Raw genomic sequence first — 144,179 nt, 5'->3', positions numbered from 1 at the left:
TTCACCTGTTTGGACATTCTCTCTTTTTATATGCCTCTCAGAAGCAACCAATCTTATGACTACTTTCCATCCTGTAAGTTATGTGGAAATCTTTCTTGCACCTATATTTGTATGAGTTCTTCCAGTCTGAAGATAGTTTTCTGTGAGAATTGTTCCACAGGAAGATCCATTTTTGATGTGTTTATGGGGGGATGTGAACACCATGTCCTCTTGTTCCACCACCTTGATCCAAACCTGTATGATAAATTTAATTCTGACACATTTAATTTCTACAAATTTAATAGAAAATGTTGTTGTTATCATTTATGTTTGAAGCATTACACCAAAAATTGGACTAAAATCATTGTTGACATTTCTTATTCATTTTAGTGAGAAACGTTAGTGCAAATTGCATTCCACTATGTACAGCATTTATTTAGTCCCTTATGATGTTAATGTATTCAGACTCTATTAACCCCATGAATTGATTGATATCATTACTTTATATTCATTACTTTATGTGATGGAACAGCTGGGGCATAGGGAAGTTAAGTAACTGCAATGATCTCAAACTAATCCATAGTAATTTTGTAGTGATTTATCTCTACACTATTTGTGTTTACAGTACAATGTGTTTAAACTTTATGGGATGGTGTCTCCCTTTTGGGTTTGAATGTAAAACAAGTGTGTTTAAATTTCATTTAAAATGATTCTTTCCATGTTATTATACTTCTTCAAAATTAATCCTACCAGATCAATTGCTCTGCAAAGTTTTGGTTAAAAAAAAAAAAAATAAATTTTTGACTTAATTTCTATTCCTGAAGAACCAGTGACTTTTGTTACCTTTAAATTATCATTGGCAATTTTACTTCCATGAATTCCCTGTTCACATTCTTTGCTTATTTTCATTTTGGGCTTCTTGAGTTTTTGTTGTAGATCTGTAGTCATTCTCATTGTACAGTGACTACCAATCCTTTTTATGTTACAATTATTGCTGGATAGATTTGGGGCAAATTATATAAGCCTATATATGTGAGTTAACAATACTCTCTACTATGGCAGCATATCAATTCTACTTTTCTTCAGAAATGTGTCAATTATCTAGAGGGGTTATATTGAAAGTCCTGTGGTAAATCTTCCTATTATTCTCCGAGCATCAATGTTTGATTTTATTTTTATTATTAGTTATGTCTTAGGTTGATGAATGTCATATGGTGTGGATGGTGGTCTTCTTGACTAAAATACTCATTTCTTCACTGGACCACTTTGATCATAAACTGCTTTCCTGATGTACAGTTTTCATGAATGTGGCTTCAGATTGCTTTCATCTGAATCACTAATTTTTCTTAACATTTCTGTAATTTTTGTATTGTTCTCATTGTTGCTGATTATGTGAGTCATAGTGGGCCCAGGTTTAAAGAACATGATGTCTATGTTATTTTCTGTCATGATAAAGAATTGAATTTTTCATGTAAGTGCTATGGTAAGGAACGAGGCAATAGCTGCTTGAAGAAAGAGACAAAAGAATGATAAATGCTAATCAAAAATGTGGTTCAAAATACATTATAATGCAATAGTAATTAATTCAATCTATGGTCAACAAACCCATTGGATATCACATCATAACTGCAAGTAGATAAGTGATGCTGTGTCTTGTTTTGTAAGAGTATGTATAGACTTACATATGTATTTAGATATTGATAAGATCTGTAGATAAATTCAGGTACATTTGGAGAGAATGAAAATTCTCTAAGTCCCTTTAGAGTCTAGGTTACATAATTTCTTACTATATAGTTGAGAACTTACATCCATTATTAAAAGTTGAATATGGGAGGGAAAATAATAGGTGACTCAAGGTGGATGAGAAAAGAAGAATAAGTCATGAAATTAAAGATTTTCACAAATATTTCAATTTTATAATAGGAAGCAGGTAGCAGTTGCTATATTTCTAATCCTACAAACACTCTTATGGGAAATAAGCTAAACTGGATGAAAGCAAATATCTTGCCATGGCTCTAGGTAGGAAGTGATGCTGAGGCTGCATGCTCAGTAAAAATGAAGAACTGATAGTGGTCTCACAAATAGAATAAAGGATTGAATCTTTTTACAGAATTCCAATTATTGAACAATTTCAATAACAAGAAAAAGCTATAAAATTTGACATGAAAATGAAGTTAAAAATTCTGAATATCTAGAAAATGACACATGCTATAAGTAGACTTCTTATTGTTGTTGTTTTTACATAGAGCATGTGAAAAATAAACACAATCATTTCTTTTAGATTAACTTTTGAATTAAAATAATAAATTTCAATACATATGCATATAGTTTTATTTTTATTTCATTTTTCATCAGTGTCTTTTCTTGGCAAGACATATTTTTTGTCAGGTAGAAAATCCCTTGAAAGTAAAATTTACATTTTGTCACAAGAGGAGTCGAACTTTATCATAATTAATCTTACTGTAATAAATATGAGGTGTTCTATTTATGTGCAAACCTGCTAGACAGCTCAGAAACAGCTAGTCTTTTTTCCCCTTCTTTCCTATTCTAGCAAACTTTCGGCAACAAAACAGGCAACACTTTGTGATGACAAACACAGCAGTTGTCACACAGGCCAGCAGGAACCCGATCACGTCCAGAGAGTGGTACTGGAACCAGGTGAGGTCGTGGGCGGCGGGCCGCAGGTGCTGGGCTCCTCTGTGCCGCATGACAAATTCAATCCAGAAGATCGCTCGGTCCAAGGGTTTCATAGGCTGGTCATGTTGAATGGCTGATAACCTCATGACATTCTCTTTGTAGCTAAAGGAAGATCAGTGATCAATTTATAGAACGAGCTTTAATAGATAAATAAGTGAAATTTTCTTGCAAATGGTAACAAAGAGTGCAACACAGAGTGGAAGCAAAGTAGCTACTTTTCCTCCAAGGTGATTCCTGAGATCTTAGCTTATGGGCTGTGCTGTGCATAATCAGTCAGTCATGTCCGACTCTTTGCCACACCATGGACTGTAGCCAGCTAGGCTACTCTATCCATGGTGATATTCCAGGTAGGAATATTGGAGTGTGTTGCCATGCCCTCCTCCAGGGGACCTTCCCAATCCAGCGACTGAATCCAGGTCTCCTGCATTGCAGGCAGATGCTTTACTATTTGAGCTACCAAGGAAGCCCGAGAATACTGGATTATTCTATCCCTTTGCCAGGATCTCCCCTACCCAGGAATTGAACCAGGGTCTCTTGCATTGCAGGTGGATTCTTTTCCATCTGAGATACAAGGGAAACCCAGCTTATGGGCTAGGATTTCTTAAATTCTTAGGATTTCAAGTTACAAAGAAAAGAAAGAAAATGAGAGGGAAAAGACTGTGTAGTCTAAAGTGGCATGAGTTGTTCCAAAGTGAAAAAAAAAAAATCATAATTTGTTTGTTCAAAGATTGAATTATCTAGTAACTGACCTGTTAATTGACCTGGTAAACATGTTTTAAAATGCAGTCATAATCCAGATATAGCAAGTAAATCTATGATGTGGTTGAGAGACAGGTCCAGAAAGGACTGATCTTACATTAGTGAAGTAGTAGTTGAAAGTGTGGAAGTGGATTGACTTGGTTTGATTTCTGACTCTGATACTTGCTGGCTGCTTTTTATTCTTTCTGTCCCTTAGTTTTTTAAAAACTTAATTTTATTAATTTTTAGAAACATTTTTATCTTTTAAGCTTTTTATTTCATAATTGGAGGGCCCAATCACAATAGAGTCTGCTCCTCAGGTTTTCATTTTTGTATAAAATGGATAGAAATAGTACCTTATCTGGTTATCTTGAGAATATCATATTGATTCTTAGAGACATTTTTAGAATCTAGCATACTCTCAGAAAATGTTTTTTCATATTGTTCTCCTGGTTCTTGTTCTTTTAGAACAAGATCCTCTTAGAATGTGGAGAAGACTCAAGATTTCACTTTCAGGCATTGCAGTTACAATGCCTGAACTACTGTTTCTACTGTTGAAATGATGATGGACTGTGTGTGTGTTTGTGTTCAGTTGTGTCTGACTCTTTACAATCCCATAGACTGTAGCCTGCCAGGGTCATCTGTCCATGGAATTCTCCAGGCAAGAGTACTAGAATCAGTAGCCATTCTCTTCAGGGGATTTTCCTGACCTAGATATGATGGCTAACAGACAAGAAAGTAGGAAGTATAATGAGATATGGTTCATGAACTCTAAATCACAGAGTGCTATAACAGGGCACTGCAGCCATAACAATGGAATTAACTTTTCTCCCTTTTCTGTCAAAACACAGGGGGAGCACTTGGTGTTTTCAAGGATTGCAGTAATCAGGAAACATTTTTGTGATACAATAGGGATCAGTTCAGTCACTCAGTGATGTCTGACTCTTTGTGGCTCCATGGACTGCAGCACACCAGGCTTCCCTGTCCATCACTAACTCTCAGAGCTTGCTCAGACTCATGTCCATTGAGTCGGTGATACTATCTAACCATCTCATGAATAGACTACAAAAAAGAAGTTGCTTAATATGTGTAAAGTAACACTATGCTACTAAATAAAATATGTAGCATATCATGAACATTCAGTATATAGCAGCTAAAAAGTCATCTTCATTTTGACATCAACTTTACATTATTAAAATTTAAAAAATATAAAGATACTAAAGAGATGTACATTTATATAGGATCATCAAAAGAAAGATCTATTACTTAAGAAAAAAAAATTACTTAAGAAAAAAAATAAGAAAAATATAGGACAATAGCAGTCCTAAAATTAAATTTAAATAACACTCCTATAAAGACACAAATACACACTGTGCTACTATTACTGACAGTCTCAAAATGTTTCATTGCAAAGTCATTATAAAGCAATAGGGGGAAACATATATATATCATATTTATAATATTAATATACTTGTGTTACTGAAATTCACATATATCTGAAGTGATTTGGAAATCAAATATTTCTCATTTTTGAAAATTTGGCTTTTATACAGTAATATCCCATCATATCTCTTCCAAATAAGACAAAATCAATCACAACCTAAAGAACTCAGGATATATCTACATTTATAAGCAATATCTACATAGTTGAAATTAAGTTAGAAAGTTCTATTAGCAAAGTATTATTAAAAATTTGTAGATATAGAGAACAAATTTTGGTTACCAGATTGGAGGAATAGAAATATACACATAAGGGTGTAGGAAGCTAAAATTACTGGGAATAATATAAGCTCAAGGTTGTGTTGTACAACACTGTGAACATAACCAATATTTGGTAATAATTTTGAATGGAAAATAGGCTTTAAAAATTGTGTAAGAAATTTTTAAAAAGGAATATCTCAACATATCCTTCCAAATCAATTGCATTTAGATTTATAATTCTTCTAAATTAGACAAAAATTATCACAATCAGAAAACCTAAGAATAAACCTGTATTTATAAATATTATTTACATAGTTGAAACTGAGTAATTAGAAAGTTCTAGGTGTTAACCATTTATCAGTGATGGGGTCAGAATATTAGCATAGAAAACTTGGAAAATATTAAATGTAATGGGAATTTAAGATTGATTATGTCAAAGTAGTTTACTGAAAATAAAGTATCTTTGTAGAGTTTAAAACATTTGAGGAGTTCACAGGCAGAAAGAAAGTAAAGTGGGCAGATGAGTATTCATATTAATACGATGCATGTTTCCCTACTTACCTTTTACCATTTCAGTGATTCTTCTCATTTTAATGCTTAAGTCTTTCAGAATTTCTCTACAATCTTGAAACTATTGACAAACCTTTCCCATAAAACCATAAAAAAATGTTGAGACACTCAAAATAGGTTATTATTGATTGTTTTCAAAACATTGAGTAAATCTTACTCTTCATTATACTTATGTGAAGCCTCATTTCTGCCTCCTTGGCCTTCAGATGAGAACCTCTCTGGATAGAATGTCAGGTAAAAATGTATACTCACAAAGGATTATTAATGACTTCCTTCAACGCATTGAGCAAATCTTCTGTTGACATTGTTTCCAAGTCCAGTCTGATAGCTGCTCCCTTGGTCGTCATGTGAACAACGTTATGAGGTTGATCAGCAAACAAAGGAAGGCCCACCATAGGGATTCCGTGGTAGATGGCCTCGTAAATGCCATTGCTTCCACCATGAGTTATAAAGGCTTTGGTTTTTGGATGACCTAGGATTGAGTGAATTTCAATAAAATAATTAATTATAACTTTCAGAATAAAATGAGAAATGGGTTTTATAAGGCACTGAAAGAAGCAGTGTTTTTTTAAGATAACAGATTATTACACATATGAGAGTGCTTTTAAATTGCTTTCAGAACTCAAAAAAGAAACTGCTATGTCTGCTGAAAGTGAATGAAGACTTTGTGAAAGAAGTGCTGAGTCACTTGAACTTCACAGATGAATCCATGATTGGCAGGTGAACAACTTAAAAGAACATTCTGGGTAAAAGAAACCACATGTGCAAAAAAAAAAAGAGAAGGGCATGACAGAAATTATTCTCTTAAAAATATAGTGGAGTCATTTAGTCTGACAGGAATGGTATCAGGGTAAAATAAGGATAATGGTAGTGGCACTGGAACCAGAGGATGGAAAAGCAAGCTTCTGTCATGAAGTGTGTTATTGTGTCATAAAAATGATTGCAGATTTTTTTCTTTTACAGAAAATGTTAAGACACCTGTAATAAAAAGGGAACTTGTTTTTAGTAGCATTTAGCATACCCCTTACAGAGGAGAAAAGAGAGGTATAAGGAAAGAATTCAGAGACAGAACAACAATCCAGGAAGTTATTGAAAAGATCACGGTGAGTGAAATTAGAGCCAAAATAAAGATTCTGACCATAAGGTGTGTGATTGTGTAGAATAAAAGGCCAATTGTTATACATTCCTTCTTTTTCCCCTGGCATAGGAAATAAAAATAAAATAATACATTTTTCAAGTGCTTCAATAATTCTTTACACATTTGTTTCCTTTTGAAGCGCTGTCACTTTGCTCAGCTGTTACTCAAGTTTTCAATATTTTTTTCTACCAAGTCTTACCAAGAAGGTCGTTCTGGGGGATCCACTTATATAGCCGAGTATTGGGTCCTAATGTGTCTGGTTTTTTGCCATCGTATCTCCATAGAACCTGTTAGGGTAAGGGTAATATCTTATTCTATGAGTTGAACTTCAAAGTTACAATTCTAAAGTGATCAAAATATATGTAGTTACATGTCCTCCATATGACATGTAAGAAATGAAGGCATATTAAGTAATATTAACTGTTAATACACTGACCAGCTTCCTGGGTGGTGCTGCTTGTAAGGAACCCATATGCCAATGCAGGAGACATAAGTGATGTGGGTTCAGTCCCTAAATTGGGAAGATGCCCTAGAGTAGGGCATGGCAACCCACTCCTGTATTTTTGCCTGGAGAATCCCATGGACAGAGGGGCTGGGAGGGAAATGGCCCATAGGGTTGCAAAGAACTAGATATGACTGAAGTAAATTAGCACCCACACACAATACCCTGACATGAAGAGGAACACCTGCATTTGATATACTCATGATGGCATAGACAATTGAGATGTCAGTGCCAACACGAAAACTTAAATAATTTCTAGGTGGTCTTATTTCAAGTACAAAAAGACAGTGACAGAATACAAGTAACCTATGCACTTATTTGCCTGCTTTTTACACTAGCTGTCATCTTCAAATTTAATATTCACTGATTTCTTTTTGACCATTATAGAAGAGAGTTTAGTTATATCAATTTTAGTGTAACAAGTTATTTTATTAGAATTTCACACATTTTGTTACAAAGAGGAAAATGTATGCATCAACCACTTAGAAATAAATACTTTTGCTCATTCATAATTTATTAATAATAAGTTAATTAGTGCTTCTTAGGAAGTATAGCTTCATTTAAGTTATAAACTGTTAAGCGCTTGCAAAAAAAAAATGACAACTAGAATTTTTTGACATGAATCCAAAGTTTACCATTATTACTAGACTTGGTTGCTTTACCTTTAGGATAGAAGAGCCAATTGGATATTTGAAAGGAACAATAGGGCTATTGAAATAGTTCCAAAATAGTGGCACCAAAGTTTATTCAACTGATCCTGATACTTCAACAATGAAGCACAAAGCACTGACAGAATTGATTAGTGTGGTCTCTAGATGCAGTACAAAAATAAGGAACAAGTTTGGAATTCCAAGCAATTCTCATAAACCGGATTATAATTTATTAGTGTTTAACTTCTATTTGCTCTGTGAATGAATGTAAATTAATTTTAGTTTCTCAGCAAAAAATAGCATAGATTATTAGGAGAGGCCTATCAGATTGCAAACTAAAAAAGTTGTTCACAAATATCTGATGACCACAGGGGTATTTTATATATTAGAAAAAAAGTTACTGTTGCATTTTCTGAAGAAGAAGACAGCTGAATCTTCACCATGCCAGTCTTCCTTATGCTTGACTGCTTCTTATAGTCCCTTCTCCCTCTTCAATCAGGAGGAAGAATGTGACAGGTTAGAAGCAGAGTTCATCAAGGACCAGACTTTACAGAGTTCGCCTTAAGGGCAGGACCCTATCTTCACTCTTTCACATTGATCTTCCTGCTTCAGATTTTAGCAGGGCCTAGTCAACCAGGGAGGCAGATGTTTCTTTTCTCTAAATCAGTGTGGTTGGATGGCAGTTTGGGGAATCTTGTCCATCCTTTCTCTGAGTAGCACTCTGAAAAACACACTGATAGGTCTGTTCCAAAATTTATGGGATACAAAAAGACCAGGATTACATGTTAAGTGTACACTGCAAGAAGCACAACAGTCTTCTATCAATATTGCTTCACATTATTGTGTGACTATATTTTCTGTTAAAATTTAACCCCAGAGAACATTTGTATGTGTACTGCACCTCAGATATCATTCACGGAAATGGAACAAGTGACAAAGCAGAATTTGGTGGTTTCTTTTCCGGCCCCGTGATACCATTAGAATACCAAAATTCATACTGTATCTCTTTAATATCATTCTATTTTTATTACAATGTTAATCTAAATTTATTATGGATGAAAGACACTCCTTGTAATTCTATAACACCTACTATGTATATTTTGGTTTATATATATGAGAGATAAATTGGAGTTCTCATATAATTTACCTTTCGGTTGGAAAATGTCTAAAATCAGACCTTTTATAGACTTTAACAGACATTAAGTAATTGTTCACTGTTAAGTTACTGTGTGTACCTTTTGTGGAATCTGGGCAAGGGCTGATGCAATCACATTGGCTCTTTCTTCTGACATGTTACTGACCATTGACCCCAATGAAAACACCACAATACCGTGTTCTCCAGAGCTCTGCACAAATTCTTCCATTTCCTGTGAAAAAAGAATTTGTTCCATCATAAAAGAGAAGGAGCATAGAAAACATTATTGAAGGGATTGCTACCAGCAACTAAACCGAGGAAATCAAATATAGTCTGGAGTGGAGATTAAAAAAAAATATTGTGGTAAAATACACATGACACAAAATTTACTTTGTTAATCATTCCTAAGTGCATAGTATAGCATCATTAAGTATATTCACACTGTGCAACCAATCTCCAGAGCTTTTTTCATCTGGCAAAATTGGAATTCTATGCTCATCAAGAAACTCCACATTCCTTGTTCTCTAGCCTCTGGCAAGCTTCATTCTGCCCTATGTTTCTACAAATGTGATTAGTCTGGATACTTCTTATAAGTTGAATTGTACAATATTTGTCTTTTTCTGACTGACTTATTTCACTTAGCATAAGTTTCCTTCATGTTGTGACATTTGTCAGAATTTCCTTTTAAATGTAATATTCCATCGCTTGTATATATGACATTTTGTTTATTGCTTCATCTGTTGGTGGACCCTTGGGTTGCTTCAACCTCTTGACTCTTGTGAGTTGAGCTTTTATGCACATGTACAGATATCTCATTGGGGTAATAATTTCAATTCCTTTGTATATGTGCCCACAGAAGAGAAATTGCTGAGCCAAAGGTATTGATATGTTTCATATTATTCTTGCCACATACTATATAGTTTATAGAGTGATTTTCCTCCTCATGTTCCTTAAATATGTTAACTTCACATTGGACATTGGTTAGTTGTGCTAATAAATATTCAGCACTAAAAAAATATTTTTAAATTTTGAAAAAAACCATATTATTTTCCATAATGGTTGTTGTTGTTGTTGTTGTTGTTGTTTTAACATAAATCATCCCTGAGGTCCTTGGGAAAGAAATGGGTGATATGAGGTCTATTTCTTCTATTATGTAGGGTTCAGTGTAGTTGCTCAGCCATGTCTGACTCTTTGAGACCTCGTGGACTGCAGCATGCCAGGCTTCCCAGTCCATCTCCAACTTCCAGAGTTTACTCACTCATATCCATTGAGTCAGTGATGTCATCCAATCATCTCACCCTCTGTCATCCATTTCTCTTCCTGCCTTCAATCTTTCCAAGTATCAGGGTTTTTCAAATGAGTCAGTTCTTCGCATCAGGTAGCCAAAGAATTGGAGTTTCAGCTTTAGAATCAGGGCTTCCAATGAATATTCAGGACTGATCTCCTTTAGGATGGGCTGGTTGGATCTCCTTGCAGTTCAAGGGACTCTCAAGAGTCTTCTCCAATACCACAGTTCAAAAGCATCAATTCTTTGGTGCTCAGCTATCTTTATAGTCCAACTCTCACATCCATACATGACTACTGGAAAAACTATAGCTTTGACTAGACAGAACTTTGTTGGCAAAATAACATCTCTGCTTTTTAATATGCTGTCTAGGTTGGTCATAACTTTTCTTCCAAGGAGCAAACATCTTTTAATTTTATGGCTGCAGTCACCATCTGCAGTGATTTTGGAGCCCCCCAAAAATGAATTCTGTTACCATTTCCATTGTTTCCCCATCTATTTGCCGTGAAGTGATGGGACCGGATGCCATGATCTTAGTTTTCTGAATGTTGAGGTTTAAGGCAAATTTTTCACTCTCCTCTTTCACTTTCATCAAAAGGCTCTTTAATTCTTCTTTGCTTTTTGCCATAAGGGTGGTGTCATTTGCATATCTGAGCTTATTGATATTTCTCCCAGCAATCTTGAGTCCAGCTAGTGCTTCATCCAATCCAGTGTTTCTCAGGATGTACTCTGCATATAAGTTAAATAAGCAGGGTGATAATATACAGTCTTGATGTACTCCTTTTCCTATTTGGAACCAGTCTGTTGTTTCATGTCCCATTCTAACTGTTGCTTCCTGACCTGCATACAAATTTCTCCAGAGGCAGATCAGGTGATCTGGTATTCCCATCTCTTTCAGAATTTTCCACAGTTTGTGATGATCGACACAGTCAAAGGCTTTGGCATAGTAAACGAAGCAGAAGTATTATGTATATTTATGCAAATATATTTGTGTATAAGCAGGAAATGAGATAAGGCCAATGCACACTGGTGGCAAGAGGATACTGTTAAACACTATTATACTGAGACTTTTCATCTATTATGCTATTAATTACTAACATAGATTCTTAGAAGGGAGTCTTACTGCAGGATTCAACTGACCTTAAATTCTTTATTATTATAGGTCTACTAAATCATTTATTTATTCCAGATATACTTTTTTTGAGAATTATCTTAGGTTAGTCATTAATATTTCATTTCTCTATTAGCACTATGAAAACTTATATTTGAATCATTTAAGTCTATCATTCACTCAGCCCTATAATCCTTATCTTAAAATTTGTCATAATTTCCCAAACTGTCTGAATTATCAACCCCTGACATTGAGAAGTCTGGTATTATTGTTGGGAAGTTCTATGAGACAGTCCTATAAGTCCTGTTTATAACCCAGAGGAATACTTGTGTAGTTACTTATTTGACTGACCATATTGCTGAATTTGCTTACCTGTGGCACCCTTTATCCTTTACATAATTGATGGCATAGTAGGATGCATAATGTCAGCTGTGGTGAAGGACCCTCAGAGTCCCCTATTTAGTGCCCCCAGTGAGCACCTGCCCGACAGTGGGAGAGGTGCCCCAGGGCTTTCTGCGGCAGAGATCTGGTCACCTTTTTAGTAGTTCACTTTAAATGATATAAAACTCCACGTGAATCTTTATTTGCCTGTATTGTTTCTGAATTATTTTGTCTTGTGGTCCCTTTTCCTTTCTAATTTAAAAAATGTATACTCTGTACTAGAATAATTACACATTGCTCAATGATCCTGTTTAACAAATGTAGAGGAGCAAAATTTTCCTGACCAGTAGTAGCATTTAGAGTTACTTGTCTTCATTGCATTGTCATGTTGGCTCACTAACCAAAGCTGTTTCATCTATGCTGTGAAAGATACATCGATTTGCTATTATTTTAATATATACTATCTGTACAAATTAATCACTGATGTGGATGTATTCATTTCATACTCTGATATCTTTGTGAAAATAATATAAGATCATGGCAAGAAAATATGCAAAAGTATGAAAATTTATATAAAAGGAAATAAGATTTACTGAAATGCTCCATTCAGAGGTATCCTTATTTTCAAATTTATATACTTTTAGCAAAAGTTGAAATATATTTGAAATATACTTTATGTAAGTTAAGATGTATAACATGATTGATACATTTATATACAGTAATATGATTGACATTTTAATGATGTTTTGAACCTCCACTTATCATATAATTATAATTTCTATTTTTGTTAACCTCTATTCTCTAAGTAAATATAATGGTGATAATAATAAAATATTGTTGTCTCTATTCACTATCCTGTACCTTAGGTCTCTAGGACTTGTTTACTAAGAAATACTAATTTGTATCCTTAAAGAACGTCTCTCCTATTCTCCCACCTCTTAGCCCCTGGTAACCACCATATTACTCCTAATATATGAATTCAGCACTTTTAGATTTCACAAACAAGTGAAGTATTTGCCTTTGTCTTTTCAAAAAGCTAAGCAGAATTGAAAACCTTTGCTAGACTAAGCAAGAAAAAAACTGACTCAAATAAATAAAATTTGAAAAGAAAGGGGAAACACTGCAACTTATACTCCAAAAGTACATAGGCTCCCAAGAGACAACTATGAATAACTATATGCCAAAAATTACATACATGAGAAAAAAATAGATAACTTTTTAAAAACACAACCTATCAAGACTGAAACAGAAAGAAGTAGAAAATCTCAACAGTTTTAAGAAGTAAAGAGATTGTATCATTAATCAAAAACCTAAGAATACACAGAAGTCCAGGACTAGATGGCTTCACTGATAAATTCTTTGAAGCATTATAGAATAATTAATGTAAGTTTATGAAAAAAATCTTTAAAAATTAAAGAGGAGGTTAGGAATCTTTTCAAACTCATTCTACAAAGCCAACATTACCCTTATACCAAATAGATAAGAGCATTACAAGGAAAGAAAATGATAGGCCAATACCCACACTGAGTATAGATGTAAAAATCCTCCACAAAATATCAGCAAACCAAACTCAAGAACACAGTGAAAGCATTATATTGAGTGAGCAAGTGAGATTTATCCTCGGGATGCAAGGTTGGATCAGTGTACTCATATTAATAATTTTAATGCATTGCACAAATAGAATGCAATATAAAATAACTTGATTTTCCAAACAGATGTACAAAACACATTTGATAAGATACAACATTCTTTCATGATAAAAACTGTCAACATATTGGATATAGAAGCAACATAGCTCAATGTAATAAAGAACATATATGACAAACTCAAAGCTAACATTACATTCAACAGTGAAAATTTGAAAACTTTTCCTCTAAAATCAGAAACAAAACAAGGATTCCTACTCTCACAGTGCTTCAGCATAGTACTGGAAGTTCTAGCTATAGCAATTAGGTGAAACAAAGTATAAGAGGCATCCTAAATAGAGAGGAAGAGGTAAATTGTGTGTGTGTGTGTGTGTGTGTGTGTGTGTGTTTGCAAAAGACATGATTTTTGTAAGAAAATATCAGATTCAATCAAAACTTTTAACTAATCAACAAACTTAGTAAGGTTTCAGGGTATAAAAGCAGCATACAAAAGTCAATCTAATTTTGATATACAGATAATGAAACATCTGAGAGAACCATCCCATTCAGAACAGCATCAAAAGAAGAAAATAACTAGAAATAAATTTACCCAGTGACGTGAAAGATCTATATGTGATAACTATAAAGATTGTGTTGTTACACTGTTAGTGGGAATGCAAACTAGTATAGCCACTATGGAGAATAGTGTGGAGATTTCTTAAAAAACTGAAAATAGAACTGCCATATGACCCAGCAATCCCACTCCTGGCATACACACCAAGGAAACCAGATCTGAAAGAGACACGTGCACCCCAATGTTCATCGCAGCACTGTTTATAATAGCCAGGACATGGAAGCAACCTAGATGCCCATCAGCAGACGAATGGATAAGGAAGCTATGGTACATATACACCATAGAATATTACTCAGTCATTAAAAATAACACATTTGAATCAGTTCTAATGAGATGGATGAAACTGGAGCCCATTATACAGAGTGAATGAAGCCAGAAAGATAAACACCAATACAGTATGCTGCTGCTGCTGCTAAGTCACTTCAGTCGTGTCTGACTCTGTGTGATCACATAGATGTCAGCCCACCAGGCTCCCACTTCTCTGGGATTCTCCAGGCAAGAACACTGGAGTGAGTTGACATTTCCTTCTCCAATGAGTGAAAGTGAAAAGTGAAAGTGAAGTCATTTAGTCGTGTAGGACTCTTAGAGACCCCATGGACTGCAGCCTACTCTTAGCAACCCCATGGACTGTAGCCTACCAGGCTCCTTCATCCACGGGATTTTCCAGGCAAGAGTACTGGAGTGGGGTGCCATTGCCTTCTCCGCCAATACAGTTTACTAACACATATATATGGAATTTAAAAGATGGTAACGATAACCCTATATGCAGGACAGAAAAAGAGACACAGATGTATAGAATAGACTTTTGGACTCTGTGGGAGAAGGCGAGGGTGGGATGATCTGAGAGAATAGCATTAAAACATGTATATTATCAAGTGTGAAACAGATCGCCAGCCCAGGTTGGATGCATGAGACAAGTGCTCAGGGCTGGTGCACTGGGAAGACCCAGAGGGATGGGATGGGGAGGGAGGTGGAAGCGGGGATCAGGACGGGGAACACATGTAAATCCATGGCTGATTCATGTCAATGTATGGCAAAAACCACAACAATAGATTATATTGTAAGAAATAGAAGAAAACACAAATAAATAGAATGTCATCCTAAGATCATGGATCAGAAGATTTAATGTTGTTAAAATATTCACACTACCAAATGTATCATACCTCCCAATTTTAAATTATACTAAAGCTGCAACATTTCAAATGATAGTGTACTGGCCCCCAAATAGACAATTGGAACCTCATATAGGCTTTAGAATCAAAACCCTGAATATATAGCCAAGCAATTCAACAAGAACAACCCCGTGGAAAGAATAGTCACTTCTTTCTTTTTGGAGAAAATTGGATAAGTATAAACACAAGAAATGAAATGAGACCCCTGCCTTACACCCCTCACAAAAATAACTCCAAATGACTTAAAATAACTCCAAAGACTTAAACATAAGACTATAACTTATAACATCCAGAAAGGATGTTATATACCATAAAATTCCTAAAGGAAAATGTGAAGATGGAACTTCTTGGCATTGGTCTTAAAATGATTTTTTTAAATATGACTTCAAAACCACAACAAAAGGAAAAAAATCCACAAGTGGTACTATATTAAACTTAAAGCAACTGCACAGTAGAAAAACAATCAACAGTGTGAAAATGCAACCTACAGAATGGAAAAAAGAATGCTTTAACCACATATTGAATGAGGGGTTAATGTCCAGAATACATATAGAACTCATACAACAAAATCCAATTAAAGAGTGGGCAGGAGAACAAAATAGACATTTTCTAAAGAAGACTTCCAAGTCACTACCAGGTATATGAAAAGATGCTCAAGATCACTAATCATCAGGGAAATGTATTTCAAAATCACAATGAGATATTACCTCACCTCTGTTAGAAAGTTGGTTTCTCCCTTATGGAACATAAAAAGAAATTTCTTAATCTTGAAAATTGTAATTCCAGTTTATGTTTTTTTAATGTTAGAGAAAATTGTGATTTTATTATATCTGATATTTTTCAACTAAATATTATGTATGATTTAGTGTAGTTAAATATTCCTTATAAATACATACATTTATATGATAGAAGAAGGATGTTCATTTTAGCCAAAGCACAGGTGAAGAGCCTCAAAACTCACAAAAAGATTTTAGCATTTCATCTTATATATCTGATTGGCAAAAATCTTAAAAATTCCTAACATTAAAAAGGTTTACATTAAGTATATTAAATTAAATTTTATTTAGAGTAAATTTTATTACATTTATTAAATTATTTTCATTAATTTTTGTGTAAACTTTTATAATTGACCATTAAAAGACTCCATGGGATATCTAATCTCTAGCAGTTTGTTGAATACTATAATCTTGATGATTAAGAAAATCAATTTCAATTAGGAATTAGATCAAGGTGGCTGGCACACATTGGGTTAATGATAGTATGTTATAATAATAAAATAAAAATAATGACAACAGTTAATATTTCTTCTGAACCACTGAGTATATGCCAGTGGCATTTTGGATGTTTCACATGTACTTACACATTTTTTCTCTCAACAATATAAGGTTTGTACTATTATAAGATATAGTATGGTTGTATCGCTATGAATACTGTAGACTAGTTTTCACTCATTGTTGCCTACATCTAGCAACAACCTGCAAAGTTCCCCCACGCTTTACCCTTTTCATCTAACCCAGTGACTACATGTTGCTTGTTGTCTTGTTGTTTATTTGTTTAAGCAATGATATAGTATAGCGCTTAGCCGCTCAGTCATGTCCAACTCTTTGCCATCCCATGGACTGTAGCCCACCAGGCTCCTCTGTCCAAGGGGATTCTCCAGACAAGAATACTGGAGTGGGTTGCCATGCCCTCCTCCAGGGGATCCTCCCAACCCAGGGATTGAATCCAGAGCTCCCACATTGCAGGTGGATTCTTTACTGTCTGAGTCACTAGGGAAGTGCAAGAATAGTGAAGTGGGAAACCTATCCCGATATGGAAAGGAGTCCGCAAGGCTGTATGTTGTCACCCTGCTTATTTATCTTATATGCAGAGTACATCATGAGAAACGCTGGGCTGGAAGAAGCACAAGCTGGAATCAAGATTCCCAGGAGAAATATCAATAATCACATATGCTGATGACACCACCCTTATGGCAGAAAGTGAAGAGGAACTAAAAAGCCTCTTGATGAACGTGAAAGAGGAGAGTGAAAAAGTTGGCTTAAAGCTCAACATTCAGAAAACTAAGACCATGGCATCTGTTCCCATCTCTTCATGGCAAATAGATGGGGAAACAGTGGAAGCAGTGTCAGCCTTTATGTTTTTGGGCTCCAAAATCACAGCAGATGGTGATTGAAGCCATGAAATTAAAAGACACTTACTCCTTGGAAGGAAAGTTATGACCAACATAGACAGCATATTGAAAAGCAGAGACGTTACTTTGACAACCAAGGTCGGTCTAGTCAAGGCTATGTTTTTTCCAGAGGTCATGTATGGATGTGAATCTTGGAGTGAAGAAAGCTGAGCGCTGAAGAACTGATGCTTTTGAACTGTGGTGTTGGAGAAGACTCGAGAGTCCCTTGGACTGCAAGGAGATCCAATCAGTCCATCCTAAAGGAGATCAGTCCTGGGTGTTCATTGGAAGGACTGATGCTGAAGCTGAAACTCCAATACTTTGGCCACTTCATGCGAAGAGTTGACTCATTGGGAAAGACCCTGATGCTGGGAGGGATTGGGGGCAGGAGAAGAAGGGGGCAACAGAGGATAAGATGGCTGATGGCATCACCGACTCGATGGACATGAGTTTGAGTACACTCTGGGAGTTGGTGATGGACAGGGAGGCCTGGCGTGCTGTGATTTATGGGATCACAAACAGTCAGACGCAGCTGAGTGACTGAACTGAACTGAACCTATCCCTTCTCCAGGGGATCTTCCCCACCCAGGAATTCAATCGGGGTCTCCTGCATTGCAGGTGGATTCTTTACCAGCTGAGTTACCAGGAAAACCTGTTTTAACAATATTTGACTGCACTTTGCTCTCTTAATCCTTTCAATGTTTTCCCAATGCCCCTACTAGATGTTTAAAGTTGCTGTCTGTTTCCAGCTGACTTCACCAGCATCATCTGTCTCCTTACTTGGGCTTTTCCTGTTTAGACGAAGCTTGGACTTCTTGGCAACTGCCATTACTACTCTACTTGCTTTTCTTATCTATCTTCTTCTACCCCTGCCTATCTCTTCTGTTTATTCTTGAGCATTCTTCTGATTTCACCTTAATTATCAGTGAATCAGAGATACTGTCTATGATTCATGCTGGATACTTTTTAGCATTCTGTACTTTCCTTTTTATAACACTTTCACACAATTTTTATGACTTGCTTGTATTCTGTCTTTCCATGTAGAGTGTAAGGTAGCAAAAACTGTGTCTATACCATTAGTGTAAGTTAATACTCACTTCTAGAATATGTGACATATGTAATTATCCTATAGCATTACAATTATAATAATATAGCTATTATTATATTACTTATATAAAATGTAATGTAACTATAAATATTGTTTAGTGGATATCTGATTATGCTTCATTATGTGTCAAATAACGAAGCTGTTATTTAACTGACATATTCTTAAAGTGTCCCACATATTCTAGCTTATTCGGTAATGACAATGAAATTCAGATACTTTGTTCATATAGAAATAAATCAGTATCTAACTAGAAGTTCACTTTATCCAGCTTCCCACATCTGACTCACTGTAATCAAACATTTTAAATAAAGAATACAGCATGATTCCTATTGAAAACACAAAGTTAACAAAGAAGAACAAATAGGAGCAGGTGACCTTAGGCAGGGGTTTGGCAGGTTTGCAGTGGAGGCCTCCAACAAATTCAACATTTGGTAGCCGTGGGCGAGGAAATGAAAAATCCCAGTAGTTTCGAATAAGCCACATTTCAGCTTTCCCCATTGTCTCAACTAATGTAGTGGGCTTTCCTGAAAGTGAAATACAAAACAAAAAACAATAATAAATGTTGGATCAAATGAGAATATTGCCATGTGTATATATTTTAGGTAGTTTTTTAAAGGAGTTTGGGATGATGTGGTCAAAGATGTTTGAATGTATCTGTTCTTTGATAAATATAAACATAACATAGCATAATATAATATGTGTGCAATTCTCTGTGTACATGTCTTCATTTATTAAGACATTTTATGAGATTTCTAGTGATTTTTTTAAATTAAAGAGGAAGTTTTGTGAGTTGGATAATATTCACTTGCAGAACTCCTATGTGCTTTAATTTATGGTATATGACTTCCTGGTATCTGAAACTAGTAATGGGTTCAACCTTACCCTATAATTTAAGTGTTTTCATAATATTTATAAGATTGATGGGTCATTTTATATCTCTATTTCACTCTTTCACTTTTTGAGACAAGTTTATGTGAAATTATATTTATACAAACTCACCTTCCAAAGCACAGGGAAAGATAGAATTTAATGCTACCAAGTAAGAACATGACTTACCTAGTTGTTGTGTGTTGTTTGGTTTCTAAGCCGTGTCTGACTCTTGTAACCCGATGGACTGTAGCCTCACCCATCCATGGGATTTTCCAGGAAAGAATACCAGAATGGTTTGCCATTTCCTTTTCCAGGGGATCTTCTCAACCCAGGGATCCTATCCCACATCTCCTGTATTTACAGGTGGATTCTTTACCACTCAGCCATTAGGGAACCCTGACTTACCTAGGACTTCACTGTAAAACTGATTCCACTTCTCCTCATTGTACATCTGAAACCAGTAGTCAAAATAAAGTACATATATCATATTTTTTACCCTCTCCATGAATGTCATATGATCACTTAATTCAGACAACATGACAGGTACATAGGATGGTGGAAATGAAAGCTTTCCACTCCTCTTTTCAACCAAATAGCCAGGTGAGAAGTAGAGACTGTACACTAAAGGTACTTTAAGTACCTCAGCCAGAAGCTCTCCACAGGGTCCAACAGCATCTGCAAGAACGACATCAAACTTTGATTCCTGTAGTTTTGTCATAAGCTTCTTGTTTGAAACCACTTCACTACATATCTTTATACCAATATCAGAAAATTCCTCAAATAAACGTTGCATTGTTGAAAGATGGATCCAAAAGTAATCTTTCACCACAAGCATCCATGTCTCAATCAAAATCTTGGCAACTTTCTGAAAATCATCTTTAGTTAAAGATATAGGGAAAGTCTCAAATTTCATAGCCAGTGGTTTGTTTGGATCAATAAGAGTGGAAGCTGAAGATTCCAGAACGGTCACCTCATGACCCCTCGTCACAAGTTCATCCAGAATTGTCTTCATATTCATCCAGTGACTAAATTCCACTGGCCACACCAGCACCTTTCCACAGCTCCCAGAGCTAAAGTAGCAAGTGAGCTGTAACAGCTGCAGAAGCAAGAGCCATTTCATAGGCATCTTGTTCATATGCCGTAGTTTAAACAATTACTATATCCTTTTGCTATTGCTCAGGCTTATATCCAGAAGAAATCATTCAGAAGTTAAATTATAACTCCTTTGCCTCAAATAAATAGGTTACATGAATAGTCAGCAGATGTGGAAATCAGATGAAAGGGCAAAGTGTAGACTACTTCAAGATTATACAGTGTGTTTATATTGATTTGTCAGTGCTATCACCCAGCTAAAAGTCGATGACCTTGTACACACAAATTCAGTTGTATCAGTTATGTAAGAAAGAAGACTATGTAAAACAATAGCAAGTGAGAGGCTCTTATGTCTTCAGTCACTTTGACATGGAATGAGAGAAAGGTGACATCAACAAGATGGAACATTAGGAGGTCCCAACACTTGCATCCTTCACAGAAACAAGAAAAACAATAAATGAACAACTATGAACCAATATAAATTACTTTTCAAAATTTCTGGGCTGCAATGAAGAAGCAGTGGAAACCCTGCAGGTTGCAAAATCTGACGACTACTGTATAGAAAAGCATGGGAAAGATTTTACCCCCACACCCCTTCCTTCAGTTCAGAGGAACTTGGCACGGGCAGAGATGCCCTCGGAGGGATTTCAGCCCATGAGGAACAATAATGCAAGGGAACTCCGGCAACCTCATCATCATGACCTTTGCAGCCTTGCTCCTGAGCACTTCCACAGTGCGCACCTACACTGATTCAGCTGACAGAGCTGTCCAGAGTCCCTGCTGCTGTGTCCTTCCTGAGGCTGGAAATGCCACTGTGGTGAGACCTGATCTTCGGGTCAAGGAGTCTCCCCATCTCTCCTGTACCCCAGTTTCCCTGATCGAGGTGTCACAGTGCCTTACTATCTGTGCAAATAGGGTTTCTGATCTGTGCCCAGCCCCCAGGTTCTAAGTCAGTGGCTTGTCCTCAATAACTGTGGCCATGCAGCTATTTATTTGGGTCTCACCCTGTTATTCCTAATTCTGGTTTTGACTGGCCATTACCTAGGCTGAGCTGCTACTGTTTTACACACCATTCCTGGGTCCTGAGTCATGGCTTTAGCTTATCATTGCTGGGGCAACAGTGCAGATACTCTGTGCCTCACCATGGGTCCTAGTCAGGGTTCCGATCCACAATTGCCACGTTCACACCACTGCTTCTCTGCACCTCACCCTCGGGTCCCAACATGTGGCTCTAATAGGTCATTACTAGGAACATAACCACTGATGTTCTCTCCCTTCCTCTGTGGCCAGAAGTGGAACTTTGGCTCATCATCCCCAGGCTGTGCATCCCAGGTACAGCACCTGGGCCTGAGACAATGCACAGCCCTATCATCTCAGGGCCTAAACCACTGTGCCTTCCCCTCACCTCTCAAATATATTATTAAATAACTATGTCATATGTCTAGAAATGCAACTAAACACATTTTACTTGCTTGCTTTTTATATTTGTTAAGAGAAGAAAGGAGAAGATTTATGCACTTAGGCTACCTGACATAGTTGCTTCTCTTTACCAGGGCCCTTTGGTCGATCACCGTGATTAGGATTGTAGTCTAGGTTTACTTTCCTCAGTCAGTGGCCTTCCTTCAAGTTCTATAAAGTAGATTTCCCAGAAATAAATTCTTTTTTGGGGTGATAGGGAGAATGAGACTATCTATATTTTACCTTCATTTTAAAATAAGTATTTCTTTTTGGTTGTGCTAGATCTTTGCTGCTGCGTGAGCTTTCTCTAGCTTCAGCAGTGGGGGCTACTCTCTCATTTCAGTGGCTTCTCCTGTTACTGAGCACAGACTCTAGGGCACCCGGGGTTCAGTAGTTGTGGCCGGTGGCCTCAGTGGTTGGGGCTGCTGGGCTTCAAAGCTCAGGCTCACTACTTGTGGTGCATGGACCTGGTTGTGGTGCATTGTGATCTGCACCATGTGGGATTCTCCTGGATCAGTGATCAAATCCATGTCTTTTGCATTGGCAGATGGGTTCTTTTCCACTGAGCCACCAGGGAACCCCATGACCTCCTTTTTGAAAGGTAGTTTTTCTTCATGTAGAATTTTTGGCTTACAGGTTTGTCTTTTAGCACTTTCAATATATCATCTCACTGCTAGAGAACATTCCTTGTGTCTAATGAGAAATAAGCAATATCTTGGCATTCACTTGTAAGGATGAATTATTTTTCTTTCAACACTTCAAGACTGTCTGTTTTTAGTTTTCGATAGTTCATTAGTATCTGTGTATGGCTCTTCAATATTTATCCTACTTGGAATTAATTGCACAATTGGGTTGTACCAATTAATGTTTTACATCATAATTGGGGTGTTTTCAGGCACTACTTTTTGAAAATTTTACTCTGCATCTTTTTCTTCTGGCACTCCATTTTGTGTATGTTAGTGTGCTTTATTACTTCTATGGCCATGCCACCCTGAACACACCCTATCTCGTCTGATCTCAGAAGCTAAGCAGGTTAGTACATAGGGCTTCCCCGGTGGCTCAGATGGTAAAGAACCTGCTTGCAATGCAGGAGACCTGGGTTAGATCCCTGAGGGCATGGCAACCCACTCCAATATTCTTAAATGCAGAATCCCCATGTTCAGAGGAGCCTGGAGGGCCACAGTCCTGCCAGTGGGGTCCCAAAGTTGGATACAACTGAGGGATTGAACACACACAGCACATGCACCATTCTCTAAGTCTCTGTTCACTTTTCTTTATTCGTTTCTTCCTTTTTCTTTGGATTATGTTAACTTATTGATCTATCTTCAAGTTCACTTGCTTTTTCATCAGCTTCTTCAAATCTACTGTTAACTCCAGCTTGTGAATTTTTCATTTCAGACATAGTAATTTTCAGTTCCAAAATTTCCATTTGTTACTTTTGTAAAATATGATTTCTATCTCTTATTTATAGACTCTATTAGATGGAACCTGTTATTATACTTTTGTTCTGTAAGAATAGTATCCTGAAAGTAGGTTGTATGCTTATAGGAATTTATCCATTTTTCTAAGTTCTCCAATTTGTAGGAATATTTTCTACATTCCTATATTCACAATAGTCTCCTACAATCTTTTATATTTTTAATTTTAGTTTCTAATTTTATTAATTTGAGTGTTTTGCCTTTTTGATAGTTTCCTTTGGTTCACTGAGCCCATTGGCAATAGCTATTTTGAAGTATTTTTCTGTTAGTGCCAATCATTTACCATCTCACAGGAAGATTCTATTGTCTCTTTTCTCCCTCTGTAGGTCACATAATTTATTTCTTTATATGTTTTGTGAAATTATTAACTGTTACATTTAGACAATGAAGTGTAGCAACTTCAATTCCATGTATTGTTACTCCTATATATTTAGTGACTACATGGACTATTTAATGAAGTCTTTTTCCACTACAGGGTAAAACCTCTGATGTAGCTGTTTAGAGTATGTAGCTTCGGGCATATTCACATTCCCTGGCTGGTAGCTTTCATCAATTGTTGAGTGATTTGCTATATATATATATATAGATAAAGATGTTGACCATTCTTAAAGTCTTTATTGAATTTGTTAGAGTATTGCTTCTGTTTTAAGATTCCACACCATGTGGGATCTGAGCTCCCACACCTCCTGCATTGGAAGGTGAAGTCAACCAATGGATCACCAAGGAAGTCCTTACAGTTTTTGATAATATCTTGGGAACATAAATTGTTCCAGAATCTGACACCCCAAAGTTCATTTTCTTTTTCAAGGATACTTTTGAAGTCAATGTTTGAGATGTGTTCTGACCTCAGGAAGGCTCTTAGCTGTGTCTTTCTCTGGTTTTCTATGATAAACTAGCTTGCAAATGGTTTAGCTTGAATCTGTCATGAAATCATAAGCTTCCTCTTAACTGCTTATCAGCAAAATCTTTCATAGCTTGAGGGAATTCTTAGACCTGATCTTCCCATGTGAAATGAAGTGAAAGCATATTCTCTCAGTCGTGTGCAACCCTTTGAGACACCATGGACTGTAGCCCACCAGGCTCCTCCAGAATTCTCCAGGGAAGAACACTGGAGTGGGTTGCCAGTTCCTTCTCCAGGGGATGTGCCTGACCCAGGGACAAAACCCATTCTCTTGCATTGCAGGCATATTCTTTACCATCTGAGCCACTAGGGAAGCCCTGACCTTTCCATAGTCTTATTCAAATAAAATGAGTTTCTTTGTAGAATCTTGGAGATCTCTGTTTCAGTTCCTGCGTCACCCTATGAACAAACCCTCTGAACTTTGGCTTCCAGAGCTGGGGATAGGGACAATCGCACAATTCTTTCTGAGTGATATCCTTGCTTTGGGTGTAAATACTAGCCTCTCTTTTTAGTTTGCCTCTTTTCATAATAGAAATTCCACATAAGTTAAATAAGCAGGGTGACAATAGACAGTCTGGATGTAATCCTTTCCAAATTTGGAAGTCCTTTGTTCCCTGTAACAGAGTACATCATGCAAAATGCCAGGCTGGATGAATCTCAAGCTGGAATCAAGATTGCTGGGAAAATATCAACAACCTCAGATATGCAGGCTTCCCTGGTAGCTCAATCAGTAAAAAATCTACCTGCAGTGCAGAACACCCCAGTCTGATCCCTGGGTTGGGAAGATCCCCTGGAGAAGGAAATGGCAACCCACTGCAGTATTCTTGCCTGGAAAATCCCATGGACAAGATCCTGATGGGATACAGTCCATGTGATAGCAACATTCAGACAAGAGTTTGCAACTAAACTACCACCATCACTCTAACGGCAGAAAGCAAAGAGGACCCAATGAGCCTCTTGAGGGTGAAAGTGAAGATTGAAAAAGCTGGCTTAAAACTCAACACTCAACAAACTAAGATTGTGGCATGTATTCCCATTACTTCAAGGCAAATAGATGGGGAAAAAGCAGAAACAGTGACAAAGTTTATTTTATTGGGCTCTAAAGTCACTGCAGATGGTGATTGCAGCCATGAAATTAAAAAACACTTGTTCCTTGGAAGGAAAGCTATGACAAACCTAGACAGGATATTAAAAAGCAGAGACATCATGTTGCCAATAAAGGTATGTACAGTCAAACCTATAGTTTTTCCAGTAGTCATGTATGGATGTGAGATTTAAACCATAAACAAGGCTGAGCACTGAAGAATTGATGCTTTTGAACTGTGATGCTGGAGAAGACTCTTTAGAGTTCTTTGGATAGCAAGGATATTGAACCAGTCAATCCTAAAGAAAATCAGTCCTGAACATTCATTGGAAGGACTGATGCTGCAGCTGAATCTCCAATATCTCTGACCACCTGATGCAAAGAGCTGATTCATTGAAAAAGACCCTGTTGCTGGGAAAGATTGAGGGCACATGGTGAAGAGGGCAACAGAAGATGAGATGGATGGTATCATTGACTCAGTGGACATGAGTTTGAGCAAACTTAGGGAGATAGTGAAGGGCAAGGAAGCCTGGAGTTCTGCAGTTCATGGGGTTGCAAACAATCTGACACAACTTAGTGACTGAACAAAAACAAAAGATGTTAGTTCTATTTTTAAGTTTTATATCAATACCACACTGTTTAGATTATTGCAGCTTTGTAACATTGTCTGAAGTCTAGGAGAGTTATACCTCCTGCTTCCCCCACCCCCCCGAGGATTACTCTCCCAATTCTGCATCTTTTATAGTTCCATATAAATTTTTGGATTATTGATTCTAGTTTTGTGTGAAAAATGTCATGGGTAATTTGATAGTGATCACATTAAATTTGTAGATAGCTTTGGATAGTATTGCCATTTTAACATTAATTCTTCTTATCCAAGAGCATGGGATGTCTTTCCATTTCTTTGAATCCTCTTTTATTTCCTTTATTCAAATTTTACAGTTTCAGCATGCAAGTCTTTCATTTTCTTGGTCAGGTTTATTCATATGTGTTTTATTTTTTGGGTACAAATTTTAAAGAGGTTATCTTTTTAAACTTTCTCATTCTGATATTTCAATATTAGTAAAAAGAAATGCAACAGATTTTGTAAATTAATCCTGTATCCTGCTAGCTTGCTGAAGTTGTATTATTAGTTCTAATGGCTTTTATGTGGGGACTTTAGGATTCTCTGCATAGAGTATCATGTCATCTGCAAATACTGACAGTTTTTCTTCTCTTGCAGTTTGGACACATTTTATTTCTTTTTCCTATCTACTTTCTGTGGCTACAACTTTACATACTGTGTTGAATAGAGGCAGTAATATGGTATCCTTATCTTGTTCCTGGATTTAGCAATAAAGCTTTAAGTTTATCACTGTTGAGTATTATGTTTACTGTGGGTTTATTGTCAACGACCTTTATTATGTTGTAAAATATTTCCTCATCAAATGTGCTCATTTTAATGAGAGTTTTATCATGAATAGGTATTGGACTTTGGTAAATGCTTTATTCATATCTACTGAGATAATCGTGTTTTTTTTTTTTTTAATTTCATATCCATTTTGCTTCCTGTATTTCGATATATGTTGTCTTTAGATTTGGGACGCTTCCATCCATAATTTCTTCAAATACATTTTTGGTCCCTTTCTCTGTCTCTTCTCCTTCTGGAACACTATATGTGTAGGTTGGCACCTTTTAGATTATGCCATAGATCTCTTATGCTGCTTTCATTTTTTTTTAATTTGTTTTTCTGTCTGCTGTTTTAGTTGGTGATTTCTGTTATTTTCTCTTCTAGATCACTTGTTTGTTCTCCTGTGACATTTAGTCAGCTATTTGTTGTATCTAGATTGCTTTTTATCTCAGAAATTGAATTATTTATTTTTTAATCATTGATATTTAAAATTTCTAATTCCTTTTCTAGTCATATGTGTTTACATCTATAATATTTTCTTAATTCAACTGACATTTTTATTACCTTCTTTTTAAACTTGGTGTCTAGTAGATAGGTGATGCCCGTTTCATTATTTATTCTTTCAAGAGATTACTCTTGCTCTTTTGATTAAGAGTATTTCCTCTACTGTCCTTCATGGAACACTTATATTCCATAAATGTTGTGAGTATTCCTCTGCAGTCCTTTATGGAATGTCCTTTAAAGAACATTTCATGCAAAGATGGGCACAATAAAGGACAGAAATGATATGGACCTAGCAGAAGCAAAAGATATGAAGAAGAGATGGCAAGAATACACAGAAGAACTATGCAAAAATATTTTATAACCCAGATAACTATGATGGTGTGATCACTCACTGAGAGCCAGACATCCTGAAATGTGATGTCAAGTGGGCCTTAGGAAACATCACTATGAACAAAGTTAGTGGAGGTGATGGAATTCCAGTTAAGCTATTTCAAATCCTAAAAGATGATGCTGTGAAAGAGCTGCCCTCAATATGACAACAAATTTGGAAACCTCAGCAGTGGCCACAGAACTGGAAGAGATTAGTTTTCATTCCAATCCCCAAAGCAGGGCAATGCCAAAGAATGCTCAAATAACTGCACGATTGCCCTCATCTCACATGCTAGTAAAGTAATGCTCAAAATTCTCCAAGCTAGGCTTCAACATGGTACATGATCCAAGAACTTCCAGATGTTCAAGCTGGATTATGAAAGGCACAGGAAACAGATCAAATTGCCAACATCTGTTGGATCACAGAAAAGCAAGAAAATTCCAGAAAAACATCTACTTCTGCTTTATTGATAACACTGAAGCCTTTGACTGTGGGGATCACAACAAACTGTGGAAAATTCTGAAAGAGATGAAAATACCAGATTTAAAAAAAAAAAAGAAAAGAAAAGAAAATACCAGATCACCTTACCCACCCCCTGAGAAATTAGTTTGCAGATCAAGAAGCAAAAGTTAGGACCAGACATGGAGCAATAGACTGGTTCCAAATTGGGAAAGGAGTACATCAAGGCTGTATATTATCACCCTGCTTATTTAACTTATATGCAGAGTACATCATGAAAAATGCCAGGCTGGATGAAGCACAAACTGGAATCAGATTGCTGGGAGAAGTATCAATAACCTCAGATACACGGATGATACCACCTTTATGGCAGAATGTGAAGAGGAACTAAAGAGCCTCTTGATGAAAATGAAAGAGAAGAGTGAAAAAGCTGGCTTCAAACTCAACATTCAGAAAACTAAGATCATGGCATCCGGTCTCATCACTTAATGAAAAATAGAGAAACAATGGAAACAGTGACAGACTACTTTCTTGGGCTCCAAAATCACTGCAGATGGTGACTGCAGCCATGAAATTAAAAGTCACTTGCTCCTTGGAAAAAAAGCTGTGTCCAACTTTAGTTCAGTTCAGTCTCTCAGTTATATCTGACTCTTAGCAACCCATGGACTGCAGCATGCCAGGCCTCCCTGTACAACACCAACTCCTGGAGTTTACTCAAACTCATGTCCAATGAGTTGGTGATGCCATCCAGCCATCTCATCTTCTTTTGTCTCCTTCTCCTCCCACTTCCAATCTTTCCCAGCAATAGGATCTTTTCAAAAGAGAGAATTCTTCACATTAAGTGGCCAAAGTATTGGGATTTCAGCTTCATCATTAGTCCTTCCAATGAATATTCAGGACCAATTTCCTTCAGGATGGACTGGTTGGATCTCCTTGCAGTCCAAGGGACTCTCAAGAGTCTTCTCCATTACCACAGTTCAAAAACATCAATTCTTTGGTGCTCAGCTTTCTTTATAGTCCACCTCTCACATCCATACATGACAATAGGGAAAACCATAGTTATGACTACATGGACCTTTGCTGGCAAAGTAATGGCTCTGTTTTTAATATGCTCTCTAGGTTGGCCATAACTTTTCTTCCAAGGGGCAAGGATATTTTACTTTCATGGCTGCAGTCACCATCTGCAGTGATTTTGGAGTCCAAAATAATAAAGTCTGCACTGTTTCCCCACATATTTTCTATGAAATGATGGCACTGGATGCCATGGTCTTAGTTTTCTGAATGTTGAGTTTTAAGCCAACTTTTTCACTCTCCTCTTTCAATTTCATCAAGAAGCTGTTTAGTTCTTCACTTTCTGCCATAAAGGTGGTGTCATCTGCATATCTGAAGTTATTGCTATTTCTCCCTACAAACTTGATTCCAGCTTGTGCTTCCCCCAGCCCAGTATTTTTCATGATGTACTCTGCATATAAGTCAAATAAGCAGGGTGACAATATATAACCTTGATGTACTCCTTTTCCTATTTTGAACCAGTCTGTTTTTCCATGTTTAGTTATAACTGTTGCTTCCTGACCTGTGTACAGATTTCTCAAGATGCAGGTCAGGTGGTCTGGTATTCCCATCTCTTTCAGGATTTTCCACAGCTTGTTGTGATCCACACAGCAAAGGCTTTGGCATAGTCAATAAACTATGCCAAACTAAATAGATGTTTTTCTGAAACCCTCTTGCTTTTTTGATGATCCATTGGATTTTGGCAGTTTGATCTCTGGTTCTTCTGCCTTTTCTAAAACCAGCTTGAACATCTGGAAGTTCACAGTTTACGTACTGTTGAAGCCTGGCTTGGAGAATTTTGAGCATTATTTGCTAGCATGTGAGATGAGTGAAATCATGAGGTAGTTTGAGCATTCTTTGGCATTGCCTTTTAGGGATTGGAATGAAAACTGATCTCTTCCAATTCTGTGGCCACTGCTGAGTTTTCCAAATTTGCTGGCATATTGAGGGTAGCACTTTCACAGCATCATCTTTTAGGATTTGAATTAGCTCAACTGGAATTCCATCACCTCCACTAGCTTTGCTCATAGTAGTGCTTCTTAAGGCCCACTTGACTTCGGACTCCAAGATGTCTGGCTCTAGGTGAGTGATCACACCATTGTGATTATCTGGGTCATGAAGATCTTTTTTGTATTGTTCTTCTGTGTATTCTTGCCACCTCTTCTTAATATCTTCTGCTTCTGTTAGATCCATACCATTTCTGTCCTTTATTGAGCCCATCGTTGCATGAAATGTCCCTTGGTAGCTCTAATTTTTTTGAAGAAATCTCTAGTCTTTGCCATTCTCTTGTTTTCTTCTACTTTTTTGCACTGTTCACTGAGGAAGGCTTTCTTATCTCTCCTTGCTATTCTTTGGAACTCTGCATTCAAATGGGTATATCTTTCCTTTTCTTCTTTGATTTTTGCTTCTCTTCTTTTCACAGCTATTTGTAAGTCCTCCTCAGACAGCCATTTTGCTTTTTTGCATTTCTTTTTCTTGGAGATGGTCTTGCTCCCTCTCTCCTGTACAATGTCATAAACCTCTGTCCATAGTTCATCAGGAACTCTGTTTATCAGATCTAGTCCCTTAATTCTATTTCTATTTCTTACTTCCACTGTATAATTGTTAGGAAATTGATTTAGGTCATACTTGAATGGCCTAGTGGTTTTCCCCACTTTCTTCAATTTAAGTCTGAATTTGGCAATAAGGAGTTCATGGTCTGTGCCACAGTGAGATCCCAATATTGTTTTTGCTGACTTTATAGAGCATCTCCATCTTTGGCTACAAAGAATATAATCAATCTGATTTCAGTATTGACCATCTAGTGATGTCCATGTATAGAATCTTTTCTTTTGTTGATGGAAGACAGTGTTTGTTATGACCAGTGTGTTCTCTTTCCAAAGCTCTTAGGCTTTGCCCTGCTTCATTCTGTACTCCAAGGCCAAATTTGCCTGTTACTCTTCTTGACTTTGTACTTTTGCATTCCAGTCCCCTATAATGAAAAAGACATCATTTTTGGGTGTTAGTTCTAGAAGGTCTTGCAGGTCTTTGTAGAACCATTCAACTTCAGCTTTTTCAGCATTACTGGTCCAACTTAAATAGCATATTAAAAAGTAGAGCTATTAATTTGCCGACAAAGGTCTGGATATTCCAAGCTATGATTTTTCCGGTAGTCATGTATGGATGAAAAAGTTGGACTATAAAGAAAGCTGAGCACCAAAGAATTGATGCTGAGCTAGATTCTGTGCAAAGCTATAGCGTGGAATGAACAGGGCTGTGATGGTTGTCATACTTGGATTTGGAAGTAGGATGAACTGCCAGGTGCTGGTGTAAAGCTTCTCCTCGGTGTTTGTTGGCAAGCCAGCACCTGTGTACTCTTCAAGATCAGAATCTAGGCCTCTGCATCTGTGCTGTTTGTCTCAGAAGCTCTCCCAGCAACCAATGGGTTTGTTTCCTCCCATGTTGCTGTTATTCAGTCTCTCAGTCATGTCTGACTTTTCACAACCCCAAAGACTGTAGCACGCCAGGCTTCACCATCTTCTAGAGATTGCTCCAATTCATGTCCATTCAGTTGGTGATGTTATCCAGCCAGCTCATCCTCTGTCGTCCCCTTCTCTTCCTACAGGACCCTAGGACTGGGGCACCCATTGTGTGACTCAACTCCTTTGTTCCCTAGGGGGAAGGATCCACCTGTATGGATCTTCTCTATTTTTTTTTTTTTTTAAGATCTCTCTCAGAGACAAAGTTGCCAATCTTATGTCTTTTGTCCAGCCTACCATTGGTGTGGAAATTATTCTTGAAGCTATATTTGTATAGGAGTTCTACCAGTCTCCCTTTAGTTTTCTGTGAAAACTGTTCCACGTGAAGATGTAATTTTGATATGTTTGTGGGGAGAGTTGAGCTCCATGCCCTCCTACTCCACCATCTTGACCTGATCCTATACCATATATCTAATGCTGACATATATAATTTTTCCATATTTAACACAGTATTATTATTATATTTATATTTGATAAATGTTACAGTAAAATATAATAATGTGAAGACTAAAATCCTTCTTGAAAATTTTCTATGCATTTAATGAGACTAGTTAATGCAAATTATATTTCACTAGCTATTTAGTGCTTTAGAATGTTAATGTAGTCAGACTTCAGTAACCCTTGAAGTAAGTGACACCATCACTATAACTGTATTAGTTTATCTGATGGAACAGCTGAGATATAGGGAGGTTATATAACTTGCCCAACTCCACACAAATCTGCAATAAATTTTCAGTGATTTAAATCTATGCTCTCTGCATTCAGAGTGTAATCATTATGGTATGTTGGCTCCCCTTTCTTGTCACAGTTACTTTCAAAATGTGACACTGATAGTTTCCCATTTTTAAGCTAAATTTTAGTTATAATATTATAACACAAGTATAATTATTGTTCCTGTTATGTATTAGGTTTAGAACAAGACTCATTTTATTTTTATCTCTCATAGTTCCGGGTGTTGTGTGGGCTCAGCTGGGTGATTCTCCTACATGTTTTCTTAGATGGCTTCAGTCTTATGGTGACTGGGGTTGTAATAATCTGAAAGTACTTAGTGATTGGTCTGTGAAAACTCAAACTATTGGGGGGCTGGAACTACTGGAACTTCTTAGACATATCTATGTATCTCTTCAGAAATGATCATTTATAATGGAAAAATTTAGTATGGTACAGAGTTCCACTGTGAGCAGAGAGAGAGGGAAAGAGAGAGACAGAAATAGAGAGCCAGCATGTGTTGCATGTCATAATTGAGCTTTGGCAGTTAAACAGCAACATTTGAAAGACAGCAACAAAACATACTAAAGTTCTAGAGAGAAGAAATTAGTTGATGGAAGGGATGCCAAAGTATTCGAAGTCATGTCAAAAATACTGCAAATGCAAATATTCAAAATCAGTCAGCAGAAGTCCCTACTGTAGTAAAATTAAATATTGACATTAAAACCACAGTAAAGTCATTAAATAAATTTTTGTGAATTATGATTTGTGAAACTTTTGAAATTATAAACATATATTGTCATCAGTTCAGTTCAGTCACTCAGTCATGTCCGACTCCTTGCGACCCCATGAACCACAGCACGCCAGGCCTCCCTGTCTATCACCAACTCCTGGAGTCTACCCAAATCCATGTCCATTGAGTTGGTGATGCCATCCAACCATGTCATCCTCTGTCGTCCCCTTCTCCTCCTGCATATTTTCATATTTTTTATTTAAAATATCTAAACATGAAGTTGGTATTTTAAAAAATGTCCCTAGATTGATGTATTGAATAGTATGACAGATTACTAGCTAATTCAAGTGTTCTGAAAGAAACTAATACATTGGTAATATGACATGAAAATCTTAGAACTTATTTTCTTGAATCAATGTTTATTTCACTAGTTATTTAAAACCACATAATAAATGAAAACATTATTGTGAAAGAGCAAATAATGAAGAAATTAGAATAAAAATGTAAATGCTCTTCAATGGAAGTTCAGTGTATTCCTTGAGATAATTTCCTCTGTGGTATACACATTGGCATACATTTAATTTTATTTCCAATGTCATGCTTATTTTTTATAATTTCTGGAACTTATTCTTTATTTTGCAATGTGACATGGAAAGTACTCAACAATGTTGCCCATAATCTATCAGTTTTATCTCATGGCTATATAACCCATACATATATTGCAAGTAAGTGTGTTCACCAACTGATAGCCATTTAAGTGCTGGTGGGAATATTCAAAATATAATTAAGAACATGTGTAAGTCTTTATCCTTGACAGATAACCAGATGTAGATAGACATCAACAATATATTTAATTGTACTTTAAAGATGTTTCCATATTATACTCCCTCAAAACTAGGTTCTACCAGATTATTCTTTCTGCAAATAATCTGTTGGAAAATAATTTATTGACTCAGTTTTCATTTCCTCAAGCACAAATGAACTTTGTCACATTCTATGTATCACTGACCATTTCACTTCTGTGAATTTCCTACTCATCTTCATCTATTTTCATGTTGGGTTATTGACTTTTTCTTGGAGATTTGTAGAAGTTCTCACTACAATAGCCACCAATTCTTTTTCTGTTTAAAGAAAGTGATGTTTATATTGTTTTTCATCATGACAAAAGAGTGAAAGTTTATATATAAGTCTTATGAGAGGGATGGGGCAATATGCTCTGAGATAAGGGATCAAAGAATGAGAAATGCTGATCTAAAGTGTGGTTATATAGAATAATAGTCATTATTTCAATTAGTGTTTAACATATTGAATTTCACACCATATCTGCAAGTAGCTAAGTGATGCCGTGTCTTCTTTTGGAAGAATATGTACATATATAATATATATATATATATATATATATATATGTGTGTGTGTATGTGTGTGTGTGTAGATAGACATGCATGTAGATATAGATATATGGGCTTCCCTGGTGGCCTAGTCATTCAAAACCCCACCTGCAATGTGGAAGACCTGGGTTTGATCACTGGGCTGGGAAGATCCCCTGGAGGAGGGAATGGCAACCCACTCCAGTATTCTTGCCAGGAGAATCCCCACTCACAGAGTAGCCTGGTGGACTACAGTCCATGGGGTTGCAAACAGTTGGACATGACTGAGTGACTAAGCACAACATAGCACATATAGATACATGCAGGGACATTTGGAAAAAATGAACATTTCATAAGTCCCTTTAGAGTATAGGTTATATACATATATTTGATATGCAACTGAGACCTTATACACCTGATCAAGGGCTGAATGTGGTAATGAAAGCAACCAGGTAACTTTTTTTCTTTTTAAATATTTTACTTTATATTGGGTTATAAATGATTAAGAATGTTGTAATAGTTTTAGGTGACCAGTGAAGGGATTCAGTCATACATACATACACATGTATTCATTTTCCCCTCAAATACCCCTACTATCCAGGCTGCCACATGACATTAAGCAGAGTTCCATATGCTGTGCAGTAAGTCCTTCTTGGTTATCCATTTTAATACAGTATTGTGTACATGTCAGGCTCAAACTCCCTAACTATACCTCCCCCTTATCTGTCCCCTTGACAATCATAAGTTCATCTTCTAAGTCTGTGAATATGTTTCTGTTTGGCAAGTTCATTTGTAACATTTCTTTTAAGATTCCATGTATAACTGATCCCACACAATATTTTTTCTTCTCTGACTTATTTAACTGAGTATGACAGTCTCTAGGTTCATCCATGTTGCTGTAAATGGTATTATTTTGTTCTTTTTAATGGCTGAGTAATATTTCATTGTATATATGTGCCTTATCTTTATCCATTCCTCTTTCAATGGGCCTTTAATTTGCTTCCATGTCTCAGCTATTGTAAACAGTGCTACAATGACAGTGCATGGATCCTTTTGGATCATGTTTTACTCTGGAAACATGCTAAGGAGTAGATTGCAGGGTCATATGGTAGCTCTAATTTAGGTTTTTAAAGAAACTTTATATTATTCTCCATAGTGGTTGTACCAATTTAATTTCCCCACAAGGTGACTAATTTCAAAGATGATGAAAATAGAGATGCTCATGAAATCAAAGATTTTCATAAATATCTCAGTTTTATAATATGAAGCAGATAGCAGTTGCTATATTCCTAATTCCACAAATATTGCGCGTTAAATGAGTTAAACTGGATGAAGGCAAATGACTTGCCATGGCTTTAGATTAAAAAATGATGCTGAGGCTGAATGGATAGTAAAAACCAAATGTTAGTGGTCTCACAAATGAAATGAAGGGATTCATCTTTTGATACAATTCCAATTATTGAATAGTTTCTATAGCAAGATAAAGCTATAGAATTCTACACCAAAACCTAGTAAAAATTTGGAATATCTACAAAATAATATGGATACTATAAATAGACTTATTACTGTTCTTGTAGCTATGCATAACCTGTGAAACACAGTTAAATTCAATGATTTCAGTATAGCTTTTGAATTAAAATAATAAATTTCAGTATATACCCGTATACCTTTATTCTCACTGAACTTTTCACCAGTTTTATTTTTGGCATGACTTATTTCTAATTTGTAAACAGGTATAAAATCACTTGAAAATAATTTTGATCTGAGATGCTAAATTGTGAATTGTTTTGCCACAGGGGAAACTCATCATAACTCTTCTGTGCTGGAATACACTGGAGGAGTTCCACCTATGGGCATAACGCCTTCAGCTACTCCCTCTTTTGCTTCTTTCTTGTTTTAGCAAACTTGCGGTAACAAAAGAGAAAGCATTCTGTGATGACAAATACAACAATTGCCACACAGGCCAGTAGAAACCCAATCACATCCAGAGAATGGTACTGGAACCAGGTGAGGTCGTGGGCGGCTGGCCTTAGGTGCTTGGCTCCTTTGTGGCGCATGACAAACTCGATCCAGAAGACCGCTTGGTCCAGGGGCTTTACAGGCTGATCATGGTGAATGGTGGACAACCACACAGCCTTTTCTTTGTAGCTAAAGGAAAAGCAAAGAAACATCAATTTATAAAATGAGCTAGCTTATGGGGCAACTATTGTATTTGTTATCACCAAATGTAGTGAAACAAATATACTCACGAAGGATTGTTAATGACTTCCCTCAATGCGTTGAGCAAATCTCTTGATGACATTGTTTGCAAGTCCACTCTGACAGCTGCTCCCTTGGCCTTCACCCGCTCAATGTTATCAGGTTGATCAGCAAACAAAGGAAGGCCCACCATAGGGATCCCATGGTAGATGGCCTCATAAATGCCATTGGTTCCACCATGAGTTATAAAGGCTTTGGTTTTTGGATGACCTGGAATTGAGTGAATTTCAGTAAAATTGTTAATTAAAAGTCTTAAAAATAAAACGAGAACTGAGCATTATAAAGCAGCTGAAGTAAGCAGTGTCTTTGAGATAACATACGAAACTATTTAAATTGCTTCAGAACTCAGAATAAGAAACCCCTAAATCTGATGAAGAGGTAAGTGAAGACTTTATAAAGACCTATGTCACTTGAACTTCACAAATGAATCCAAGATTGGTGAAAAACCTGAAAGGGAATTCTGGGTAAAAACAACATTTTTGCAACCAAAAAAAGGAGGGCATGTCAGAAATATAATCTCTAAAACAATAATGAAGCCATTTAGCCTGATAGGAAATGTGTCAAGGCAACAAGGGTAAATGGTAGTGGCAGTGTAACCAGAGGAAGGAAAAGCTACAATTTATCTTGAAATGTGTGACCCCTTGATGTAAAAGCTATGAATACTTTCTGATAGAAAATGTAGAGCCACAGGTAATAAAAAGAGGAACTCTTATTTTTAAGTATCATTTAAAATATCCCTAAGGCATGCTCAAAATTCTCCAAGTCAGGCTTCAATAATACGTGAACCATGAACTTCCAAATGTTCAAGTTGGTTTTAGAAAAGGCAGAGAAACCAGAGATCAAATTGCCAACATCCAACATCCACTGGATCATCGAAAAAGCAAGAGAGTTCCAGAAAAACATATATTTCTGCTTTATTGACTATGCCAAAGCCTTTGACTGTGTGGATCACAATAAACTGTGGAAAATTCTGAAAGAGTTGGGAATACCAGACCACCTGACTTGCCTCTTGGAAAACTTGTATGCAGGTTGGGAAGCAACAGTTAGAACTCAACATGGAACAACAGACTGGTTCCAAATAGGAAAAGGAATACATCAAGGCTGTATATTATCACCCTGCTTATTTAACTTATATGCAGAGTACATCATGAGAAAGCCTGGACTGGATGAAGCACAAGCTGGAATCAAGATTGCTGGGAGATATATCAATAACCTCAGATATGCAGATGATACCACCCTTATGGCAGAAAGTGAAGAGGAACTAAAAAGCCTCTTGATGAAAGTGAAAGATGAGAGTGAAAAAGTTTGCTTAAAGCTCATCATTCAGAAAACTAAGATCATGGCATCCAGTCCTGTTACTTCATGGCAAATAGATGGGAAAACAGTGGAGACAGTGTCAGACTTTATTTTTCTGGGCTCCAAAATCACTGCAGATGGTGATTGCAGCCATGAAATTAAAAGACTTACTCCTTGCAAGGAAAGTTATGACCAACCTAGGTAGCATATTAAAAAGCAGAGACATTATTTTGCAAACAAAGGTCCACCTAGTCAAAGCTATGGTTTTTCCAGTAGTCACGTAAGGATGTGAGAGTTGGACTATAAAAAAAACTGAGCACCAAAGAATTGATGCTTTTGAACTGTGGTGTTGGAGAAGACTCTTGAGTGTCACTTGGACTACAAGGAGATCCAACCAGTCCATCCTAAAGGAGATCAGTCCTGAATATTCATTGGAAGGACTGTTGTTGAAGCTAAGACTACAATACTTTGGCTACCTGATGAGAAGAGCTGACTCATTTGAAAAGACCCTGATGCTGGGAAAGATTGAGGGCATGAGGAGAAGGGGATGACAGATGATGAGATGGTTGGAGGGCATCACCGACTCAATGGACATGAGTTTGGGTAAACTCTGGGAGTTGATGATGGACAGGGAGGCCTGGCGTGCTGCGGTTCATAGGGTTGCAAAGTGTCAGACATGAGTGAGTGACTGAACTGAACTGAACTGAAAGAGTGGAAAAGATAGGTGTAAGGAGAGAATTCAGAGACAGAACAATGCACAAAGTTACTTAAAATTTCACAGTGAAAAGTAATTATAGCTAAAGTAAATATATTTTGATTTTGGATGTGAAGGAAGTGACCATGTATAACACAATGCTGTTAAATTTTCTCCTCCCCCCCCCCCACCCTGGGGCTGGAAATAGCAATGAAGGAGTAAACTTTTCTTACTTACACTCAAAGGAGTGTTCAATAATAAATGTTGGATAAGTTTGTTTCCTATTGAAGTAGTATCACTCTGCTCAGCTGTTACTCATGTTTTCAGTGTTTTTCTGCCAAGTCTTACCAAGAAGGTCATTCTGGGGGATCCACTTATACAGGCGGGTATTGGGCCCTAGGGTATCTGGTTTCTTGCCATCATATCTCCATATCACCTGTTAAGGTAAAGGAAATACCTTATTCCATGATTTAAACTTCAAAGTCATAGTGTTAAAATTTTAAGCAAATAAAATTTAAATGTCTCTGTATAACAGATAAATAAATCAGAGCATAAGGTCTTAATTTATAATAACTAATAATATATACTTAATAGCAACACCCACATTTGATGTACTCATTTTTAGGTTCAATCTGAGATGGAATGCAATCATGACATCTCACATATGATGACATAGACAAATAGGTTGTCAATGACAAATTCAAATATTTAAGAAATTTTTAGCTGATCTTATTTCTAGCGCAGAAAGAGTGTGGCAAATTACTAATAAACCACATATTTTTGTTTTAGTTTGTATTCTAAATCTCATTTTCAAATTTATTCACCAATTTCTTTTTAACTGTTATAGAAGTGTTTCCTTATGGCCACATGTTAATACAACTTATTTTATTAGAATTTTACAATTTTTGATTACAAAGAAGAAAATGCACAGAATTTGCAAATTAAGAAAAATGCTCTGCTTATTTATAGTTTATTAATGAGTTAATTAGGGCTGTCTAGGAAATATAACTTCAGATTACAAATTGTTAAACATTACTTCCAAGAACAATGACAACTGGAATTTTTTTTTTACATAAATCCAGATTATTGGAGAAGGAAATGGCAACTGACTACAATAATCCCACTTGGAGTATCCCATGGAGAGAAGCAAGGCAGGCTACAGTCCATGGGATCATAAGAGTCAGACATGACATTAACTATACCACCACCACCAGATTATTACCACTATTATCATATTAGGCTTGGAAATGTTTTACCTTTAGAAAAAAAAGAGTTGGTTGGTAATTTGTAAGGGACAACAAGGCTATTGGAAAAGTTTCAAAATTGTGTCACTAAAGTTATTCAACTGACCCTGAATGCTTCAACAACGAAGCAGAAAGCACCGACAGCATTGATTAATATGGTCTCTAGGTGTCGTAGCAAAGTAAGGACCAGTTTTGTAATTCCAAACAATTCTCATAAACTAGATTATAATTTAGTAGTGTTTAACTTCTATTTGCTCTGTGAATGTAAAGTAACTTAGTTTTTCACCAAAAATTAGCATAAAAAATTATGAGAAGCCAACCTTTCTCTGAATAGCAACCTAGAAAGCACACTGATTAGGTCTGTTCCAAAACTGAGGGGATGTAAAAGGGACCAGGAATTCCTGGCAAGTACAAACTGCAAGAAGCACTCCAGACTTTCATCAATATTGCTTAACATTATTGAGAGGCTACATATACCATGAAAATTCAACTCCTGAGAACATCTGTGTGTCCAGGAGTCCTTTGGGAAAATGGGCAAATGACAAGACAGAATTTGGTGATTTCTTTTCCTGTCCACACTACCATTACAATACCAAAATTCACACTGCACCTCTTAAATATTTTTCTTTGTGATTACAGTTTTAATTCAAATTTAATGTCAGTTGAAGACATTCTATGTACTGTTCTACCATCTACCATATATATATATATATACATATATATATATATATATATAACCTGAGAAAGTTTGGAGATATCTTAACAGTTTGTCCTTCTTGCATAATATATCTGTAATTAGGCTTTTTACAGAATTTAATAGTTTCCTTAAGTACTTTTTCACTATTAAGTTACTTTACATACTTTTTGTGGAATCTGGGCAAGGGTTGATGCAATTACATTGACTTTTTCTTCTGTTATGTTACTGATCATTGACCCCAAAGTAAACACCACAATACCATTTTCTCCAGAGCTCTGAACAAACTCTTCCATTTCCTGTGAAAAAGAATTTACTTTATCACAAATGAGCAACAACAACATAGCAAACAATATTGAAAAGTTTACAAAAAAAAAAAACTAAAGAGACAAAATCAGATATAGTCTAGAAATTATTAGTCACTGTTGTTTTTTTTTAATATCATGGTAAAATGAATACAAGATAAAATTTTACCATCTTAATCATTCCTATGTGCATGGTTTGATAATATTAATTATATTCACATTGTGCACCAATCTCCAGAACTTTTTCATCTGACAAAAATGGAAGTCTGCACCCATTAAGAAACTTCATTTTCATCTTTCCTCAGTCCCTGGCAACCATTATTCTACTCTATGTTTGCACAGATTAGATTAGTCTAGATACTTTTTTCAAGTTGAATTGTACAGTCTGTCTTTGCACCTTTGGCTTAATTCACTTAGCATAAGATTCATTCATGTTGTGGCATGTGTCAAAATTTTCCTTTAAAGACTGAGTAATACTCCATCTTTTTTGTATCTACAACATTTTTTTTTATTCTGTTTATAGACATTCAATTGCTTCAACCTCTTGGCTCTTACGAATAGTGCTTTCATGGATATGGTGTGAAAATATCTCATTGGGATCCTCATTTCAATTCTTTTTAGTATAAAACCAGAAGAGGAATTGCTAAATCATACGTATCGGTGCTAGGTTTCAACAGCACGTGAACTGAGAACTCCTAGGTATACAGCCTGGATTAGAAAAGGCAGAGGAACCAGAGATCAAATTGCCAACATCTGTTGGATCACAGGAAAAGCAAGGGAATTCCAGTGAAACATCTACTTCTGCTTATTGATCATGATAAAGCCTTTGACTATGTGGATGACAACATACTGTGGAAAAATTTTAAAGAGGTGGGGATACTGCCTTACCCGCATCCTGAGAAATCTGTATGCAGGACAAGAAGCAACACTTAGAACTGGGCATGGAACAACGAACTAGCTCAAAATTGGGAAAAGACTAACTCAAGGTTAGTCTGGCAAAATGCCAGGCTGGATGAAACATAAGCTGGAATCAAGATTGTTGGGAGAAATATCAACAACCTCAGATATGCAGATGACACCACCCTAATGGCAGAAAGTGAAGAGGAGCTAAAAAGCCTCTTGAGGGTGAAAGAGGAGAGAGAAAATGCTGGCTTAAAATGCAACATTCAGAAAACTCAGACCAGGGTATCTGGTGAGGGTATCACTTCATGGCAAAGAGATGGGAAACAATGGAAACAGTAAGACTTTATTTTGGGGGGCTCCAAAATCACAGTGAATGGTGACTGTAGATATGAAATTAAAAGATGCTTGAAAGGAAAGCTGTGACCAACTTAACATATTCAAAAGCAGAGACATCACTTTGCTGACAAAGGTCCATACACTCAAAATATGGTTTTTCCAGTAGTCATGTATTGATGAGAGAGTTGGACTGTCAAGAAGGCTGAGCACCAAAGTACTTATTCTTTCAAACTGTGGTGCTGGAGAAGACTGTTGAGAGTCCCCTGGATAGCAAGGAGATGAAACCAGTCAATCCTAAAGGATATCAACCCTGAATATTCATTTGAAGGACTGATGCTTTGGCCAAAACTTCGGCCAGCTAATGTGAAGAGTTGATTCATTGGAAATTACCCAGATGCTGGGAAATACTGAGGGTAGGGGGGAAGGAATGACAGAGGATGAGCTGGTTGGATAACATCATTGACTCAATGGACATGAATTTGAGCAAACTCCAGAAGATAGTGAAGGACAGGGAACCCTGGCATGCTGCAATCCATGGGGTGGCAAAGAGTCAAACATAATTGAGTGAACAGAAACAGTAACCTGTATTGACAGGTTTAAATTAGGAAGTGTGTATTATTCTTATCACATACTATATAGTTAGTTTATAAAGTGGTTTCCCTCCTGCCCTCTTGATTCTTGAACATGCTAACTTCACATCTGCGACTTTAGTCAGTTTTGGTACTCAATATTAAACACCAAAAATTCATTTTAGAAAATTCTGAGGATACTCCATACTGTTTTTGAAGGTGAAAGTGTTAGTTGCTCAGTCCTGTTTGACTCTTTGAGACCCCATGGACTGTAGCCCACCAGGGTCCTCTGTCATGGAGTTCTCCAGGCAAGAATACTAGAGTGGTTTGCCTTTTCCTTCTCCAGGGGATCTTCCCTGCCCAGGGATCAAACCTGGGTCTCCCCCATTGCAGGCAGGTTCTTTATCATCTGAGCCACAACAGAAGGTCCTACTGTTTTTAGTAATAGCTGTCTTTTTTAACATATGACATCCCTGAGATCCTTGGGAAGGAAATGGATGAGATGAGGTCAATTTCTTCTATTATGTGTATTTGTACAAACGTGTTTGTGTATAAGTGGGAAATGAGATAGAGCCAATACACAGTGGTGACAATGAGATACTGTGAAATGATATTATACTGAGACTCTTCATCAGTTATGTTATTAATTACTAACAGATTCCTGGAAATCTACAGTGCAGGGTTCATTTCACCTCTAATTCTTTATTACTATAGATCTACTAAATCATTTATTTATTTCAGACAGATTTTCTGGAGAATTATTTTAAATTTTAGTTTATTCATTATGATATCATTTTCCTTACTGTGAGCACTAAGAAAAATCTATGATTCAAATTTGTTTATATTTGTCATTCTCTCATTGTCTTACATGAAACTTTGTCAAAATTTCCCAAACTCTGTCTCACTAAATTACTAATTACCAATATTTTAGAGTCTGGCTTGTAGTTTGAAAGTTCTATGAAACAGTCCTATGAATCTTATATATAAGCCAGAGATATGCTTGAGTAACAAAGTCAGACATGATTTAGCAATTGAATAACAACAGCCATGCTGGAGCAGTTACATATTTGAGTTACCATATTACTGGGTTTATTTATATATGACATCCTTTGTCATGAACTAATATTGTATAATTGATGTCAGAGTAGACTGCTATGTGTAACCACTGTGAGAGAACCTAACATCATCACCTCAGTCCCCCCAGGAGCACAGTGGGAGAAGTACCCCCTTGGCCTTCTGCAGTAGAGATCTGGTCACATTTTGAGTTCACGTGAAACTAAATAAAACTCCTCAGAAGTTCAGTTCAGTTACTAGGTCATGTCTAACTCTGTGACCTCATGGACTGTAGCATGCCAGCTCCTAGTGAATCTGTATTTTCCTGGAACTGTTTCTGAATTATTTTGTCTTGTGATTCTTGACTCCACTTCATTTTTAAAAATTGTTGCATTTTATTCTACCATTAACAGAGAAATTCCACATTTCTCAATATACTTTATTACAAAAAATATAAATGAGCAAAATTTTCCTGGATATCTAATATAATCCATGTACTCACCTTTTCTTATTTCTTTCTTCTATTTTAAATTCACTATTCTTTTCTCTCTGGAGATAATGACTGAACTCCTCTATCATAGAATGTATACTTTCTGATCCTAATTTTTGGCATCAAATTTTTTTCAAAACTATATTAACAGAAAAAAGAAACAAAAAAATATGTTCAGACTTTAATATTGCAGACTACATATTATGTAGCACATTTTTCAGAATATAATTTCATCCTAATGATATCAGTCACAGTGATAAGGCCACTAAACTTTCTTGTCTCTCACAAGGTGCGTCCAAGTAATGTATGCATTCTAGTGACCTATAGCAGAATTTAAATTTACTTGTCTTCAATGTTTTGTCTCAATGACTTGCTACCTAATGGTGTTTCATCTATACTCTGAAAGATGCATCTGTTTGTTATTATTATAATATATTCTCTTTTCACAAATTAATTACTGATATGTACTGGCTATTCTCATTCCCTGATAATTTTTATGAAAATAACACAGGTTCATGGCAAAAAAAAAATGCAAAAGCATAGAAAATCAAAATAAGAAATGGATTTACTAAACTCTCTATGCAGGAATTCCTTAGTTTCAAATTCACATGTTTTTAGAAGAAATTGAAATATATCTTATATAGAAAATATTATATGGTATCAAACATATAACTTGATTTGATAATTTATATTTTGTAATATGATTGCCATTTTATTATTGATTGAACCTCTATTATGTCTAGTAATTATCATTACTTTTTGTGGTGGGTATAATTAAGATATAGTCCCTTGGAAAGTATGATGATAATATTATACTCGTGTATATTCCCTATTCTGTACTTTAGATCTCTAGGACTTATTTACTACAGGATGCAAACTTGTGCCCTTAAATATCTCTCCTATTCTCCTATCCTTTAGTCCTTGGTAATCTCTATATTACTTCTGTTTTTACAAATTTGGCATTTTTAGATTCTGGGTCCAAGTGATATCATGCACTATTTTTTTCTGTTTTTTTCAAAAAAATAAGCAAAACTAACAACATCTAACCAGATTTACCAAGAAAAAAGGATTCAAAACATGAAAATAAAATAGGAGACATTACAACTGATATGACAATCATATGTAGGCTCATAAGAGACTACTATGATGAATTACATGGTAACAAATTACACATTGGAAAAGAGTAGACAACTTCCTAGAAACACACAATCTAAACAACCAAGACTGAAACAGGAAGAAATAGAAAATCTGGACTGTCCCAATGAGTAAAGATATTGAATCATAAATCAAAAATCTCCTAGCATGCAAAACTCAGAACCAGGTGCATTCACTGATAAATTCTATGAATATTTAAAGAAAATTAATGTCAGACCTTCAGAAAAATCTTCCCCAAAATTAAGGGAATGGAGGAAACCTTTTCAAACTCATTCTACAAGGCCAGAATTACCCTGATACCAAATAGATGAGCACATTACAAGAAAAAAACTACAGGCCAATATCCAGACTGAATGTATATGTAAAGATTATCACTAAAATATCAGCAAGCTGAGTTTAAGAATACATTTAAAACTTATATACTGTCACCAATGGAATATTTCTCTGGGATGTAATATGGTCCAATATACCCCCAAAATATTTGTAATATGTTGTATTAATAGAATGAAATATAAAATAGCTTGGTCATTTCAACAGATGTACAAAAAAATTAAAAAAGCATTTGAAAAGATACAGCATTCTTTCATGATAGAAACCCTCATTTTTTAGGTATAGAGGGAACATACCTCAATGCAATAAAGGATATATATATATATATATATATATATATATATATATATATACCCAAAGCTAACATTATCCTCAACAGTGAAAACTTGAAAGTTTTTTCTGTAAGACCAGGAACAAGAAAAGGATGTCCTTCTTTTTTTTTTTTTTTTTAAGGATGCCACTCTTACACTGATTCAACATTGTACTAGAAGTCCTAGTTAGAGTAACTAGGCAACACAAAAGAATAAAAGGCTTCTTAATCAGAAAGGAGGGCTTCTCAGTGGTAAAGAATCTGTCTGCCAGTGCAGTAGATGTAGGAAATGCGGGTTCAGTCCCTGGGTTGGGAAGATTCCCTGGAAGTGGAAATGACAATGCACACCAGTACTGTAGCCTGGAAAATTCCATGGACAGAGGAGGCTGGGGGGCTACAGTTCAGAGGATTGCAAAGTCAGACACAACTGGGTACGTGAGCACACATGCATGCAAACAGAAAGAAAGAAATAAAATGGTCATTTTTTGCAGATGGCATAGATTTTAGAGCAGAAAAGATAGATTTAACCACAAAACTGAGCTAATCAACAAATTCAGTAAAGTTGCAGGATGTAAAATCATTATAGAGAAATCAGTTACATTTGTATGTACTATTAATGGAAAAGCTACCCCATTTACAACAGGACCAAAAACAATAAAATAACTAGAAATGTAACCAGTAAAGTGAAAGATTTTTACAGTGATAACTCCAAGACTTTGTTGAAAGAAATAGAAGAAAACACACATAAATGGAAAGATATCCTATGTTCACAGATCAGGATATTTATATTGTTAAAATATCCATGTTACCCAAAGCCAAAGTCATCACACCTCCAAACTTCAAATTGTGGTACAAAATTGAAGTTGCTCAGTCATATCTGACTCTTGTGACCCCATGGACGATAGCCCGCCAGGTTCTTCCATCCATGGGATTTTCCAGGCAAGAATACTGGAGTGGCCATTTCCTTCTCCAGGGGATCTTCCCAACCCAGGGATCGAACCCCAGTTCCCAGCATTGAAGGCAGATTCTTTACCGCTGAGCCACAAGGGAAGCCCATCGACTTTGTTATAGTCTAAAGGGATAGCATTTAAAGCAATGTGGTACTGGCCTATAAATGCATACATACCAGTGAAGCATAATACAGGGTCTAGAAAAAAATCCCTGCATATATAGCAAACTAAAATTCAACAAAAGAGCCAAGATACCCAGTAGGGAAAGAATAATCAGTTCTTTTACTTCTGAGAAATTTGAATAAACATAGGCAAAAAAAAAAAAAAAAAGAAATGAGACCCCTATTTTACACCCTCAAAACATTACCTCAGATTTATCAAAGACTTAAGCGTAACACCAGATACCATAATATTTTTAAAGAAAATGTAGAGATGATACTCCTAAACAGTAGTCTTGAAAGTGATTGTTTTTGAATATGACATTAAAAAAAATCAACAAGAGGGACTACATCAAACTTAAAAGCTTCTGCACAACAAAGGAAACAATCAACAAAATGAAAAACTACAGAATGGGAGAAAAATTTCACAAATTACATATTGAGTGAAGAACTAAAGTCTAAAATATATATAGCACTCAGAAAACTCAATAGAAACAAAAATTCAATTAGAGAATAAGCAGACAAACAAAACAGACATTTTTCAAAGAAGACGTCCAAATGGCCAACAGTTATCAATATCACTAATTATCAGGGAAATGCAAATCAAGGTTAGAAAGTCTACACCAAGAAGAGGAAAGTGTTAGTAAGAATGTGAATAAAAGTCAATACTTTTACACTGACAATGGGAATGTAAATTGGTTCCACCTTTATTGAAAACAAAATGAAATTTCCTCAAAAAATTAAAAGTAGATTCATTGTATGATCCAGAAGTTCTACTTCTGCATATATAACCGATGGAAATAAAAATGGGGTAGATGAAATACATGCACTCCCATGTTTATTGCAACAATATTTGCAGTAATCAAGGGAACAACTTAAGTGCCCATCAATGAATGAATCCATAAAAATGATGTGATAAATATGTACACAAACACAAACATGAACACACACACTCAGAATATAATGTTATTCACCCATGAGAAAGAAGGAAATCCTGCTATTTTTGACAACTTGAATAAGCATAGAGGGCATAATGCTAAAATTTATGCTTTCATTCTAATCTTTATTCTACTCCTATCATTAAATGTGCATTTGATATATATATTTTGAAAATTGTAATGCCAGCTTATAGTACTTTTTATCCTAGAAGAAAATTGTGATCTTATTATATTTGTTTTTTCCAACTAAACTTCATAGTTGACAGTGTAATTAAGCATTCTTTGATGAAATCATCATGATGGTATGATGTGAACATTTATAACATTGCTTTATTTCTGTTATTTCCAGTGTTGACATTTTAAAATTATTGTCCAAAATATTGTGCTAGGACATCTTGATTATTTTCTCTGTATAGTTTCATATAAGTATATTATAAAGCTGAAATCTATAAGCATTTTTATGACTCGATGCATTTTGTCAAATATCCTAATTCTTTAAAAAGTGCAGAAATTTTCTGGAATCCAATAATTACTGGAAAAGTTAGTAGTGTGAATAGATAGTTTCCTTATGCAATGAAGTCCTCACAGTCATTGGGAATTATATCTTGTTTCTTCAGCTTGATATTACTGATTTATCATGATTATACTACCATTCATGTTTCCCTTTGTTCTTCTTCCTCCTCTCCTAACCTCCCCACCTACTAATATTATCACTCTCCTGAAATGAAGAAATGGAAATTTCAAAAATATGGTTTTAGATAGCATAGAACTTTCACTATCTTATCTCAGCCTTTGGACTCTGGGAAGGTTACCATAGGTAATCCAAATAATTTGCAATCAAAACAGATATTACACACTGCTGTATCTAAAATGGATTACCAGCAAGGACCTAAATGATAACATAGGAAACTCTGCTCAATGTTAAGTGGCAGCCTAGATGGGAGGGGAGTTTTTGGGAAAATGGAGACATGTATGTGCATGGCTGAGTCCCTTTGCTGGCCACCTGAAGCTGTAACAACATTGTTAATTAGCTATAAGCCAATAAAATTGGAATTAGTGTAAAAAACAGAGAGAGAGAGAGAGAGAAAAAAAAAACAGTTATTGAATTTTACCCTTGCCACCAATAAAGAGTTGACAAAAATGATCTATTATGGGTTCACAGGACCTCCCTGGTGGCCCAGTGGTTAAGAATCCTCCTGGCAATGCAGAGAATGTGTGTTTGATCCCTGGTTTGGAAAGATCTCACCTGCCTCAGGGCATCCCCAGGGGCAATTAATCACATTCACCACCGCCACTGACCCTGCAAGTCTAGAGCCTGCAGGCCACCACAGTGAGAAGCCCGTGCGCTGCAACTAGAGAAAGCCAGCACAGCAACGAAGACCCAGTACAGACAAAAATTCATTAATTTTTAAAAAGAGACCACAAAACAGTTGGCTAAAGATTGCTTGCTTTTTATTTATGTCTTAAGTCAATTTAAAAGAGACTAGATTATTGCTTTCTTTCATAAGGAATATTACCCTATAAATAGAATTCCTTATATTCTGAAACTACAGATGGTTTTAGATTCAATTGCTAGAAATTGTGACCCCCCACCTTTTTTTTTAATCTGTAAATTATTTATGGTTCTTATAAATGGTGGCTCAGACGGTAAAGCATCTGTCTCCAATGCTGGAGACCCAGGTTCGATCCCTGGATCGGGAAGATCCCCTGAGAAGGAAATGGTAACCCACTCTAGTACTCTTGCCTGGAAGACCCCATGGACAGAGGAGCCTGGTAGGCTTCAGTCCATGGGGTCGCAGAGTCGGACACGACTGAGCGACTTTACTTACTTACGTATGCAGGGTAGATTTTTCTCTGTGCTCATTCTGTTAAGCATCTATGATGCTGAGACCTGCATTCCTTAAGGGAACTTTTACTGAGGTTTTCTAAATGGTTCTGGAGAAAACTCTTGAGAGTCCCTTGGACTGCAAGGAGATCAAACCAGTCAATCCTGAAAGCAGTCAACCCTGAATATTCTTTGGAAGGACTGATGCTGAAGCTGAAACTCCAGTACTTTGGCTACCTGATGTGAAGAGCCAACTCATCAGAAAAGACTCTGATGCTGGGAAAGATTGAGGGCACGAGGAGAAGGGGACAACAGAGGATGAGATGGTTGGATGGCATCACCAACTCAATGACATGAGTATGAGGAAACCCCCAGGAGATGGTAAAGGACAGGGAAGCTTGGTATGATGCAGTCCGTGGGGTAGCAAAAAGTCAGACACGACAGAGAAATTGAATAACAAGAGGATTAGTGTAGGCAAAAAACATCTATTATAATAGATGGAGTTATTTCTTTTATGCTGTAAGATATAAACCCCTGGGATTTCAAATGAAGAATGGTTTAAATGCTGATGTGAAAGCAAGTACGGGTTGGATTTAGCTGCAGATTACTAATGCATACATTTATATTGTTGAAGAAAATTTTTCATTTTATCTAGAGTACTGGTAAGGAGCCTCAATCCTTACAAAAAATATTTTACATATTGTTTGTCTGATTGCCAAAACCTTAAAATGCTTAATATTAAAAAAGTTTAAATGTCAATTAGATTTTATTTAAAGTAAATTTTGTTGAATTTATTAAATTATTTTTATTACCTTTTAGTTAACTTTTAAAATTTGCTTTTAAAAGATTCCATGGGATAGCTATTCTCTGACAGTTTGCTGGATAATATAATCTTGATGATTAGGAAAATAATTTCAATTTCAATTAGAAATTAGATCTATGTGGCTGGCACACATTGGGTTATTGAGAGTATGTTATAGCAACAAAATAACAGTAATGAAAATAATTAATATTTCTTCTGGACCACTGAGTATGGGCCAGTGACATTTTAGATATTTCACATGTATTAACACATTTTTTCCCCTCAAGGACAATTTGAGGTTGATACTATTATTATAAATTAGTGTGGTTATATCTCTATGAACATTTTTGTCTAGTTTTCCATCACTGCCTATGTCTTGCAACAACCTGCTAAATGGTGTCCCTTTCCACTCTTGCCATGTTACAATCCAACCCAGTGACTACATCCAGTGATTTTTTTTTAATGTTATCATCTCTCCCTTTTCTTCACCCTTTTAATTTTCTCCCTTACATCCTACTAGATGTGCTAAACTCCTTACAATAATACATCTGCAACTTAACTCTTCAGCATTTTCTGCTTCTTTACTCAGCCTCTTCCTGTTTAGACTGAACTTGGACTTCTTGGAAACTGTCATTACTATGCTTTCCTTTTGTATCTTCCTCTACCTTCAGTTCAGTCCAGTTAAGTAGAGTTCAGTCATTCAGTCATGTCCAACTCTTTGCGGCCTCATGGACTTCCTACTTTAGCATTCCAGTCCCCTACAATTAAAAGGATATCTTTTTTGGATGTTAGTTCTAGAAGGTCTTGTAGGTCTTCATAGAACCGTTCAACTTCAGCTTCTTCAGCATTACTGGTTGGGGCATAGACTTGGATTACTGTGATATTGAATGGGTGGAATATCAGAGATCAAACACAGATTAATCTTAAATTGATGGAAATGAACAGAGATCATTATGTCATTTATATGACTGTATCCAAGCATTGCATTTCAGACTCTTTTGTCGACTATAATGACTACTTCATTTCTTCTAAGGGATTCTTTCCCACAGAAGTAGATATAATGGTCAGTTGAGTCAAATTCACCCATTCCCAACCATTTTGCTTTGCTGATTCCTAAAATATCCACATTCCTTACCTTCAATTATTCCTGAGCATCCTTTATATTTCACCTTAATTATCAATGCCTCCAAGATATTACTGGGAGAAATATCAATAACCTCAGATATGCAGATGACACAACCCTTATGGCAGAAAGTGAAGAAGAACTAAAGAGTCTCTTGATGAAGGTGAAAGAGGAGAGTGAAAAAGTTGGCTTAAAGCTCAACATTCAGAAAACTAAAATCATGGCATCTGGTCCCATCACTTCATGAAAAACAGATGGGGAAATAGTGTCAGACTTTATTTTTCTGGGCTCCAAAATCAATGCAGATGGTGATTGCAGCCATGAAATTAAAAGACGCTTACTCCTTGGAAGGAAAGTTATGACCAACCTAGACAACATATTAAAAAGCAGAGACATTACTTTGTCAACAAAGGTCTGTCTAGTCGAGGCTATGGTTTTTCCAGTAGTCATGTATGGACATGAGAGTTGGACTGTGAAGAAAGTTGAGCACGGAAGAATTGATGCTTTTGAATTGTGGTGTTGGAGAAGACTCTTGAGAGTCCCTTGGACTGCAAGGAGATCCAACCAGTCCATCCTAAAGGAGATTGGTCCTAGGCATTCATTGGAAAGACTGATGCTGAAGCTGAAACTCCAATACTTTGGCCACCTGATGCGAAGAGCTGACTCACTGGAAAAGACCCTGATGCTGGGAGGGATTGAGGGCAGGAGGAGAAGGCGATGACAGAGGATAAGATGGTTGGATGACATCACCGACTCAATGGACATGGGTTTGGGTGGATTCCAGGAGTTGGTAATGGACAGGGAGGCCTGGCATGCTGCGGTTCATGGGGTCGCAAAGTGTTGGACATGACTGAGCAACTGAACTGACTGACCAAGATATTTTCTATGATTCCTGCAGGATGTTTCTTTGGCATTTTGGTCTTTCCTTTTTGTAACACATTTTATTACTTGCTTTCATTCTGTCTTTCTAGGTAGAGTGTCAGGTGGCAGAAAGTGTGTCCACACCATTCCTCTGCATGTTAGCACTTATTTCTGGACTATGCTTGTCCCTTTTTAATTATTCTTTAATGAATATTTGATTCTCTATTATGCACTGGATTATCAAGGCCTTAATTTAACTAACATAGTCTCAAAGTCTCCCATGAGACTTTGAGTCTCTCTCAAAGTCTGCGATGATAATGAAATTCAGGTACTTGTGTTGGTATGGAAATATATCAGTTTCTAACTGGAAGGTCACTTTATCCAGCTTCCCATATATGATTTACTGTAATCAAAATTCCAGAATTATGTAAGATTATTCTTATCAAAAATGCAAAGTTAACAAAGCACAACAAAGAAGAGTAGGTGACCTTAGGCAGGGGTTTGGCAGGTTTGCAGTGGAGGCCTCCAACAAATTCAAAATTTGGCAGCACTGGGCGAGGAAATTCAAAATCCCAATAGGTTCGAATGAGCCACATATCAGCTTTCCCAATTGTCTCTAAAAATGCAGTGGGTCTTCCTTAAATGAAAAGCAAAAACAAAAATAACAACAAATATTAGATTAAATGAGAATATTGCCATGTGAATATATTAGGTAATATGGAGAAAGGAATTTGGAAAAATATTGAGAAAGATGTTTGAAAGTGTATGTTCTTTGATAAAGCAAATATATACGTGTGTGTGTGTGTACATATAATATGATATGATATAATGAAATATGATCTGGAAACTTGTATGTGTACACTGAATAATATAATACATATTATGGAAAATGAGCTACACAAGTAGAAACAATTTCTAAATGCCACCTAGATACCTGTACTACAAATATGTTTGTAATTCCTTAATCTACTTGTCTTTATCTATCAAGCTATTTTATGAGATTTCCAGTGACATTTTTAAGTTAAAAGATGAAGTTTCATGAGTTACATATATAATTGCTTGCAGAAATCCTAAGTGTTTCAATTTGTGGTTTATGATTTCCTGGAGTATCCTGTACTAGTATTAGGCCACAAGGTTCTATGTTATATTATGATTTAAGTGTTTCCATAATATTTATGGGATTGATGTGTCATTTTATATGTTCATTCCCTCATTTCCTTTTAAGAGACAAAATACTGTGGGTTTCTGTTTATGTGGTCACCTTCCAAGGCACTTGGAAAATTAGGACTTTGTGGTAACAACTGAAAAGATGACTTACCTAGCACTTCACTGTAAAATTCATCCCATGCCTTCTCATCAAATGTCTGGAACCAGAAGTCAAAATAAAGTACATATATCATATTTTTTACCCTTTCCATGAATGTCATGTGATCACTTAATGCTGAAAATATAACAGGCACATAGGATGGTGGAAATGGAAGTTTTCCACTATACTTTTCAAACCAATAGCCAGGCGAAAAGCGGAGACTGTACACTAAAGGTATTCCAAGTATCTCAGTCAGCAGCTCACCACAGGGTCCAACAGCATCTGCAAGAAGGACATCAAACCTTGATTCCTGTAGCTTTGTCATAACTTTCTTGTTCAAAACAACTTCTTTACAGATATTCATAAGCATTCCAGAAAATTCAAAAAGTAAGCTTCTCAATTCTCTAAATGATGAAACATTTGTCCAAAATGAATTTTTTGCCATATATGTCCATTTCTCAATTAAATTCTTGACAGCATTTTCAAAATCATCTTTAGTTAAAGATACAGGGAAAATCTCAAACTTAAAAGCAGATGGTTTGTTGGCATCAGTAATAGTGGAAGCTGAAGATATTAGAACAGTCACCTCATGACCCCTCATGACCAGTTCATCCAGAATCGCCTTCATATTCATCCAGTGACTAAATTCCACTGGCCACACCAGCACCTTTCCACAGCTCCCAGAGCTAAGGTAGCAAGTCAGCTGAAGCAGCAGCAGAAGCGAGAGCCTTTTCATAGACATTTTGCTCATATGCAGTACTTAAAAAAGTACTCCATTCTTTTGGTATTGTTTATATGCTTATATCCAGGGAGAAATCAATCAGGAAGTTAAAATTTAACTCCTACATTTCAAATAAGTAAATTTTATGAGTAGTCAGCAGCCGTGGAAATCAATTGCAAGGGCAAAGTGTAGAACATTTCATGATAATAAAGTGTTAAATATTGCTTTTTCAGCATTATCACTGATCCAAAATTCAATGATCTTACACATGCAAGTAAACTATGTTATTAATATGTAAGAGAGAAGTGTATAGACTGCTGCAAAATCAATAGCATGTGAGTGGATCTTATGTCTGCAGGCTCCTTGACACAGAAGTAGATAAGATGACATCCACAAGTTGGAAGGTTAGGAGTTCCAAACACCTGTATCCCCCCACAAAAACAATAAATGAACAAGTAGAAATCAATTTAAATTACTCTGGTTAAGTTCTGGACTACAACAAAGTAGGGCAGAAATCTTGCAGAATGCAAAAACTGAGGACGGCCATGTAGCAAAACATGGGAAAGCTTTTTAACTGGGTCACCAAAACTTCCAGTTTAGAGTAGCTTTATACCAGCAAGGATTTGCTCAAAGGGATTTCATCCCATGGGAAAAAGGGGAACAGCACTCTAGCAAAGCTCAGCATCATAGACATTTGCAGTCTTTGCTACTGAGGACTTACAGTCTTTACCGACACTGATTCTAGCTGACAGAGCTGTCCAGAGTCTCTGCTACTATGTCTTCCTATTTTGACAAGTTGCTGTGGGGATACCTGCCCTTGGGGCCCTGTCACCTCCATCCCACCCTGCTTTCCTTGATTGTGACCACAGTGCCCTGACATGAATGGGATGAGAACTGCTGCTGCATGCTCTGCCCCCAGCTTCTACCTTAGTGCTTGGTCTTGCCATAACAAAAGCCATGCTGCTATTTTCTGAACCTGACTCTCTATTCCTAGTTGTAGCTCTGACTGGTTATTACTTAGGCTGAGCTGCTGCTCTTCTACAGCTTATTCCTGGGCCCTAAACCTCAGCATCACTTTAGCATTGTTGGGCCACAGTGCTCCTTCATTGACCTCACAGTGTGTGCTAAGTCAGGGCTTTGACGCACCACGACTGGGAACACACCACTGCCGCTCTACAGTCCACCTCACGGGTCCTGACGTGGGGCTTAAACAGGCCATCACTGGGAGCATGATGCTACTTCTCTGTGACTTCTCCTGAGGCCAGAGTTGGAAATTTGACTCATCATTCCAAGGCTGCACTGCTGTGTGACCCTGCACTCCTGGGCCTAAGCTACTGCGGGATTCTGTCACATCAGGGCTTGCACCACTGCTGCCTCACCCTACTCCCCATGTTGCTGAAGCAAACAACAAACATAGACCCCAGTTTCATGGCAGCATTATATCTGCTTGTCCCTTCGAGACTGGTCCTTCTGCCCCAGCCAGTACGGTGTTACCTCAGGGCCAGAGCGATATAACTGTCCCATGTGAGCCTGACCTAAGGTCTTTGGCTCCACTTCCTTTCTGAGCGTCAGTATTTATCTCCTCAGTTACAACTAACTTCCGTCGGCCAAAGAGCACAGTGGGACCTCAGAAGCCTTTATTACCAAGTACCTCAGTGGCCCTACCAACAGTGCCACTACCTGTGCGAACTCTCTAGCTTTGCTCACAGAAGACCCATGCAGTCTTCACAGATGTTGATCTATCCTGATGGAGATGCAGGGAAATTATGCGGTTATGCACTCCCAAGAACAAAGATATTACATTCCACTCACCGAGCACCCTCACAGCCAACTTGAGGTGAAAGTCTTTCCCCAACAAAGTGAGTTCAAAAAGGCTGGAGGAGGTGATAGTTACCTCTAATACAGAGACATCATCAGAAACAATCAGAAAAGTGAAAAAAAAAAATGAAAATTAACATCACCAAAGGAACAAATGATTTGCCAGTAATAGACCCCAAAGAAATGGAGATCTACAAGCTATGAGAAAATAATTCAAAGCAATTGTTTTAAGGAAGATATGTGACCTTTTATAGGACATAGACAATTCAATGAAATCAGGAGAAACAATGCATGAGCAAATAAAAAGTTTAAAAATGAGAAAGAATTTATAAAAACAAACAGAAATTATTGAGCTGAAGAGTACAGTGAATTTAAGAATACAACTGCTATCTCTAACTTTAACCCTTAAATTATTGCAGTAAATTAAAATCCAATGAGGAGCTTCAACAGTAGAGTCACCAAGAATTAATAGAAGGAAGAATACTCAAATTTGGGGACAGATGTCTTGATATTATCCAGAGATGGGGAAAAAAGTAAGTATAATGAAAAAGAATAAAGTAAACCTGTGTGAATTGTGGGACACTATCAAGGAAAGAGTGTTCACATTGTAGGAATCCCAGAAGGAGAAGAGGGAGAAGAGCAGAGAGAAAATTAATTGAAATAGTTAATGGATGAAATTTCCCAAATCTGTGGAAAGCTGTGGACATCTAAGTACATGAAGTAAAAATAAATTGAAATATTAAAAAAAATAATAATAATAAGTACATGAAGTCAAAATATCCCCAAACAGATTCAATCCAAAGAGCTCTTCATTGAAAAGCATTACAATTAGGCAGTTAGAATCCAGAAAATATAGAATTTGGGAAGCATCAAGAAAAAAAAAAGAATCATCATATACAAGGGAATACTGATGAAATCATCAGTAGATTTCTCTGTAGACCCTTTTACGCCAGAAGGAAGTGTGTATTGTAGTCAAAGTACTCAAAGAGATATCGTCAACCAAGAATCCCTTGTTCAGCAAGTCGCCCTTCAGAAATGACAGATAAAGACTTCACCTGACAAACAAAAGCTGAAGGAATTCATTGCCATTAGACCTGCCTTAGAAGAAATGCTAAATGAGGTTTTTCAAGCTGAAACAAAAGGACATTAATTAGTACCATGAAAACATATGACAACATAAAACTTACTGGTAAAGATGAACATATACTGCAACATAGAAAGCTCCAATACTGCAATGATAAATTCTATCATATATATTAAAAACAAAAATGTATTAAAAGTATCTGTATCTATAATATTTTATTAATGAATGCACAGTACAAAAATATTTTAAATGAGACATTAATAACATAAAATGTGGGGGGTCCAGTTAATATGTAGAATATTTTCATGGAATAGATGTTAAGATTTTAGTTGAAATTAGAATGTTTTACTGTATGACATATTATGAAAGTTTCTTGGTAATAACAAAGCAGAAATGTAGTAACTACACAAGTCATAAAAGAATAAAAGCACACTACTCCCAAAACATCAATTTACAAAGTAAAACAGCAAGAGAGAAAGAAAAGAAATTACAAAAGAATCTGAAACCAATTCACAAAATGATGACATATGTTAATAAATATTTTAATGTAAGTAGACTAAATCATGCAATCAAAAGATATTGAGTGGTTGAATAGCTCAAAAGAAAAAGAAAAATCAAGATCTGACTATGTGCTGCTTATAAGAGACTCAAGTTTTAAGGATACTCATAGACTAAAAATGAAATTATGATTAAAGATAATCCTTGCAAAGGGAAAGGGAAACCAAAAGAAAGTGGGGTAACTTGTATCAGACTAAATAGGCTTTAAGTCAAGAGCTCTAACGTGAGACAAAGAAGGTCATTATGCAATGGTAAAAGGGTCAATTTTATGAAATGTGTAACTACTGTTAATATATGCACCCAGTATAGAAGTACCTGAATATAGTAAAAAAGTCACAGATCTAAAGGGAAAAATAGTGATGCAATAATAATAAGAGACTTCAATATCCCACTTTCAACAACAGAGAAATCATCCAGGCAGAGAATCAATAAGAAAATAATGGAAATTATGAATGATGTGAAACTAGAAATAAAAAAAAAAGATGAAAAACTGAAAAATGCAAGTGTAAATTAAACAATGCCCCCTTGAACAATGAATGTGTCAAACAAGAAATCAAAAGGGAAATAAATAATAAGAAATATCTTGAAACAAATGAAAATGGAAACAAAAAATGCCAAAATGTATGAGATACAGCAAGCAGTAATATGATACAAGTTTATGGTAATAAATGCACATAGTAAGAAAAAAATCTCAAATAGCCTAACCTGAAATATGAGGAGTTATAAAAAAGAGAATATGTTAGTATAAGGAAGGAAATATTTAATATCAGAGTAAAATAAATGAAATAGAAATCAGAAAAACAAATACAAAACCAAGGAAACTATTGGTGACATTTCTAAGAAATCAAAGTTGTACATTTTTTTTATGTTTTGCATTCTCTTGTGTGTGTGTATGTGTATTAGTCACTCAGTCATGACTGACTCTTTGCGACCCCATGGACTGTAGTTCTCTGGGCTCCTCTGACCATGGAATTCTCCAGGCAAGAATACTGAAGTGCGTAGCCATTCCCTTCTCCAGGGGACCTTCTGGACCCAGGGATCAAACTGAGTCTCCTGCACTGCAGGCAGATTCTTTACCTTCTGAGCCACTAGAGAAGCCCCACATTTATTTCCTTTAGCTGCACTGGGTCTTTCTCTAGTTGCAGTGAGCGGGGGCTACTCTCTGGTTGTGGTGGCAGGCTTTTCATCATGGGAACCTCTCTTGTTGCGGAGCATGACCTCTGGGGTACTTGGGCTTCAGTAGTGCACCTTGCGGACTCTGGAGTGCAGGGTCAGTAGTTGTGGAGCATGGGCTTAGTTGCTCCGTGGCATGTAGGATCTTCCCTGACCAGGGTTTGAACCGGTGTCCTCTGCACTGGCAGTCAGGTTGCTAACCACTAGGCACGTGGGAAGTCTCTTCTCTTTCAATATCTTTGCTTCATGTGTTTTGATCTCTGATATTAGGTTCATATGTCTTTATAATTGGCATGTACCTGCTTGGATCAGGGAGTGCAGTGAGGCAGCAACTATCAGCACAAAGCTTCCCTACCCTGTTTGTTAGCAAGCCAGCACATGTGCACTCTTTGAGAACAGCTTCTAAGCCTCTCTAGCCCTTCTATCTGTCTCAGCAGCCAAAAGGACTTGTCTCCTCCACAGGACTGGGATGTACAGTCTGTGGCTCCACTTACATAATCTCCAGGGTGAGGGTCTGTCTCTGTAAACCTTCTCTTCCTTTCAGATGCCTTCCAGAGGCAGAAGTCCTAAGCCTATGTTTTTATCCATCTTACCCATTTACATGGAAATCTATATTATATCATTAATTGTTAAAGAGTTTTACCAGGTTCCAATTAGTTTCCTGTGTGAACTGTTCCACATGAAGATGTATAGCTGATATGTTTATGGGGGTGGGGGGTGATCTCACTGTCCTCCTACTCCACCAACTTAACCCAATCCTGTACCATAAATTTAAATCCTACATCTTAAATAGGAAATGTTATTATTTTCATTTACATTTGAAACATGTTATATTTAAAAATAATCAAGTAAAATGAAGACTAAAATTATTGTGGCAATGTTCCCATGAATTTACATAATAATAGTTAATGCGAATAGCATTTCATTCTATACAGCAATTATTTTTACTGCTTAACAATGTTAGCACATTCGGTCTTTCATCAACCTCGTGAGGTAGTTAATACCAATTGTGTGCATAGCACTGTTGTGTCCAACTCTCTGGGACCTCATTGACTGTAGCCAACCAGGCTCCTCTGTCCATTGAATTTTCCAGGCAAGGAAATAGAGTGGGTTGCCATTTCCTTCTCCAGGGGATCTTCCTGACTCTGGGATAAAACCCGGATCTCCCGTACTGGCAGGTGGATTCTTTACCTCTGCGCCAACTGGGAGGCTCAGTTAACACCACTACCTAATCTGTATTTCACTGAACAGCCGAAATAATGTCATTGATTAACTTGCCCAACCCCACATAACTCTGTAGTGGTTTTGCAGGGACTTAAATTTTGTCTATCTATGTTCCAAGTGCAACCTCTAAATCATTATGGTATGGTGGCTCCCCTTTCTGGGTTACAGTTATTTTCAAAATGTGACATTGACAGCTATATTTTAAGTGCAATATTATGACAAATGTGTAATTATTGTTCCTGCTATGTGTCAGTGCATATAATTTGCCCTTAAATATACCGGCTTAGAACAACAATAATCATTTTATCTCTCATAGTTGTGGGTGTTGGCTGGGCTTGGTTAGGTGATTCTTTTACATGTTTTTCAGATGGTTTCAGTCGTGTGATGATGGGTTGTAATCATCTGAAGGACATACCAGGTGATTGATTTGGGAAGAGTCAAACTGGTGGAGGCCTGGGACTACTGGCACTTAGGCGTATCTATGTCTCACCCCACCAAATGGCCATTTTAATGGAAACTTTGGTTATGGTGAGTAGGGAGATAGAGAGGTGAGAAAGAGAGATAAAAATAAACAGACATAGACATAAAGACAGGGGCAGAAACAAAAATGGAGACAGAATGTGTTGTATTTCATAACTGAGCCATGAAGTTAAGCTGAAATATTTGTGAGACAGTAACCAGATTTAACTAAATTTCAAGAGAGAGAAAATTACTCAATGGGAGAGCTGTCAGAGTACTTGTAGTTATGTCTGAAAAACACTACAAATCTAAGTATAGATGTATGTCAGCAGAGGTTCTAAGCTGTTGAAAAATTCATTAAATATTGATACTTAAACCACAATAATGGAATTTTTGTGAGTTAAGATTTTACAATTATTGACATTGTAAATACAATGTGCTCATATATTTATTTATAATACTTAAAACATAAAATAGGTGTCCTAAAAAAGGCCCTCATTTGATATTGATATTATCCCAAATTTCCAGTCATTTCAAGTTTTGAATGAAACTAATACATTGATAGCATGATATTAAAATCTTAGGACTTAATATCATGAATCAATATGTTGATTTCACCAATTATTTTTAAAGTCACATAATTAGTCAATGAAAACATTATTGTGAATGTCAAATAATGAAATTTAGAGAATAGAAATTTTAAATCCCATCATTGGAAATTTGGAATATTCTTTAAGATCATTTCCTCTGTGGTTATATAAATTTGCATATATTTAATTTTATTTCCAAAGGAGAGTGTCATTCTTAGGCTGTGTAATTCCTAGAACTTGTTCTTTAGCTAGTAATGTGACATGGAGAGCACTCAACAATAATTCCTATAATCTACCTGTTTACTCTATTGACCACATCACTCATACATACTTATGCTGTAGGTTTGTTCACTGACAGCCATTTAAGGGTCTTCCCAACCCAGAGATCGAATCTGCATCTCCTGCATTGGCAGGCAGATTCTTTACCACTGTGTCAACTGGAAAGCCCATATATACACTACCATGTCAACTGGGAAGCCCATATAAACACTACCATGTGTAAACTAGATAGGAGCAGAAAACTGCTCTAAATGCAGGGAGCTAAACTTATTGACCTTAGAGGGGTGGGATCTAGAGTGGTGGAGTGTGGGAATGGGAGGAAGGCTCAAGGGACAGGATATATGTATACTTAGAGTTGATTCATGACATGGTAGAGCAGACACTAACAAACTGAAAAGCAGATATATTCCAATACAAAATAACAACAACAAAAAAAGAAAAAGCCATAAAAGGGTCCATTTCCAGAGAAATAGTTCTACCAGAATATTTGTTCCACAAATCACTTGTAAGAAAATAACTAATTGATTTAATTTGCATTTCTGAAAGCATGAGTGGCCTTTGTCATTTTTTATAGGTTATTGGCCATTTCACTTCTGTCAATTTCTTGTTCATATTCTTTATTTATTTCTGTATTGGACTGTTTGACTTTTTGTTGGAGATTTGTAGTAATTCTCAGTGTACCATGACTACTGATCCTTTTTAGGTTGCCTGTGTTGCAGGATAGATTTGAGGAAGAACAGTTAAGCCTATTGGGCTTCCTAGGTGGCACAGCGGTAAAGAATCTGTCCGCGACATAGGAGGCACTGGTTCAATCCCTGCATTGGGAGGTCTCCTGATTAAGAAATGGCAATCCACTCCATTATTCTTGCCAGGATAATTCCATGGACAGAGGAAGCTGATGAGCTATAGTCATGGGGTCCCAAAAGATTTGGATAAGACTTAGCAACTAAAGAACAACATAAGAGGAGGCAGGTATCAGCTGCTATATTTCTTATTCCACAAATATTCCACTGGGAAATGAGGTGTAAACTGGATGAAGGCAAATAGCTTGCCATGGTTTTAGATAAGAAGTGATGCTGAGGCTAGATACACAGTAATAACCAAGAAGTTTTAGAGGTCTTACAAATGAAACAAAATTGTGAAATACAATTCTAATTATTGAACAGTTTCTGCAGCAAGATAAAGCTATACTATTCTGCACCAAAGTAAAGATAAAATACTCTGAATATCTGCAAAGTAATGTAGGTATTGTAAATAGACTTCTTATTGTTCTTGTGTCTATTCACAATATGTAAAACACTATCATATTCAAAGGTTTTTTTTCAGTATAACTTTTGTGTTAAAATAATAAATTTCAATATATACCCATATAGTTTCATGTTTATTTTATTTTTCACCAACTTTTCTCTTGGCATGACTTATTTCAACTCTTAAACAGAAAATCCCTTGAAAATAAACTTTAATCTGAGATGCTGAATTGTGAAAAGCCATTTTGTCACAGGAGGACAGGATCCTTATCATAACTCCTTCCTGCTGGATGAGTTCCATCCATGGAGTAAACTTGCTACAGTTCTCAGATACAGATACTCCCTTTTCTCCTTTCCTGTTTTAGAAAACTTCCATAAACAAACCAGACAACACTTCGTGATGACAAATACAACAGTTGCCACACAGGCCAGCAGGAACCCAATCACATCCAGAGAGTGGTACTAATAACAGGTGAGGTTGTGGGTGACTGGCCTCAGGTGCTTGGCTCCTTTGTGGCATGTGGCAAATTCGATGCAGAAGACTGCTCAGTCCAGGGGCCTTTCAGGCTGATCATGGTGAATTCTTGATAGCCTCATAGAATTTTCTTTCTATCTAAAGAAGAAGTACAAAGACACAAACATTGAAAGGAAGCTACTTTGCTTAAGTATACCAATGGCATAGATGGTTTTCAAAAAGAGTCATACAAATTATTCAAAGTAAATGTCATACAATTATAGAAAAGTGAAAGTGAAAATCACTCAGTCCTGTCCAACTGTTTGTGACCCCATGGACTGTACAGTCTATGGAATTCTCCAGGCCAGGAAACTGAAGTGGGTAGCCCTTCCCTTCTCCAGGGGATCTTCCCAACCCAGGGATCGAATCCAGGTACTCCGGCATTGCAGGCAGATTCTTTACCAGCTGAGCCATAAGGGAAGCTACAATTACAGAGGCAGTAGTCTATTTTTAATTGAGTCCTCATTGAAAGTTTGACTTTTAAATTGAAATTTTATGATTGACAGTTATTTAAAAAGTGAAAATGGAAGGCCAGGTGGGAAACTTCAATCTTTTCTACCATAGAAATTGATGAGCCATTCTAAACACTGTAAGTTGGATAGTGAAAAGGCGAGTTCAGGATGATGCTCTTGTGGTAGTATAATCGAACAGAGTAATAGTTTAATAAAAAATGAAATGACTCCTAACCAGTACAGGTGCTTTGAATTTTCTGCATTCCACCATCTATTTTCTACCAGTGGACAAAATTATGTTTTGGAGTTACCTATTAGGTTATTATATCTCTCTACTTAAAATTTCCATCTGACTTCTTATCACATTTAGAATAAAACCCAAATCTGTTCTTTGGTCCATAGGATCCTACATGCTCAGACCCCTGGTAACCTCTTCCCTGATCACTTTGTTCAGACACTCTGTTGTAGGCAAATTGGCCTTCTAGTTGTTTCTTGATGTTGCAAATGTTTTCTCATCTTAGCACCTTTGACCTTGCAGTGTCTTTTGTTCTTCTGGAGCATTCTTCCTCACAATAGCCTGGAGCTTGTTTCAGGTTTTTGATTGAAGCCTTTGTCTCAGTATTATGTTCAGAGTGGCAGAGTGTCTTTTCTTAATCACTTTAAGATAGTAGTCAACAGCAATTCTTCCACTGTTTTTGTTTCTTCATTTGTTTATTTTGCTATTTATTCTGTAGACATTTTAAAATTTGTTATATATCTAAAATAAAGCTTTAAGTGTGAAGCATATATGAAAGCTGCACAAATCCAAAGTAAACAGCTCAAAACTCAAATAAGCTAGAAAATTATCACCAAGTAAAACACAAATATAACTCCTACCCAGATCAGGCTGTAGAGTATTATAAACTCCCCACAGGCATTCCTTCCTGGTGGAAGCTTCCAGTCACTTCTCTCTTCCCCAGATTAAGTACTAGCCTGACCTCTAACACCGTACAATGATTTAACTTGTGTACATATTGGAATCACATGCTTGTCTAGATCTTGGTTGATTCCACTGTTCTATAGTATTCCCTTGTTTGATAGTACCACAAATTATTTATTCATTCTTTGATCATTGGGCATTTGGATTGCTAAAAGTTTATTGGTTTTTATTAGTTATGTGGTTGTAATTATTCTGATATATGTATTTTGGTTTATATATTTATACATGTTTATTAGTTATATATCTAAGAGTGGGATTGCTGAGAGAAGGCTGAATGCAGGTTTAGGTCTCTTTAATATTACTAAACAGTTTTCTGAAGTGGTTTGTAATTTGTGTTCTCATCAGCAGTATGGAAAGGTTCCTATTTCTCCACATTCTTATCAATGCTTGGTTGTGATAATTCTCAAATTTTAGCTTTTATGATGAAGTAAAAATGAGGTTTAATTTATATTTTCTTGATTTCTAGTGAACAGGATAAAGCTGTATATATTTTGCCAGGAAGTGTAATCATTTGTATTGGTTTTTGAATATATCAATTGTAAGATTGAAGTAATTTCTATTTTAGTTTGCAAAATATTTCTTTTGATATCATGAATGGATGCTGACTTTTATCAATTATTTAATCATTGGACTGGTCATAGTCTTTTCCTCTTTTATGTTGACAATTTATTGAATTATATTCATTTTCATACATTTAAACAAACTTTCAATCCTGGAATAAGCCCATTCTGATCAGAAGGATTTGTGTTAAAAAATATTTTTTCCTGTAATGTCATTGCCTGGTTTTGATAGCAGGGATTACGGCCTCATCAAATGACCTGAAAAGTGCCAATATGTTTGACATTATCTAGAAGAGTTTGTAGAAGATCGATAGTATTTCTTTATTAAGTATTTGGACATATTTGTTGATGAAGGCATCTGAGCTGGAAATTTCCTTTGTGGGAAATTTTAACAGTTTTAACAGATTCAATGAAATATGGAAATATTTAATTATTAAAGATGTATTCTATCAATTTTTGTATAAAATTGTGTTTCAGAGGACACTGGCAAGAGAAAAGTAACTTACTGATGGAGAATATATTTGCAAACCATATATCTGAAAAGAGACTTGTGTATATGACACATAAGAGTTCTAATAGCTCAATAATAAAAAAGACAACCAAATTAAAAAGTAGATAAAGGGCTGGAAGAGACATGTCTCTAAAATGATACAAGTAGCCAATAAAAACATGAAAATATTTGCAGCATAGTAGCCATAAGGAAAATGTAAATCAAGAACACAGAGAGATCATATTCATTATCATGCCTAAAATAAAAATTATAATACATAAAAGCATGTGTTGGCAATGATATGGAGGATTAGAACCCTAATACACTGTTGGTGAAAATGTAGAATGTGACCACTTTGGAAAACAGCTTGGTAGTTTGTAATAAATATAAAATTATCCTATGACCCAGTGTATGATATCTAGATAGCTACCAAAAAGCAATAAAAAGCTATTTTCACACAAACATGTATAACAGTATTTGTAGCTTCTTTTCATTATAGACAAAAGTGAAAAAAAAAGAAATATCCATCAATTGATGAATGCATTAATAGACTGTGATATGGTATGGATATAATATAGAATATTATTCAATAATAAAAATTACTGGTACATGCTGCAATATATTGCAATAGATCTAACTAAAATTTTTCTGCTAATTAAAGAAGTCAGTTATTAAAAGCTGCATATTGTATGGTGCTATTTAAGTAAAATGTTCAGAATAAGCAAACCTATAGAGACAAGAAGATTAGCAATTCTTAGTATTTTTAAAGTTTCAAAAATTCTAAGCATTGAATTGGAATAATTCCTTTCTCAATTTTCAGCCTTCTATGGATATGCTGTGTATGCTCAGTTGCTCAGTTGTGTCTTACCTCTTTGTGATCCTTTGGACTTTAGCCTACCAGTTTCCTCCACCTGTGGGATTTTTCAGACAAGAATACTAGAGTGGATTGCTATTTCCTCCTCCAGGGGATTTTCCCAACCCACAGATCAAACCCATGTCTCCCATTTCTCCTGCATTGCAGGCAGATTCTTTACCACTGAGCCATCAGGCAACCCTTGTATGGATTCTGTCATATACTAAAAAATGCATACTTGTTACAATATGCTATATAGCTTTCAGATTTTTTTGGGGGGGCATGGAAATTATTACACTGATTAGTTGCTCATTTGAAGAAGGAAATGGTGCCCCACTCCTTTATTCTTGCCTGGGGAATCCCATGGACAGAGGAACCTGGCGGGCTACAACCTATGGGGTTGCAAAGAGTCAGATACCACTTACAGTCTAAACAGCAGCAGTTGCTTATTAAATCAATAGGATTCAAAGTTGTTTCAACTTTGAAACAACTAGTTGAATGTAAAAGTAAAATTCAGATTAGTTATATAATTTTAAGTATTTTAAAATTAGCCTCTTAATAAGGGAAATGAACTCATATTCACTGTTGAAAAGAGAACTTATCGATCTATAGATACTACCAAGTTAAAAAAATGTTACTCATGAAGGGTCATAAATGAGAGTCTTCAATGCATTGAGCAAATCTGTACTTGACATTGTGTTCAAGTCTAATAGATGTTCCCTTGGCCTCCATGTGAGCAATATTATCGGGTTTTTCAACAAACAAGGAGTCCCACCATGGGAATCGCATGGTAAATGGCTTCAGAGATGCCATTGCCACCACCATGAGTGATAAAAGCTTTGGTTTTCGGGTGACCTAAGAAAGAAATGCCAAGGAATGCTCAAACTACCACACAATTGCACTCACCTCACATGCTAGTAAAGTAATGCTCAAAATTCTCCAAGCCAGGCTTCAGCAATACATTAACCATGAACTTCCAGATGTTCAAGATGGTTTTAGAATAGGCAGAGGAACCAGAGATCAAGTTGCCAATATCCACTGGATCATCAAGAAAGCAAGAGAGTTCCAGAAAAACATCTATTTCTGCTTTATTGACTATGCTAAAGCCTTTCACTGTGTGGATCACAACAAACTGTGGAAAATTCTGAAAGAGATGGGAATACCAGACACGTGACCTGCCTCTTGAGAAACCTGTATGCAGGTCAGGAAGCAACAGTTAGAACTGGACATGGAACAGCAGACTGGTTCCAAATAAGAAAAGGAGTACATCAAGGCTGTATATTGTCATCCTGCTTATTTAACTTATACGCAGAGTACATCATGAGAAATGATGGGCTGGAAGAAGCACAAGCTGGAATCAAGATTGCCAGGAGAAATATCAATAACTTCAGATATGCAGATGACACCACCCTTATGGCAGAAAGTGAAGAGGAACTGAAAAGTCTCTTGATGAAAGTGAAAGAGGAGAGTGAAAACGTTGGCTTAAAGCTCAACATTCAGAAAACTAAGATAAACTCTGGGAGTTGGTGATGGACAGGGAGTCCTGGCATCCTGCAATTCATGGGGTCACAAAGAGTCGGACACTACTGAGCAACTGAACTGAACTGAACTTAAGAAAGAGATCAATGAGAACAATAAATTCTGAGTCCCATTCTTAGAAATAGAAATTGACAGTATATGTCAGTTGTGAAGGCAATGCTTTCTGCTGAGGATTGCTATGCTCATGGGATCATGCAAACATTTGTGAATTTCCAAAGGAAGTCTGTCTGAAGAAATGAGGGAAAGCTATACATTAGAGGGGATGTTAGTGCAGAGTTGCTTTGTCTAGTGGACAAGTGTGGACTGATTCTTGATTCAAAGAACACTATGTTCAAAATCATGGAGGTGAAGAAACATTGTTTCTTAAGAATAGAGGGAATGATTCATTCTGACAATGTATGGAGAATTTCAGGGGGCTTTTGGCAATAGAGGAAAAATGATGGATATGCTGTGTACAAAATCATCTTCTATCAGCTGCACTTTGATTTTTAGGCAATGTGAGTTACTGAAAGTTCAAAGAAAAGTATAGATGTTTCCTATATCATTTTAGATAAAAGCACTACAATAGCAGGAGAGCTGAGACAAAAGAGTGGGAAGACAAGATGACCAGTCAAGAAGCTATTGAAAATTTATAGGCAAAAGATAATTGTTATCTGGTGTTGATGTTTTACCTTGCTGTTCCACTATTGTCCCTGAGTTTTTCTCTTAATTAGAACCTAGTATTTTTTTGCCACCTTCTTATCAAGAAGATCATTCTGTGGGGTCCACTTAAAAAGTTGAGTATTGTTTCCTAATGTATCTGGTTTCTTCCCACTGAATCTCCACACAACCGACTAAGACCAAGAAAAGGCTCAACTCCACTAATAAGGTCACAGGCTCAGAGCATTTTAGAAGTTAAAATCTAGTAAGAAGTCATCTTGCCCCACTTCTTTCAATGAACAGATGTGGACATTTCTGCTCAGGAATGTTGAATAATGTTAAACAATAGTTAAAAAAAATCAAAGCAGCAAAAATCTGGGGCCTCGATCAACTATCATTTTGTTTACTACAATATGCTATGACAAGTTCTAAAAACTTGAGGGAAATTAGCTTGTAAATGATGTAATTTAATAGTTAAAAGCATTCAAGAATCTATCAGAACTATAGCAGATACAAAAAGCTGACTGAAATTTCTGCAACTTCATTTTATGTGACTATCTTATATAACAAACTTGTGGTTTGAATCTACAAAATACTTTGCTTGCTCAGCAGTTTCTGAGAGAAATTGGTGAAGATTTGCTTATGCTTACTTTCTCCATGAAGCATTTTGATGGAAATGTGTATCTTTCTATTTTATATTGTGAGCAATATTATACTTTCTTCTATGTGGTATAATGAGATAAAATTTCTTCAACTAGCAGAGAGAATATAAATTATTTTACACTGCATATTGGAAAATCACTTCCTATAATCTTTGAAGTGTAAAATTTCTAAGACATTATTTCATTTGTTTTTCCTCCAAAGATTTTAATAGTGGAAATATCCATGCACATATTTTGTACAAAGCTAGGCATTGCAGAATAATAAAAAAAATACTTTTTAGAAAGACAATGCCACATTAATTTTCATTGATCCTTACAAACTGAAATTAGCAAATTATCAGTTTGTGCTGTTAGTAGATCTAATTGCATTTTTTATGATAGAAAATACTAATTTAGAATGTATCAGCGATGCTAAGCTCACCCCAAAGGAATCACTGATGCTGAAGTTCTCATTTCTCAATGGGATGAAATAACCCCCAATCCTAAATTAGTGGTTCGTTCAGTCACTCAGTTGTGTCCGGCTCTTTGCGACCCCATGGACTGAGCACAGCAGACCTCCCTGTCCATCACCAACTCCCAGAGCCTACTCAAACTCATGTCCACTGCATACGGGATACCATCCAACCATCTCATCCTCTGTCCTCCCCTTCTCCTCCCGCCTTCATTTTTTTCCAGCATCAGGATTTTTTCCCAATGAATCAGTTCTTTGCATTTGTTCTCCAAATTATTGGAGTTTCAGCTTCATCATCAGTCCATCCAAAGAATATTCAGGACTATTTCCTTTAGTATTGACTGGTTGGATCTCCTTGCAGGCCAAGGGATTCTCAAGAGTCTTCTCCAACACCACAGTTCAAAAGAATCAATTCTTCAGAGCTCAGCTTTCTTTATAGTCCAACACTCACAGCCATACATGACTACTGGAAAAACCATAGCTTTGACTAGAAGGACCTTTGTTGGTAAATAATGTCTCTGCTTTTTAATATGCTGTCTAAGTTGGTCATCACTTTTCTTCCAAGGAACAGGCAACTTTTAATTTCATGGCTGCAATCACCATCTGCAATGATTTTGGAGCCCAAAACACGAAGTCTCTCGCTGTTTCCATTGTTTCCCCATCTATTTGCAATGAAGTGATGGGATGATGACAAAGCCATGATCTTAGTTTTCTGAATATTCAGGTTTAAACCAACTTTTTCACTCTCCTCTTTCACTTTCATCAAGAGGATCTAGTTCTTCTTGACTTTCTGCCATAAGGGTGGTGTCATCTGCATATCTGAGGTTACTGATGTTTCTCCTAGCAATCTTGATTCCAGCTTGTGCTTCATCCAGCCTGGCATTTCTCATTATGTACTCTGCATATTAGTTAAATAAGCAGGGTGACAATATACAGACTTGACGTACTCCTTTCCTGATTTGGAACCATTCTGTCTTTCCATGTCCAGTTCTAACTGTTTCTTCTTGACCTGCATACAGATTTCTCAGCAGGCAGATCAGGTGGTCTGGTATTCCCATCTCTTTAAGAATTTTCCATAACTTGTTGTGATCCCCACAGTCAAAGGCTGTGACATAGTCAATAAAGCAAAAGTAGATGTTTTTCTGGAACTCTCTTGCTTTTTCAGGATCCAGAGGATGTTGACATTTGATCTCTGGTTCCTCTGCCTTTTCTCAATCCAGCTTGAACATGTGGAAGTTCACAGTTCACATACTATTGAAGCCTGGCTTGGAGGCTTTTGAGCATTACTTTCCTAGCATGTGAGATGAGTGCAATTATGTGGTAATTTGAACATTCTTTGGCATTGCCTTTCTTTGGGATTGGAATGAAAAATGACCTTTTCCAGTTCTCTGGCCACTGCTGTGTTTTCCAAATTTGCTGGCACATTGAGGGCAGCACTTTCACAGCATCATCTTTTAGGATTTGAAATAGGTCAACTAGAATTTCATCACCTCCACTATCTTTGTTCATAGTGATGCTTCCTAAGGTCCACTTGACTTCACATTCCAGGATGTCTGGCTCTAGGTGAGTGATTACACCATTGCAGTCATCTGGGTCTTGAAGATCTTTTTTTGTATAGTTAGAGGGTAAGGCTTTGTTTGTTTGTTTTTTTAAAGTAGGTAGCTGTCTATTACTTGTTAAGGCTGTCAGCCTGATTCCAGTTTCTCAAAAATGAAAATAAGCATTTTTTTTTCTCATTCTCTGTTAAATATTGCTAAGATCCAGAAACAATGGCTTAGTAACTTGTCCCAGGATGACAGGATTATATAAGCACACAAGTAAAATAGTATACTTATTAAACCACATGGCTTGCTCACCAGGACAAGATTCCAGATCTTACTGTGTCCAGAAATCCAAAGTTACGCCTGCAACTTTGCTAAATTCCAAACTGTTCCTTGCGTTACTAAGTCCTCCTTAATATCACCAATCAGAACTCAACACCTTAGAATTATCTTTCTCTGATTTCCTTTTACTGAAAATTAATGAATCTTTGTCAAGGTGCTGTTCTTGTTTCCTATAATAAGTTAAATAATCCTAGCCTAGGAAGATCAACAGTTTTTGTTTCTGTGTGTGTGTGTGTGTGTTTTTTCTTTCATGGTTTGTTTTGGAGAAGTTGACAAAAGACAAGTATTTAAAAGGTCTGAACTCCTAACGGAATTCTTCAAATAAAATGAAAAACAGTCTGTAGCTCAGCTTCATGAATTTGTATGTCATTCTTTGTCTAATGTATTCATTACTAAGTTGATCTACTTTTCTTCTTGGCAGTTTCAGGACACCTCTTCTGATATACAGGCTTTCCTGATTATAAGGCTAAGTATGATAATATATGGTGATGGGGCATCCCTGGTGGCTCAGATGGTAAAGAATCCACCTTCAAGGCAGGAGACAGACCCAGGTTCAATTCCTTGGTTGGGAGAAGATTCCCTGTAAAAGGGAATGGCAACCCACTCCCACATTCTTAGCTGAAGAATTCCATGGACAGAGGGGCCTGGTAGGTTCTAGTCCATGGGATGGCAAAGAGTTCTACACAACTGAGTGATTAATACTTTTGCTTTTCACTTTTTCATGATAATATGAACAGAGTAAGAGGTTACATATAATTGCTTGTGAAAAGAAGAAAAGCGCTCTTGTTAAATCATCTCTATATAAATAAATAAGAACTCTCAATTTATTAACCATGATTTATTATTTATTGGTGTTTTAAATTCCCAATACCCACAAGTTCCCCAAATTTAAGCCTCAGCTAAGACTCTGATCTATTAAACTTCTCATGATATTACGGTAGTTGTCTGAAAGAGACAAAGACTGCTGAAAGTATTTTTTTCTTGTCTTAAAATTTTATTTCTGTTTTCTTCCTAGCTCATGCTCTGATAATACTGAGTATACTACACTAATTTCATCTCTGTTAAGGAAATAGCTTTTCAAAATTTTCCATAGCTTATTTCTCCCTATTTTTATTCAAAACCTAATGAAATTGTAATATCATATATTATCATTATTTTTATATGGGATGTTTAAATGTTGAGTATAAATTTGATTTTATTTCTGATCTTGGCCCAGATATTTTAAGGATACTGATGCTATGATATGCAGTGAATGTGACAATTTTGCCTGTAAGCTATTTATTTTTGGTGGGTTTTACACCATGAGAGGGTGACTACTTGGGCAAAACATCTGATCCAGATCTCTAGAACTAATTATGGTTCATGACATAAAGTTACAGAAAACTTTCATCTACATTTTTAAATGTGTAGCCTATTGTGCAGGTTTTGAACTGTGGTGTTGGAGAAGACTCTTGAGAGTCACTTGGATAGCAAGGAGAACAAACCAGTCAGTCCTAAAGGAAATCAGTCCTGAATGTTCATGGTGAAGTACAGGGAAGGTTGGCATGCAGCAGTCCGTGGGATGGCAAAGAGTCAGACATGACTGAGCCACTGAAAAACTTCAGTGGATCTCCTGACTCAGGAATTTAGCCCACATCTCCTGTAGCTCCTATACTGGCTTGTGGTTTCTTTATCACTGGACCTTAAAGAAGCCTGAACATCAAAGATTTGATGCTTTCTTAAAATGCAAGATTCAGAAAACTAAGATCATGGTATCTGGTCCCATCACTTCATGGCAAATAGATGGGCAAACAATGGAAACAGTGAAAGAATTTATTTTCTTGGTCTCCAAAATCACTGCCAATGGTGACTTGAGCTGTGATGTTAAAGATGCTTGCTCCCTGGCAGAAAAACTATGACCAAGCTAGACAGCATATTAAAAAGCACAGACATTGTCAACAAAGGTCCATCTAGTCAAAGATATGGATTTTCCAGTAGTCATGTGTGGATGAGAGAGTTGGACTATAAAGAAAGCTGAGCACAGAGGAATTGATGCTTTAGAACTGTGGTGTTGGAAAAGCCTCTTGAGAGTCCCTTGGACTGCAAGGAAATCCAACCAGTCCATCCTAAAGGAAATCAGTCCTTAATATTCATTGGCAGGACTGATGCTGAAGCTGAAACTCCAATACTTTGGCCACCTGATGCAAAGAACTGACTCATTAGAAAAGACCCTAATGCTGGGCAAGATTGAAGGCAGAAGAAGGGGATGGCAGAGGATGAGATGGTTGGATCACATCATGAATTCAATGGACATGAGTTTGAGCAAGTTCTGGGAGTTGGTGATGGACAGGGAGGCCTGGCATGCTGTAGTCCATAGGATCACAAAGAGTTGGACATGACTGAGCTGAACTAGACTGAACTGGATTGTGGCATTAGAGAAGGTTTTTTTTAGAGTCCCTTGGACAGTAAGGCAATTAAACCCATCACTTCTAATGGAAATCAGTCCTTAATATTCATTGGAAGGACTGACGCTGAAGCTGAAACTCCAGTACTTTGGCCACTTGATACAAAGAGCTGACTCATTAAATAAGATCCTGATGCTGGAAAAGATTGAAGGCAAGAGATGTAATGACGGAGGAGGAGATGGTTTGATGGCATCACTGCCTCAATGGACATGAGTTTGAGCAAGCTCCGGGAGATAGTGAAGGACAAGGAAGCCTGGCATGCTGCAGCTGATGGGGTCAAAAAGAGTTGGACATGACTGTGCAATGGAACAGCAGCAACATTGTGCAGGTTAATACTAAACCAGGCACTTCCTCCTTGGTATTTACGTTACTATATTTGTTTCCAAGCCTGGTGTGAGATAAGGCAGCTTGAAAAGTGAAAGTTGAAAGTTAGTCTCTCAGTCATGTCTGACTTTTTTTGACCCCATGAACTGTAGACTGCCCGGCTCCTCTGTCCATGGAGTTCTCCAGGCAAGAATACTGGAGTGAATTTCCATTTCCTTCTCCAGGAGATCTTCCCTACCCTGGGATAAAACCTAGATCTCCTACATTGCAGGCAGATTCCTTACCAACTGTGCTATTAAAGAAATCAGGCAGTTTACATGATTGAAATAAAACCATACCTAATGAAATTAGGCATTGTGTCATGAGTGCTAAGTAACTTCACTAGATTCCAACTCTTTGCATACCTATGGACTATAGTCTGCCAGGTTTATCTGTCCATGGGATTCTCCAGGCAAGACTACTGGAATTGTTTGCCATGCCCTCCTCCAGGGGATCTTTCCAATCCAGGGATCCATCTGCAACTCTTACATCTCCTGCATTGGCAGGCCAGTACTTTACCACTAGTACCAATTCCTGAGAGAGGCTTATTTTCATGAATTGTATTATCAGGATACAACGATTTCTGGTCTGTTTTGTGTTGTGAAGTTCTTTTACCTCAGATAAGACCAGAAAAATTACTGAATTGCATTCACAAAGGTTTTGGAAAAAATATCATGAGTTTGACAGTATACACACACACACACACACACACACACACACACACACACACCCATCAGAAGAAATCCCTCCAGTGTAGATACTGGTGACACTGCTTAAAACTTCAAATACTATTTTACTATTTTCTTCTTTTCTTCTGTTTTTGATTTCTGAGGCAAATTCCTTTGGTCAAAACTTCACTAAAAAAATTAAGTCATGGCAGCCAATAGCTATGAAGCACTATGTTTTTGGTACTGTGTGAGTACTTCATGTACATGTGATCTAAGTCATTTTAATTGTGTCTGACTCTTTGCAACGTTATGGACTGTAATCTGCCAGGTTCCTCTGTTCATGGGATTCTCCAGGCAAAAATACTAGAGTGAGTTGCCATGCCCTTCTCCAGGAGATCTTCATGACCTAGGGATTAAACCTGAGGTTCTTTACCACTAGAGCCAGCTGTGAAGCCCAAGGGCTTTATGTATCTGGTGGATTATTTTTATTCTCAATAGTTATGGTCTATAAAGTAGACCATACTTTTCTTCCTTTATTCTCATGCATCCATATTTTATAGGAAACATATTATGGCAGAATTTTCTTTTTGTGTATTTCCTACCTATCATAGTACCTTATATTAAGGCACCAGATTCCATCAGTTCAGTTCAGTTCACTCAGCTCCACAGTCTTTAAATACTTTCATATATTTCCAATTTTAATATGGCATTATCAGAATTTGATTCTTTTAGATATTTCATTTCAATTTACTTTAATGAAATACTAGAGATTACTCCTACATCACCTCAATCTTATGTATCTTTTGATTTTTTCTGTATTATAAGTAATTGCTTAAAACTCACATTTTTCTGGCTGACCAGTCTATAAGATCCCCAAGGACTACCATTGTGTCTCTTTCTTCCACCCCTCCTTCTTCAGTACAGAGTATAGAATTTGGCATTTGGCAGATGAGGAATACACATTTGTTGAAAAAATATTATTTCTCATGTGTTGGAAGACTTTTTCATAGTGGTTATATCCATATAATCTTGCACTTCTCTCATACTTTTAATGACTGTTTTATATCCCAGAATATTCAGTAATAGTGAAACATGAAACACACAGTAAGTGAAGGTATGGTATGAAGAAATTTTATATATTGCACATGTCATTTCCATAAAACAGTATTTGGACTGGGAATGGAAAGAAGCTCTCTTCAAGATCAAAATTTTACCTTATGAAGGGGTTTGGCAGGTTTTCAGGGGAGTCCTCCAACAAAATCAAAATTTGGTAAGAATAGTTGGGGAAATTCAAAATTCCAATAGCTTATTATCAACCAAAATCAATTTTACCCATCAATTCATACAATGTAGTGAATCTTCCTGAAAAAGAAAATAGGAAAAGGAATATATGGGAACTTGTTAATATATATCCATTTTTTCTTAGAAGATAGAGCAATAAAGTGTCAGTTCTGTATTGGCCAAGATGAACAAATAATGCCAGCATTTTACAATTTGAACAAACGTATGTAGAGAAAGAAGAGAAGGAAAAACACATGTAAGTGAGAAATTTACATAGCTTATTTTAACTTCTTCCCTTGGAATTTTTGAATCCTTCTAGGTTCATGTAACTATTAAAGATTAGCTCTTGTATCACATGTTACAAGTTCACTAATAGATTTTAATTCTAAGTCAGTTTCCCTCTGTAATTATTTACATATGTGACAAATATTGCATTCTGAATGATCATCTTCTTGTTTTCCAATGTATAGCATTAGATTTGTACCACTTTCATGATATTTGTTCGTTTTTACTTAATGTTCTGACCGTTTAAACATTTTTTTTTTTAAACTAATTGAGGATCCCATCTTCCAAGGAGAACCAGTATTGTGTGATTGCCATGAACCCACTGGCAGGGCAAGCTCCTGGTGCTAATAGGTTAGAGGGAGGATTCTAAAATGGTGCTTGCCAGGGTTGGTGTTAACATGGTGGAATGATATGCTCGAAATGGCTACCACCAGAGCCACATCCCCAGGTGCAGTCCCAGATGCACAATGCCTCTCCAGGAGGTGCTCCAAGATCAGCAGGTAGTGCTTACCCAGGTGTCTTTCAAACTACTGACTTCGCTGGAACTCAGACTAAGTGAGATTTTGTGTACACCCTTTGAGAACGGAGTCTCTGTTTACAAAGTCTCCTGTTTTCTTGAATGTAAGCCCCCCTGGTTTTCAAAGCCAGACATTCTGGGAGTATATCTGAACAAAATAGGGAGTTTGATGTGGGGGCTGAAACCCCTGTCTCCTGGAGGAGGACCTCTATGGTTGTGATATTCCTCCTGTTTGTAGATGGCGAACCTCAGGTTATGGGTCCCAGTTAGACTATATCTCTGATCCTCCTACTTGTCTTGTTGTGGCTCCTTCTTTATATCTGTAGTTGTGAAAAATCTTTTCTGCTAGTCTTCAGGTTGTTCTCAAAGATAATGGCTTTGTATTTTGGTGTGTCCATGGGAGGAGATAAGCCCAGGGTCTTTCTACTTCACCAACTTGATCTCACTCACATAGATATAGTTTTCTAAAGATTATTAATGACTTTCCACATTAAATTTTGTCCAGCAGCATGAAGAATTTGCACTTCTCACACTTGTTTCAGTCTGGTCTTCAGCTCACCTAGTCAGCCACCAGAAGATACTGGTTGCTTATGATTTTTCAGAGTATAGACAAATGTAAGAAGACACACTCCAGTAGTTTAAGAAGGCTCTCTAACGATGCAGATCTCTCCAGGAACCAATAGCCTTCCCTCCTATAGTCTCAACTCTTTTTGTATGTTTTGAAGAATAAACTAATTGTGGGACTAAATTCTTGAACCATCTGTGATCAAGAAAGTGTATGATGATTGAGATGCACTAAATGAAATGATGGCTTTCACCTCCATCTTTATGTTATTTATTTTTCCTGTCCTAAAAAATTTGAAACATTCTGACTGTATCAATTACTATAATCTAGTGGCAATGGAAGGCTGCTTGATAACTGCCTAGAAAGGAAAAAAGGATGGGCAGCTAAGGAACTATCTTATAATTCAGTCTGTCAAGTGTGTTCCTGTGTCTAAATTTGTGTCTTTGGTATCCAGAAAAATTATAAATATTGGAGAAACTAAAAATGAATATAAAAAAGCACATCAGAATGAATGATAAAGGAGATTCATCTGCTAAAGACTGATAAAAATCTTCCTTTTCAGTATTTATAACTTGGTTAAAGGATCTCCTCTGTTAATTTCTATTTTTATAATAAATAAGCAATGCTGTGATGGCTCCTTGTTCAAGGAATGACATAAAAATTCTGGAAAGCCAGGCTAGGATGCATGCCTTGGTTACAAAAGTTTATTTGCACCAGTCACTTGCACCTCTGTGCCCTTACTTACCTAAAATTTCTCTAAGTTTTTTTTATGGTTTTGGATTATTAGCTTAGGCATATCTTCAGACACCCACATATACTCTCCGTTCACGGCCCAGCATTCTACTTTGATTTTTTGCTATTTTTTGCCATGTTTTCCTTCACTTTGTTGTGCATGTGCTTATTATGTTACCTCACTTCAAAGCTGCTTTTCTATGACCTATGATTCCTGATTAACTTTTATCTTAAAAACATTAATCTCTGAATTATTTATTTTTGAAATATTGGTCTTTGGATTATTTGCTTAGTCTTTTATTTTAGATAGGCCTACTCATCCTCCCACTTCATCAGCCAACCAGCTTTCTACACTGACTGTTTGGCATTTGACGCCCTTTTCCACTTCACATTAACTCGCATGACCCTGCTATGGAACCTCATCTAAGAGTTTAGTTTCTTAAAAAAAAAAAAAAAAAAAGAGAGAGAGAGAGTTTAGTTTCTATGACCTGTGATTATTGGTTAATTTTTAGCAGATTTATCCCTAGACTTTGGTCTTGGTTCTATTCTTCAATCCTCTACCTCCTATAATTTCACATAATATATATGTAATCTTAATTTTAAATATTGTGTGTACAATGTATATGTAATCTTAAATTAACCTTGTAAATCTTCTTAGTCATTGAGAGCAATAAAGAATTTCTGCCAAAGGTGGTTTCCAAAATTTTTAGAATAATTTCCAAAAGCAAAGATATACATATATATATATATATATATACTTATAAGTATATATATATATATATATATATATATATTTGAGTAAAAAGTAGTGAGGGAACATCTCTCCTGGCAAATATAATTTTGGTGAGTTGAGTGATATGGAGAATGTCTGTTACGAAGTCCACCACAATGAAGAAAAACTAACTTTCTCTATATTGTAGCACATTTGATGCTTACCATAATATTTCTCCAAATCATACATGGAGTTTTGAAATTAGAGCTTCATGTTTTTCTTTCATATAATGCAATATGCAAAGTGGTTACTCCAGGGGCAGATTGCTATGTTTTAATTCCATCTCTGTCACTTCTTCCTCATGAAAACTTGAGTAGGTTACCTTACTTAAGTTTCTGTATGTATAAAATGAGAATAATACTGCCTATGAATAAGATCTCTATGTCTCTATCCTATGAATTAATAACTATGATGGACTTAGATTTCCTGGAAGAGAGTAAATTCTCAACAAATATTTACTAATTTCCTTCTGCTCCCCAAATTAGTAAACAACAGAAAAGAAGAGGAAGCTCAAAAAATATTTGTTGTTGAATGGATACAGTCACAGAACCAAGATTAGAAATCATTCAGAAATGAAAAATCTATTGGGCTCTCACCTTTTGCTTAATTTTTCAAACTGCAGGTGCTATAGAATCAGAAAGCAGAGATTGATAATTCAAATATTAACCCCTGATGTTTTTTTATATTCTAATATTAATCCCTGATGTTTTAGGTTTACTTAGTCATTTTAGTCACTCAATCCTAACCAATTCTTTGCGATCCCATGGACTGCAGCATTCCAGGTTTCTTCCTTGTCCATAATCAACTCGCAGAGATTGCTCTACCTCATGTCCAAGATTCGGTGATGCCATCCAGTTATCTCATCCTCTGTCATCCCCCTTCTCCTCCTGCCTTCAATCTTTTCTGGCATTAGGATCTTTCCCAATGAGTCAGTTCTTCATATTAGGTGGTCAAAGTACTGGAGCTTCAACTGCAGCATTAGTTCTTCCAATGAATATTCAGGACTGATTTCCTTTTGGGTTAGTTTGATATCTTTGCAGTTCAAGGGACTCTCAAGAGTCTTCTCCAAAATCACAGTTCAAGGGCAGCAATTCTTTGGTGCTCAACCTTCATTAAGCTCCAACTCTCCTATCCGTACATGACTACTGGAAAAACCATAGCTTTGTCTATACTGACCTTTGTCAGCAAAGTAATGTCTCTGCTTTTAATATGTCTAGGCTTATTTTAATATGCTGTCTAGGTTTGTAATAGCTTGTCTTGCAAGGAATATGTGTCATTTAATTTCATGGAGCAGTCACCATCTACAATGAGTTTGGAGCCCAAAAAATAAAGTCTGGAAAACAAAATGGCAAGCCACTTCAGTATTCTTGCCTTGAGAACCTCAGAAACAGCATGAAAAGGCAAAAAGATATGACACACCTACCTATGTTGGTAGGTGCCCAATATGCTAATGGATAAAGTGGAGTGGAGAAATCACTCCAGAAAGAATGAAGAGCCTGAGCCAAAGTGAAAACAAAACCCAGTTGTAGATGTGACTGCTGATGGAAATAAAGTCTGATGCTGTTAAGAATATTGCCTGGGAACCTAGAATGTTCGGTCCATGAATCAAGGTAAATTGGAAGTGGTCAGACAGGTGATAGCAAGAGTGATCATCGAAATTTTAGGAATCAGTGTACTAAAATGGACCAGAATGAGTGAATTTAATTAATCAGGTGAACATTATATCTACTGTGGACAAGAATCCCTTAGAAGAAATGGAAAAGCTCTCATAGTCAACAAAGAGTGCGAAATGCAGTATATGTGTTTTTTTTTTCCTGAATTTTTATTTTATTTTATTTTATTTTTTCCCAATTATTTTTATTAGTTGAAGGCTAATTACTTTACAATATTGTAGTGGTTTTTACCATACATTGACATGAATCAGCCATGGATTTACATATGTACCCCATCCTGAACCCCCCTCTTACCTCCCTCCCTATCCCATCCTTCTGGGTCATCCTAGTGCACCAGCCCCGAGCACTTGTCTCAGACATTCAACCTGGACTGGCAATCTGTTTCACACTTGATAATATACATGTTTCAATGCTGTTCTCTCAGATCATCCCACCTTCGCCTTCTCCTATAGAGTCCAAAAGTCTGTTCTATACATCTGTGTCTCTTTTTCTGTCTTGCATATAGGGTTATCATTACCATCTTTCTAAATTCCATATATATGCATTAGTATACTGTATTGGTGTTTTCCTTTCTGGCTTACTTCACTCTGTATAATGGGCTCCATTTTCATCCACCTCATTAGAACTGATTCAAATGAATTCTTTTTAATGGCTGAGTAATATTCCACTGTGTATATCTACCACAGCTTCCTCATCCATTCATCTGCTGATGGGCATCTAGGTTGCTTCCATGTCCTGGCTATTATAAACAGTGCTGCCATGAACATTGGGGTGCATGTGTTTCTTTCAGATCTGGTTTCCTCAGTGTGTATGCCCAGGAGTGGGATGGCATTTCTATTTCCAGTTTTTTAAGGAATCTCCACACCATTCTCCATAGTGGCTGTACTAGTTTGCATTCCCACCAACAGTGTAAGAGGGTTCCCTTTTCTTCACACCCTCTCCAGCATTTATTGCTTGTAAATGTTTGGATAGTAGCCATTCTGACTGGCTTATAATGGTACCTCATTGAGGTTTTGATTTGCATTTCTCTGATAATGAGTGGTGTTGAGCATCCTTTCTTGTGTCTGTTAGCCATCTGTATGTCTTCTTTGGAGAAATGTCTGTTTAGCTCTTTGGACCATTTTTTGATTGGGTCATTTATTTTTCTGGAATTGAGGTGCAGGAGTTGCTTGTATATTTTTGAGATTAATCCTTTGTCTGTTGCTTCATTTGCTATTATTTTCTCCCATTCTGAAGGCTGTTTTTTCACCTTGCTTATAGTTTCCTTTGTTGTGCAAAAGCTTTTAAGTTTCATTAGGTCCCATTTGTTTATTTTTGCTTTTATTTCCAATATTCTGGGAGGTGGGTTATACAATATTTGGATGCAATCTCAAAAATGACAAAATGATCTCTTCATTTCCTAAGCAAACCATTTAATATCACAGTAATCTAAGTATATGCCCCAACCACTAATGCCAAAGAAGTTGAATTTGAATCATTCTATGAAGACCCAATAGACCAAAAAAGATGTCCTTTCCATTATGGGGGGCTGAAATGCAAAATTAGAAAGTCAAGAGATATCTGGAGTAACAGGCAAGCTTGACCTTGGAGTACAAAATGAGGCAGGGCAAAGACTAACAGAGTTTTGCCAGAGAACACACTGGTCATAGCAAATACCCTCTTCCAAAAACACAAGAGAAAATTCTACACATGGACATCACCAGATGTTCAATACCGAAACAGATTGATCATATTTTTTTGCAGCCAAAGTTGGAGAAGCTCTATACAGTCAGCCAAGACAGTATTGGGAGCTGACTGTGGCTCACATTATGAACTCCTTATTGCCAAATTCAGTCTTAAATTGAAGAAAATAGGAAAAAACAGTAGTCCATTCAGGTGTGACCTAAATCAAATCCCTTATGATTATACAGTGGTAGTGACAAATAGCTTCAAGGGATTAGATCTGATAGACAAAGTGCATGAAGAACCATGGACAGAGGTTCATAACGTTGTACAGGAGGCAGGGATCAAAGCCATCCCCCCAAAAGAAATGCAAAAAGGCAAAATGGTTGTCTGAGGAGTCCTTACAAATAGCTGAGAAAAGAATAGAAGCTAAAGGCAAAGGAGAAAGGGCAAGATATATCCATCTGAATACCGAGTTTCAAAGAAGAGCAAGGAGGGATAAGAAAGCCTTCCTAAGTGATCAATCCCAAGACATAGAGGAAAGCATTAAATGGGAAACACTAGAGGTTTACTTAGTAAATGACATGTAATCCATTGAGAGAGAAGGAGTAATACTAGATAACTCTCAGAGAAACTCATCCACAACTAAGCAATTTTTCTTCTTAATAGAGACTCTAGATGATGGAGATGTTAGAGAGATTAAAATAATAGATTTGACTCTAGAGAGAGATGACAGAAACTTTGATTCTAAAAGCTAAAAGGAACCTCAGGTATGAGTTCATAGAAATGCTTAATTTTAAAGACAAGTAAATACAAAGTTTATAAAAATATCAGATTGCTTTGTACACAGATTTTTTTTTTTTTTTACTGATCCAGGTTTAAAAAGATATTTTCTCATGACCAAACTTCATTTGATTTTTAAATATATTTGATGAAATTTCTTACTTTAGCATACTAAAAATGGCTATTACTCTTTGAAGCTCTTCCTGTTAAGAGGTGGAGGCTATTTCCTCGCTCTTTGAATTTGGGCTTCCCTCCTGACTTGTTTTACTAATAGAAGGTGGCAGAAGTGATTATGTGTGACTTTCAAATCAAGACCTAAAACTTTCATGCAACCCATTCTAGAATTCTGCTACCATCTAAAACGGTCCAGGGTTTTCTGTTGGAGAGGTCACCTGGAAGAGATAATCACAGTATCCTGCTAATCTGCCAAACCCCAGCCATGGGAGTGAAACTTTCTTGGACTGTTCCACTTCTGCCAAGCCTGGTACCTAACAGTAGCATAAAGATTAAGCCCAGGCAAAACCCATTGAAGAGACATTTTCCTAAGCCCAGCCCAAATTTCTGATTCATAGGGTCATGAGCAAACAGCATGGTTTCTCTTTTAAACCATGAGTTTTAAGATAGTTGATTTTACAGCAATAAATGACAGATATTATGATTTATGAAAAGTGCAGTGCATATGCAGCTTTTGAAATAAATAAGTCTCAAGGATATTCACATATTGAACTATTACTGTCAAATAGAGGAACAACTCCAATGTCACAGAGTTCTAGACTACTTTGCATACTCTCCTGAATAGTTGATACCTTTTGACTAAGAGTGTGTTATATTTCCAGTTTGACACTAAATATAAGAAAATACAAATTATACCACTCTAACCCACACAAAGAAGATAAGATTTCTTTCCATCTACTGGAGGGAAAATGTAATAAACCAAAGTTACTTAATACTTCACTGTAAAATTTATCCCACTTCTTCTTGTTAAAAGTCACAAATGAAAAGTCAAAATATAGGTCATACACCATATTTGTCACTCTCTCCATAAATATCATTTTGTTACTTAGTTAAAATAGGATAATAGATATGTAGGAAGGAGTCATATAAGCCCTCCACAGAGTTTTTCATATGTATTGCCAGTGGTAAATCGAAGACTGTAGACCAATGGTAGGGTAGGCAGTTTAGCCAGCAGTGCAGCACAAGGAGAAATTGCATCTCTAAGAACAACATCAAATCTGGACTCTCTCATAAGTTTTTTTGTTTAAAATTGCATTCACACAGAGCTTTTGAACCGTATCAGAATATTTGTGGTATGTTTTTTGCATCTTCGAATCATATGCCCATAATGTACTCTTTGGTAATTCATATGCCCATATATTGATCTATTTCATAAAACACAAATCAGGCTCATTCTTAGTGAAGGATGTAGGATAAGCCACAAATTTAAGGGCAGAGGGTTTACTGGGATCCACCAGGATGGAAGCTGAAGATGCTAGCACAGCAAGATGGGATGCTTGCTCCCTCTGAGCAAGTTCATCCAAAATTGTTTTAAATTGATGCAGTCACTCTATTCCATTGGCTATCCCAGCACCTTTTCACAGAAGTCACAGCTGAAATAAAAAGAAAGCACAAGGAGAAAAGCCCATCTCTTAGACATCTTGATAAAATCCAAACCTTCTTCATAAGCTTCCTTTTCAGAGGTAGCTTTCCCTTATATCCGGGACAGAATCAATTAAGTAGTTAAAATATAACTGCCACTTGGTAAGGTCACAATGACTAGGAGCTAAAAACTGTTTCCAACAGCCTGCCTTAGCAATTTCTCTGCAAGCTAATCTCCAGTTAGAGGCTTTGGAAAGCAAATCGATAAAGAAAATCATGGATGATTTTGTGCTTCTGTGTACAATAAATCCAGTATCACTGTAAATGCTCTGGCTCTAGGGTAAGAGTAAATTACCTAGGATGTAGGGAATTTACAGATAAGAAAGCACCATGTGTCAACACAGATACAGTCTGATTTATTTGAGCATTCTAAGCATTTCTTTCTGCATATTTTTACACCTATTTTATTAGCTCCATTTCATTTAGCTCACCTTTGTTCTTTTGACTGAAATTATTCCTTCCTTTTGTCCTCTTTATATGAACATGAGCATCCTTGGAGTATAACTTTAGTCAGTTTAGTATAACTTTAGTCACTTTCCTTTGAGAATATTGCTTCTGAATTGTGATCATTTCCTTTCCTGAACATTTGTAACCTTCTTTCTATTCCTCTCACTTTTTCAACACTTCCTCAAAACTTACTCTTCGAAAGAATTTATCCTTTAAGTACCTTCTTCTGAACTTCATTTTGTATTCTACTTTTTAAATTGAGGTATGTTATATTAAAAATCTTACCAGGAATTCCCATCAAATTAGAAGCAGGAAGGGGAAGATGCATGTCACGGGATAGATTTGTTTTCATGATATCAATAATCTATTGACCTGATTTGAGAGGAGAATCTCTCTTAAGAGGATTTGGATATAGGTTCTAAGAAAAACATTCATTCTGCGAGTGATATAAGCTTTGATATCCTGGACACTGAGGAAAGAGTTAAAGGAAAAATATAGATTTGAAAATCTAGAAAAAGAAAGGGAAATGGATAATGCATACCTATGATGGAGGTATTCCTTTTAGTTATGGCTATTTTGGTTATAAAGTTTGTTATAAGTCCCTTTAGAACACAGAACAAGTCCCTCTGGGAGGGTAAAGAAGTGATGCTCACATAGTGAGGTTTGTGCAGAGAGTGAGTGCTGACTAGTGTTTTGTCAAGTATAAAAGGTATGTAATCTAGATTTACAGAGCAATGTGAAAAAGCATGGAAGCCTGAGGAACAGAGTTTCCTCGGAGTATGAGAAGAAATTTACTGTGGTTATATAAATATTTGCTCTGTAAACTGTGAGGAGCTTTCAAAAGTCTCAAGTCCTGGAGAGATATTTCCTTATTTCATTTCTGAAAATTTCTTATGGCAGGTTGTGAGAATGTAGGTATGAGATGAAAGAACCCCACAAAAGGGGGCTAATCTGGAAAGTCTTAACATTTCCAGAGGAGAGGTAATTAGCACTTGAAAGAATGTGAAAGTGAAAGTTCTACTCACTCAGCCATGTCCAGCTCTGTGTGACCCCATGGTCTGTGGACCACAGGCTCCTCTGTCCATGGAACTGTCTAGGCAAGAGTACTGGAGTGGCTTGCCATTCCCTCCTCCAGGGAATCTTCCTGACCTAGGGATCTAACCCTGCTTGGAGTCAATGTTTGAGTTGCAAATCAAATGGTTTCTTGTTGAATTATTATTTCTCAGATTGATTTTATTTTAGCTTTCAGGATTTGTGTTTATGAGCTATAACAAGAAGATAATTCCAGTGATTCATTTACAAAATGAGTATTGGGTCTTAAGGTGTTCTGTTTCATATCACCATGTCTCTACAGAACCTGTTAATATAATGAAATATTTTCCTTCCGTGATGGGAAGGACAAAATCATAGAATTTAATTTTGTATTAGTTTATTAGTTCTTATTTTAATTTGCTGGTGTAATAACTTACTACACACTGAGAACTTTAAACTTTATAAATTTACTTCTTAAATCAGAAGTCTGATGGACTAAAATTCCAGGTGCTGGCACAGCTAAGCATGTCTTTCTGGAGACTTAGGGGAAGAATCTATTTCTTTTTCTTTCTCAGCTTCAGGAGGCTGCCTGTATTACCTGGTGCATTTCTCTCCTAGTTCCTACATTCCAACCCCTTCCTCCATTCCAAATTCAGCATCAGCAGATTGATTTCTTCTCATCTTGCTATGTTTCTGGTTCTCTGAAGCTAGGTAAAGTTCTCTACTTTTAAGAAAATTTGTATGTGATTAGATGGGCTCAGTCTGGATAATGCAAGATACTCTCTTCATCTGCAAAGTTCACTAAAATTCACCATGTGCGTTGGCATTTTCACAGTGTCTGGGGATTAGGGCTTAGATGTCTTCATCAGTCATTATTCTGCTAACCACAGTCTCTCCTCTGGGCCCCAGAGTTTCATGTTCATCACACAAGCACCTCATCCTTAGTTTTCTAAAAGTCTCAACACATTATAACATGATCTCAAGATCCTAAATCTCATCCTTTATTTCATATCAGTCAGGTATGGGAGAAACTCTGGATATGATCCATTACAGAGCATAATCCCTCTCTTTTGAATCTAACAAATCAGTTATCTGTCCCTCAAATATAATGATGACAGATTTAGCATAACACTATAAACACTGTTTCAAAGGAGGAGGAAATGGACATAAAGTGGAACTTCCACCATTCCCTCTGGTTTGAATGATTCACACCTTCAGTGTCTCCAAAGAGTCTTTTGTGTGACCGAATACTCTGATCTTTTGATCTTTCTGAAGTATTAGCAAAAGCTTTGATTACCACACACAGCAACTAAAGAGTTCACATGCTACAACTAAAGACCCTGCATGTCACAACCTAAAAAAAAAGAAACAACAACAAAACAAAACAAAACAAAAAAAACCCTTCATGTTGCAACGAAGACTGCATGGTCAAATAAATAAATTAGTAAATGAATGGGCAAGTGAAGAGACAGTTAATTCAGGAACTTATGGCTTAACATTTCTCTTACCTCTGCCCACTTAAAGCCAGAGAGGAACTATTCATCTTTAGATGGACTTTTGGCCTCTAATCTCCATTCCACAATTTAAGTGGACTCATAGTGGCCCATGCCATCTGTCTTAGATGACACACCCAAGTATTCTATTCCCTACTTTATATGGTACTCAGTTGGAAAAAGGGAATATGAGCTGGGGCAGAGTTGAAAATCATTTTAACCTGGAATCAGAGCTTGTTGACTCAGCCTTTTACCAAACTCTGCACTGAGTAGCAAGTGCAGGACTTGTTGGAATGAGAGCAGGACTCCCTCTAGTGCTGCCTTCAGGCATCACATTTTATTAGAAACCATTGGAATAAAGGGGTTTCCCAGGTGGCACTAGTGGTAAAGAAACCACCTGCCAATGTAGGTGACATAAGAGATGTGAGTTCAATCTCTGAGTCAGGAAGATTCCCCTGGAGGAGGGCATGGCAACCCACTCCATTATTCTTGAGTGGAACCTGTTAGGCCACAGTCCACAGAGTAGGAAAAAGTCAAACACTATTGAAGTGACATAGCACATAGCACATTGGGATAAAGTCTGGTTGATGGATGAGTCTAGGCATTCATTCATTCCTGGTCATAATACTAACATCTCCTTCTTAATTTATATTCACATAATTTTCTGAACACAAAGCAAAATTTGCAAAACTAAAATGATTTTATAAAAGTATGGAACTGACTGCAAAGACTGACAGTGAAAGTCACTCGATAGTGTCTGAGTCTTTGAACCACATGGACTATACAGTCCATGGAATTCTCCAGGCCAGAATACTGGAGTGGGTAGCCTTTCCCTTATGCAGGGGATCTTCCCAACCTAGGGATGGAACCCAGGTCTCCTGCATTCAGGCAGTTTCTTTACCAGCTGAGGTACCAGGGAAGCCCAAAATATACTTGACTACACATGCATTTTGAAACTTTACCTCCTTTTACAATGTTGACTGGAAAAGATATGCACAACCTAAAAGCTGAGGGTTAGGTTTTATTTGGTGGGAATATTAGGACTTAAGCCAGGAGGCAGCATCATTGGCAACTGGGCAGAAAGCTGACTCCAAGGAGGTAAGGGAGAAGCTAGGCTATATAACAAGTTTTGCAAAGAGGGACAGGTAATCTGAATATTAAAAGACTACTGTTAAAAGCTAAATTTCTCACATGAAAAGATTTAGCAATCTTCTATGTAATGGAAGTTGTAAGTCTCTGGGCTTGCTGAAATCATTTCATTCATATGCATCTAGCTATCAAAGGTCTCACAGAGGCTGAACCAGACCTACCTTTGAGGGTCTGAGTGCCTCCTGTGGAGGCCTGGGAGAGTGCCTTGGGGACAGGCACTCTGGCTGCAGCAGATCTGGGACATGCAGCGTGTGGCATAAGCCCTCTTGAAGGAGGTCTCCATTAGCCCCACCACAGAGCCACCGAGCAGACGACCCACAAACTGCAAGACAATTATACCAAAGAAATTCTCACACTGCTAAGAAAGATCTAGGACCCACAACAGATTTCCCAACCTGGGAATTTGGCAAAGGAACTGAGAACCCCCAGGGAATTTGACTTTGGAGGCCAGTGGAATTTGACTACAGAACTTCCACAGGACTTGGGAAACAGACTCTTGGAGGGCACAAAAAAAAACCTTGTACACACCAGGACCTAGGAGAAAGGAGCAGTGACCATACAAGATACTGACCTAGATGTGCCTTGGAGTGTCCAGGAGTCTCTGGTGAAGGCATGGGTAGACAGTGGCCTGCTGTGAGGTCAGGGGCATTGAAAACAGCAGTGTGGGCATAGGTCCTTTTGAAGGCAGTTGCCTGGAAAGGAGACAAGAACTAAACTGAAGCATATTAATTGTGGTAAAGGGTCCCTAGGGTAGTGGGGTGGCTTCCCTTGATACAAAAATCATAATTTTATTATCTGACAAATTCTTTATGGGTGAAAGGTGCTTTAATTTCATGTTGCCATATGGATTACTGATATCATATACAGTTTTATCTGAGTGTTAAAGACTGTCTCTGTGATGAAAGAACTGAGAATGAGATATTAGGATCTCAGTCTCCTTGGTTAAGTTTGGAGTCAGAAACTAGAACCTTGGTGGAACTGGAGTGGACTCAGAAGCAAAGAACTTGGTGAAAAAATAAAATTGAGAAGCAGAGGGTTGGTAGTAATTCAACGTACACTGCAGAACTTATGGTTCTCTATTTTACGAGGAGCAGACCTTTCTAAGTATCAATTATATTACCATTTAGAATACAGCAGATAATCTCACAAATGTAATGAGTGTGATAACTCTGAAACACAGAAAATCATTATTTTTGGTAAAATAGATAAAACATGACAGAAAAAAAGTGCTTTCTTCATTTTAAAAAGCAAGCAAGTTTGAAACTAAAAACTGAAAATATGAGTCATTTTTAATAATGTATAAAATGTCACTTTGTGTTCACATATGTGTGTATATACACTTCATTGTTCAGTCACTCAGTCATATCCAACTCTATGCGACCCCATGGACTGCAGCACACCAGGCTTCCCTGACCTTCACCAACTCCTGGAGCTTGCCCAAACTCATGTCCCTTGAGTCAGTGATGCCATCTAAACATCTCACTCTCTGTCGACTCCTTCTCCTCCTGCCTTCAATCTTTCTCAGCATCAGGTTCTTTTCTAATGATTCTGCTCTTTGCATCAGGTGGAAAACGTATTGGAGCTTCACTTCAACATGAGTCCTTCCAAAAATATTCAGGACTGATTTCCTTTAGGATTGACTAGTTTGAACTTTTTGCAGTCCAAATGATTCTAAAGAGTCGTCTCCAACACCACAGCTCAAATGCACCAATCCTTTCATGTTCAGGCTTCTTTATCATGCAACTCTCACATCCATACACGACTACTGGAAAAACCGTAGCTTTCACTATATGGACCGTTGTTATCAAAGTAATGCTTCTGTGTTTTAACACACTGCCTGGATTTGTTATAGCTTTACTTCCAAGAAGTAAGCATCTTTTATTTCATGGCTGCAATCATCACCTGCAGTGATTTTGGAGCTCCCCAAAATAAAGTCTGTCATGGTATCCCTTGTTTCCCCATTTATTTACTATGAAGTGGTGGAACCAGATGCCATGATCTTCATTTTTTTAATGTTGAGTTTTAAGTCAGCTTTTTCACTCTCCTCTTTCACTTTCACCAAGAGGCTCTTTAGTTCCTCTTCACTTTCTGTCATAAGGATGGTATCTGCTTATCTGAGGTTATTGATATTTATCCTGGCAATCTCGATTACAGCTTATGCTCCATCCAGCCAGGCATTTCACATGATGTACTCTGCATATAAGCTAAATAAGCAAGGTAACAATATACAGCCTGTACATACTCATTTCCTAGTTTGGAGCCAGTGTGTGTTCCATGTTGTAACTCTTGCTTCTTAATCTACATACAGATTTCTCAGAAGGCAGGTAAGGTGTCTCAATTCATCTCTTGAAAAATTTTCCACTTTGTTGTGATCCACAAAGTCAAAGGCTTTAGAATAGTCATGAAGCATAAGTAGATGTTTTTCTGGAACTCTCTTGCTTTTTTTTTGATCCAAAGGTTGTTGGAAATTTGATCTCTGGGATTCAGCTTGAACTAAAAGTTTATGGTTCTCACAGTATTTAAGCCCAGTTTGGAGAATTTTGAGCACTGCTTTGATAGCAAACTACCACACAATTGCACTCATCTCACACACTAGTAAAGTAATGCTCAAAATTCTCCAAGCCAGGCTTCAGTAATACGTGAACCGTGAACTTCCAGATGTTCAAGCTGGTTTTAGAAAAGGCAAAGGAATCAGATATCAAATAGCCAACATCCGCTGGATCATCAAAAAAAGAAGAGAGTTCCAGAAAAACATCTATTTCTGCTTTATTGACTACGCCAAAGCCTTTGACTATGTGGATTACAATAAACTGTGGGAAATTCTGAAGGATATGGGAATTCCAGACCATGTGACCTGCCTCTTGAAAAACTTGTATGCAGGTCAGGAAGCGACAGTTAGAACTGCACATGGAAAAACAGACTGGTTCCAAATAGGGAAAGGTGTAGTCAAAGCTGTATATTGTCACCCTGCCTATTTAACTTATATGCAGAGTACATTGTGAGAAATGCTGGGCGGGAAGAAAAGCAAGCTGAAATCAATATTACTGGGAGAAATATCAATAACTTCATATATGCAGATGACACCACCCTTATGGCAGAAAGTGAAGAAGAACTGAAGAGCCTCTTGATGAAAGTGAAAGAGGAGAGTGAAAATGTTGGCTTAAAACTCACCATTCAGAAAACTAAGATCATGGCATCCGCTCCCATCACTTCATGGCAAATGGATGGGGAAACAGTGGAAACTGTGGCTGACATTATTTTTGGGGGCTCCAAAATCATTGCAGATGGAGATTGCAGCCCTGAAATTAAAAGATGCTTACTCCTTGGAAGAAAAATTATGACCAACCTAGAGAGCATATTCAAAAGCAGAGACATTACTTTGCCAAGAAAGGTCTGTCTAGTCAAGGCTATGGTTTTACCAGTAGTCATATATGGATGGGAGAGCTTGACTATAAAGAAAGCTGAGTGCTGAAGAACTGATGCTTTTGAACTGTGGTATTGGAGAAGACTCTTGAGAGTCCCTTGGACTGCAAGGAGAGCCAACCAGTCCATCTTAAAGGAGATCAGTCCTGGGTGTTCATTGGAAGGACTGATGCTGAAGCTGAAACTCCAGTACTTTGGCCACCTCATGCTAAGATTTGACTCATTGGAGAAGACCCTGATGCTGAGAGGGATTGGGGGCAGGAGGAGAAGGGGACGACAGAGGATGAGATGGTTGGATGGTATCACCGACTCAATGGACATGGGTTTGGGTGAACTCCGGGTGTTGGTTATGAACAGGGAGGCCTGGCCTGCTGCAGTTCATAGGGTCACAAAGAGTCGGATACAACTGAGTGACTGAACTGAACTGAGATGAGTGCAGTTGTGTTTTAGTTTCAACATCTTTTGGCATTGCCCTTCTTTGAAATTGAAATGAAAACTGACCTTGTCCAGTCCTGTGGCCACTACTGAGTTTTCCAAATTTGCTGGAATATTTAATGCAGCACTTTCACAGCACCATCTTTAGGATTTGAAATAGTTGAGGTGGAATTTGTTCATAGTGACACTTCCTAAGGCCCACTTGACTTTGTACTCCAGGATGTCTAGCTCTAGGTGAGTGATCACACCATCATGGTTATCTGGGTCATTAAGATCTTTTTTGTATAGTTCTGTGTTTTCTTGCCATCTTTTCTTGTTTTCTTGTTATCTTCTGCTTCTGTTATGCCCATGCCTTTTCTCTCCTTTATTGTGCCCATCTTTGCATGAAATGTTCCCTTGGTATCTCTAATTTTCTTGAAGAGATCTCTAATCTTTACCATACTATTGTTTTCCTGTATTTCTTTGTATTGATCACTTAGGAAGGTTTTCTTATCTCTCCTTGGTGTTTTTTAGAACCCTGCATTCAAATGGGTATATCTTTCCTTTTTTCCTTTGCCTTTAGCTTGTATTCTTTTCTCAGCTATTTGTAAGGCCTCCTCAGACAACCATTTTGCCTTTTTGCATTTCTTCTTAGAGATGGTTTGGATCATTGCCTCCTGTACAAAATTACAAACCTCCATCCATAGTTCTTCAGGCACTCTATCTATCAGATATGATCCTTGGAATCTATTTGTCACTTCACTGTATAATCATAAGGGATTTATTTAGGTCATACCTGAATGGTATAGTGATTTTTCCCTACTGTCTTCAGTTTATGCCTGAATTTTGTAATAAGAAGTTCATGATCTGAGCCACATGTGCAAAATATTTGCATCCCCCTATAAGCATTTTCCAGCTTCCCAGTTGGCATTAGTGTTAAAGAGCCCACCTGCCAATGCAGGAGACCTAAGAGACTCAGATTCAATCCCTGGTTCGGGAAGATACCCTGAGGGGCGGTGGAGTGGGGGGCGGGAAATGGCAACCTGCTTCAGTATTCTTGCCTGAACAGAGAGGCCTATCAGGCTACAGTCCATGGGGTCATAGAGAGTCAGACACAAATGAGGTCTTACAGAGCACAGCACAGCACATTAACGTTTTCTGTTGTCATGATTGAGAAGAAACTTGAGCAGGATTTCATAAAATAGTCACATATCGAGTGTAAATATTTAAAAAAATAAAGTATATTAAAGCTTGCTATTTTAACTGACAAGAAAGATCAGAGATCATCAAACTCCTGAAAAATATTTTATCAAACTTAAACTGGAAATATATGACATGTTACAAAGGTTTAGCTTGTGCATACCTAAAATTACTGCCATGTTGTTAATGTATTTAATATAATAATGTATAGATATTTAAATAGGTGAAACTTGTGGTTAAGAAAAGCATTGGTCTCTACATGATAGAATTTATTCATTTATTTGTTATGGTAGTTCTTTTGAATAAACTCAGAAATTTTTCAAGGTATCCATATCGTGAGTGTGCTTAAATTCCTTATGCTACCTCATTGGTAATAAAAAAAAAAAGTGATGGTATACCTTGATGTTGGTAGAAAGTAATAAAAGATTAAATTATGATTTTAAAGAATATTTTAAGAAAGTACATTATCTTATTGCCAGAATATAGCACTGTGGTAAATTGTAGGTTTGGTTACATTAATTTTATCATAAGCAAGATAAAAGTATGTTTACACTTTTTAAACTGTATACCTTAAATTATTATAATTAATTATTCAAAACATCATACAATTGAGAAAATCTCTTTATAGTTAATTCCACATCTAAAAATAAATTTATCTTTACCTTGTTGTTATTTGTGCCACTGTTGTTGTAAAAAGCAGATAACTGCCCAAGTGGTTTATAATTATTCTAAGATACAGATGCAAGCTTGGATTATAAATATCAAAATCTGTGGTAGATGATTTAATGAACTTGATTACTACTGTGTAATGCTATCACAGTAAGACTGAATAATTTTTTGATCTCAAGGTCAAAATATACTGGAGGATAGATCTAAAGGGCAACATACTGGAAGATTGATTTTTTTTTTAGAAAAGAAAGGAAAAGACATCTTTATTTTTATTAAAAATCAACTTTTATCCTCATGTTACTGCAGATATCTGGCTGACACTAGTTAATAAGATGTCTAGGTACTTGTGCTTAGTTTAGTGGTCACAGTACAGTTCATGAGAGGACCAGGAAGTGATGAGACAAAGGAAAAGGAAGAAATGTGCAAACTGCCAGGTTTCCATTTATTGGAGAAATTATCCACAGAGCAAATAGCATTTTTGAGAAATACATATTCCTCCAAAAGTATTTGCAGTGTGGCTTTTTAGTAGTTTGCTTCTTCTTTTTCACTTATGTACTTTGTAAGTAAAATTAATTTGGAAAGAAATAGATTTTTAAGTTAATTTAAAAGGGTAGGTATTAAATTCTAATCATTTACTTTTGTCCATTGTACCATCAACCTTGCTAACATATGATAATCAGCTAGTTCTCTGAAGCCAGGAAGGGTTACTAATATAATACAAATGAAGTATTATCACTATTAATATCCAAACGAAGGGGAATCTTGAAATGAAAGACGGAAAATAGTGTTTACAAACGGGAAAAAGTCTGATGTGTCATCTGAAAGAAAATTGATGGTGTAAAATGTGCTTTAGGGCTTCCCAGGTGGCGCTAGTGGTAAAGAATTTGCCTATGGATGCAGGAGACATAAGAGATACAGGTTGGATCCTTGGACTGAGAAGATCCCCTGGAGAAGGGAATGACAACCCGCTCTAGTATTCTTGCCTGGAGAATCCCATGGACAGTGGAGCCAGGTAGGCTACAGTACAGGGTGTCGCAAAGAGTCAGCCATGATTGAAGTGATTTAGCGGGCAGCAGGGAGCAAAATGTGCGGTACCGCAGAGTAGAAACTCTGAGTCTCCTGATCTTCCTGACTGGAAGGGAAGCTCTGGCTAGACTGTACTCTACACTACTCCTTGTCCAGTTTCTTTAGAGAGTGAGTAATAATGAGCCCACACTGAACCCCAAATCATGTTAGATCTTCAGGAAATATTCAATATGTTCAATACTGAAAATAGAATTAATCATTATGTTCCTAAGACCTCAAACAGCAGCTCAACTGGTTGAACTAAAATTGATAAATAAAACACTGAGCTTTTCATGGTAGTAACTTCCATTTATTTAATTGTTTATATTCTCTTTTTCAAGAATAGATTATTTTAAAGTTTATTTCTGAATCATGTGGCATATTTTGGGTGTAAGTCTTTGATCTTTGGCTTGATAAACTGAGGAATGGATAAGAATCTAGTGGAGTAGGAGAGGAATCTATACTAATCAATGGCTGGTTACTTCATTGAACCATTCCAAGAATTCCAGGCCAACTGCTGAAAAAAAAAAATACTACTCTTTCTTTTTCTTCTTTGCAGTTTTACCAAACTTCCAGCAAAAAAGCAGGCAACATTTAGTGACCAGGAATGCAGCAGTTGCCACACAAGCTAGCAGGAAGCCAATCACATCCAAAGAGTGGTGCTGGTACCAGGTGAGGTCATGGAAGGCTGGGTGAAGGTGCTTGGCTCCTTTGTGGCGCATGACAAACTCAACCCAAAAGACTGCTTTGTCCAGGGGTTTCACAGGCTGATCATGGTGAATTCTTGATAACTTCATAGCATTCTCTTTATAGCTGAAATTGAATATATAAATAACAACTTGAAAAGTTTATTAAGGACACCATATACCTAAAACTGTTGTATATTGTTAAAAGTATATTGCATAATTATATGATCTGTTGTGTGATAAATGATATCACTGAGACTACAGAAAGCATATGAAAATTTGTTTCCTCTTGAGATATTTCTAGATATGATGGCCTATCAGTTGGAATGTATTGGATGCTTTGTAGTCTCAGTAATTATTGGAGGTAGGAGAGAAAATAATTGCCAGTTGGAAATAGCATTCTGGAAGTACAGAAATAGGAATGGATTAGTATGTAGCTTGAGAATATAGAATTTTGATCTCACTTGCTGAGTGTTGCATTGGGAACATGATAGTGTCAGGAAGCAGCATTGAGGGCAGATCTGTATAAAAGGAATCCTTCTCTCACCCCTTCACTCTTCCCCAGTTTCGATCTGGAGTATCAGTGTTAACAAAACTTCAATAGTAACTGGAGATCGTTTTGGTCTGTGATCTCCATGGTCCTGACATTCCAGATGCAAACAAAATGCTCCATGTGACCCTCTGGGCAAGAAGTAGGGCCTGAGACTGAATAGATGCTAGCCCTCTTTTGCTTCAGGCTACCGAGGGCTGCACATGCAGTGGTGAGATGGAAGGATGGCAATTGTTAGAACACTAATCTTTCTAACTTCTGTCAAGGAACAGACCAGGGTTTTGGTTTAAAGCTTTGAATGGCTGACTTAGAAGCACGATTTCCTTGGGTTTGTGAAGGAGGGGGATTATTCACCCACACTGAAGTGCAGTCATCATTGATAGAAAATACAGAACATTACCTTGTAAAAAATGGTGGAACAACATGTAAAAAGTTCTGAGGAAGAGAACTATAAACCAGAAAATCTTAAACAAAACCCTTTTCCCCTTTTGTTTTAAAAAACCAGGCAGGGCTTTCTAAATACACAAGAATATAAGGAATAAGTACCTCTGAATACATCTCAGGAAAACAAACAATATCAACAGAAGTGCCAAGACAGACACAGTAACAAAATATTTATCAGATAAAAAGTTAATAAAATAAATTGAAAAACTATGATAAAACACAAATTGCATCATTAAATCAATATAAATCTGAAACTAATGCTAAATGATATTGGAAATTATGGTCATGGACAAGATATGCACATTGTCAACTTTGATAATATTACACTGATAATATAGCAAACTAATCTAAGATGTGATGTTTAAAGCACACTGATGGGACCTGGGGCCTGTTTTACAGAGTGATGTAAGTCAGAAAGAGGAAAACAAGCATCATCTATTAATATTGGAACCTAGAAAAAGTGTACTGATAACCCCACTTGTACAATAGGAATAGAAATGCAGACATAGAGAACACACTTGTGGATACAGCCAGGGTAGGAAGGCTTGGGATGAACTGAAAGAGTAACACTGACATATATACACACCATGTGTTAAGAAGATAAAGCCAGTTAGAAGTTGCTGTATAACCCAGGGAGCTCAGCCTGGTGCTCTGGAGTTTCCTAGGTGGCTCAGGGGAAAAAAAAAAAAAAATGCCTGTCAATGCAGGAGATGCAGTAGACTAAGGTTTGATCCCTGGGTCAGAAGATTCTTTGGAGAAGGAAATGGCAACCCACTCCAGTAATCTTGCCTGGAGATTTCCATGGACAGAGGAGCATGATGGGCTGCAGCCCATGTGGCCACAATGACTCGGACATGACTGAGCGACACACACAGACACAGAGATGGGATGGGATGGGGGTCAGAGGGAGGCTCAAGAGGGAGGGAATATAAGTATACTTAAGGATGATTCACTAACCAATATGATGTTGTAAAGCAATTATTCTCCAATTAAAAATAAGTTAACCCAAAAAGAGAGATACTGATAGGAAGTTAAGTGACTTCATAGTGAAAAGCCATTCAATACTGAAAAAAAAATGAAATATTTTAAAAATTATTTTAATCTTTAATGTCAATGCTTATTTATAGATTTATGTAAAATTTTTAGTAAGAATTTATCTGATAGTAAAGAAATATTTATCCCAGCCTGGCAATTCTTTTAATTTTAATATAGTTTCTCTTTCCAAAGAATATATTTGTTTTATTTATATGAAATAGAATTACATAATAAATGTAATCTTTCATTATTGAGAATTTATTTGTTTATGATCACAGCTAATCACCATGTTGTAAAAAGTTCCTCCAGAACTTATTTATTTTATTACTCAGACCTGTGCCCTATTATTCAAAGCTTGCCTCACCAGTCTCCCAAGTCCTAGGCCCTGAAAACACCACTCTGCTCTCTGAATTTCTAGATTACATGTATAAGTGACGTTGAATAATATTTGTCTAACTTACTGTCAGTAAGTAAGTCACTGTCTGACTTACTTCACTTAGCACAATGCCATGTTTTCATGAATGACAGTATTTCCTTTGTCCTATTTGCTGAATAATGTTCCTTTACATACATATATGACATCTTCTTTATTCATCCACTGACAAACACTTAGGTTTTAGTCATATCTGCATTACCATGAATCATGCTGCAATTAGCACTGGGGTGAAGATATCTCTTCCATATTCTGTTTTCATTTCCTTAGATATATATCCAGAAATGAGATTACTCAGTCTTAGTGAGTGAATTCGCTGAAAGTTATTCAGGCATGTCCAACTCTTTGCTACCCCATGATCTATACAGTCCAGGGAATTCTCCAGTCCAGAATAATGGAGTGGGTCATCTTTCCCTTCTCCAGGGGATCTTCTCAACCCAGGGATCAAACCCAGCTCTGCCACATTGCAGGCAGATTCTTTACCAGCTGTGCCACAGGGGAATCCCAAGAATACTGGAGTGGGTAACCTATTTCTCCTCCAGTGGATCATCTAGTAGTTCTATTGTTAATCTTTTAAGGAGTTCCCATGCTAGTTTCCATAAGGACTGTAATCAAGTCACATTCCCACCTGGAGTGCACTGGAGTTCCTCTTTTTCTACATCCTCAACAATACCTCGTAGACCTTGTATTTTGATGATGACCATTCTAACAGTTTCAAGCTGGTTTGAAACTCAGTATTCAAAAAACTAAGACCACAGCATCCAGTTCCATCACATCATGTCAAATAGAAGGGGAACAATTGGAAGTAGTGGTAGATTTAACTTTCTTGGGCTCCAAAATCACTACAGACAGTGACTGCTGCCATGAAATTAAAAGAAGCTTGCTCCTTGGAAGGAAAACTATGATAAACCTAGACAGTGTATTAAAAAGCAGAGACATCACTTTGCCAACAAAGGTCCACATTGTCAAAGCTATGATTTTTCCAGTAGTCATGTATGAATGTTACTTTGTTCATGTGTGCTCAGTTAAGTCTGGCTCTTTGAGACTCCATGGACTGTAGCCCTCCCAGGCTCCTCTGTCCAAGGAATTTTCCAAGCAAGAATACCTGAGTGGATTGCCATTTTCTACTCCAAGGAATCTTCTCAACTCAGGGATTGAACCTGCATCTCCCGTGGCACGTGCATTGACACATGGATTCTTTACCACTGGACCATAAAGAAGGTTGAGCACCAAAGATTTGATGCCTTTAATTGTGGTGCTGGAGAAGACTCTTGAGAGTCCCTTGGACCACAAGGAGATCAAACCAATCAATTTTAATGAAATCAACTCTGAATATTCACTGGAAGGGCTGGTGCTGAGGCTGAAACTCCAATACTGTGGCCACCTGATGCGAAGAGCCAACTCATTAGAAAAAACCCTGATACTGGTTCAGATTGAAGGCATAAGAAGGGGGTGGCAGAGGATGAGATGGTTAGATAGCCTCACCAACTCAATGAACATGAATTTGAGAAAACTTTGGGAGATAGTGGAGGACAGAGGAGACTGGCATGCTGCAGTCTGTAGGGTCGCAGAGCTGGACACAATTTAGTGAATGAACAGCACCAACAATTGTAACAGGTATGAGGTGGGATTTTGATTTGTATTTCCTGATGCTTAGTGACTTGAAGCCCCTTTTCATGTACCTGTTGGCCATTTGCATGTCTTCTTTGGGAAAACATCTATTCAGTACCTCTGCTCATTAAAAAAGAAAAAATTTTTTTTTGCTATGGAGTAATGAGTTCCTTATATCATTTGTATGTTAGTCTCTTATCAGATGTATACTTTTCAAAGTGTTCTCCAATTTTGTAGCTTCCCTTTCATTTTATAGATCATTTTGAGAGGGTAACAGGCAGGAAGGCCAGGGGTCTCCAAACAGAGGAAATAGGCTGCAAGTGCCAGACATTTTTATCTCTCTTAAGCGGAAGGAGAAAACAAACCAGCGATATTTTTTTCTTCTCTATACAAATTTAAAAGGTCATTTCTCTTAAAATGTTGTGTTGCCATGACACCTGGTTTCCCCTGAAGCTAACTATTCTCAAATCTTGAGTTAACCAATACATTTTTTTTTTATGGAAATGTTTGTCTTAAGATATGTTAATTTACCCCAGACTCTGTAAGTTCCACCAAATGGCCCAACCTACTTACTCAGATATTGTTCCCCTAATCTATGTAAACAAAACTATTTGTTTGGTAATCTGCCCTTCTACAAGATTCAAGTCATCATTTTATAGCCGGGGATGAATTATCTGGTGCCATTCTAAATTTTAAGACATTCCTTTCTTTTCATTAACAGACTGTGAGTGACTATATAACATACTGCTAAAGGCTAGAAGGGGGGTACTCTTTCTGCCCCCTTCTGATGCCTATGTCAGAAGCTTTCTCTATCTCCTTATACTTTAATAAAACTTTATTACACAAAAGCTCTGAGCGATCCAGCCTTGTCTCTGGCCCTGGATTGAATTCATCTCCTCCGGAGGCCAAGAATCCCGGCATCTTATCATTCAGCAACAACCTTTTCCATTTATTTTGCTCTGCAGAAGTTTTTGAGCTTGATACAGTCCCACCTATTGAGCTTTGCATTGGTTCCTTGTAGTTTTGGTGTCATATCCCAAAATTTGTTTCTAAGACCCTTGTCAAGGAACTTTTCCTCCTGTTTTAAGATAGCAGCTTTATGGTTTCAGGTCTTTTGCTTAAGTCTTTGGTCTATTTCTAGTCAATTTGTGTAAGTAATGTAATATGGGGGTCCAAATTTCACTCTCCTGCATATAATTATGTAGTTTCCCTACTACTACTTATTGAATAGATAACACTTTTCCTATTGAGTATTCTTCACTTTTTTTTTTTCCAAAAATTTTTCAACTTTACATATGAGGGTTTGCTTCAGGGCCGTCAATCCTTTCCATTGGTCTGTATGTCTATTTTTATCCCAATGTCATCTTTTTCAAATTACTATAGCTTGGTAGTACAGTTTGAAATAAGAAGTGGGATGCCTCCAACTTCATTATTTCTTGGTATTGCTTTGGCTGTTTGTGATCTTTTGTGGTTGCATACAAATTTAGAATTTGTTTTTCTATTTCTGTGCCCCAGAAGGCTTTAGAAATTGGTTACTCAACCCATTCTTCTTTTTCTGCCAAGGAGTTCTTTCTAGCTGAAAGTTCTCTCTCAGTGATGAGTAATGCTGGCTTGGGGATGATGCTGGTAAAATAAAACTGGCATCACTCTGTTCTTGTGTGATTTATCTCAGTTTTTTTGTTCTACTGTGTTGCTAAAATTTCTTACATGGCATTTAGGGCACTCCCAGAAATGATTTTGTTCATGAATAGTGTCTAATTGTTGTTCTTTGTCAGGGAATGTGGAGGCTGGGGTCTTCTCTACCTCCATTTGAATCTCAATTTTACTTCATTCTCTTTCTCTGATTTAATTTAAAATAAATCCAATATAAGAAATTTTTAACTAACAAATATAGTTCTATTTTTTAAGAAAATTCATTATATTATTTTCTATTTATAAATTAGCACAAGGAAATAGCAGAAGTTTCTAAACTGTCATTGATTATAGCTACATGAGGAGAGTTGAGTGAGTTTTTATTTTTATTTACCTTTGTTTTTGTCATATTGCCTAAACTCTTTATAGTTATAATATCTACAATTTTTAAGAGGGTTATAAATAAAAGTACTATTATTAATAGAAATGTGTATGTTTTCAACAATAGCTCATTTTCTTTAAATAAATGTAGTATTTCTTCAAGATTGTAATCTATCACCCATTAGTGGTGGGTGACAAAGTACTTCCACAACATTTAGGAAGCATAAAATAATCTAATTTGCTACTAGGTATGTGCTGGTGATTATGTAAAAGTTATCAATTAAAAAATTTATAAAACTGATTATTCTGCAAGAAACAAGATGCTCCTTCTTAGAAAAGAATATAAACTCTACTCACAAAGGGTTGTTAATAACTGCTTTCAAAGCATTAAGCAGATCTGCACTTGTCATTCTTTGCAAGTCTACTTCAACAGCTGCCCCTTTGGCTTTCATACGAGCAACATTATCATGCTGGTCACCAAACATAGGAATTCCAACTATAGGGACCCCGTGGTAAATAGCTTCATAGATCCCATTGGTTCCACAGTGAGTGATAAAAGCTCTGGTTTTGGGATGACCTAAAAATTAAAAAAAAAAAAAAAATTATTCTAAGTCCTAACAGTGTCAGAAAAAGAAAATCACGATACCTTCATAAATCAATAATTCTATTAAATGAATCTTCTATATAATTCTGTGCCATGAGTCATCATACAAATTCTAATAGGCTCAAAGAAAGCAGCAATTAATTACTTCAGGCTAAGTATAATTAGTATAATTATATATATAAGTATATATATATATATATATATATATATAATTTTGGGGGGGCTCCAAAATCACTGCAGATGGTGATTGCAGTCAAAAAATTAAAAGACACTTACTCCTTGGAAGGACAGTTATGACCAACCTAGACAGCATATTAAGAAGCAGAGACACTACTTTGCCAACAAAGGTCCTTCTAGTCAAGGCTATGGTTTTTCCAGTGGTCATGTATGGATGTGAGAGTTGGACTGTGAAGAAAGCTGAGTGCTGAAAAATTGATGCTTTTGAACTGTGGTGTTGGAGAAGACTCTTGAGAGTCCCTTGGACTGCAAGGAGATCCAACCAGTCCAACCTAAAGGAGATCAGTCCTGGGTGTTCATTGGAAGAACTGATGCTGAAGCTGAAACTCCAATACTTTGGCCACCTGATGCGAAGAATTGACTCATTGGAAAAGACCCTGATGCTGGGAGGGATTGCGGGCAGGAGGAGAAGGGGACGACACAGGATGAGATGGCTGGATGCCATCACCGACTCGATGGACATGGGTTTGGGTAGACTCCGGGAGTTTGTGATGTACAGGGAGGCCTGGCGTGCTGCAACTCATGGCATTGCAAAGAGGCGGACACGACTGAGCAACTGAACTGAACTGAACTGAAGTATAATTAGTGATTATGGCAGGTAAGTCTTTCTAGAGACAACTGAGAAGTTTCCTGCAGAATAAATGATGAAAAATATTTGTCATTTGACAAGTTATTGGAGGTAGAACATATCAATAAAAAAGAAAGGAGGGACTGAAGAAACCAAATATTTTTGTTAGTGGTAAAATATTATTGTTTTTGGGAAAGGGGTGGTAAGATGTACAGGGTTTCACTACCAGAATGTTAGCATCAGTTCAGTTCAGTTCAGCTGCTCAGTCATGTCCAACCCTTTGCGACTCCATGGACTGCAGCTTGAAACAAGCTCTCACATCCATACATGACCACTGGAAAAACCATAGCCTTGACTAGATGGACCTTTGTTGACAAAGTAATGCCTCTGCTTTTTAATAAGCTGTCTAGTTTGGTCATAACTTATCTTCCAAGGAGTAAACATCTTTTAATTTCATGGCTGCAATCACTATCTGCAGTGATTTTGGAACCTCCAAAAATAAAGTCTGCCACTGTTTCCACTCTTTCCTCATCTATTTGCCACGAAGTGATGGGAGCAGATGCCATGATCTTAGTTTTCTGAATGCTGAGTTTAAGTCAACTTTTTCACTCTCGTCTTTCACTTTCATCAAAAGGCTCTTTAGTCTTCTTCGCTTTCTGCCATAAGGGTGGTGTCATCTGCATATCTGAGGTTATTGATATTTCTCCCATCAATCTTGATTTCAGCTTGTGCTTCATACATTCCAGTGTTTCTCATGATATATTCTGCATATAAGTTAAATAACCAGGGTGACAATATACAGCCTTGACGTACTCCTTTTCCTATTTGGAACCAGTCTGTTGGTCCATGTCCAGTTCTAACTGTTGCTTTCTGACCTGCATATAGGTTTCTCAAGAGGCAGGTCAGGTGGTCTGGTATTCCCATCTCTTTCAGAATTTTCCACAGTTTATTGTGATCCACACAGTCAAAGGCTTTGGCATAGTCAATAAAGCAGTAAAGATATTTTTCTGGAACTCTCTTGCTTTTTTGATGATCCAATGGATGTTGGCAATTCGATCTTTGGTTCCTCTGCCTTTTCTTTAACCAGTTTGAATATCTTGAAGTTCACAGTTCATGTATTGTTGAAGCCTAGCTTGGAGAAATCTCGGAGAATTTTGAGCATTACTTTATTAGTGTGTGAGATGAGTGCAATTATGTGATAGCTTGAGCATTGCCTTTCCTGGGATTGGAATGAAAACTGACCTTTTCCAGTCCTGTGGCCACTGCTGTATTTTCCAGATTTGCTGGTATATTGAGTGTATCATAGAAAAAGGCTATAGAAATTACATGTGTACACTGTTTAAGCATTTAACTCTATAGTAATAGAGAGCCAATTGTATTATAGATCATGAAATGTTTTGCAGATTTTTTTTCCCCCATACAGTTGTAGTAGGCAAAAGAGAAGAGAAGTGGGGTGAAATGGATGAAGAATCAGGAGGTTTTTGCAATACTCTATACAAAAGTTAATGGGAGCCTGATATAAAGATACCTTGTTCGACTTTGATTCTGAGAAGGGAAAGACTATATTATAAATGAGAGATTATAAATTTGATATTTGTGTTACAGTTTGACAAAGATCCTTGACCAAAGTCTAGTCAGACTTCCCTGAACTCTTCTCCACTAGAATTTAATTTTGGGTCTCCTTTATCTCTGCATTGCCCAATTTTAGCAAGCACTCTACTAAGTCAGTTTAACAGATCAGTCTTCATGTCTGACCATCTTTTACAGTTATCACCTCTTCTTTCACTATCCCCCAAGTGATATGTGATGGCCTTAGCATGCTTTCAGTAAGAATCTAATTAGGTTAGTTCTGCTAGACTGTTCCTTTGCACCTGACATTTCCTCTTTCTAATTTTCCATACAGTGAACTTCCACTCACTATGCTCTTTTGTGATAAATTCTCCTATTTTCTTTTCTGCATGCAGCGTTGAATCCAGGCTCTCTGTCATATTATAAAAGTCCATTGCACTAATAACGATACTGATCATGATGGTTTTGAAAAAAGTTTGCCTTAGTCTTTAAAAAGTGTCAGGAATAATCTGTTCTTTGACAAACTCCAGAAGAAATGTGAAGAAAACTTTAAAGCTTTTTTAAGTTATTATTATTTTAAATACAAATTTGTTGGATTTATCTGTTATTGAGCAATCATTCACATTATCCCTCATTCAGCTCTGTTTATTTTACTTTCTTTGGCCTTACCAAGAAGATCATTCTGAGGAATCCATTTATATAGTCGGGTATTGGCTCCTAATGTTTCTGGTTTCTTTCCTGTGTATCTCCACAGAACCTATTAAGATAAATGTCATTATTAGATTTTTAGAATCACATCCTGTCAAAAGAAGGCAGTTAACCTAGGATTAATCAGGTCTGATGCCTTCAGATAATACACAAGCAAACTGAGGTCCTAAGTGATTAAGTAATGAATGTTTTTAAACCATTGACACTACAACCATATTTTCTAAGGCTTGCAACAATCCTAGTCAATAGGTTATCGTCCTTGGATTAAATCTAACTTGTAGATGAAGAAAAATGACAATCTGTATCTGAAACAACTATATGCTGGTATTACTAGGCTACTCTGGTAAAGGGGATTTTTGAAACAAAATTTTCAGAGGCAAAGGGGAGGGTTGTTATTTACCTCTTTGATCTTTTTTTAAATATAGTTACTAGTAACAGAAACTCATATAGTAAAATATTAGTAATGATATTTTTCATTTTAAAGTATTGTAACTATTGAGTCTGGTGGCATTAAAAGCATCCACATGGGTGTGTAACTTTCAACTATAACTGCACACTGAATATTTTCATCATCCCTCATATCACTTCTGTATCATTAAATAACTCCGTATTCTTCTCATACCCCAGCCCCTGATAGCTTCTGTTCTACTTTCTGTCTCTATAAATTTGATTACTTGAGGTAACAAGTACAAGTGGAACCATGCAATATTTGTCTTCCTCTGACTTAGCATTATTTTATTTCAGGGTTCATACATGTTGCAACATATCAGAATTCCCTTTCTTTTTTAAGATTGAACAATGTTTCATTATATATACATACATATATACATATATATATACATATATATATATATATATATATATATACATATATATATATATATATATATATATATATATATATATATATATATATATATATATATATATATATATATATACATACATATATATATATATATATATATATATATATATATATATATATATATATATATATATATATATATATATATATATATATGATATATTGCAAAGCAGAAATAGAGACACAGGCATAGAGAACAAATGTATGGATACCAGAAGGAAGTCAGGTGGAATGAATTGGGAGATAGGGATCGACAACATATATACACTAGTGATACTATGTATAAAATAGATAACTAATGAGAACCTATTATAAAGCATAGGGAACTCTACTCAATGCTCTGTGGTGACCTAAATATGAATGAAATCCACCAAAAAGGGATATATGTATATATATAGCTGAATAACTTTGCTGCACAGTAGAAACCAACAGAGCATTGTAAAGCAACTATACGCCCATAAAAATAAAAATAAACAAATAAGCAATATTAACCCTCAGAAAATAAAAATTCTTCATCCATACATTTTGCTATCATAAATATTGTTGCTATGATTCAGTTCAGTTCAGTTCAGTCACTCAGTCTTGTCCGATTCTGTGCTACCGCATGGACTGCAGCATGCCAGGCCTCCCTGTCATTGCCAACTCCCAGAGTTTACTCAAACTCATGTCCACTGAGTCAGTGATATCATCCAACCATCTCATCCTCTGTCGTCCCCTTCTCCTCCTGCCCTCAATCTTTCCCAGCATCTGGGTCTTTTCAATGAGTCAGTTCTTCGCATCAGGTGGCCAAAGTATTGGAGTTTCAGCTTCAGCATCAGTCCTTCCAGTGAATATTCAGGATTGATTTCCTTTAAGATGGACTGGTTGGATCTTTTTGCAGATTTCCTTGCAGTCCAACGCACTCTCAAGAGTCTCCAACAAAACAGTTCAAAAGCATCAATTCTTCAGTGCTCAGCTTTCTTTATAGTCAAGCTTTCACATTCATACATGACTACTGGAAAAACCATACCTTTGACTAGATGGACCTTTGCTGGCAAAGTAACGTCTCTGCTTTTTAATATGCTGTCTAGGTTGGTCATAGCTTTTCTTTCAAGGGGCAAATGTCTTTTAATTTCAAGGCTGCAGTCACCATCTGCAGTGATTTTGGAGCCCAAGAAAATTAAGTCAGCCACTGTTTCCACCGTTTCCCCATCTATTTGCCATGAAGAGATGGGAGCGGATGCCATGATCTTAGTTTTCTGAATGTTGAGTTTTACATCAACTTTTTCACTCTCCTCTTTCACTTTCATCAAGAGGCTCTTCAGTTCTTCTTCACTTTCTGCCATAAGGATGGTGTCATCTGCATATCTGAGATTATTGATATTTCTCCCAGCAATCTTGATTCCAGCTTGTGCTTCATCCATTCCAGCATTTCTCATGATGTACTCTGCATATAAGTTAAATAAGCATGGTGACAGTATACAGCCTTGACATACTCCTTTCCCTTTTTGGAAGCAGTCTGTTATTCCATGTCCAGTTCTAACTGTTGCTTCCTGACCTGCATACATATTTCTCAAGAGGCTGGTCAGGTGGTTTGGTATTCCCATCTCTTTAAGAATTTTCCAGAGTTTGTGGTGATCCACACAATCAAAGGCTTTGGCACATACAATAAAGCAGAAGTAGATGTTTTTTGTGGAACTCTCTTGCTTCTTCAATGATCCAAAGCATGTTGGCAATTTGATTTCTGTATCCTCTGCCTTTTCTAAAACCAGCTTGAGCATCTGGAAGTCCATGGCTCATGTACTGTTGAAGCCTGGCTTGGAGAATTTTGAGCATTATTTCATTAACATGTGAGATGAGTACAATTCTGCAGTAGTTTGAGCATTCTTTGGTATTGACTATCTTTGGGATTGGAATGAAAATTGACCTTTTCCAGTCCTGTTGCCATTGCTGAGTTTTACAAATTTGCTGGCATATTGAGTGCAGCACTTTCATGGCACCATCTTTTAGGATTTGAAATAGCTCAACTGGAATTCCATCACCCCCCCATCCCCGCTTTGTTAGTAGTGATGTTTCTAAGGCCCACTTGACTTCACATTCCAGAATACCTGTCTCTAGGTCGGTGATCACACCTTGTGTTTATCTATGTCATGAATATCTTTTTCGTATGGTTTTTCTGTGTATTCTTGCCACCTCTTCTTAATATCTTCTGCTTCTGTTAAGTACATACCATTTCTGTCTTTTATTGTGTCCATCATTGCATGAAATGTTTTCTTGGTATCTCTAATTTTCCTGAAGAGATCTCTAGGCTTTCCCATTCTATTGTTTTCCTCTATTTCTTTTCATGGATCACTGAGGAAGGCTTTCTTATCTCTCCTTGCTACTCTTTGGAACTCTGCATTCAAATGGGTATGATTATTGATGTGCAAATATCTGTTTTAATCCCTGATTTCCATTCCTTTCAATACAAGGACCAAGATTAGAATTTCTAGATCATCTGATCCTATGTTTAACTTTGCAGAAACCACAGGAATGTTTTACACAGCAGATGCATCATTTTGCACTCCGAGTAGCAGTACACCAAGTTCCATTTCTCTACCAACACGTTGGTAGAGAACCAACACTTGTGATTTTCTTCTCATCAACACTTGTTACCAGCTTGTTACCAATTTACCAGCTTGTTACCACTTCTCACCAACATTTGTTATTTTCCTTTTTTTATATTTTCTTTTCTGATAACAGCTATCTTAATGAGTGAAGTGTTACTTCTGTGTGCTTTTGATTTGCATTTCCATAATGATAAATAAGCTTCTTTTTGTGTACTTTTGACCATTTGTATCTTCTTTGTAAAAGTCTATTCAAGTACTTTTTCACTTTTCAGTTAGATTTTTGTTGTTGTCATTGATATTGAGTTGTAGCAGAGTTTTTTTTTTTTTTTTATGTATTGTACACATTCATTCCTTCTCAGATATATAATTTGAAAAGATTTTCTCCCAATCTGCATATTTTATCTCACTTTCTTAATAGTATCTTTTGCTGCACAAAGTTCTTAATTCAAAGAAGTCTGATTTGTATATTTTTTCTTTCTGCTTTTGCATTTGGTGTCTTACCTGTGAAATCATAGCACAATCCACTCTGGTGAAATTTTCCCTTAGGGTTTTCTTGTAAAAGTGCTATTGTTTTACTTCAAAAGTCTCCGATGGATTTTTTTACTTGATTTTCTGTATATGTCATAAGGTGACCATCCCATTTGCTTCCTTTGCATGTGGATTCAAGGTCTTCTCTGCTAGTCTTCTGGTTATCCTCATTAATGTTTAATGAGAGCAATAAATTTCTGCTCTTTGGTATGCCAGAGGAAAGAAGTGAGCTCAGGGTCTTCCTACTCTGCCATCTTGGCTGCACTTCTATCGTAGATTTTTATAATCCTTTTCATATCTATAAAACCATTAGTAATATCTCTAGGTTCATTTCTGATCTTAATTATTTTCATTTATTCTGTTTTTCCTTTTTTCCAGGTTAGCTCATGTTTTGATAATTTTGCTGATCTTTTCAATGAAGTAGCTTTCAGTTTTATTGATTTGCTGTTTCTTTTAACTTTGTTTATCTCTGTGCTAATCTTATTTCCTTCTACCAGCTTTGGGTATAGTTTGACTTCTTTTTATAGTTCTTTATGGTATAATATTGAATTTAAGTCTTTCTTCATTTTAAAGGTAAGCACATTTACCTATAAATTTCCCTCTGATCCCCGCTTCCTCTGCATCTCTTGTTTCGATCTCTTCTTTTTCATTAATTTGAAAACTATTTTTAATTGTTCTTGGGATTTATTCTTTGACCTATTCTTAACTTTAAAACATACAAAAACTCTGCCCCTTAATATCTGCATCAAAGCCTTTCTGTAACTGATGTGATGTCATAAATTATATATTTAATCAGTGTTCCTAGTTATATAAATTAATAATCATTTTTATATTTTTTAAGGTATTAAGAAAATTTTAAAAATTTGGACTTCCAATCAAAAGTCCAGGAAAAACAATTACTTTTGCTTTGTCCTGTTTGTGTTTTTCTTTTAATACTTTTTTTGACCATCATCTGGCAGGTGGGAGGGCTTCCCTTGTGGTTCAGCTGTAAAGAATCCGCCTGCAATGTGGGAGACCTGGGTTTGATTCCTGGGTTGGGAAGATCCCCTGGAGATGGAAAATTCTTGTGCAGGGAAAAAGATCCCCTGGAGAAGTGCTATCCACTCCAGTATTGTGGCCTGGAGAATTCCATGGACTGTATAGTCTATGAGATTGCAAAGAGTCAGATACAACTGAGTGACTTTCACTCACAACCAAAATTAGAATGATACCAGCTTTTAAAATTACCTTCGTTTTTACCTTTACTGAAGCTGTTTATTTCTTCTTGTGGTTTGTGTTACTTTCTGGCAGCTTTTCCTTTCAGCCAAAAAGAGTCCAGTTTGCATTTTTTATTGGCAAAGTCTAGTGGTATTAATGTACCCCAACTTTTGTTTTTCTCGTAATGTCTTAATTTCTACCTCACCCTTGAAGGAAATTTTGCCTGATAAAATTCTCAGTTAATGCTTTTTTTTTTTCCTTTCAGCAGTTGGAATTTATCAATCTACTGCCTTCTGGATTCCAGGGTTTCTGATGAGAAATTTGCTGATCACCTTAGTGAAAATATCTTTTATGTGATTAATTACTTCTGTCTGGGCTTCCCTGTTGGCTCAGATGGTAAAGAATCTGCCTGAAATGTGGGAGACCTGGATTCGATCCCTGGGTTGGGAAGATCCCCTGGAGGAAGGCATGGCAACTCACTCCAGTATTCTTGCCTGGAGAATCCACATGAACAGAGGAGCCTAGCGGGCTACAGTTCATGGGGTCACAAAGAGTTGGACACGACTGAGCAACTAAGCACAGCACTTCCATCTAGCTTCTTTCAGGATTTCCTCATTGTCTTTGACATTTGACAGCTTGATTTTAGTATGTCTTTGTATAGATATCTTTGATTTTATTCTATTTGAGGCTCTCTAAGCTTTTTGATTACTGCACAATTGTACTCATCTCACAGGCTAGTAAAATAATGCTCAAAATTCTCCAAGCCAGGCTTCAGCAATACATGAACCGTGAACTTCCAGATGTTCAAGCTGGCTTTAGAAAAGGCAGATGAACCCGAGATCAAATTGCCAATGTCTGTTGAATCATTGAAAAAGCAAGAGAGTTCCAGAAAAACACCTATTTCTGCTTTATTGACTATGCCAAAACCTTCAACTGTGTGGATCACAATAAACTGTGGAAAATTTTGAAGGAGATGGGAATACCAGACCACCTGACCTGCCTCTTAAGAAACCTATATGCAGGTAAGGAAGCAACAGTTAGAACTGGACATGGACCAGCAGACTGGTTCCAAATAGGAAAAGGAGTACGTCAAGGCTGTATATTGTCACCCTGCTTATTTAACTTATATGCAGAGTGCATCACGAGAAATGCTGGGCTGGAAGAAGCACAAACTGGAACCAAGATTGCCAGGAGAAATATCAATAACCTCAGATACGCAGATGACACCACCTTTATGGCAGAAAGTGAAGAGGAACTAAAAAGCCTCTTGATGAAAGTGAAAGAGGAGAGTGAAAAAGTTGGCTTAAAACTTAACATTCAGAAAACCAAGATCATGGCATCTGGTCCCACCACTTCATGGCAAATAGATGGGGAGACAGTGGAAACAGTGTCAGACTTTATTTTTTGGGGCTCCAAAATCATTGCAGATGATGACTGCAGCCATGAAATTAAAAGACGCTTACTCTTTGGAAAGAAATTTATGACCAACCTAGACAGCATATTAAAAAGCAGAGACATTACTTTGCCAACAAATTTCTGTCTAATCAAGGCTATGGTTTTTCCAATGATCATGTATGGATGTGAGAGTTGGACTGTAAAGAAAGCTGAGCGCCGAAAAATTGATGCTTTTGAACTATGGTGTTGGAGGGGACTCTTGAGAGTCCCTTGGACTGCAAGGAGATCCAACCAGTCCATCCTAAAGATCAGTCCTGGGTTTTCATTGGAAGAACTGATACTGAAGCTGAAACTCCAGTACTTTGGCCACCTCATGCGAAGAGCTGACTCATTGGAAAAGACCCTGATGCTGGGAGGGATTGGGGGCAGGAGGAGAAGGGGACGACAGAGGATGAGATGGCTGGATGACATCACCCACTCGATGGGCATGAGTTTGAGTAAACTTCGCCAGTTAGTGATGGACAGGGAGGCCTGGCATGCTGCGATTTATGGGGTTGCAAAGAGTCAGACATGACTGAGCACCTGAAATGGACTGAAATAAACTGAACTGTAGCTTTTCAATTTTTAGATTCACGATCTCTTTCATTGAAATATTTCATGCCATTATTTCTTTAATATCCTTTCTACCCATTTCTCTTTTTTCTATAAGTACCACAATGGTTGTGCTCATTCATAGGGTGGTGCCCCACTATTGTTTTAGGGCTCATTTTTCTTCATTTGTTTTTCTTTCTAGTCCTCCAATTTGATCATTTCAATTATCCTTTCTTCAAGTTTGCTGATACTTCTGCATGGTCATGTCTGATTTGGAACCACTGATGTGAATTTTTCATTTTAATTATTTCAATTTTTAACTCCAGAATTTTTTGTTCTTCTAATTTTCCACTTTATCAGTATTTTACTTCATTTCTACTTCATTTCCTTCTCTTTATTGTTCTCTTTCTTTAGCTCTCTGTGCATATTTAAGACAGTGGTTTTAAAGACTTTTTTCCAGTAATTGCAAAATCCAGTCTTCCTCAGGAATAGTTTCTCTCAATTAATTTTGTTCCTTTGATTGAAACATATTTTATCTATTTTTTTGTCTTGCTGTATTTGTTGAAAACTGTACTTTTGATTTTTATAATGTACTAATTCCAGAAATCAGATTCACCCTTCTTCTTAGTGTCTGATTTTTGTTGTTGTTGTTGTTGAAGAATTTATCTTTTCCAGGAATCAGGCTATGGTTAAAGCCTTAGAACCTTAAGGACTTTTCAGGACTTTTGTGAACCTGATTCTTTCCCTGGATATGAACACAGCTTTTTAAATTTTGCTGTATGTGAGTTTTTTTTTTTCAAATAGCTTAATTCTCTAATGTCTGATTCTCAAGAAAAAAAAGGGGACACAATTTTAAAAAATAGTGCTGATTTGTTTTTTTTAATTTCTTCAAATAAGCTGGACTTTATTTATTTATTTAATTTTTTGGCTATACTTTGAGGCACACAGGATCTTAGTTCCCAACCAGAGAGGTAACTCATACTCTCTGATATAAACTTCCAGGGAAATTTCCAGGAAGAAATCTTTACAATAACAATAATCTCAACTATTGACTGGTGATTGTGTGCTAGACAATGTGGTAAGTACTTTCATATGTTGTCTCTTTTTATTCTCCATAACAAGTCTGTGAGGGAGGCATTATTTGCACATTTTATATATAAGGAAAACTTCAAATTAGAGTTTATCTAATTTTCTTGAGCCAGGATTGAAACGTGATCTAAATGACTCTAAGCCCATAATCTTAACTCAGTGAGCAAGTAAGTCTTTGGGGTCTGAATGCTGTCGTTTGTCCTGTTTGTTTTGTTTTGTTTTTTAATAGACTTGTTCTGATTTTTCATGGATCACAATAGTCCCCTCCTATGTATGAACTCAACATCTAAAATAACCATTTATGCTCTAAGTGCTAACAGATTTAAGCCTCTACTTTTGGAAAGCGTTCACCATTTGAAAGATGGTACTAATAAGTGGACCTGAATAACTGAATCTTCTTAACTGAATTTTCTTAAATGTGTCAAAAGTCTCCAAACATCCCACTCATTGCATAATCTCTAGATTTATGTTTATTCTAATTATACTTCAACATAAAGGTTAAAACATATAAGCTTCTGATAATGGGATTTGAAATAATAGTGGCCATTATGTGGGACTACAACTCAGTGATCAAGGGCACTAATCAGCAATAAAGAACCCCAATATGTGGAGAATAAAGTCTTTATTGCCCATTATGGTGCCACTAAATTATACCAAGTACAAAGGCATGCTGACAGCCAGCAGGTTGGATAATGGAGGTTTTGAAGCTGGTGCTGTGCTAAAGGGCTGAAATGACCAAATTAACTACAGTTTACCATTTTGGCTTTACCCTGCAAGTTGCAAGTACTCAAGAGTTCCAATATGGTTACTTCAGACAGTTTCTTTAAAAAAAAAAAAATTATTGGAGTATAGTTGATTTAAAATATTGTGTTAGTTTCACATGCACAGCAAGGTGATTCAGTTATACATGTACATATATCCACCTTTATTACATTTTTTCCTATATAATTCATTACAGAGTATTGAGTAGAGTTCCCTGTGCTCTACAGTAATTCTTATTATCTATTTTATATAAAGTATTGTGTACATGTCAATTCCAATCTCCCAATTTATCCCCCCTATCCCTCTGGTAATCATAAGTTTGTTTTCTGTATCTATAACTCTATTTCAGTTTTGCAAATAAGTTCATTTGTACCCCTTCTTTAGATTCCACATACAAGTTATATCAAATGCTCTTGGTCTTTTTCTGTCTGACTAATTTCATTCAGTATGACAATCTCTATGTACATTCACATTTGTGCAAATGGCATTATTTTATTCCTTTCTATAACTGAGTATTCTCCCATTCCTTTGTTGATTGACATTTAGTTTGAATTCATGTCCTGACTATTGTAAACAGTGCTGATATTGAACACTGTGGTGCATGTATCTTTCTGAATTATGGTTTTATCCAGATATAAGCCCAAGCATGGGATTGTTGGATCATCTGGTAGCTCTATTTTTAGTTTTTTAAGGGATCTCCATACTGCTCACCGTAGTGGCTGTACGAATTTACATTATCACCAATATTGTAAGAGGGGTCCCCCTTCTCCTCACCCTCTCCAGCATTTACTGTATGAAGATTTTTTGATGATGGTCATTCTCTTCAATGTGTGATGATACCCCATTATGGTTTTTATTTGTATTTCTCTAATAATTAGTGATGTTGTCCTAATGTTCATGTGTTTGTTGGCCATCTTATGTCTCCTTGAGAGAAATATCTAGTTAGATCTTCCACCATTTAAAAAAATTTTAAATATATATTGAGCTGCATGAGCTGGTTGTATATTTTAGAGATTAATTCCTTCATTTGTAATTTTTTTTCCAATTCTGATGGTTGTCTCCATTTGTTTTATGGTTTCCGCTGCTTGCAAAAGCTTTTAAGCTTAATTAGGCCCCATTTGTTTGTTTTTGTTTTTATTTCCATTACTCTAAGTGGTGGATCAAAAAGATCTCATTGAGATTTATGTCAGAGAGTGTTGTGCCTATTTTTTCCTCTAAGAGTTTTATAGTATTTGGCATTACATTTAGATCTTTAATCCATTTTGAGTTCATTTTTTGTATAGTGCTAGGGAGTATTCTAATTTTATTCCTTTAAATGTAGCTATACTGTTTTCCCAGCACCATTTATTGAGGAGACTGTCTTTTTTCCACTGTATATTCTTGTCTCCTTTGTCATAGATTAATTGGGCACAGGTGTGTGAGTTTATTTCTGGAGTTTCTTTCCTGTTTGATTGATCTGTATTTCTAGTTTTTGTGCCAGTACCACATTGTCTTTATTACTGTAGCTTTGTAGTACCGTCTGAAATTGGGGAGCCTGATTCCTCCTACTCCATTTTTCTTTCTGAAGATCACTTTGGCTATTTGGGGGGTTGTATGTCTCCATACAAATTGTACATTTTTTTTTGTTTGTTCTAATTCTGTGAAAAATGCTATTGGTAATTTGATAGGGATTGTACTAAATCCGTAGATTGTTTTGGGTAGTATAGTCATTTTCACAATATTGATTCTTCTAAGCCAGGAATATAGTATATCTCTCCATCTTTTTGTGTTTTCTTTGACTTCTTTCATCAATATCTCATAGTTTTCTGAGTATAGGTCTTTTGCCTCCTTTGTTAGGTTTACTCATAGGAATATTTTCTTTTTGCTGTTATAGTAAATGAGATTGTTTTCTTAATTTCTCTTTCTCGTCTTTATTGTTAAGTGCATAGGAGTGCAAGAGATTTCTGTGTATTGATTTTGTATCCTGCAACTTTACCAACTGCATTCTTGAGCTCTACAAGTTTTCTGGTAGCATATTTAGGATTTTCAGTGTATAGTATCATGTCATCTGCAAACAGTGAGAGCTTTATTTCTTCTTTTCTGATTTGAATTTTTATTTTTTTCACTCTAATTGCCATAGTTACTACTTCCTAAATGAACTTCTATGGATAGTAGAAAAAGTTGAGGTGACAACTAGAAATGAGAAAACCTTAAATGATAAAGCTACCTAGTAAGGAAAACACACAGTAAAGACAGGATAATATCACACACAAATATGATATTGAAATCAGCAACTGTGACAAGTGGAGATTACAGATGTAGGATATTGGAAATGCATTTTTGAAATGATATTTGAAATGAAATGATATTTGAAAGTAAAAGATCAACAAATTAAAACAACTTTATTTATATGTGAAAGTGAAAGTCGTTCAATCGTGTCTGACTCTTTGCAACCCCAAGGGTGCAGTTCATGGAATTCTCTAGGCCAGAATACTAGAGTGGGTAACCTTTCCCTTCTCCAGGGCATCTTCCCAACCCAGGGATTGAACCCAGGTCTCCCACATTTCAAGTGGATTCTTTACCAGCTGTGGCACAAGGGAAGCCAAGAAAGCTGGAGTGGGCAGTCTATCCCTTCTCCAGCGGATCTTCCAGACCCAAGAATAGAACAGGGGTCTCCTGCGCTGCAGGCAGACTCTTTACTAATGAGCTATCAGAGAAGACCCTTGTATATATATATATACTGCTATATCAAAATCTTATGGGAAATGCAAAGCAGAATCTACAATAGATTCACACATAAAAGAGAAAAAGCAATCACAACACAAAGCAAAATATGGTCAGCCAGCCACAACAGAAGATGCGAAAAAAGGAAGGGAAAAAAACAACCTGTGGAAACAAACACCAACAATTAAGAAAATGGCAACAGGAGAATAAATATTAATAATTACCTTACATGCAAATGGATTAAGTACTCTAACCAAAAGATATAGCCTGATAATTGATAAAGAAAACCAGACTCATATATATGCTCTCTACAAGATACCTACTTTAGACCTACGAACACATACAGATTGAAAGTGAGGAGATGGAAAAAGATATTCCATGCAAATGGAAAGTAAAAGAAAATTGAGGTAGTAATACTTATACCACAAAAAATAGACTGTAAGATAAGGATTGCCAGAAGAGAAAAGGAAGGACATTACATAGTGATCAAGGGACTCAATCTAAGAAGAATATATAAGTTTTTAAAGTATATGCACCCAATATAGGAGAGCCTCACTATATAAGGCAGATGCTAACAGCCATGAAAAGGGAACTCAACAGTAACACAATAATAGTGGGGGCATTTACACCAATGGGCAGATCTTCCAGACAGAAAATCAATAAGAAAACAGAAGTCTTAAATGTCACATTAGATCAAATAGATTTAATTGATATTTATAAGACATTCCATCTGAAAGCAGCAGACTACAGTTTCCTTCTCAAGTGCACACAGAACATTCTCCAGGATAAACCACATGTTGGGTCACAAAGCAACTTTTGGTAAATTTAATAAAACTGAAATTGTATCAAACATCTTTTTCTGATCACAACACTATGAGTTTAGAAGCCAGGGGAAAAACCGGGCCGGGGGGTGGGGGGATACTAAAATAACACAAACACGTGGAGGCTAAACAATGTTACTAGACAACCAGTGGATCACTGAAGAAATAAAATAGGAAATTAAAAATTAAATCTAAAGACAAGTGACAACAAAAATGCAATATCCAAAACATCTGGGACACAGCAAAAGCAATTCTAAGAAGGGAAATTTTTAATAATGCAATCTCAAGTAATAAGAAAAAATTAAAATAAATAACCTATCCTTACAGCTGAGGCAGCTAGAGAAAGAATACACAAAACCAAAGTTAGTAGAATGAAATAAGTCATAATGATCAAAGCAGTGATAGATGAAATAGAGCAAAGAAAACAGTTGCAAAGATCAATGAAACTAAAATCTGGTTTTTTGAGAAATAAACAAAATTAACAAAATTTCAATGAAATCAATCAAACAACAAAGGGAAAGGGCTCAAATCAATAAAATGAGAAATAAAAAGGAAGTTACAATGCACAATAAAGAAATACAAAGGACCATAAGGGACTGCTAGAAGCAACTGTATGCCATTAAAAGACAACCTGGAAGAAATGGACAAATTTTTAGAAAAGTACAGTCTCCTAAAACTGAACTGGGAAGAAACAGAAAATAAAAACAAACCAATCACAAGTACTAAGATTGAAACTGTGATTTAAAATGTTCCAACAAGCAAATGACCAGAACCTGATAGCTTTATAGGAAAACTTTGTCAAAATTTAAATAATTGACACCTATTTTTCTGAAACTCTTTCAAAAAATTGCAGAGGGAGGAACATTCTGAAGCTCATTATATGAGGCCACCATCACCCTGATACAAAAAACAGAGATATCACAAAAAAAGAATATTGCAGGCCAATATCACTGATGAACATAGATACAAAAATCTTCAACAAAACACTAGCAAACTGAATCTGCCAAGGCATATAAAGGATCATACACCATAATCAAATGGGATTTATGACAGAGATGCAAGGATTGTCCAATATATACAAGTCAATTCATGTGATATACCACATTAACAGTTGGTAAAGAATCTTTCAGTCAGTAAAGAATCTGCCTGCAATGCAGGAGACCCGGGTTCAATTTCTGGATCAGGAAGATCCCTAGGAGAAGGTAGTGGCAACCCACTCCAGTATTCTTGCCTGAAGAATCCCACGGACAGAAAAGCCTGGCAAGCTACAGTCCATGGGGTCACGGGAGTCAGACAGGACTTAATGACTAAACCACCACCACCATCACATTAACAAACTAAAGAGTAAAACCATATCATCATCTTAACTGATGCAGAAAAATCTTTTGACAAAATTCAACACCCATTTATAATAAAAACTGTAGAATGTGGGCATAGAGAAATGCTACCTCAGCATAATAAAGACCATATTCAAGAAACCCAGGTCTTCCCTGATAGCTCAGTTGGCAAAACATCCACCTGTGATGGGAGACTCCAGTTCCATCCTTGGGTTGGGAAGATCCTCTGAAGGGATAGGCTACCCACTTCAGTGTTCTTGGGCTTCCCTTGTGGCTCAGGTCATAAAGAATCTGCCTGCAATGCAGGAGACCTGGGTTCAAACCCTGGGTTGGGAAGATCCCCTGGAGAAGGGAAAGGCTACCCACTCCAGTGTTCTGGCCCAGAGAATTCCATGGACTATACCCATGAGGTCACAAAGATTCAGACACGACTGAGTGACTTTCACGTTCATGACAAACCCATAGCAAACATTGCTCTCAATGACTAAAACTAAAAGCACTTCTTCTAAGACCAGGAACAAGGCAAGGATGTTCCCTCTCACTATTTTTATTCAACATCGTTTTGGAGAGACAATTTTTGGTTTTTTCCAACCCTTCAGTGATGCCACTCTTAAGCATTGTATTTTAATGCAATTGAAAGTTCAATATTTTTATGATGATGCCTTTTAGGTTAAATTTTTAAATGGGTATTACTTTTACAAAGCAATTTTTGAAAATATTTTGGATATAAGTATAAGAATCGTTATAATTTTTTGAAACTTAAATGCATTGTAAAGGTCTATTTTAACTAAAACTAGGGGGAAAGTGTCAGTTACAACCTAGAATGATATTAATTAAAAAGTATATAGCTGGAACATTATAAAGTATACTTATAAATCTTTTACTATATTATTAAAGTTTTAACTATTTAAGAATCATTATTGATTAGTGGCCACATATGATAAGCCCATACCAAACATTATTCTCAATGGTGAAAAACTGAAAGCATTTCCCCTAAGACCAGGAACAAGACAAGGGTGTCCACTCTCATCACTATTATTCAACATAGTTTTGGAAGTCCTAGATACAACAATCAGAGAAGAAGAAAAAGTGAAAGGAATCTAGATTGGAAAAGAATAAATAAAGCTCTCACTGTTGCAGATGACATGAAAGTATACATAGAAAACCCTAAAGGTACTATCAGAAAATTACTAAAACTAATCAGCAAATTTAGCAAAGTCTCAGGATACAAAATCAATACATAGAAAACACTCACATCCCTATATACTAGCAATGAAAAATCAGAAAAAGAAATTAAGGAATCGATCCCATTCACCATTGCAACAAAAAGAATTAAATATCTAGGAACAGACCTACCTAAGGAGACAAGAGAACTGCACAAAACAGAAAATTATAAGACACTGATGAAAGAAATCAAAGATGAAATAAACAGATGGAGAGATAGTCCATAGTCCTGGATAGGAAGAATCAATATTGTGAAAATGACTATATGACCAAATGCAATCTACAGATTCAATGCAATCCTTATCAAATTACCAGTGGCATTTTTCACAGAACTAGAACAAAAAAATTCACAATTCATATGGAAACACAAAAGACCCCAAATACCCAAAGCAGTCTTGAGAAAGAAGAATGGAGCTGGAGGAATCAAGCTTCCTGATTTCAGACTATACTACAAAGCTACAGTCATCAAGACAGGATGATACTGGCACAAAAACAGAAATATATACCAATAGAATAAGATAGAAAGCCCAGAAATAAACCCATGCACCTATGGGTACCTTATTTTTGACAAAGGAAGCAAGAATATACAATGGGGCAAAGGCAGTCTCTTCAATAAGTGTTGCTGGGAAAATTGGACGGCTACAGAGAATAAACTTAGAACAATTCTTAACACCATACACAAAGATAAACTGAAAATTTATTAAATAGTTAAATGTAAGACAAAAACTATAAGACTTTAAGAGGAAAACACAGGCAGAGCACTCAATGACATAAATCAAAGCAAGATCCTCCATGACCCACCCCCTAGAGTAATGGAAATAAAAACAAAAGTAGACAAATGGGACCTGGTTAAGCTTAAAAGCTTTTGCACAGCAGAGTAGCTTTAAACAAGGTGAAAAGACAGCCCTCAGAATGGGAGAAAATTATAGCAAATGATACAACTGACAGAGGATTAATTTCCAAAATATATAAGCAGATCCTGCAACTCAATACCAAAAAACAAACAACTCAATGAAAAAGTGGGGGAAAGACCTAAACTGACACTTCTCCAAAGACATATAGATGGCTAACAAACACATGAAAAGATGCTCAACATCACTCATTATTAGAGAAATGCAAATTGAAACTACAATGAGATATCACCTCACATCAATCAGAATGGCCATCATCAAAATGTGTACAAACAATAAATGCTGGAGAGAGTGTCGAGGAAAGGGTAACATTTTGCACTGTTGGTGGGAATGTAAATTGATAAAGCCACTATGTAAGACAGTATGGAGATTCTTTTAAAAACTAGGAATAAAACCACCATATGACCCAGCAATCTCACTCCTAGGCATATACCCTGAGGAAACCCAAACTGAAAAAGACACATGTATCCAAATATTCATTGCAAAACTATTTACAATAGCTAGAACATGGAAGCAACCCAGATGTCCAATGACAGATGAATGGATAAATAAATTGTGCTACATATACACAATGGAATATTTCTCGGTCATAAAAAGGAACTCATTTGAGTCAGATCTAATGAGGTGGATGAAACTAGAGGCTATTATACATGAAGTAAGTCAGAGAGAGAAAGATAAATATTGTATACTAATGTATATATATGGAATCTAGAAAGATGGTATCAAATAATTTATTTGCAGGGCAGCAATGGAGAAACAGACATAAAGAACAGACTTATGGACATGGGGAGAGGAGACCAGAGGGTGAGATATATGGAGAGAATAACATGGAAACTTACATTACCACATGTAAAATAGATGAAGTGAAGAACTGAAGTGAAAGTTGGTCAGTTGTGTCTGACTCTTTGCGATGCCATGGATATAGTCCATGGAATTCTCTAGGCCAGAATACTGGAGTGGGTGGCCTTTCCCTTCTCCAGGGAATCTTCCCAACCCAGAGATCATACCCAGGTCTTCTGTATTGCAGGGGGATTCTTTATGAGCTGAGCCACAAGGGAAGCCCAAGAATATTTGAGTGGGTAGCCTATCCCTTCTCCAGAGGATATTCCAGACCCAGGAATCCAACTGGGGTCTCCTGCCTTGCAGGCAGATTCTTAACCAGGTAAGCTATCAGGGAAGGCTATAAAATTGATAGCCAGTGGGAATTTGCTGTATGTCTTAATGAACTCAAGCGGGGGCTCTGTATCAACCAGAGGAGTAGGATGGGGAGGGAGATGGGAGGGAGGTTCAAGAGGGAAGAAACATATGTATACTTATGGCTGATTCATGTTGAAGTTTGACAGAAAACAGCAAAATTCTGTAAAGCAATTATCCCTCAATTAAAAAATCAATAGATTTTTAAAAAAAAGAATCATTATTTAGAATTACTATCTAGGATCACTTTTAGGATTCATTTTCTAGGATTATTAGATGACTTTATTTAGGATTATTTTTAGAATCTAAAATAAGGGCTCACAATAAAAAAAAATTAATCATAAGGAAATATAGTCCCAAGACATTCTGTAAATCAAGCCTATTATTTTCATTATCTTTTCCTGTATTCTCTGTCATGTTATTTGTAACTTATTTATATGCTTCAGATTTAAAGAAAATATAAGAACAGCAAAAAAAAAAAAAAAAAAATGTTAGATTCCATGGATACCTTAAAACCTATGCACAAAGCTGACTGATCATTTAACAATAACAAAGGATTAAGTTTTAGCTTGTTATTTAAAGAAAATACTGCAATAGATTTTCCTGTGAATAATGCCAGTTTTAAAGCAAGGTAGCAATCAAATATCCTCTATTAACATTTATACTTTTTCTTTAGAGTTCACTTAAATTGACATTACCAATATCAATAGCCTTTCCTACGTCTTAAAAGTATACTTCTATAAGAGGTTTTAAAATAACTGTCCCTGAAAAAAATTTTAGCTGACCTTTTGAGGAATCTGGGCAAGGGCTGATGCAATTATATTAGACTTTTCTTCTGAGAGGTTTTTGATCATTGACCCCAGAGTAAACACCACAACTCCATCTTTTCCAGAGCTTTGAACAAACTCTTCGAATTCCTATGAAGAAAACAGTCTTTGTAATATAAAAGCTTATAGTTATAATAGATGTCACACTTTTTTCAATGTGTCTGAATTATTAGGACAATTCTGTATTTTCACATGTTAATGATTTCACTGTATCATAGATGACCTGAAATCATTTGTTACTAGACAAATTAAAATTTCTTTTTACTAAAGACTCATTTAGTAAAACATATTTCAGGTATGTGTGTCTCTGTGCATGCATGCTTGTGTTTACAAATTATTGACTGCCTGTTATCTTCTGCCACTTGCTGAACTCTTTACATGTGTCATTTAGCTTAGGCATATGGTAATTTTATGAGATATGTATACATTTACATATCTCAGTAAGGTTAAGTAATTTGTCCAAGCCTACATAGCAGTGGGTGGCAGAGCAAATTTCTACCTTTAAGCTAAATAGTTCTGGTGCTGCACTTTATATTTAGCCTTTTACGCTGATAAGATTATCTTTCATTTTCCTGCTGAATCATGGTCAGCACAGTGACACGATTTTGGTATATTTACTTTTCCCTGTTTTCTAACTTTCAATTTTGTTTTATTTTGGCTATATTTGATTTTTATATAAGCTTCCACAAACACAATCTGGAGTGAAGTAGCCAAGTAACTCTTGACCAGACAAGTAATGCAGAAATACCTATAAAACATACTTCTGAGGATTATAGGAATATGGTAGAAATATATAATTTTGAGTTAAAAATAAAAACTGCATATTCAATCATACTGAAATAAAAAGAAATCCTTTCATCCTGTATTTAAATATTAGTAAAACTAAGTTAACTAAATAAGACAAGAAAAAATATGTGAGATGTAAAATGGAAAGCCAGGTAAGAGATTTAGTTTCAGGTATTTCTCACATGGTTATAGAGGCTGGCAAGTTTAATGTGCAGAACAGCCCATTCGGCTGGAGACTCAGAGAAGAGCCACTACTGTAATTCAAGTCTGAAGGCTACCTACTGGCAGAATTCAGTCTCGTTGTATTCACATCTTCAACTAATAGGATGAGGCTTATCCACATAATGAAGAGTAATTTGTTTACTCAAGGTTCACATATTTAAAAGTTAAAGTCATCTGAAAATAGCCTCTCAGTAACTTCCAAAAAAATACTTGACTAAATAGCTGAGTACCTAGCTAGGGAAGTTAATACATAAAATTACCCATTATACTACATTTACAGATGATTTGACTTAAAATATAATGTTATCTTTGTTTATTTTCAATTATAGCATAGTATTCTTGAGATATTAGAAAATATTTTAGAATTTATATAAAATAGATTTTCATGAATAGTGAATGGACTTTGAACAACAACAACAGAACTATTGAGGACTACTTCAATCAGATAATAATACATAATCCAAAATAAAGGTATTCACTTTCTGACTGTAGTGTATAATCTAAGAAAATAATGACCATTAAATTCTATTCTGTATTCTCAGTTTGTAGATCAAATCTTAATAATAGTTAACTAGAAATCATTTAAGAGATAAATACTCCTATAGGAAAATAATAAGCACATTTAGTTACCTTAGGTAGGGGCTTTGCAGGCTTGCAGTGCAGTCCTCCAACAAATTCAGTGTTAGGTAAATAAGGTTGAGGAAATTCAAAATCCCAGTAACTTCGAAACAACCACATGTCAGCTTTCCCCATAATCTCACATAATGTGGTAGGTTTTCCTGAAAAAAAAAAAAAAAAATGAAGGATAATAGAGGGAAAGCAATCTGATATGGTAAATGGGAGATATTTCTCCACCTAATTTTCTAAGTAAATTCTTGAAGACCAATACTGAGCCTTTGTAACCCAGCTTATATGTCAGTTGGCCTTTTACCCTGAAGAGGACACAATAGTCAGAATATGAATAAGAAAACAGATATAAGCATGGAGCAAAACCAAAAGCCTGTTACTTTCTCTCTATCAATGGAGTCTTCTTGAGCTAAGCCTGAACCCACTCATGTGCTTCTAGTAAGTACAAGAAACTTAGGCAGTGATCCTCAGCCTTCTGTGGTAGAGTCACACCTTCTGGAATCCCAATTTATCTCATCCTCATTGCCCCAAAAGTCTCTATGTTGAAAATCAACTTGTGTTTTATCCTTCTTTTTTTCTACTGTTTCAAGTGTGCTGTCACAACAAATTACATCCTGAATATTTTTAGTACAATTCTTAAAGTGATTGTTTCCTTTGCTATGGTAAAGGAGAGTTCTTATTTTACAAGATTCCATCCTCTTTGGTAAAGATACTACATTGCACAATAATCTGGTGGTGAAATATTTGCTATTTTTACATATTTAGTTAACAAACAGCACAAAAGGGTTCCTTTGAACTGAATTGGAAACCAAGTGAATATTTACAGAATAAGAACTCAAATTAGTGACCCTGAATTGAATCATCTTCCTTAGTTTCATCTCTGAATTCTGTGTATCTACTGCTGTATACCGAGCCTTACCCAGACTTTTGGTGTCCTCTTGAAATATGTGCTCTGTGTCACCAATAGGAGGAAACCATAGCTATCTGGTTTCTCACTACATGGCTTTTTGAATATTCTTCTTGATGTTCTAAGTGTGCTAAGGTTTTTGTTAGAAAAATATAAGGGATTTTGAACTCCTAGGAAGGTCTATCTTCATAAGAGATCAAGGCAAATCTCAGTAAATGAGGAGCTTGACTCTGGTGATTACAATATCCAGTTTCATATCTTTATGAAAATGTGTGCACACTTTAGGGTTTTTTTTTTTAATTTTTCTAACTTTTGAGTTAAAATACATTAAAATGAATTGTTAACTGGCATATTTCTGTCTGGTAGAAACTATCACTTCCCAAATTATGATTTTAATGCCCTATAGGATTTTTTTGGACCATTTTTGTGTCTAACCTAGTGCTCTTATCCTAAAATTCCTTTATCCCCCAAGAGGTTTATAAATAGTTTCTCAACTTTTTGAAATGAATGCTATCTCTCTGGTTTATTCATCAATTATTTGAACATATCTATGACATATTTAAATGAAAAGTTTTATAAATTATGAGTTATACTTTTTTTTTTTTTTATTAGTTGGAGGCTAATTACTTTACATCATTACAGTAGTTTTTGTTATACATTGAAATGAACCAGCCATGGATCCACATGCATTCCCCATCCCAGTCCCCCCTCCCACCTCCCTCTCCACCCGATCCCTCTGGGTCTTCCCAGTGCACCAGGCCCGAGCACTTGTCTCATGTACCCAACCTGGGCCAGAAAGATAAAGACCATTACAGTATACTAACACATATATATGGACTTTAGAAAGATGATAACAATAACCCTATATGCAAAACAGAAAAAGAGACTCAGATGTATAAAACAGACTTGTGGACTCTGGGAGAAGGCGAGGGTGGGATGTTTCAAAAGAACAGCACTGAAACATGTATATTATCTAGGGTGAAACAGATGAGTTATACTTTTAAAATTTGTAAAGTATACTTGGAATGCATTGTATAATGATGATTTTAAATTCTGAGTAGCCAAATTGCATCTATATCTTGTAGCATTTTAACATATATAAGTAAAAGAAATGCATTTCTTCTATCTACCAAGTATTTAATTATTCTTCTCAGATTATTGATATATTCCACCAAAGAATATTCTAAGTTGCTAAGAACTATGGAAGAATTAGGGATAGTGTAATACCCTAACACTAGAAAAGATTTTCCTAAACTGAGTGTCAGTCTGCTGGGACCAGAAGTAAACCAGCTCAATCCAGCTGTAGATCAATAAAAGATTAAACCATGACTCAGAAAATGTCACCTTGATGAGATTTTAAATTATCTTAGTATTGCCTCTTGTAGCTTGAACTCTCAACATGAATGTGTGATGGTTTCTGCCCATATTATAGGGCCAAGTCTACAGATATAAGCACCTGTTTCTGTCACAAAATGCCCAATTTTCGGTATAACATGTCAACGCTGATTAGATCATATGCTTTTTTGAACATATTACATATCACCAAGTGGCATAGTTCATTAGAAGCAGTCATGTTACTTCTGAGTTGTTGAATAATTTTCCAGAAGAAATATTGAATAGATACCCAAAAAATGAAAAAGGAAGTGGCTATATAAAATAAGAGATCACAACTACAATTTTTTTTAAGTTGTGGGGAATAAACACAACTTTTAGTAATGATAGGATATTAGAGATACATCTGTTAAAATTAGTGACAAGGAAAATAATAAAAAAAAATTCATATGAAAATGAAAAAGTTCCAAATAGACAAATCAATCCTGAGAAAGAAAAACAAAGCTGGAGGCATCACACAATCTGATTTTAAACAATATTATAAAGCTATAGTAATCAAAATGATACAGCTAAAAGGAGTCACTTAGTCTACTGGAGCAGAAGTAAAAGCCCCCAAATAAATTCATGCATACATATTCAACTAATATTTCACAAGAGTCAAAAATATTCGATGAAAGAAGATAGTCTTTTAAATAATTCTTGCTGAAAAAATGGATATTCACATACAAAGGAGAAAAACTAGACCCTGATCTTACTCCACTACAAAATTATATTAAAATGGATTAAAGACTTAAATATAAGACCTAAAACCATAAAATTCCTCAAGGAAAATAAGTGGGAAATAGTTCTTGACACTCATCATGGCAGTGAATTTAAAATGTAACACCTAAACTATAAGTAACAAAATTAAATGAAAAATTAAAGACAAAAAGTGGAACTAATTCCAATTAGAAAGTTCTGCACACTGCACAGAAAAAGAAACGATCAACAAAATAAGAAGGCAGCCAATGAAAATAGAGAAAATATTTGCAAACCATATGCCTGTGTAGGTGTCACCACCTAAAATATAGAAGGAACTCACACAATCTAATAGCACAAAATCAAATAATTAAATTTTAAAAAATTAGCTGAGGAACTGGATAAACATTTATTGGAAGAAAATATTCAGATAGTCAACAAGAATCTGAAATGATGTTCAGCATTACTAGTGACCAAGAAAATTCAAAGCAAAACTACAAGGAATTAACATCTCATACCTGTTATGACGGCTATCATCAAAATGATAAGAGACAGTGCTGGTGAGGAGGTAGTGAAGAGAGACGACTTTATACTATTAGTGCAAATGTAAATCGGTACAGCCAATAAGGAAAATGTTATGGATGTTCCTTAAAATTTAAAAACAAATTGATTTTATTTGATTTTACCATATGATCCAGAAATTCCACTTACAGGTAGGAAAATAGGGGGAAAAAAAACAGATCATTGCACTCTTAAGCTCATTGCTGCACTATTTACAATAGCCAAAATTATGGAAACAATCTAAGTGTTTATAAATACATGAATGGATAAAGAAAATATCATTACAGATAGAGTGGAATTTTATTAAATCACGAGAAACAGGGAAAACTTGCCACTTGCCTCAACATGGATGGACCTTGAGGATATCATGTTAAGTGAAGTAAGACAGGGAAATATATCACTTATATGTGGAATCTAAAAGAAAACAAAACTAAAAACTAAAACAAACTATAGAACTGAGAAAATTGTTGGTTGCCAGATACTAGGGTTGTAGCATGGTCACAACAGGTAGTGGTCAAACGGTACAAAGTTCCAGTTCTAAAGTAAGTAATCTAGAGGTGTAATTTACAGTGTGGAGACTATAGTTACTAATACTGTATTGTGCTAAGAAAGTAGATCTTAAGAGTTCTCAGATAAAAACCCATTTGTAACTATATGTACTGATGGATATTATATAGAGTTATTGTGATTATTTCATAATATGTAGAAATATCTTATCATTGTGTTGTATATATGTAATGAAACAAAATTATTTTAAGGCAGAGCAAGAGAAATTGTGCATAAAAATTTCTCTGCCACTTGAGTCAGTGTCCAACACCCCTCGTTTTAACGTGCAATGTGCTTCTGTATTTGTATTAACTAGATCCCCGTAGAAGACACAGGAAAGTTTACTCTACAAAAAAGCAATTTCCTCCTGGCCCCAGCAAGGTAATGCTTTAGGAGGTAACATTCCTTTCTTAATCCCTTAAGGGGTCACAATGACCCACTACTCACTTTTTAGGACTACATAAAATGGCAATATATTGCTTGAATGGATGACTCTTTCTTGTATAACTCTTTTCCTCAAAAACTTATATGACACTGTTTTGACTTCTAACGTGCGGAACATTCCTCAGGTCTTCCTGACAGACTTTCTCCAGGGTTACAACCTTCAGATTGGCTCAAGTAAAATTTTCCATTTTCTTTCTTAAGTTGATTCTTGATTAATTTTTTGTACCAACTGAAACTAATACAATGTTCAGTTCACTTCAGTTGCTCAGTCGTGTCCGACTCTTTGCGACACCATGAACCGCAGCATGCCAGGCCTCCCAGTTCATCGCCAACTCCCAGAGTTTACCCAAACTCATGTCCATTGAGTTGGTGATGCCATCTAACCATCTCATCCTTTGTGGTCCCTTCTCCTCCTGCCCTCAATCTTTCCCAACACCAGGGTCTTTTCAGATGAGTCAGCTCTTCCCATCAGGTGGCCAAAATATTGGAGTTTCAGCTTCAATATCAGTCCTTCCAATGAAAACCCAGGACTGATTTCCTTTAGGATGGACTGGTTGGATCTCCTTGCAGGCCAAGGGACTCTTAAGAGTCTTCTCCAATACCATACTTCAAAAGCATCAATTCTTCTGCACTCAGCTTTCTCTATAGTCCAACTCTCACATCCGTACATGACTACTGGAAAAACCATAGCCTCGACTAGATGGACCTTTGTTGGCAAAATAATGTCTCTGCTTTTTAATATGCTGTCTAAGTTGGTCATAACTTTCCTCCCAAGGAGTAAGCATCTTTTAATTTCATGGCTGCAGTCACCATCTGCAGTGATTTTGTAGCCCCCCAAAATAAACTCAGCCACTGTTTCCACTGTTTCCATTGTTTTCCCATCTATTTTCTGTGAAGTGATGGGACTGGATGCCATGATCTTAGTTTTCTGAATGTTACATGTTAGCAATACCTTAAAAAATCTAACTAAATAATGTAAAAATGATACTGCTTTCTCAAAGGTAATTTACCTCTTATGCAAAATTCATTTAACATAATCATATAATCACACAAAAATAATAAAAAATAAATTATTCAAAAGGAATGAAAGAAGGGGTGAATGGACTTTCATGAGCTCTTCCATGAAAGTTTCTTCAGTTACTGAAATCTGGAGAATCTCCACATTATTGGGAACATTGGTATGATCAAATCAGAGTAGAGAAAAACTTTGAGCTCAGGGTTAAAAGTCACTAGTTCACCTCTAATGCAATTTTAAATAGAACAACAGAAGCAAAACACTGAGGTGATTTACAAAATCTGGAAACATGGTCCTTTAGAAAAATATCTTTTTTTTTTTTTTTTTTTTACACTTGGAAGACAAGAGCAGATGGAACCAAACCACATGATTTATTTTCTAGTTTCATGCTCAATGCATTATAAACCTGGCCACCAATTAACCATTCCTTCACAGGATATAAATATAAAGCCTTAAGAAGAGCAAGCTAATCAGAAAGAAAACAGGCTGCAAAAAGACAGAAGCAAAACTCAGAGAAGTAGTCCAGATTTATGGAAATTAAGCAAACTGTCAGATTTGGGGAAACCTGGGTTCAATCTCTGGGCTGGGAAGATCCCCTGGAGGAGGGAATGTTATCAGTATTCAATCATATAACACAAAACCAAAAAAAGAGTGGTTTTACTTCTTAAATTCAAAACAGTGTAGCCACAGGTGCTTGGATCTTCTTCACCTAAAATATGTTTTGTAAGTTTTCATACAGTCAGATAAATATTTACATTTTTATAGGCTATAAGAATACTTATTATATACATATTTCTCTTACCTAAAACCTTGCTGTAATATTCATCCCATTCTGGAAATACATAATATGAATATATCACATCATTCACTGTATACAGTAACCAGTTCTCCAGCCTCTGTATAAAAGTCATGTTGTCTGTAAGTCTTGATGTGACACCAGGAACATATGAAGAAGGCATAGGAAGCCCAGCACACAGTCTTTCAATGACATTCCCATAGAAAACCCGAAAAGTGTATATAAATGGAATATTCAGAAGTTCAGCCACCAGTTCCCCACAAAAACTTAAAGGATCGGCAATACAGACATCGAACTTGGCTGCCTGTAGCCTGCTGAGTAATTCCTTGTTTGTGACAGCACTGTCACACACTCTTTTGATAGTTAATAAAAATTTTCTGCCTATGCTTGCCAGTTTTATTTGCATTTCCCACCATGAGAGTTTCGACAGTTCAAACGTAGCTTCATAGAGAAGGGTATTGAGCTCTTCCATGAACGTTTCTTTAGTTACTGAAAGCTGGAGGATCTCCACATTATAGGGAACCTTAGTATGATCAATCAGAAGACTTTGTGAAGGTACCAGGACAGTTATCTCATGCCCACGAAGGTGAAGTTCTTCTAGAATCGCTTGTAAATTAATCCAGTGACTAAAATCCACAGGCCATACAAGAACTTTGCCCGTCCTTCCAGACTCAAGGAGACATAGCTGCAGCATGAAAAACATGCAGAAGCCTTTCACGGTCTTCATGGTTGGTTCCTGCTTGAATGAAATCTGAGCTTAAACCAAACGCATGAAACACAATCCGAAGATCTCTCTTTAACAACCCCAATCGAGTTATAGTAGGTTGGGCTGGACTTTGAAGTGTGTACTTTGTATTATGGGTTAAAATGAAAAGCAACTGCTTTTATAGGAAAAAAAAAAAAAACTCAATACACTGAGTTAGGAAATATATACTCAATTTTAAACACAAATCCATCATGATTTCTAAGTAAAGCTAGAAAATCCAGCATTATGTGATTGCATATTCTGTTAATGTTAAAGTTTTTGAATTTTTTGTTTGTTTTATTCCAATGCTCATTTGAACAGGAAGATCTCTGCCGTGTTTCTTCTACTGATAACTCTTCTAGGTATTGTAGGTTTGGAAGAGATCATCACTTAATGCCAGAAATATGCATACTTTAAGAGATGTTAAGGCAGAGATTTATTTTTAATTTTAATTTTATATTGGATTGTATTTGATTAGCAATGTGTTAGCGTCACACACACACACACACACACACACACACATATATACATATTTTATTCTTTTTAAACTTCTTTTCACATTTACATTGTTACAGAATATTGAGCAGAATTTCCTATGCCATATAGTAAGTCCTTGTTAGTTCATCTATTTTAAATATGGTGGCCTGTATCTGCTAATCCCAACTCCCAATTTATTGCTCACCCTACCTGGCCTCTTTTCTAACCATAAGTTTGTTTTATAGTGTGTTAGTCTGTTTTTGCTTTATAAATAAGTTCATTTGTATCCAGTTTTTTTAGATTGCATATATAAGCAAAGTGATAGTTGTCTTTCTCTGTATTCCTTATTCACTTAATATTATAATCTCCAGGTTTATCTGTGATGCTGCAATATTTTGGAGATTAATTCTTTGTCAGTTTCTTCATTTGCAAATATTTCCTCCCACTCTGAGGGTTGCCTTCTCATTTTGCTTCTGTTCTGCTTTGCTGTGCAACAGCTTTTGAGTTCAATTTGATCCCATTTGTTAGCTTTGTTATCATTTCCATTACTCTAAGAAATAGATCAAAAAAGGTATCATTGCAATTTATTCACAGAATGTTTTGGTGTTCCATCTTACATTGGTCTTCAATCTATGTTAAGTTAATTTTTTTGTATGATGTCAAATAATGTTCTTCTTTCATTCCTTTAGATGTATTTATCCAGTTTTCCCAGTGCCACTTATTGAATAGCCAGTCTGTTCTCCACTGTAGTTTTGTTCTTTTGTCATAGATTAATTAGCAATAGGTCTGTTAGTTTATTTCTGGACTTTCTATCCTGTTTCACTGATCTATGTTTCAGCACCATATTGTCTTGATTCTGTAGCTTTGTAGTAAAGCCTGAAGTCAGGGAGTCATCTTATTCCTCCACCGCTGTTTTTCTTTCTCAAAATTGCTTTGACCATTCAGGTACTTTTCTGTATGCACAATTTTTTTAAATTGCTCTAGCTTATGAAAAATATGCTTGCTAGTTTGGAAGGGATTGCATTGACTCTGTAGACTGCCTTGAGTACTATAGTAATTTTGATAATATTGATTCTTCCAATTCTTTCCATCTGATTGTGTCATCTTTGATTTATTTAATCAGTGTCTTATCCTGTTCAGAGCACAGGTCTTTTGCTTCCTTGGTAGGATTATTCCTAGATATTTTATTATTTTTGATGAAATGGTAATGGGATTTTTTTCTTTGATTTCTTTCTGATCATTCATTGCTGGTGTATAGAAATGCAGCAAATTTCTATGAGTTAATTCTGTATCTTGTTTATTTAACAAATTCATTTCTAAGATCTAGTAGCTTTGCATAGTATCTTTAAGATTTTCTATATATAGTATCATATTTTCCATAAACAGTGATAGTTTTATTTCTTTTCCAAAATTTTTATTGGTGTATAGTTGTTTTATATTGTTGTGTTAGTTTCTGTTGTACAATAAAGTGAATCAGCTATATGTGTATATATTACTCTCCTTCTTGGACATCTTTGTGAACTCCCATCCTATCATCTAAGTCACTGCAGACCACCAAACTGACCTCCCTACACTATACAACAGGTTCCCACTATTTATCTGTTTTACACATGCTAGGGGATATAAGTCAAACCTAATCTCCCAATTCACCCCCCCTCCCAAGTTCACATGTCTGTTCTCTATGTCTGCATCTCCACCCCTGGCCTGCAAATAGATTAATCTGTACCTTTTTTTTTTTATTCCACATGTATGCATTAATATATGATATTTATTTTTTCTCTGTATTACTTCACTCTGAGACAGACTCCAGGTCAATTTATCTCTCTACAAATTATCCAGTTACACTTCTTTTTGTGGTTGAGTAATATTCCATTGTATATATGTACCACACCTTCTTTATCCATTAATCTGTTGATGGGCATTTAGGTTGCTTCTATGCTCTGGCTACTGTATTAATAAATAGTGCTGCAATGAGATTTGAGGTGCATATATCTTTTTCACATATGGTTTTCTTAGAGTATATCCTGATCTTATAGTAGTTCTATTTTTGGTATTTTTAAGGAACATGTATATTGTTCTCCATTGTCTCCGTATCAATTTACATTCCAATCAACAGGGCAAGAGGGCTCCCTTTTCTTCATTCTCTCTCTAGCATTTATTGCTTGTAGGTTTTTTGATGATAGCCATTCTGAATGGTGTGAGGTGATGCTGTTTTTCAGTTGAGCTGTCAAATCTGACTCCTTGCAACCCCATGAACTGCAGCATACCAGGTCTCACTGTCTTTCCCTATGTCCTAGACTTTGCTCAAACACATGTCCACTGGGTCACTGATGCCAATCAGCCATCTCATCCTTTGTCTTCCCCTACTTATCCTGCCCTCAATCTTTTCCAAAGAGTAAACTCGTTACATCAAGTGGCAAAAGTATTGGAGTTGCAGATTCAGCATCAATCATTCCAATGAATACTCAGGATTGATTTCCCTTAGGATTCACTGATTTGATCTGCTTGCAGTCTAAGGGACTCTCATGATGTTTCTCCAACATCACAGTTCAAAGGCATCAATTCTTCCATGATCAGCCTTCTTTATGGTCCAACTGTTGCATCAGTATAAAACTACTGGTCAAACCACAGCTTTGACTATATGGACCTTTGTTGCCTAAGTAATGTCTCTGCTTTTTAATATGCTGTCTAGGCTTTTCTTCCAAAGTGTAAGGGTCTTTTAATATCATGGTTGCAGTCATTATCTGCAGTGATTTTGGAGCCCAAGAAAATAAAGTCTCTCACTGTTTCCACTGTTTCCCATCTTTTCCCATGAAGTGATGGGACCGGATGCCATGATTTTCACTTTTTGAATGTTGTGTTAAACCAATTTTTCACTCTCCTTTTTCACCTTCATCAAGTCGCTCTGGTGTTCTTCTTCACTTTCTGCCATAAGGGTGGTGTCATGTGCATATCTGAGGTTATTGGTAGTTCTCTTGGCAATCTAGATTCCAGCTTGTGCTTCATCCATCCTGGTATTTTCCATGATGTTCTCTGCATATAATTTAAATAAGCAGGGAGAGGATATACAGCCTTGATGAACTCCTTTCCCTATTTGGAACCAGCCTGTTGTTCCATTTCCAGTTCTTACTGTTCCTTCTGACCTCCATACAAGCTTTGCAGGAGTCAGGTAAGGTGATCTGGTATTCCCATCTCTTGAAGAATTTTTCCATTATTTTGTAATCCACACAGTCAAAGTTTTTCACATTTCAATAAAGCAGTACTTGATGTTTTTCTGGAGCTCTCAATTTTTCTATGATCCAGAATATGTTGGCAGTTTGATCTCTGGTTCCTTGGCCTTTTCTAAATCCAGCTTGAACATCCACAGTGTTGCAGCCTGGCTTTGAGAATATTCAGCATTACTTTGCTAGCGTGTGAGATGAGTGCAATTTTCCTTAGTTTGAGCATTCTTTGGTTTTGCCTTTCTTTGGGAATGGAATGAAAACTGATCTTTCTGAGTCCTGTTGCTAATGCTGATTTTTCCAAATTTGCTGGCATATTGAGTGCAGCACTTTCACAGCATCATCTTTTAGGACTTGAAATAGCTCAGCTGGAATGTCCTCACCGCCACTAGCTTTGTACATAGTGATGCTTCCTAAGGCCCACTTAATGTCAGACTCCAGGATGTCTGGCTCTATGTGAGTGATCACATCATCGTGGTTATCTGGGTCATGAGGGTCTTTTTTATACAGGTCTTCTGTGTATTCTTGCCACCACTTCTTAATATCTCCTGCTTCTGTTAGGTCCATACCATTTCTGTCCTTTAGTGTGCCCATCTTTGAGTGAAATATTCCCTTGGTATCTCTAATTTTCTTGAAGAGATCTCTAGTGTTTCCCATTGTATTGTCTTTCTCTATTTCTTTGCACTGATCACTTAGGAAGGTTTTCTTATCTCTCCTTGCTATTCTTTGGAACTCTGCATCCAGATGGATATGTCTTTCCTTTTCTCCTTTCCCTTTGGCTTCTCTTCTTTTGTCAGCTAATTGTGACGACTCCTCAGACATTTTGCCTTTGCATTTCTTTTTCTTGGAGATAGTCTTGATCACGGCATCCTGTACAATGTCATGAACCTCCATCCTTAGTTTCAGGCACTCTGTCTATCATATCTCATTCCTTAAATCTATTTGTCATTTCTACTGTATAATCACACTGGATTTAATTTAGGTCATACCTGAATGGTCCAGTTGTTTTTCCCTACTTTCTTCAATTAAAGTCTGAAGTGGGTATTAAGGAGTTCATGATCTGAGCCAGAATCAGCTGACAGTCTTGTTTTTGCTGACTGTATAGTTCTTCTCCATCTTTGACTCCAAGGCATATAATCAATCTGATTTCAGTGTTGACCATCTTGTGATGTCCATGTCTAGAGTCTTCTCTTGTCCTGTTGAAGAGGGTGTTTGCTATGACCATTGCCTTGTCTTGACCAAACTCTGCTAGCCTATGCCCCACTTTGTTTTGAACTCCAAGGCAAATTTCCCTATGACTCCAGCTGTCTCTTGACTTCCTGCTTTTGCCTTCCAGTCCCCTATGATGAAAAGGACATCAACAAACAAGATGGCAGAGTAAAAAGTCATGTGCTAATCTCCTGTGTGAATTCCAAAGCTGCAGCTAGCTGCTATGCAACCATAGACAGAATGTTGGATTCCACCAAAAATAAATAAATAAATAAATAAATAAATAAAATCTATCCCAATTCCAAGTGCAAAGGAGAAGCCCCACTAAAATGGTAGGAGGGAATTTTTGTTGTTGTTGTTTAGAATCAAACCCCATACTCACCAGAGATGCTTGGAGGACTCAAATTCTTGCACACACCAAGAGCCAGACATCCCACAGAGACTGAACCAGACCTACCTTGGATGGTTTGTGTGTCTCCTGCAGAGGTATGGGTCAGCAGTGGCCTGCTGTGGGGACAGGAATTCTAACTGCAGCAGGCCTGGATTATCCGAGGTGTGGCCTGAGCCTCATAATGGAGGTCACTATTAGCCCCACCATAGAGCCGCTGAGCAGATGACCCACAAACTGCAGAACAATTATACCAAAGATTTTCCCACACTCATAAGAAAGTTCAAATTTTCTTAGAACAGATTTTCCAACCTGGGAATCCGGCAACTGAGAAGCCCCAGGGAATTTGATTTTTGGAGGCCAGTGGGAGATGGAGCCAGACTTGTCTTTGAGTGTCCAGGAATCTCTGGTGGAGGTATGGGTTGAAAGTTTGGCCTCAGGCCAAACAACAGAGAAGGAATCCAGCCCCGCCCATCAGCAGAAAGTTGGATTAAAGATTCACTGAGCTTGGCCCTGCCCATCAGAACAAAAGCCAGTTTTCCCCACAGTCTCTCCCTTCAGAAAACTTCCATAAGCCTCTTATCCTTTTCATCAGAGGGCAGACAGAATGAAAACCACAATGAAAAACACAGAAGACTAACCAAACTGATCACATGGACCACAGCCTTGTCTAACTCGATGAAACTGTGAGCCATGCCTTGTAGGGCTGCCCAAGACGAATGGGTCACAGCAGAGAGTTCTGACAAAACCTGGTACACTGGAGAAGAGAATGGAAAATCACTTCAGTATTCTTACCTTGAGAACCCCACGAACAGTATGAAAAGGCAAAAAGATATGACACTGAAAAATGAACTCCCTAGGTCAGTAGATGCCCAATATGCTACTGGAGAAGAGTGGAGAAATAACTCCAGATACATTGAAGAGATGGAGCAAAAGCAAAAATAATGTCCAGGTTTAGATGTAGCTGGAAACGGAAGTAAAGGCCGATGCTATAAGAAGAATATTGCATAGGAACCTGGAATGTTTGGCCCACAAATCAACATCAATTGGAAGTGATCAAAAAGGAGATAGCAAGAGTGAACATAGACATTTTAGGAAACAGTGAGCTAAAATGAACTGGAATGGATGAATTTAAATCATATGACCATTGTATCTACTTCCATGGGCAAGAATCACTTAGAAGAAATGGGACTGCCCCTCATAGCCAAGAAAAGAGTGTGAAATGCAGTACTTGGGTCCAATCTCAGAAATAACAGAAGTAGAAATTAAGAGTTTTCAAATAAATACCATGTGTGTTTATGTGTAGCAATGGATATTATCTAGAGTTATTTGGTGATTATTTCACAATAGGTGCAAATATCTAATCATTTTGTTGTATACCTGTGTTGAAACAAAATTATTTTAAGTCTGGGCGAGCAAAATATTGCATAAAAATTTCTCTACCAGTTGAGCCACCACCCGGCAGTGCCCGTTTCAGTGTGCAATGTGTTTCTGCATTATACATTATCTAGATGCCCTCAAAGACATGGGGACGTTTACTCTACAAAAAAGTAATTTCCTCCTGACACCAGCAAGGTAACCCATCATAAGCTAACACTCTTTCCTTAATCTTTTAAGGGGTCACAATGACCCACTACTAACTGTTTATGACTACATAAACTGGCAATATAATGTTCTGATGTATAACACTTTCAGGTATAACCTGTTCCCTCAAAAACCTATATGACATCTCTTTAATTTCTAATGGGCAGTGCATTCCTCAGAGCTTCCTGACAGATTTTTCCCAGGGCTATAATCTTCAGATTGGCTCAAATGAAATCTTCCATACTTTTCTGGGTTGACTATTGACTAATTTTTTGTCACCATCTGAAACTAATATAATGTTGCATATTGGTAATATCATAAAAAATATAATTAAATAATACATGAAAGGTACTGCTTTCTCAAAGGTAATTTGCCTCTTATGCAAAATGTCATTACTATAATCACATAAACATACTAAAAATAAATTATTCAAAAGCAAAATAGAAGGGTACAAGGGCTTGCTAAAATAGAGGAAAAATCTGTGCTCAGTGTCAAAAGTCATTAGTTAATCTCTAATGACTTCTAACCTTAAATAAAACAACAAGAACAAAACACTGAAGTGAGTTAAAAATCTAGAAGCATGGTGCTATAGGAAAAAAGTCTTTTTTTGTTTTTATACTTTTGAAGACAAGAACAAATGAAACCAAACTACGCTATTTATTTTCTAGTTTCATGCTCACCACATAGCAAACCTGGTCATCTATTAACCATTCCTTCATAGAATACAAATATAAAGCCTTAAGAAGAGCAGGTTAATCAGAAAGAAATCAGGCTGTGAATGAGGAGAAGAGGAACGCAGAGAAGTAGTTCAAGGTTATGTAAATTAAACACACTGTCAGATTTGGGTTTTCCAAACACTCCAAAAACTTAAGCTTAAATATAGAGAACATTCCTTCTTGGATATATATCAGGGTTACCCTGGTTGGCTCAGATGGTAAAGAATCAGCCTGCAATGCAGGAGACCTGGGTTCGATCTCTGGGTTGGGAAGATCCCCAAGAAGACAGAATGTTATCATTACTCAGTCATATAACACAAAACTAAAAAAAAAAAAGAGAGACAGTGTTAATTTTTACATTCAAAACAGTGTAACCACCCTAAAATACCATTTGTAAGTTTTCATACAGTCAGATAAATGTTTACATTATTTATAGGATATAAGAAAATTTATTATATACATATTATTCTTACCTAAAACCTTGCTGTAGTATTCATCCCATTCTGGAAATACATAATATGAATATAGCATATCACTCACTGTATACAGTAACCAGTTCTCCAGCCTCTGTATAAAAGTCATGTTGTCTGTAAATCTTGATGTGATTCCAGGAACATATGAAGAAGGCGTAGGAAGCCCAGCACATAGTCTTTCAATGACATTCCCATAGAAAAACCGAAAAGTGAGTATAAATGGAATATTCAGGAGTTCAGCCACCAATTCCCCACCAAAATATAAAGGGTCAGCAATACAGACATCAAACTTGGCTGCCTGTAGCCTGCTGAGTAACTCCTTGTTTGTGACAGCACTTTCACACACTCTTTTGTTTATTAATAAATATTGTCTGACTAAGTTTGCCAGTTTTATTTGCCTTACCCACCATGAGAGTTTTGACACTTCAAAAATTTCTCTATAGATCAGGGTACTGAGCTCTTCTATGAAAGCTTCTTTAGTTACTGAAAGCTGGAGGATCTCCACATTATAGGGAATCTTGGTATGATCAATCAAAATACTTTGTGAAGGTACCAGAAGAGTTATCTCATGCCCACGAAGGTGAAGTTCTTCTAGAATCACTTGTAAATTAATCCAGTGACTAAAATCCGCAGGCCATACAAGAACTTTGCCCGTCCTTCCAGACTCAAGGAGACATAGCTGCAGCATGAAAAGCATGCAGAAGCCTTTCACGGTCTTCATGGTTGGCTCCTGCTTGAATGAAATCTTAAACCGAATGCATGAAACTCACAGTCCAACGATCTCTCCTTAACTTTTGCAAACAGCCCATAGTAGGTTGGGCTGAACTTTGACTTGTGTACTTTGTATTATGGATTAAAATGAAAAGCAACTCCTTTGATGGGGAAAAAAAAAAAAAACACCTTGATATAACACAATACACTGAGTTAGGAAATATATACTCAGGCTTAAACACAAATCCATAATAATTTCTAAATAATATTTGAAAACCTGACATTATGTGATTGCATATTCTATTAGGGCTAGATTTTTTGGAATTTTTTTTCTGACTTTATTTTTATGATCATTTGAACAGGAAGATCTCTGTAGTGTTTCTTTTACTGATAACTCTTCTAAATATTTTAGGTACAGAAGAGATCATCACTTAAGCCCAGAAATACATACCCTTTAAGAGATGCTAAGGCAAGGAGATATATTTTATTTTTACTTTTAACTTTATATTGGATTATAGTTGATTAACAATGTTTTAGTTTCAGGTGTACAGCAAAGTGGTTCAGTTATACATACATATATCTTCTCTTTTCAAAATTCTTTTCACATTTACGTTGCTACAGAATATTGAGCAGAATTTCCTGTGCTTTATAGTAAGTATAGAAAGTCCTTGTTCCTTCAACTATTTTAAATAAAGTAGTCTATATCTGCTAATCCGAACTCCCAATTTATTGCTCCCCCTACCTCGCCCATTTTGTAACCATAAGTTTGTTTTTAGTGTGTGTCTTTTTTTGTTTTGTAAATAATTTCTTTTTTTTTCTCCTAGATTGCACATATAAACAAAGTGATAGTTATCTTTCTCCGTATTCCTTATTCACTTGGTATGATAACTTTCAGGTCTATCTGTGTTGATGCAGTATTTTGGATATTAATTCCTTGTCTATTTCTTCATCTGTAAATATTTTTTCCCACTCTGAGTGTTGCCTTCCTATTTTGCTTATGTTCTGCTTTGCTGTGCAACAGCTTTTGAGTTTAATTTGATCCCATTTGTTCGTTTTGTTTTCATTTCCAATGCTCTCGGAAATGAATCAGAAAGGATATCATTGTAATTTAATCAAAGGATGTTTTGATGTTTGGTCTTACATTTAGGTCTTTAATCCATTTTGAGTTAATTTTTGTGTATGATGTTGAATTATGTTCTACTTTTGTTCCTTTACATATATCTTTCTAGTTTTCCCAGCACCACCTGTTGAAGATCCTGTTTTTTCTCCACAGTTAGAGTTTAATTGACGATAGGTCTGTGGGTTTATTTCTCGACTTTCTATACTGTTCCAGTGATCAGTATCTGTTTTGTGCCAGTACCATACTGTCTTGATGACTATAGCTTTGTGGGGTAGTCTGGGAGACCTTATTTCTCCACCTCTATTTTTCTTTCTCAAAATTGCTTTCACCTCAGGGTCTTTGTGTCTGTAAAATTTTTCTTAAAATTGTGTTAGTTTATAAAAAATAACCTTGGTAATTTCATAGGGATTGCATTGAATC

At 36.4% G+C, this 144,179-nt stretch overlaps 3 protein-coding genes and 1 pseudogene across 7 annotated transcripts; all 4 read right to left on the bottom strand.

The window, feature by feature from the left end:
- Nucleotides 1-1,866: 1,866 nt before the first annotated feature.
- On the bottom strand, nt 1,867-20,627 carry LOC110124834 (UDP-glucuronosyltransferase 2B18-like). 4 transcript variants are annotated; one of them, XM_070458323.1, is made up of 7 exons: nt 20,107-20,627; nt 19,872-19,917; nt 18,972-19,120; nt 9,211-9,342; nt 7,023-7,110; nt 5,938-6,157; nt 1,867-2,778 (listed from the first exon to the last, which is right to left on the bottom strand). In XM_070458323.1, exons 1-7 carry the CDS (start codon nt 20,599-20,601, stop codon nt 2,499-2,501), a joined length of 1,410 nt encoding a protein of 469 aa, XP_070314424.1. In that variant the 5' UTR covers nt 20,602-20,627; the 3' UTR covers nt 1,867-2,498. The 4 variants fall into 4 exon arrangements, with proteins under 4 accessions (XP_070314424.1, XP_020729196.2, XP_070314425.1 ...); XM_020873537.2 differs by having other exon boundaries at nt 19,872-20,627; XM_070458324.1 differs by lacking the exon at nt 19,872-19,917 and having other exon boundaries at nt 20,107-20,185.
- Nucleotides 20,628-36,225: 15,598 nt separating this feature from the next.
- Nucleotides 36,226-54,957, bottom strand: LOC110124838 (UDP-glucuronosyltransferase 2B4-like). The gene is made up of 6 exons (XM_070458322.1): nt 54,193-54,957; nt 53,363-53,511; nt 40,934-41,065; nt 39,177-39,264; nt 36,829-37,048; nt 36,226-36,727 (listed from the first exon to the last, which is right to left on the bottom strand). The coding sequence occupies exons 1-6, from the start codon at nt 54,929-54,931 to the stop codon at nt 36,448-36,450; spliced, it is 1,608 nt and encodes a 535-aa protein (XP_070314423.1). The 5' UTR covers nt 54,932-54,957; the 3' UTR covers nt 36,226-36,447.
- Nucleotides 54,958-63,603: 8,646 nt separating this feature from the next.
- LOC110129489 (UDP-glucuronosyltransferase 2B17-like) lies at nt 63,604-94,609 on the bottom strand (annotated as a pseudogene).
- A 2,327-nt stretch (nt 94,610-96,936) lies between these two features.
- On the bottom strand, nt 96,937-142,700 carry LOC110129480 (UDP-glucuronosyltransferase 2C1-like). 2 transcript variants are annotated; one of them, XM_020880873.2, is made up of 6 exons: nt 141,929-142,700; nt 126,780-126,928; nt 125,100-125,231; nt 107,068-107,155; nt 103,778-103,997; nt 96,937-97,461 (listed from the first exon to the last, which is right to left on the bottom strand). In XM_020880873.2, exons 1-6 carry the CDS (start codon nt 142,647-142,649, stop codon nt 97,182-97,184), a joined length of 1,590 nt encoding a protein of 529 aa, XP_020736532.2. In that variant the 5' UTR covers nt 142,650-142,700; the 3' UTR covers nt 96,937-97,181. The 2 variants fall into 2 exon arrangements, with proteins under 2 accessions (XP_020736532.2, XP_070314422.1); XM_070458321.1 differs by lacking the exon at nt 141,929-142,700 and adding an exon at nt 133,122-133,932.
- Between the last annotated feature and the right edge of the window lie 1,479 nt (nt 142,701-144,179).

This window comes from Odocoileus virginianus, chromosome 29, assembly GCF_023699985.2.
Source record: "Odocoileus virginianus isolate 20LAN1187 ecotype Illinois chromosome 29, Ovbor_1.2, whole genome shotgun sequence".
Taxonomy (NCBI): Eukaryota; Metazoa; Chordata; class Mammalia; order Artiodactyla; family Cervidae; genus Odocoileus; species Odocoileus virginianus.
Note: the sequence above shows the minus strand (reverse complement) of the source record. Positions and strands in the feature narration are given on the sequence as shown.

Excerpts from the sequence above, each read along its gene's own strand:
- LOC110129480 (XM_020880873.2), bottom strand. The coding sequence starts at position 142,649 with ATGAAGACCGTGAAAGGCTTCTGCATGCTTTTCATGCTGCAGCTATGT. Across the intron at positions 126,929-141,928 it reads ATACTACAGCAAGGTTTTAG|GAAAACCTACCACATTATGT; the intron begins GTAAGAATAATA and ends TTTTTTTTTCAG. Across the intron at positions 103,998-107,067 it reads TCCTCAGAATGATCTTCTTG|GTCATCCCAAAACCAGAGCT; the intron begins GTAAGGCCAAAG and ends TTTAATTTTTAG.
- LOC110124838 (XM_070458322.1), bottom strand. The coding sequence starts at position 54,931 with ATGAGCAAAATGTCTATGAAAAGGCTCTCGCTTCTGCTGCTGCTTCAG. Across the intron at positions 41,066-53,362 it reads CTGCCAAACCCCTGCCTAAG|GAAATGGAAGAGTTTGTTCA; the intron begins GTCACCTACTCT and ends TCTTTTTCACAG. Across the intron at positions 36,728-36,828 it reads GAAGTCATTAACAATCCTTC|CTACAAAGAAAAGGCTGTGT; the intron begins GTGAGTATATTT and ends CTTTTCCTTTAG.
- LOC110124834 (XM_020873537.2), bottom strand. The coding sequence starts at position 20,601 with ATGAACAAGATGCCTATGAAATGGCTCTTGCTTCTGCAGCTGTTACAG. Across the intron at positions 9,343-18,971 it reads CTGCCAAACCCCTGCCTAAG|GAAATGGAAGAATTTGTGCA; the intron begins GTCACCTGCTCC and ends CTTTTTTCACAG. Across the intron at positions 7,111-9,210 it reads TTGCCCAGATTCCACAAAAG|GTTCTATGGAGATACGATGG; the intron begins GTACACACAGTA and ends TTACCCTAACAG.